Source organism: Pithys albifrons, chromosome 14 (assembly GCF_047495875.1).
Source record: "Pithys albifrons albifrons isolate INPA30051 chromosome 14, PitAlb_v1, whole genome shotgun sequence".
NCBI lineage: Eukaryota > Metazoa > Chordata > Aves > Passeriformes > Thamnophilidae > Pithys > Pithys albifrons.
In genome coordinates this window covers 8,051,651-8,195,196 of record NC_092471.1, presented here as the reverse complement: position 1 = coordinate 8,195,196, position 143,546 = coordinate 8,051,651, and the positions used below count along the sequence as shown (strand labels likewise).

General features: G+C 47.2%; 3 protein-coding genes across 11 annotated transcripts; all 3 read right to left on the bottom strand.

The window, feature by feature from the left end:
* Positions 1 to 3,117: 3,117 nt before the first annotated feature.
* On the bottom strand, positions 3,118 to 14,186 carry FRMD7 (FERM domain containing 7). Its single transcript, XM_071569415.1, has 12 exons — positions 14,130 to 14,186; positions 9,586 to 9,690; positions 9,164 to 9,206; positions 7,840 to 7,918; positions 7,085 to 7,182; positions 6,840 to 6,954; positions 6,492 to 6,639; positions 5,255 to 5,350; positions 4,812 to 4,975; positions 4,513 to 4,581; positions 4,339 to 4,414; positions 3,118 to 4,173 (listed from the first exon to the last, which is right to left on the bottom strand). Exons 1-12 carry the CDS (start codon positions 14,184 to 14,186, stop codon positions 3,163 to 3,165), a joined length of 2,061 nt encoding a protein of 686 aa, XP_071425516.1. The 3' UTR covers positions 3,118 to 3,162.
* A 10,897-nt stretch (positions 14,187 to 25,083) lies between these two features.
* RAP2C (RAP2C, member of RAS oncogene family) lies at positions 25,084 to 34,872 on the bottom strand. Its single transcript, XM_071569108.1, has 3 exons — positions 34,336 to 34,872; positions 32,324 to 32,643; positions 25,084 to 27,543 (listed from the first exon to the last, which is right to left on the bottom strand). Exons 1-2 carry the CDS (start codon positions 34,606 to 34,608, stop codon positions 32,365 to 32,367), a joined length of 552 nt encoding a protein of 183 aa, XP_071425209.1. The 5' UTR covers positions 34,609 to 34,872; the 3' UTR covers positions 25,084 to 27,543; positions 32,324 to 32,364.
* Positions 34,873 to 47,816: 12,944 nt separating this feature from the next.
* On the bottom strand, positions 47,817 to 142,376 carry MBNL3 (muscleblind like splicing regulator 3). Of its 9 annotated transcripts, none has more exons than XM_071569255.1 (10): positions 142,267 to 142,355; positions 108,156 to 109,157; positions 81,356 to 81,520; positions 72,503 to 72,703; positions 70,841 to 71,077; positions 63,535 to 63,685; positions 61,233 to 61,268; positions 59,034 to 59,128; positions 57,558 to 57,631; positions 47,817 to 55,132 (listed from the first exon to the last, which is right to left on the bottom strand). In XM_071569255.1, exons 2-9 carry the CDS (start codon positions 108,327 to 108,329, stop codon positions 57,575 to 57,577), a joined length of 1,116 nt encoding a protein of 371 aa, XP_071425356.1. In that variant the 5' UTR covers positions 108,330 to 109,157; positions 142,267 to 142,355; the 3' UTR covers positions 47,817 to 55,132; positions 57,558 to 57,574. The 9 variants fall into 9 exon arrangements, 8 of the variants coding, with proteins under 8 accessions (XP_071425356.1, XP_071425354.1, XP_071425355.1 ...); XM_071569253.1 differs by lacking the exon at positions 142,267 to 142,355 and adding an exon at positions 142,022 to 142,141; XM_071569254.1 differs by lacking the exon at positions 142,267 to 142,355 and adding an exon at positions 140,928 to 141,140.
* Between the last annotated feature and the right edge of the window lie 1,170 nt (positions 142,377 to 143,546).

Here is a 143,546-nt window from a genome sequence, read left to right as displayed (position 1 = left end):
AATGGATGTCTGTATTGCTGGCTACAGAGAAGACCTGTCTTTTTCCCCACATGTGTTAGTTATTGATGAAGTGTGTAACTTAATCAGCAGTATTCTGTTGCTGGCAAATAGCTAATGGAAAGACATATCAAAATATTCATGCAGGAACCATCTTTGTGCTCGTTTGGTTTGCCAGGCTTCCCACGGTAGGCTGAGAAGAGTTGCTACTGAAGTAGTCTTATCAAAGTAGTCTGAATTGCAGAATAGGGGAATGTATTTGTTCTTGGGTAGATGAGTCCTTTATCAGTGTAACACTCTTAAAGCCTTTGGTTTCTGACCCCTCTGTTTGCTTCTGTACAGTAATTAAGTGTTGTCCCACCTGCTCCTGCCTTTGATTGAGTGTCGGTAGCTGAGTAGGAGATAGGTAGGTTTTTGATGTGTTTGCACAAATTTTAGCAGTTGTTGAAAGTCTGATTTTTATCACACTGTTTTATTACAACACTGGAATAAAATTATTTTCCTCTTTGCAAAGTTTTAATGGTATGTATGCTGACCTGTCTTATTTCACATCTTTCCAATAAATGAAATAACACTTAATACAGAGATGAGGTATGCTGAAGCCTGTCAGTGCTTCTCCAAACTCAAGTTCTTTGAATACTGTGTTCATTTTGCTTCTTTTTATTTCCTAAAACCTCTACTAAAAAATTGCTGAACATCATCCATCTGAATTTCAAGATCAGCTTTATCTGTTTTATCTAAATCTTTATCTGTTTTATCTAAACCAGTTATGTCAGTCAGAATGCACTGAGTAGGTTAATGTTTTTACACTGCAGTGCTCCTGTGCCTCCTGCCCTTCAGTGTTCCTTCCATGTTTAAGGGCTGTAACAGTTGACATTTTCCAGGTACTGCTCTCTGTCTTTTACCAGCAAATCAAATACTTCATGTCCTCTCTATATCCTTGTTTTCTTCCCTAGAGAAACACAATCACTTAAATAGATGTTCTTACCATTTTGGGGTGAATAGGGCTGAACAGGGACCGGGGGGAAGGATGTACTCAAGTCTTGTTTCAGTTGTTCTCAACATATGAGGCACTGCTTACTGGAATTGTTCCTTAATTTTAGTCAATCCCAAGAATGCTGATTTACCCAATGGATGTAGCTTGAAGATGTTAATTTCTGTCAGTTGCTGACAAGCTGCTTTGTTCCTCTGCTATTGTTGACCATCCTGTAGGATGTGCTGAGGCACAGTGCCTATGCTGTGCCCCAATGCTCTCTAGTCAATGGAAAAATCCAAAAATAGTTCCCAAGTCCTTGTTTCTCCTTCTCAGTGCTGTTTTCCCAGCATAGTCTTGAACACCAGAGCTGGCAGCTCCTGAAGATTTGGGAGGCATAGTTGATCCCTCTTGCTGGGATTGTGTCTGCTCTGGGACATGGTAAAGGTAAAGCTGGTGTGGGCCAGCCCTCACCTGTGCATCCACCTGTGCTCAGGAGCTTACAGTGAATGTGGGTGTATCCCTGGGAGGTTCATCGTCCCAGGGCTGGGTGTGCAGCCTGTTTGAAACACTGCTGCTCTTTTAACCCTCTTATCACATTGTGCACACAGGCTGCCTTTCTCTGGAGCGAGTGGTGGTTCTTTCCAAGGTGCAGAGCTTTGGGAAAGGGAAAAAACAACTCTAACCAGAAGGATTATCCCTTTTTTTTTTTGATAGAATGTGTGCCAGAGCAGCATGAGGGACCACTGTACTTCATGGCTTCAGCACAGGGTAACCAGGAGGAGCAGCAAACCTTGCAGTGTGCTCACTTTTTGGTCTAATGCATTTCTTTGGGCAACCAGCCAGGAATGTGGCAGTTTCCAGCAGCATTCAGGGATCTCAGCAAGTCTTCCCCAGTTGCTGAGGCACAGAGGGAGCCAGCAAGCAGTGCAGGAGAGGGAAACCAGCTCCTTGGTGCAGTGAGGGCTGCCCAGGAGCTGGGAGGAGGAGGGCAAGGTGGGCGGGGGGTGCCTGCAGGGCTGAGGGTGCAAATCACACAGGCCAGAAGAAGGAATGCAAAACTTGGTTTTGAACAACTTATTTTTATTGTCCACCTTCTAAAACAAAGGACAGTGGCACCTAAGGTGAGCACTACCCATAAACCCATTTATTTTTGCCTTTTAGCCTAATTCTTTTTGTCACAGCTTTCTTGTTTCTGAAATCCATTCCAGCAGGTCACAGTGCTTTCTCCACTGTGGATTTTCGGGGCTGTCCCTCTGCTTACAGTCATGTAAGACTTACAGGATTGTTTTTAAAGAAAATTACCAAGATCTCTCCTAAAATCTTGCAGAGGTGTCATCCTCAAAATTTCTGAGCAGATTTAGTGTAAGTTTAGGGTAATAGTAAGTTCTGTAATAAAAATATTTCCAAGAAGCGGCCTGTTCCTTTCTTCCTCCTGCCTGAGATCTTTTTCCCCACACTGCTTGACTGGGGCCTGATTTGGGGAAACAAAGCACCCTCTTACATGCCTCTCTACCCCAGAAGTACAAGGGCTGTTGAGGATAATGCTCTAACCTGGCAGGGGAGAAGACAGAGCAGTTTCCTTCCTCCATGACTCCAAGCATAGCAAGGAGCGTGCACAGCCCCCCTTGTCGCTAAGGGCCAGGTGCTCCCTGTGTCAAAGGGGGGTGAGGCAGGTGCAGGAGATGGGCTCTGGGCATTGGCTGTGTCCACATGGAGTCATCTCCTGGATCAGATTTCCTTGAACATCCTGCTCCTCTCCAAAGGGGCTTCAAATGCCCTTCCTACCAGTGTGCTTTCCTGCAGCTGGGAAAAACAGCAACATAAACTGTTCTGTGAGAAGTCTTGTCTTTTCCCCCCTCGCCTGTCAGTGAAGACTCCAGCAGCTGAGCACTAGGTGTGATGGGTTGTGTCCTACTCACAAAGTTGGGCAGGACACAAGGTCTTAGCAGGGCTTTAAGCAATCCCTGGCCCCTCTAGCTGAAGCAATAACCCCCGTGTGTGGGGCAGAGGCAGACCAGCAGGCATTGAATACTTCTGAACACCCCTGTTGTCCATCAACACATCCTCGACTGCTCACACAACACAAGCACATCAATGTTTCATCAGCTGCAAGCAAACAAGAGTGTCACTGTTCTGTGGTCCTGGGTCAGCAAGGGTCACCTCTGCTCCCTCTGGCCGATGTCAGGCACCTAGGTGAAATACTTGGAGGGCCCCCTGGAAACCTTTTCAGCAGCACTGGTGGTGAAGGACACCTCCTCATCCTCTTCATCCAGCTGGAGGCTGCCGGAGGACAGCCTTACCCGGGCCATGGGTGACCGCAGCACGCGGCCATACAGGGAGCAGTAGTCAGCAGCCAGGAGGTCTGAGTCAGAGTCACTGGACTCGGTGCTGCTGCCCAGGTAGCGCTCGGTGGAGCGCCGTGGCCCTGGTGCCAGCCCTTGCTGGGCTGGTACGTGCCAAAATACACCTGCTTTCCGGCTGCTCAGTGCAGGGCACGGCCCCAGGGGCCTGAACTCGGAGCCATAGGGGAAGCGGATGGTTTTCATGTCCGACTGGCTCCAAGAGCGCTTGGGAGGCTGTTCCTGAAGGCCACAGTCAAAGGAGCGAGCCAGGGACCTGTTCTCACCCACCATGCCAGTGCCCGCAGCCTCGTGGTCAAACTCCCCAGCCTGGGTCCCACTCGGGCTCTGCCAGGGCAGTTTTGCTGCTATGGGGCCGCATGCACTGACTGCTCCTGCTGTGTCCTCGCTGGGTGCCAGTGCCGGGCATGGGGACTGCGGGGCCCTGTCCAGGTAGAAGGGGACCTGCGGGGCCATGGGCAGGGGACACGGCACATCCGTGTACACCAACGGCCGTGCGCTCACCTCCCGCATGTTGCCCACCGAGGTGCTTTTGTTGTTCCCGGTGAACTGGTGGTGGGGCCGAAAAGATGTCAGGGGGTTCCTGGCACCAAAAAGGTCAATGGGCTCCCACGCCCGCTCCATCTCCAGCTCAGCGTAGAGCAGGGGGAAGGCAGAGGAGCTTTTGGAGTGCGGCAGAAAGGTGGGGGATGCTTCAGGCTTGGAGCGTTCCAGTTCAGCGGTGAATGTCACCTCCATGGTGGAGCTCCGGCGCCGGCTGTCCAGGGTGGGCTCGGAGGCATGCACTCCATTGGCGTGGTATGAGCTCCGGCTACCGTAGGCCAGGCGCAGCTCCTCCACCTGAGAAGGGCAGAAGGGTGGGTGGGTGCCCTGAGCAGAGCTGGCAGCACTCATCCAGAATTGAGGGTCTGGCTTGGTCTCCAGCTGAGCTCTGACAGCTGGGGCTGCAATTCCAAGCCTCCCCTGGGTATGGCATTACCTATTGCTGACACCACAGGGACATACCTGCTTGGAAACATCCGTCAGGAGGTCCGGGGAGGAGCGGCACTGCCTCTCATCATAGCGGGATGTGTAGTGCTTCCTGCAGGCCAAAAGCATGGGTGGGTGTATGGCCAGGAGGGCTCTGCCTGCCCCCTCAGCCCTGTCAGGGGCACTGCCCCCCTCTGTGCCCCCCAGTACCTTTCAAAGGGCAGGCTTTTCATCTTGGCCTTCCTCCCATGCTCCAGCAGCTGCCGCTGTGTCCTCCCACTGCAGCATAGAAGGAGAGGTGTGAGCAGCACCATCAGCCCCAGCCATGGGTAGTTCTCATGCCCCAGGTGAGAGGGTGCAGCAGGAGACTGAGACAATGGTATCTCCAGGAAAAGTAGCTGTTGGACATCACCCCCTCACATCCAGCCAAAGCTGACACAAACAGGAGGCTCAGAGCCTCCCCATGCCCTTCTCAGACCCAGAGGTTTGGTTTTCCCCTAGGAATTTACCTGTAGCGGAAGCTGGAGCCCTTGCTGCACAGAAGGGCTTTGGGCTTTGACTTGGGCTCCTCAGAGAGCCTGAAGAAGGCATGGTACTCCACACAGGTCTTCCAGAAAGCCTTGCAGGTGTCCCGACTTGCCATAGTGAACTCCAGTGTGTCCTTACACAGCTCCTGCATGATGGAGACAGGCAAGGCAGTGTCAGGGGCTCAGGGCCAGGCTCTGCAGTTTTCCATTCTCAACTTCCAGAGGGTCACTCTGGGCTGCCAGTGGCTCTGTGAGGTGCAACATCACCTCATTGGGGACAACAGTGGCACATGCCATATTTAAGGGGAAGTGGCATCACCCAAGAGCAGCAGGAATGGATTTAATTCAAAACTGGGGACTTTGTGTGGCTGATCTTCCATCCACAGCTGCCAGAGCCCAGCAGCTGTCTGTGGCACGGTACTTACAGAGATGTTTGCATGGAGCTTGATGAGAAAATGCTTCCTCTTGAAACTCAGTTTGCGAATTTTGGACCAGTTGAAGGTGTTGATTTTTGTATTGCCCTGCAAGGATGAACACAGCAATTACAGCAGGACAGGGCAACCTGTAAACACAGAAATGTGATGGGCCAAGACCTGAGCTCACAAGATACTGCATGAGACTCCAGTGCAGCTCTCAGTGCTGCTGGGGTCTGGACAAGGGGTGCTGGGATTTGTTGTTTGACCCTGCCCTCCACCAGTTGGTTCTACAAGTGGAAATTGAGGTTCAGGACTTAACTCTACCTGCTGAAGCTCTTTGTGCGAGTCCAAAATGCCAAGACAAACCTCACAAAGGTCAAGGCAGGGAATCCTCTCTGTCCCAGCTCAAATGTCATGAGTTAATGCAGAATCAGCCCACAAAAGAAGACCCTTCTCTCTATTGCTGGGAACTGTAGCAGAGCTCAGCTGATCCCTATGCCTTTAGACTCAGTTTAAGGAAGCTGTAAGTGTACCTTACCCCTTATTATCATTGTGTACAAGTTCAGACACAGCTACACAACACTGGTGACACAGGAGAAGCAGCCAAAATTGCATTACTCCACACTGTGGCACCAGGACCCTCTCAGTTTTCTGGGAGAGCCCAGATTTTAATGGGCTCACTGATGCTCTAATCATGCATGAGGAGTGTTTATGGCTCTGAATAAATAACTGGGTCTGGCAGCACTAATTAGCAGACCCACAGCTAGGATTTATTGGTTGCTTTTTTTTTTTTGGCTCTGGCAAGACGTTCCCAGGTTGAAATTAGCCGGTGTGGGAGGTGAGCGCTGCCTCGTGCCGGCTGCGAGGAGCTCTGTATTTACTCTGCAGCTCTGCCGTGATTACAGCGTTATGTAATTGCACAGACATGAGGGGGCTATTTTCGCTGGAAGATTACATGGTGAGCACATGTGACAGAGCCCTGTAACCTGTGGTTCTTACACAGCTGTGCTCATGGGACAAGGGCCAACAGAGCCAAGGCAGGTTCAGTGGCACGCAGTGGGTGCTGAGGGAATGGTGGGGCTGAGCCCCACAGCCAACACCCCCACAACCTGAGGTCTGTGCAGCATATTCCCTCTTGCAGGATTTTGGAGGGTTTGGAGCACACAGAGGGGAGAAGGGTCGTGTCCCCCCCCCCCAGCTGGAGAGGTTGTCCCTGGTTTAGGCCACCCCGGAGCCCTGGGCTCACCCGCAGGACCAGCACCCCCATGTGCGTCACAGCCAGGTTGATTTGTGTCCCCTCGCCATCACTGGCAGGGTGTGGGCGAATCCCATACATCTCGAGCTTCCTGGCCACATCCAGTAGCTGAACATCTGACTCGGCCGGCGTCTTCCCTCTGGAAACACAAACATACAGGAAGGAACAGGCATGAGAAGGCAGACACTGAAACGGGCTGAAAAAATTTAATTTTGGATGTGCACATGCTGGCACCACACCCACTTCAGTGCCAGCCCAGCCTGCTGATGGGAACAGTCCTGTCAGCAGGTGTCCATCAGGTGATTTGGGTGGGTGACCATGACATGGAGCAGCCCTTACCTGTGTCTCCGGTGGTAGTGCATAATCTTGTTGTCCAAGTACTCCTGATTGGGCAGGTACCTGTGTGTAGCCAGGTGCTGCTGGTCTGTCTCCTCATGGAAGTCGCCCAGCTCCGCTTTGGGGAACGTGGGTAGAGCATGGATTAGACTGTGAGGGGTAAATGCAGCAAGAAGCCCTGGCTACACAGCCAAAGGCCCATCCCCGGGGAAGGGGCACCATCCCTGCAGGCACTTCCTTGCCCTTACACTGCAACAGGTGGGAGACGAGCAGCGCCGCACTCTTGTCACTGCAGGGCAGCCGCCCCTGTGCCAGGTCCTTCTTGATCTGGAGGGTGAAGAGGTACCTGTGGAGGGGGACAGGAGCATGCCCTGGGGGATGCTGAGTGCTGGGCTGAGCCATGAGGACATTGCTGGTTCCCATCTCTCAGCCCATGGGATGCATATCAGCAGGGTCACAGGAGGAGCACACAGCCCCTGCAGTTGTGCCCCAGTATGACCAGTATGTCCCTGTCATTGAAATACTCATTAGTAGGTTTCAGAGACAACATTCTTTTCTGTTTTGGGGGGCATTTGCATCTCTTGGGGCATTCTGCAGAAGCAGTGTCTTAGTTTTATTCTCAGTTCCTGTTTACAATGCTTTCTCTAAAATGTAAGAGCTAACAGTGTAATTTTTAAAAATAAAGTTGTTCTTTCAGAACACAGCTTGAAGCAGGAGCTAGACTGAGCAGTCAGACTTGGTGCCCACTGCTAAAGCATTTGGCAGTAAACAAATTGCAGCCTCCTAAGATGACTGATCCTTCAAGTGGAATGTGTTTAAAAACAGAGGATCAAGAAAAGATACTCTCTGGGTTTTTTGTACAGTACTGAACTCTTTCAATACTTAGAATAACCACTACTCACAGACAGGTTGGGGGGGGATGAAGATATAGAATTAACACATATTTTGCAACTGCAAAAACATGGAACTGTGCAATAAGAAAGTAATAGAACAAGTGCTGTACCTGGTCAGCTCTTCTCTCAGGTGGCCGGGGTCCACTGGGAAAAATTTCACCATAAATTTGAAAAGAACCTCCTTAGGATCTTAAAACACAACATCTTCATAAGTTTTCTTTTACATGTCTATTGGGAACAATTACAACTCTCTTCCCATATGCTGTCTTCCTTACAGTGTAAATTAATCTGGACCCTTACAAATCTGGGCTGGAAGCCCTGAACATCAGGAACTCTAGCCTGCTCCCCAGAAACAGCCTGCCCAGGTGCCTACTGTTACCAATGGATACAAATAGGGATTTGGACACCTAAATAATACTAAAGAGAAAATGCCCCAGCAATTCTTTAAATATGGAAAACTCCTGCTAGGAGGGGTTTCCACAGAGCAGTGCCAGAATTGTGGCCAGAGCCCTTGTGCAATTGCCACCAGCAGGTCTGTGTGTTAAACTCAGGACTTCAAGAACTTGGGATGAAACAGCTCTGCCAGAGGCTGCTTGGGCAGAGTATTTTTTGCGGGATGAGTGACAGCAAGGAGCCAAGCCCAAGGCAAAGTGCATGGAGGGAGGGAAGCGATTATATAGGCACCAACTGTCCCAGAACACTGTGGGTTGGCTCAGAGCGACAGGCCAGAAGGCAAATGGTAAAAGAAATTGGTGTCTGAAATAATTCCATTTGTGGTGCACCCAGAAACAAGGCTTTTTATCAGGCTTTCCCCTTTCAGGGGAATTCCTGCAAACTCTGTTCTGCAGCCTCTCAATGGCAAATACTGGGGTCATGGCCTCATGCTCTCGGTCACCTCCTGGTCACTGGGGCAAATGTTTTGGGTTGACTGCAGGGATGGAAACAGGTATACGCTGCAAGGGGCACTATGTTAACACCATGGCCATAACAGGTGATACTGAGCCTGAATGCAGGTCAGGCTCTTTAACACCTCAGTGGGGCAGGGGAGGAGCAGCAGAGCCTGTGAGGTACAGGAGTCACCTCTCTCACACAGGTCTGGGCTGCTGGGAGCTGCAAAGGGGAAAGGAGGGCATGCAGGAGCACTGCCTGCCATGCTGCCAGCACGGCCAGGCAGCCACCCCTGCTCCTCCACCAAGCTGTCAGGTTATTAACAGCTCAAGCATAAAATGGTGCAGATACCAGATTGCAAAGACAGCAATATTTTCACAGGATTTTGTGTGAACTGAAGTGTCCTTGCAAACAATCCTGCTAAGGCTCACCCTATAAAATGAGCTCAGGTAAGCACTGGAAACCAGTCCCCAAACTACATGAACGTGTCTATGCTAGTCTGTCACTGGTAGTGATTTAGAAGAATTTTATTCTTGAAATACTTACTTTTGACTTGCTTTGTGATGGGTTTTAGTGGTTCCAACCAGACCTGAAACAAGGCAGTGAAGAAGTGGGTAAATAAAGAGCACAAGGGGCTGGGAATAAAAACAGCAGTATCATGCTGGAATGCAACACAAAACTGTTGGTCAGCTTGGCTGCTGCAGTGAGTGTCCCACTGCACAGCCCCACATGGAAGGCTATGGATAAACCCCTTGGGCAATGGATATCACTGGGGCTTTGCCAACAGGCTTGTGGCTCCCCTTCTAACTGCCATTTTCAGGATTCTTTTGCCATAATAACAAAACTTCCTGTTTAAGTTTTCCATCTCATATTTCAGGGAGGTGCTAACAAGTCCCCATCTATGTGGTCCATGGCTGCAAGGATGCAGCACTTGCAGCTCCAGGATCCACACTGCCAGCTGCACTCACCTGGTTCCCAGCCTGGCTGCAAAACTCCAGCCCAAAGTACTCTTTCTCCACAAGGTTGAGGTGGCTGCAGGTGAGGTTGAACAGCCCTTTTCCACAGGATTTTTGCTACCAAACAAGCACAGCACAGAGCAGAGGGTTAGCCAGTGCTGACAGCAGCCGTGATGGAATTTCAGTGAGATGGGGAGTTTCAGCTCCCTGCCTTCACCCCTTTCCTGGTTGTGCTGCAGCAAAATCTTACTCAATAAATGTGGGGCACAAGAACTGTATCCTGTGTTCCCTGTTTTTGGAAATCAGATTCCTTCCCATCACTTCTTGCTTTTATTAAGGAATACAAACCAAGAGAAAGTAAGAGGAAAGAAATCCTGCTTTCAACTCACCTTTTGCAACCATCACTGTCTGGGCAGCTCTGTCCCTGGCAAAGCAGTGAGTGATCCCTGGAATGAGCATCCACCTGAACCACGGACAGCCATGGCAAACGTGCTTAGTTAAGAGCCTAAACAGCCAACGGGAGCAGACCTCAAACCTGTGCAGCAAGCCCGTGTGCCCCAACAGCTGGTGACCAGATTGCCAGGGACAAGTTACTATTATGGTTAATGGTAATTAACAGCAACAGGAGCCTGCAGAGATCCTGTGCCATGGGCCCTGGGTCATCCTTGTGCTTCAGCAATATGAATTAAGTGGCAGTACATGCTGATAAGGGAGGCCAGGCTGTAGTTATTCCTGGTAAACAGAAACACTTGCAGGGTGTTTTGCTTGGCTTGTTGCTGTGCTGTGTGACACAGCTGGAGAACAAGTCAGGACATTTCCCGACCTTGGAAAATGTTCCAGAAAGCACCAGAAATGAACCTGGCAGTGACCCACACCAACAAATACCCTGCTACTCCTTCATCAGCTTGTGAAAAGCAGACCAAAAGGAAATGTAGGTTATTGCAAAAGCAAGCCAGAGCAGAGAGGCCAGGTTAGACAGCTGCTAAATTATGGTATTTTGGGTGATGGAGGGAAAGGCAGTGCTGCTCCCTGTGGCAGTGGCTGTTCCCACCAGGGACGGGAGGGACCCAGCTGCTGGTGGTGATGCACACTAATAACCACCTTTCAGGGCTTCTCCTGAGATGAAATTGTTGGCTCTGTGCTGAAAGGCTGGGGAAAAGTGATAGCGTAATAACAGCATTTGCTCTGCAGCACTCCCGGTTCTCCTCGAAATTACTGGATCACAAGGGTAATTAAAACAATTATAAATGTTTATTTCCAAGTTAGAATTTTGTAGCATGAAAGGTCTTGGCCTTTGTCAGGCAGCCAGGAAAGACAAGCATCTCTTACTGGGTTATTACCCACCACATGTCTGCTGGGAGCGACCCACTCTTCTCCAAGCCCAGCACTGCCCGGGGCAGGCACTGGGAGAGGAGCAGCCCCAAACCCAGGAAAACCTGCTCCCTGGGAGACACAGCCTTGCTGCTGCAGGGGCTGCTTTAGAAGCAGGGCCTTTCTCTTGCACAGTGTTGCTTGCAGGTGTCCCATCTTGGATTTGGGGGTACTGAGGCCCCAGCCAGTGCTGCCACAAGCACTGGGGCACAGTTGTGCTCAGCAGCATCAGACCCGCACAGCACCAGGTAAGAGAAGTGGGTGCTGTGCTGGAGGAGTGCAGGGCATGGCAGGAGACTGATGTGTGGGATTGTTGGCCCCATTTCCAACCCTAAATGTGCCCCTGATGTTGCAGGGCCAGGTTAGGACCCACAGGCAGAAAGCCCTAAGGAGAAGATGGTGGAAAGGAGAGGCTGTGCTTGCCCCTACTCTCCTTGGTGAAAGCAGCTGGGACTGTGAGCAGGATCAGAAAAACAGAGGCACATCCAGAGACAGTAACATATGGGACATACAGCCAACTCCCTCCTCAAAGAGACTCTGGCAGCACCTGCACACCAATGGCAAAGCCCATTTCTGCAGCATTCCCCGTAGCATGGTCTGCTGTACCCAGGTCTAGGGTTTAGGGGTGAGCAACAGCTTGTGGGATTTGGTGTGATCTTTTCCCACCACCTTGGATTTCCCCCCTGTCAGACATGCTGCAGCTGGCACACAATGCCAACCCCCAAAAGCCGCCAACCCCCAAAAGCCACCAGCCCCAAGGCTCGCTGTGCCCTCCCTCCCCTGTTGCCAGCCCTGCACACCACCTGGCAATGAATTCCCACCTTTGCAAAGGACACATGACCACAGGAGACTTTGCCCTTCCCTCAGCCTTAGCCATTAGTTTTACTGAGCTTGTTTGGTTTGCCTTTTCTGGTTTTTTCCTCCCACTGAATCTTGCCCTGTAGCAAATTCCACCACCAGAGATGCCCAGGCTTTGTCTGCCCAGGCTGCAAAGTGGTTTGTCCTTTCTATGCTGTGGAGAGAGGGCTCTGGAAGCTGTCCAGGCTCGGGACTGCTTTGTTTAAACACTTTCCAGAGAAGAGACTGACTTATCAGTGAGAACACATGAAGGGTCACAGCTCTAGGTATCTGGAATGGGAGAGAGAAAGGAGGCAGCTTTGCAATATCTTTTCTCCATGCACAAAACCATTAAAGGCTGAGCTGTGACTGTCCCTACAGGTGGGCACTGGGGCAGGGGATCCTGGTGCCCTCCCAGTGAGAGGCACAGGGCTCACTGGCACGGCTGGCAGCATCCCAGCGAGATCCCATCCACTCCATGGCTCAGCCCTGATGTGTTCAGCAGGAAGGGCACAACAGGGGGCATTTAGAGATATGCCAGGTCTCTTCCTTCCCCTGCTCTTGGGGCTTAGACCTGGTTTGCCCAGTATTATGCTGGGAACCACCTCCAGCACTCAACTGAAGGAAATCCTGGGAAATCAACAGCTACGGAGAAGCTGTCAGGTCCTGGCTGCTGACATGGATGAATATGGAGGCAGAAGCCTTCCTGGGTCAGCATCCACCAGGAGAGGAACTCATTCCCATGCAAAGAAAACTGGAAATGAGACCTCACTGCACATGCTGTCAGCCATGACACCCACATGAGGCAGGCAGAGATGCACAGGCTGAGTGTGAGGTGGAGGGGGAATCAGACCCACTGTGTTTTCTCTCTTTTGTCCTTTTCACTCCCGTAATGCTGAAGAACATCACATTCAAAAGAGCTTTCTCAAGTCAGGAGGGGTTTAGGAAGAGTTGCTTAAAATATCTGCTCAAAACTTAGCCCAAAGCAGTCCTTTTATACTGGAGAAGTCACTAATTCAACTACTCATTTATTGTACCCATAGAGCAGCAAATGCATGAAATGCCTAAAAGGGGTTTCCAATACTATTCCATGCTTAAAAAGGAAATGACCAGGAATTCCTCTAATGGAAGCTATTTGCTGCAATAATGTGTCGTGCAGAGCTATAATGCTGTGTTTTGAGCAAATAAGAAAACAGAGATAGAAAAAAATGCAGCAACATTGTACCAGCAACATCTTTTAAATTGTCTCTTACTATGACCTGATCTAATCAATGGGGAAAAAAAAATAAAGGCACTGGAAAATGACTAGTCTCATTATTAAGCTGACTCTAGGTCTAAGATACATTAATTAAATAAACTAAACAATTTTCATACTGTGCTAATAGGTGGAATTGCTTTACAATTCTTTTTTGTGTAAAATACTACTGCAAAGAAACGGAGCTGTGCATCTGAGAGAGCAGTTCTCAGGCTGTGCTATAAACCACAGAACAGGACAGCAGAAGAAATCTAACAGAAGTTGGAAAAAGCAATTTATATTAAACACTCTGGTCCCACAGGAGATGCAGGTAAGTACTAGTACAAATCTACTTGAATTACCTAATTCAATTAGCTACTATGATTATCAAACCCTATCCAACAGCAAATGTGCAATCACACTTGTAAAAAGATGTTTCTAACACATAGTCAAGATACATCAAGTTTCAGTTATCTATTCACATATATATAAGTCTAACCCCATAGCTATTAATACTTAGCATCTAAAAATTGCTTCATTGTTAAATATAAATTATTAATCACAATGTGCTGTGGGACACTGTTATGCAGGAAATAAGATATGGTGAGTTATTTTCTCCAGCTGTTCACAAAACCACAGTTTTCTTTTCAACTGAATGCCCAGGAAGAGACCAAGACAGATTTTTCTCACCAGGGATAGTTTGGATAAATATGCTATTTTTATTCTGTTCCCAAATTTTACTTCTTTGCTAAATGTTTATACTGGCAACCAGACAAATGAGAAAAGAACTCAACACTTGTCAAGAGCATCACTTCATATTAACTGATTTCTAAAAGATGGCACCAGATAAGTGAAAGCCATTCATCTTTCTTTATAAATAATGTCAATAACGGGCGAGAATAGGAGTGTATTGATGCCAAATGACACTTAGCAATTAGTAGTATAACCTCTCATTTTGAATTTAAGGTTGGGTTTTTTTATTTAGTTGGTTGTTTTGGGGGATTTTTTTTAGCTGAAAATCTGAAGCTATCAGAAACCATGCAGTACTTGAGAGCAGCAACAACTTCAACAAATAACACCAAAAAACCCCAATAAGAACATGATACACACTTACATCAACTACAAAGATCTTCTGGGAGTCATCCAGAAACTGGACTTTCAGGTGCAGCATCCTTGAGCCTGTGGCTGAGTGTGCAGCAGGCACGGCAGTCCTAGCGATGTGAGCAGCGTGCTGGGAAAGGAGCCCTGACTCCTCTTGCACACATAATTTCCCTCTCAGCTGGATGGAGAAGGCTGCAGTCACAGATGTGGAGTGGAGGCTGCAGCAAAGGAACAGACTGCCTAAAATCAAGCTTAAAACAAAATACTGATTCCTCCACTGGTTTAAATATCACCACGGCAATAAAGGATGTTGTCCACCTGTGACTTATGGGTGTAGTAATAGGGAAAAGATTGGCACTAATAGGGCTGAGATAAACACTGAGCCTTTACAGCTGGTGGTGAGCAATGCGAGGCTGAAGTGAGCGCACACTTTGTGCTCCAGGCTCATGGAAGAGGAGCTGAGTATCTCTGCTGCCAAAGTCACCAAGCAGTGAGTGTCACCTTTTCCCTGCTCTGGTTAAGGTGCACTGGGAGAGCAGCTGGCTGGCAGCTATGCTGGCTCCATGAGGTGGGCAGATCAGGTCCTGTTCACTAGTGAGGATGGGCTGATGGACTCTACCGGAGACTGGGAAAAGTTTCCAACTGAACTTGAAACCAGTTGTGAGTCCTTCCTGGAGAGGCAGAGGAGAATCTGCTCCTAATTCCCAGCTTTCACTGTGGTTTAGCAGCTTAGTGAAGTCTCACAAGAGTTTGAGAAAACCTGGTTCTGGTTTCACACCTGAAAAGCTCAACTCTCCCTCTCAGTAGCTCATGCTCTGAGTGCCAGAGCAGCTGCCCACGCTCAGACCTCTGAGGTCAGCTCAGGCTGCAGAGTGCAGCCTCCCCCCACTGCAGTGGGTGTCTGGAACTTGCACTTGTGCTGCTTCTCTGCTCCCGCTGCTGTGGGGCTTCAGTGTCCTGTCTGACCTCTTTGGCCACCCTCGCCCTGCAGAGACCCCTCACTGAGCACTCGGGAGGAAGCATTTGGGCAGGAGCCCTCACTTGCAGAAGTAAATGTGCTGAGCAGAGTCAAAGGCAGGCACTGGACTGCCATAAGGGATCGTTATTGCTGCAGCTGGAAAGTCACAACCACACGATCCTGTGGAACCCAGAGCAAGAGAAACATATCTCAGCAAACCCAAAAAGCCACAGTTAGTGCTGCAGAGATTTTGCTTGTTCTCCCTTCCCATTTTCCAGTGAAACATCCACTGTAAATCACTCCAGGCTGTTTGCCGTGGCCTCTCTTACACTTCCCAAATATTCCTGGGGATGTCAGGACAGAAGCTGTCAGGGCATACATATAGCTTGTCATCTGGGGTGTAGTGAGGAAGAATATAGAGCTTTTTAGCTACAAAAAAATATATTACTCTTCTGCTAACCAGGACAAAAAGAAGCCTAAAGGTTAAAGCCAATCTGCTTTTCCGTGTGAAGCTGCTTCACAAAGCAGCCCAGCCCATCCTCCCCCAGTGCTGGGAGGGGATGGCTGTACCCTGTGTGCCCGCACTGTGTCAAGGACCAAATTTCCAGTGCTGCTCACAGCCCCGGGGTCTCAGCTCTTTGTCACAGGAGGAGGGCAGTGTCACGTACAAATCATCTGGGGGGGGGGGGGGGGGGGAGCTGAGTGCACCTTCCCTCTGCAGCTTAAAATGTCTCTGCTGCCATATATTGAACTGGGAACACAGCAGGGGCACTGGTCTGGCAGGAAGGACATATGAAGGTGCAATGGAGGAGGTCCCAGACTCCAGAAGAAGCTCTTCCTGCCATGGGCTTTCCTGATGTGCCAGGGACACTGACCCTGGGCTCCATGGATGCTATTAGAAGCTGGGCACTGGTCAGTCGGGTTGTGGGCTGAAGAAAAGTTTGTTTCACAACCGTGGCATGAAGGAAGGAGACTGGTAGGTCAGCCAGGGTCTCTGGCCACCCTATAGAGCCATCCATGCAGACAACATGGAGCCAGCAGAGGGAAACACAGACTTTTTTGGGGATAGAAGAGTAAAGGACAGCCAGAAGAGACATTGGACAAGCAAGGCTTTCTGGAGACATGGAGATTGTTGCTGTAAGCAGAAGAGATGCCCTGTCTGAGCAGATGAGAAACCTATTTCAGCCCCACTCACCTCCTTCTGGAGGTGACTTTGGGCCAGCTGGAGCATCACACATGGGGACCACCAGCACCCATGTGGTGGAGCAATCCTGGCTCCTGCTCTGAGCCAGTGCCAACCTTCTGCCTGGTATGTATGTCCTCCTTATCTTTTAGAGTTGGAGCAATGTTCAAATTCAGTTGGAAAGTGCAGAAAGTGTGAAGGGGGAGTGCAGCTGTAGTAGCAGGCAGGGAGGAGACCCTGAGCAGCAGCATTGGAACGTGGTGGGGTCTGAGCAGCACCACATTGCAGTGAGTTCTGCTCCAGGGCTGCTTGCTCAGCCCACTCTGCCCTTGATTTTAAGTACTCTGGACCCTGCTGCCACCATCCTGCATTCAGGGAGGACTTCAGTTCACCGAGTGCATCTGACCCCATGTTAGGCTGGATGGTATTGCATTGGCTCAGGGTCTTCTTCAGCCTACCAGGTATCCCGGATATTGCTGGGATGGTCTGAGCAGGGCAAGAAGTCTCCTTTCTCCCAGATCATGTTGCCCCTTTTCCAAGGAGAATATTCACAGAGGTCTTTGGGGTTTGGTCCCTTGTTTCTTCTGTTGGTGCTGGAGCAGGGGCAGCCTGCAGGATAGGACAGAGAGCTGAGTACTGTGGCTGTGCTCTGTGGAGCCTCCTGAAACAGTGAGATTCTGGCAGCAAGTTCAGCTACTATCCTAATGAGGGGCTTGCTTTGGGCCTTGGCAATGGGCAAAGAAATGTCCCAAACCTCCCCAGTCCCTCCCAAAGTTACTCCCAAAAGAGGAGCAGGCTCTGAGAGAGCAGAGAAGGGATGCAACACTTCTCTCTGCATCACTTTGTCCATAGCTCTGTGGACTGCTCTTACTTGGGCTTTGTCATGTTCATCTTCAGATGGGGTTCAGGGGAAAGGAAATGAAGATTGATAGATAAAGTCATGGAATAGAGATCTGCCAGTGGATTTTAAACACCATAGTCCAAAAGGCAAGAACCCACACCCAGCTCACTAGAAATGCCAGAGACAGGGCTCACCTCAGTGGACTTTGGTCTGTTGTGACATTTCACACAATTGCATTACACCTCCTCTTCCTTGGCTGGAGCTGCCAGGAGAACATCCACATCTCTTCTCACCCAGCCATAACTTTCCCAGCTGCAGGGCCAGGAAGCAACAGCTCTTTCCTGCATCGCTGGGAGCAGCTCAGGCACAGCCACATCCCTGAGCAGCTCTAGGAACACAACAGGAATATCACCTGCTGATTAATGAATCCAAGGCATGGCACCAGCACTGCAAACAGGGAAATTGTTTTCTGGAATAGGGTACCTGCCACATCCCTGCTGCCACACCAAAAGGAATGGCTTCGTCTCAGCTGGGGTCCTGGATAATGCACTGGTTGCTTTAAATTTTTTATAAAATATGCTCCCCAAAAAGTATTTTCAAACAACAAAGCCTAAAATAACTGAGTGTGTTTGGCTTAGAAAGATAAGAAAGAGGGAACAACAATCATCTGATTGATGCAGGGCCATTTTAGGAGAACAGATCAGCTGTGCTCCCAAAGTATGGGGAAGACTGAAAAATTGCTGGAAATTGCAGGGAAGGTCTGAGTTAGGTGCTAGAAAGACCTTTAAACTGAGGCAGGAGAAATACCAGAGCAGGCTGGAAGAGACAGGGGTGACTCATACCCGTGTTGGGGACAGTCCAGGCACACAGTCCTGCCTTCAAACCTTTAACAATGACTGTCATTTCTCATTTACTTCACAAGTTACATTTTATCTTGAATATCTCTCAACAGTTAGAGCTGACTCGCCATGTCCTGGCCTCCTAAAAACTTCTGCCCCAGAACCATTCTATATAATAAACAATGATATATTTGCATTTCCATTAAATTTTGCTTGCCAGCTATCAACTAAATGATCTGACATCACTGTGCTGAAACTCATTACTCATAAGTAATTGCTGGAAAAATGGAAATGATTGCAGTTTTTGTCTTTAAGTGGGTTTTGCCCATTAGCCTCCAGCTGCAGGATAAGAATTCTCTGACCAGCATTTTGAGACCAGAAGGTGACATTATGCAGCAGCATTTTTCTCTCCAGTTTGCCCCAGTCCTACCGTGGTGTCTCCTCACCTTGCTGACATTCCCACCGATGGCTGCACTTGTGGCAATGCAACATCACAAATACAGCCCCCTGAAAGCAGCTCCACAGACACCCTGGTGTCCACCAGCATTAATAACTTGTCTTCAAAACTGGGTGAGGCTGACTAGGAGGGGAGAGCTGTGGGTGAACGCCACAGGGAGGAGTGAAGGTGAACACCCCTGGCCTTAGACTGGAACTTAAGAGAGGTTTGAAGACAAATTGCATCATCTAACTGTGTCAGATCAGGTGGTTCCAGGGCAGGTAATGACACGGTAACACACCAGCTATACAGACTCTTTGCATCAGTGTTGAGAGGGTGAGGATCACCAGACAAACAGGGATGGGGCTGGGGAGCAGCTCTGCTGTGCACAAGCTGCTCTCCTGTGGGCAAGTGTCCCAGGAAAACCAGCTGAGTGTGACCCCGAGTGCCAGTTCAGTTGCTGGACCCAGTTATATTAATAACAAAGTAAATAGGTTTAGCTGAGTTTAAGCACTAAGCCAAATTAAAAGTCAGTTGCCTAACCTGCCCTTTTTTTAAATTTATTTTTTAGTAAGTTTCTGATGCTCAAGAATTCATAGAATCATCGGATCTTATTCTTGTGATTATATTTTTATTTCAGCTTCAGCAGCTGAGTTACCTTTTACCTGCCTGCAGTAACAGAGCAAGAAATCCCAAATAACCTTGACTATGCACAAAAGACCCCAAGTACAACTGCAATTCCGGATACCTGACACAAATTAATCCAAGGTGCAAAACCTTCTTTGACGTCCTATTAAAATATTCTCACACCACGCTACAAAAGCCCTAAAATACAAATTTATTTCTGTTCTGTTTTCAGACTGTGCTGAACCATGTTTGACTCCTGGAGCCCGAGAAGAGCTTTACTCTAAGCCAGACCATTGCCAGGATGAACCACTCGTTGCTTCCACGCTCCCTCTCGTGGTGTTGGTGGTGCCCAACAACAAACACAGGGAAGATTCAGTGTGCAGGGATGAGCAGCTCAGTCCAGCAATTACACATTCCAGGGTGCATTCTTGTGCATTGCTGACTTTTCTTCCTTTTTCACATTTTATATGCTTTGTAGAAACTATTGCCAAGCACTGCAGAAGGCAGCTTGCTATAAAGAAATGCAAGTAACAGAACAAGCTGTACAAAAAACTAAAACACCAGCCTGAATCTGCTGGTATCCAGACCACATTATCTCATTTTTAATATGCCAATTGCACTCTCCTGTTGGCAGAGCCATATAAAAAGCACTCTATGATGTTTAATTCAAACAGGTCACTTTGAAGACAGGGGAAAGCAATTTATACAGAAAGCCTCATGAATGTATCGAGTCAAAGTTGTGCTGATGCCTCCAAAGACTTGGGTATCTCAGAGCACCCAGGAACTTCCAGCTGGGGCCATGCACCTCACCATGCCTGTGCAGCAGTGACACAGCACAGGGCTGGTACATGCTGTCCTTGATTTTTTTCACACATGTTGTTCCTGGGCCACTCACACATCCCCACATCAACAAGGCAGAAGTATTGCAGGCTCACCTGTACTCCTGCAGTCCTGTGATGAGGGTTTTGGATGTCCAGGCTCTCGTTCCTTGCGAGTGCTGTCAGGAGGACAAACCCATCTACCCAGAGGCTCTCCATGACTCAGCACCAGATCGGTCCCAGGTTGTGCCTCGCGGAAAAATGGAGCTCGTACCACACTACAGAAATGTGAGTGGCAGGTGGACAGTGTCCAGCTGGTCTGCTCATGCAGCTCTACCAAGAGAGTTACGAGACCAGAAGCAGCAGCAGCAATGCATAAGAAGGGAATTAAAGGCCAGGACAGTGAAAACCTTTGCTGAGAATCAGAAAAGATCCCACAGCCAATGCCGTTGTCTGAGAAAGCTGCCAAATTCAGTCTGCAATGCCAGGTGAAGAGGCTGAATCCTACTGGAAAGGAAGGAGTTCTAATGAACTACATTGCTTATTTTCATGACAGATGTGGTTTCCCTCTTGACTCAAGATAACTAACTCTGCTTGAGTAAGCCTTGATTACATCTAGGCAAAGAAATGCAAGTGTTCTCCAGGTACCTCCAGGCCAATGTATCAGACCCATCTTACTATATGGATTTTGAGCCTGAGTTTTTTATTAATGTTTCCCTCTCAGGTAACCTCTCTTCCCCCTCTCCTTTATTTTCCTTTTATTCTTCCTCTAAAGACCCTTATCACACTTCAGTCCTACCAAGGTGTGCCAAATTCCAGGTATACAGCAGAGTGAAAGGTGTGTCAAAGCCATTCTGCACAGCAAGTAATGAAGGGCAACAGAGCAGTATCTACCTGAAGCTTTGAGCTTGGTATTTTTGTAGTGGTCAAAGGTAATCCCAACCATGTGGTTGTTCTTCCAGGGCCTTCTGGCAGGTGTTGGCAGCTATGAAACAGACATATTTCAAAGAACAGGAAATGTTCCCACATTGTGACTGTCCTGAGGTTTCAAGGGTACATTCATAAAACCTTTCTAGATCATTAAATTGGGTCCTAAGAGGAAAGCATTTGGATGGCCTGAGATACTGAGCTACAGCTACTTAACTGGATAGACAGCCAGAAGGAAAGGAACCCAGCTGGACACCAAGGTACTTCTAACCACAGCCTGACAGCGGGCAGGGCCTGCAGCTAAAATCTTTCTTCTAACCCATTAAAAATACATCTGCATTACTGAGATTAGACAAAGAGCATTTGGCAAGGCTGTGCTAATTCCTGGAACAATGAATGGAAAATAATGCCAGGATCAGTAATGTGACTGTGGCAGCAGAGACACGGGGCTGCAAGGACTTCAGAGATCCCATGAGACAGCCCAGTGTATGGAGGCAGGAGCGATACAGCCTCACACACTCCTTCCTCCAGCAGTGCTTATCCAATATTGTCTTTGAGAATTCTCCACCACCCCAGGCAGCTGCAGCTTGCTCCAAGAACTTCAGCCGTGCTCTGTGAGCACATTTCTCTCTTTCCCAACATTAATCAGCTTTCCTGAAAATTCAGTTAATTTCTTATTGTTTTCCCACAGCAGCCAGGCTGTTGCTGATCACACAATCATTTTTAATTTGCTTTAAGGAAAAGGTTTTCAGATCTATCCCAGCAGTAAGATGAATCCCAAGCTGAAGAGTGATCATCCCGCGTGCCAGTTCCCAAGACAAGTAGCCCTTAAGGAATGTCACAAACAGTTAAGTGTATTTTCTCTTTTCTGGGCTGAGCAGATAATTCAAACCTAATATCAAGGCATTCTAAGGACATAAAACTGTATGAATTAGTCAGTCTAGCAGCAGGAAAAAAGAAACAAAAGTAACTTGAAAAGCCAGAAATTTCCCAGAAAGCCAAATGTTTGGTTTACTGAGCTGCAGTTATTTATCAGTTATACCTTTCCGTAGAAACATAAAAATTCTGAACCAGTTACATTAAAGTCTCACAAATATATGAAAGTTGCTTTTCATAAGTCTGATAATTTTCCAACTTTATTATTTAAGTTCTAGCCCACATTTATTTAACTGAAAAAAGTCTAATTTCAAAATGATTCTACAATGTTGGTGGATTTGATTCCAAGTCCAAGCATCTCCCCTCTCCAACACACCCTCCCACATTTGCACCCAGGAGGGAAGTGCTACAGTTTCCACTTTTCTTCCAAAGCCAGAGCAACTGAGGTCACCCAGTAACTGGCAGCGTTGTGGAGTCTCAAATCCCAAGCAAGCCTAATCACTGGAAATATGCTTAGGAGGAAGTAAGTCACTGCTAGAAAGCTGTCACAGTGCACTCAGACGGAACCAGCAGAACACAAGGAACACGGAAAAGCCACAAGCCAAATGAACAGCAAAGCCTCCCCTGTGAGTCAATATTTTACAGGTTCCTGCAACATAGGAGAATCTTCCCCATGAATTATTGCAATTACTGCTCCAGACCTTTTGGAGGGACTTGAAGAGAACCTCAGCTTTGAAGGAGAGCACTAGAGGCAAGTGAGTTGGTTCCATGCTAAATGCACTGTTTCTGCAGACAGCAAGTTCCACCCCCTCCAACCTTGCAATGGATCGGTGTCGCCACTGCCAGGCAGAGGATGGTGAGCTCAGTGCTGCCCTTGGCAGCGTCTGCAAACCATGGCAGGTGAGCCATCACCTTTGGACTGAACGCCACGCTGATGTACAGCCGAGTCCTTCTTCTCTGTCCCTTGCAGCTGCATTGACCAGGCAGAGCTAAAACCCAAAAGCCACATTAGTTCACTTTCATAGTGCAAGAACACAGGGCCACGTCAGCCCCTGACAGAGCTCGCCCGCAGTTCCAGAGCTGTGAGCGCTTCCTCCAGCTGAGAGCGCCGTGACTCACCCAACCAAACCCACCACCAGCAAACGCAGCCACCAGGGCTGCTGACTTCCCAGCACAGATAACCCACACAGGTCAACACGTACTACTTCAGAAGCCTTCTCATTTCAATTAAGACCAGACACTTCCACCTAGTTTCACACAGTAATTGCAGCCCAGCCTACTGGGGCAGATAACAGTGCGCAGCTACACGAGGTGTGGTCGGCGGTTCACCCTCCACCCACACAGGGTCTCTCTGTGCTTCCTCCCAGGCTGTCCCCACTGTGGGGCTCCTGTGGCTGGTGGTTTGTACCCCAGAGCACCCAGCCTGGCTGCAGGACCCAGCTCTGCCCTCACCAGCAGTGACAAGAGGCCTTGTGGGTCTGCTGCAGTCAGCTCCTGCTCTCTGATTGCTCCCTGTCCTGTGGCTGCACAGAGGAGCAGGACACTGGGAGCTTCCTGCAGGGCACTTACATAGCAGGACTGTTAAACTAAAGAAGCTGCCACGAAACCCAATCTAAACAGCCCCCAAAGCAGACAGAGCAACATGACGTTGTTCCACCTATTCTATGAAGGATGCTACACAACCCTGTACAGCAACAAGAGTTCACTCTCAGCACCAAGACTTTTAAAAGATAATGGCCTTAAAAAATTAATCTTACATGTTTCCCTGAAAGCCCCAACTCAGCTTATATCATACTGTCACCTGGAAACAAAACAGAGGTGGAAGCCACAGGGACTTAAAGGCTGTAGCACCTTCACTTCCCAGCTTCCAAGTGGCTTAGTCACACTGAGTGCCATAAGGAATTGGGAGTATTATTGCTGTTATGACTACCTTTAAACCACATGAGAAATCACTCAGGCAGTAATGACTCCAGTAGTTACATCTCACAGGAGACTGGTCCTGAAGTGGCAGCTCCCACCCTCAGTGACACCAGCCAGAACAGGGAATGCTTCACTCCCACCTCTTGCCGAGGTCAGGGAAACAGACATTTCACCCAAAATCGCTTAGAAATCTGCCCTCCTTCTCTGTCATCTTCCTTTCGAGATGCCAACTACTCCTCTGTGGAAAGAAAGATTTTTGAGTTGAGAAAAAGGTTTTTAGAATTGCAGACAGGTTCTCAGGCTTGCTGGCAGGTGCAGGTTTAGTTCTGTGAGAAAAAGACTAACAACTGGGAAAAACAAGTAAGATAAGGAGGTTTGGGTCAGGCTGCTCCATGAGAAGGTATGTAGGGAGTGTGAGCTTTCTCATGGGAGAGAAAAAACATCTGCACAAAAGTACCATCCACCAGGGGCTGTGATGAGAGTTATAGACAGTGCGATTCAACCTGTAAGACGAAGCTATGGGTGGGAATTCAGAAGATATATTGGCTAATTTAGAGTGAGAACGGGGCTTTTAGTCTGGATTTTTACCTGTCTTTTTTCTCTCCATGGAGTTATTTTAATAAACTGTCTTTGTGTGACACCTGCGAGCTGTGCCTCTTTAATCTTTACCAGCTGCCACGACTTACTGCAGAACTCACACATCTGTACGCCGACACTCCTCCATTTCAGCAAAGGAAGTGTGAGCAGGAAGAAGAAACAGCACAGAAACCTACGTACAAGGCTCACACTGTTTCAGCTGTAGGAGGGGTGGGGAGGAGACTCCGGGGTTTAGTCTGTTGACACATCACTCAGGACTGAAGATACCAAGTTTTTCTCAACTTGAAATAACACTTACATTAATACATGGCTTTAGTTATAAATGAAGTACTAAAGGTCAGTGCCAAGACTGTACATTCTGAGGAAGATGCACTTTTTGTTACAGGGCCCAGCTGAGAATCATTGACTTGGCAAATTCAAGGCTTTTACTGAGCATTTAAGGATAATTGTTATCGAATAGCTTTGGGCACTCTCAGCTGGAAGGTGTTCTAGAAAAATCTTGTGCCTCTCCTGCAGCAGAGCTCCAAGAGCCTCATTCTGCCAGTGTGGTGGGGAGATGTCAGCTCTGGGTGAAGCAGCTACAGACCCTGCAAGGTGGTGTCAGGAACTCACAGGCATCTTCACAGGGACAAAAGCCTGTATGAAAAACAAGAACATCAAAGACTTGGACGAGACAAACACAGACACTTGTGAACAAACCTCCATCATACTGGCCTGTGAGGAGAGCCCCGTGGCTGCTCTGACCAGGTTCCCCACTCAGAGGGCAGACAATGCACGGATGGACACCCTGTACCCCATGCCAGAAACACTCACTCATGATAATTCAGATGTGGTTGCTGCATTTAGAATTACCAGGACATGAAAACCCCCCAAAACAAAACAGCATCAGCAGCTTGTCTGTTCAGCCCACTCCAGAAAACAACGAACACAGAGTAGTCACCCCAGTTTGGTAATACAGGTATCTATTTTATTAAAAAAGTTACAAACAGGTGGACTGTAGGGTTGTCTTACAAAATGACAAGAATGAATTCTACTGGAAAAAACTTTTTACAAAGCATTATAGGTAATTGTTCCGTTTTTGCACTTGTTATTCCAGATTTCACCTATCACTGATAAAGATACAGTACATTAGATACAGGATGTTAGGTTACATTTTAATTTGTAGAGCCCTACTGCAGTGATTTGAACAACTCCTAAACAGATGCCATAGTAAAGACAATACATATTGCATTTATTATCAGCCTCTTACTCTAATAAGCAACTTCACATGCAAACTATTGAGGAAGCCTAAATAAACTTTTGGTCCCTTTTTCCCCCCAAAGTGTGCTGAAGAAACCATCTCTCGTTTTCCCAGTCCTGTCACGCTAAGCTAGTTCAAGTTTTTTAAGGGTTTTTTTTTCTTTTTTCTTTTTTTTTTCGCTGAGGTCAATGAAAATGAACACTGGTTTGAAAACTACCCATAGGAATAAACCACTGATCAATACCAACCAACTTTTTCCCCTTAGACAAAGGAAAACTAGGATCTTTATGAATTACTTTTATTTGCTATTACTTCCTTACAACCTACAAAAAAGATCAACAACCATCACTTAAAAAAAATCTACTTTGAATACAAGGTTTGGTTTAATTCTGATATTAAAGTGCAAACCTAATAATTAGCCTCAGCCTGTTTATAAAGTTTGTACAAACAGGGGAAAAAAAAACTTCAAGTAACCCCACAGAGAAAAAAAAAATCAGGTGTTTCAATAACCAGGCAGAAATCCTGGTGTCCTCTTCTTTACAGGATTCAAATTCAACACTGAATGTAGACTCAGAATCTTTATTTCTGCTAACACTGTAAAGTCAGCCTGTATTGTTACCAATAAAACACATTAATGTTGAGATACTACACCGGTGATCTTTTATTGTTTTAAATGCCATCATCCACAATACAATTCGTGAGTTTCCAACTGCTTAACCTCATATATCCATCACTGCTTTTACTGGAGCTTTTCTCATAGTTATTTAGCTATTACAGGGAAAGAATGTACATTTCTAGAAGCATGTTCAAATGACTAAAGCTGGGCTCCTAAAAACCTAGAACTTTGGTGCAGTAGGTGAGCTGCAGTTATTAAATTTCTGCAAAAAAAATTACACATTTTAAACCACTGCTAGAAAAAGCTCTCATGTATGCAACATGTTAATAAACTGAACAAAAAGATTTTGTCTGCTCTTTGTACATTTTCATTCTGCTCTTTATACCTGTGTTATTGTTAAAATTTTCAAGTATTCAGAGAAAATGTTGATCAGGTAAACAATAAGGAAGGCAATGGCTGTTTAAAGCACACTTGCAGTTTTAGTATCACCCAAACCTGGTGCTTTTCCCCTTGTTTCACCAACTTGTCTCTAATATTAAACTTGTTTACTGGGGAAAAAAAAACAAACTCAAAAGCAATTTGTGACAGTGCAAGAAAAACTTTAACAAATATTGCTTTAAAATATTATTCAGAAAGACAAATATTAGGAACTATAAAATGTAAAGTGATCTTATTTGCATTAGATTTACATGTGCAGAGCTCTACTAGATGTCTCTTGCTGTGCCAGGCAAAGCTGAGCTGACAGAGTAGGCAGGCAGCCCGTTCTGAAGGATACATTATCCCTTTTCAAAGGCATAGAGAAGCTGTTTGTAAACAAGCAAGTTTAGAAACTCAGCAGAAGGAAAAGTGTGCTGCCATTTTTCAATGCTACAATTGTTTTTGATTAAGAAACCCAAGATTGCCAGAACATCAGCTGGAGACTTTGCATCCTGTTCCAAGTAGTCCCTGCTGTCAAATGGGACCAGTTACAAACACATTGTCACAGCTGCACTGCCAAGAAAAGGGATTCTACATCCAACAACAGAGGGGCCTTCAGTATCTTCTCATGACACTGTCACACGTAAACAAGAAGTCTCAAAGAATGACCAACTACACTGTAGGAGAAAACCTTGCAAATAGAGATAAGCACTGATGCGAGGTAATATACAGAAGTAACCATTTGTTTAAGGCTCAATTTATTCTCCATTAAAACTCTCTTCTTTTAAAAGGCATTGAGTAGGTAATACTGAGTTTAAGTATTTAATAAATACAAGTTCAGAAATTGATTAAAGAAATCAATTAAAATATTAAAAATGAACTCTTGCATATTAGCCATTATATGAACTTAGAAAGCTATAAAAGGACTGATAGATAAAGAACAGATTTTAAAACTTATGGTAAACATGCTAAGCATTCCAAGTAAGGTGTGTGGATCCTGGAGGCCACCAACCTTATGCACTTGTGTATGGCAATGTGCTGTAATAGAGACAGGTTTACCAAGGCTCAGCTCTGCAACCTGGGCTGAAAGTTCTCCAAAGCAGCATCTGTGCAAGTTTCCTCTGAGTTTTATCTGCAATTTAAACAAAATAACTAATGAAAGCCATATTCAATACACATCCAAAGTGAACTCAGCTCTTCCCACAGTCAGTTTTCCATACTGGGCTCCAAAGCGCTGCATTACACGCTGGCATTCCTCAGGTTGTCCTCTGGTAACACAAGAGGGAAGCAGTAACAACTTATTGCTATGAACTTTGTAAAGCTGCCTCTGTGGGATACTAAATTGCACCTAAAGATCTGAAACAGGCAGGAAATTTACGTTCTCCTGAACAGATTCACTTAGGCTGCTGGGCTTTGCACTGGTGTAAACCCAGGAACACAAGTGGCATTTTGCACAATTTCTGGGAACAACCAACTCATTTCTGACATCTGAGTTCTTGGCAATCAGATCCTTTAAATGACTCCTAAAAAAATCCCCTCAACATTCATGAGGCAGCCTCAGCAGGCACAGAACTGTAACACCACTGCTCTCAATCAAGCACACAAATATGCTACCAGTGTGACCAAAACTTCTTTGTGTTTCTGGTTACTTCCTTGTAGGGCACAGGATTTATCTGCAGAGGTATCCTAAAAACCTCAGGCAAAGCTCAAGGTCTGTAGAAACATCTTTCATATCCACATGCATGTACTTCACTCTTGCTTGATCCCTGACTCTTGGGGGATTTTGAGTAGTCTCTATTGCTGAAGTGATTTCTCCAAAGGAGTCAGGACCTCATGTTTCCTACTGCACTGTTTCTTTCCAGCTGCTGATTTGCTCTCAGTTAACAGTTTGTGTCACAAAAGAGGATCAGTTTGTCATGACAGAGTGCTCTGACATAGCCAGGTGTGCCCTTCTTGCCTGACAACTGGGGACCTCCAAATCAAGAAGCAGCACTCCTGCCCTATGGGAGCAAACAGCCAGCACTTTCTTGCTGGCTTGTACATTTTCCAGCTAACAGTAACTCTCCCCCAGGCTGGTGAGACCATTCCCACCCCACACGCTGCTGCTGGTCCATGAGGTTTAGATGGGGAGGGTCCCTGTACTGTCAAAGCAGCAAACCAACATTTAGCTCCTAATGGGGATGGATCAGACCTGCTTGATAGGTGGTTTTTATTTGCTTAGAGCACAGAAGAGACAAACCACTTACAGTGCAGCTCCTCATCCCACCAGTCCCAAAACATCACCTAAATCCAGCATCTAATGCTGTGGCCAGAGAACTGCTGGGGATATTGAAAACAGAGAAAGGAAGTGGTGGTATTTTCCTCCATGTGCTCTTTCAACATCTTTGCATTTACAGGTTATTGGCCTCCCAATTCAGATTTCTCATCTTTCCATTTAACTTGGGCTTAGTTACTACAATTAACATCCTATTATGGTACTTTACCTGCCTTCACTTGCCTGAGAAATTTCTCTCTGGTCTCTTCTGTGAGCAGGCAAGAGGCAAGGGGAGGTCAGACAATCTAATGGGATACATTTGCCTGTGTTGTACAGCCACAGATCACAAGAGAGTAAACTCTCAGGTTTTAAGCCAAGAGAGGAATCCTCTTCCTTCAGCCTTCCTAATATCAGTTACTCATGAATGGAGGGGGACAGAAATCACTCATCAGCATCAGTCTTTTACCCCAAAATTAAGGTATTCCCAATCCAATTAGTATCCCTACAGAAAGCCTTTAGTGCACACGGACTGTAACAGATACCATATTTTAAAGAAGATTTAAAATACAAAACACTCATACTGAAAATTCAAGAGAAATACTAGAGCAAGGAACAGAGAGCAGCTCTTGGAAATCTCACATCTCAGTGCAAGAACAAAACACCACAAGAGCAGTGCAGAAGCAGGAAAGGAGAAGGGGGAAACAGGATGTCAGAATTTTCAAAAGAAACTATGGGTTATCCTGACTCTGCAGTTCTGTTCCATCCTTAACTTCACTCAAGGCATTTGACTGGAACAGCAGTTTGAGAAAATGCTACTCAAAAACATGACAGAACTTACACATGAGTTGACAGACAGGCCGAGGTATCAGTACCAAAAAGAGTTAAGTGGCACCTGTGAGTTAAAACTGACACTGGAACAGCCTTGAATCAGCACAAAATCCACCCCCACCCCTCCCGTGGGTTTCTGCACCAGAACTGCAGGGAGGGCACAAACTGTTGCTACAGACACACTGTGAGCGACTGACACAGCTCAGACTGCCCTGGACTCACCCAGGCCACGGAACTCAGAGGTGATGCCGATGACTGTCCCAGGACACAGTTACGGTTCAAGCCCACTCCCCACACCCGGGTTTGCAGACAGCTGGTTCCACTCCTCAGTTTCAGGTTCCCTGGGAGGGATCGCTGCTAAAGCAGAGGTTTGACAAGCAGCAATTGCTTCCGGGATCGCAGATAAGCAGGAGGATTACAAGGCTGATTAGAGCTATCACAGGACACCATCAGCACCTCTCCTACACCAGAGCACATCAGAAGAAATTATCAGGCAGCAAAGGCTTATGATAAAGTTAATGAGATCCCACATCTACTCAATCAAAAAAACAGGACAGAGTGGGAGCCAGGAAGAGGGAAATACCCCAGAAGTGTGAGGCTGAAATCAAAGATACAGAGTATGAAGCCTGTGAAGAGCCAGGATGACTAAAAGAACTTCCAGACATGGCAAGATCAGCACTAAATAGGAAGCAGCTCAGGAAGGAAAGACTTGCTTGGCAGACATGGTGAGACTGTGCTGAGCAGAGGCAGCTTTGCCTAGAAGTAAGGAAGCATTTCATGCCAGAGGGTTGGTGTGACTCTAAGCTGGCCAGAAGGAAGGAAAGGAAATCTGTATTACTAAAGCTCAGGATCCTCTGTCTCAAGGGGTCACAAAGACATGAGAATACAGATGTTTCTTCTAAAGCAAGAGCATGCTTAGGAAACCCATCAGATCTGGGCACAAAGAGTAACACGTGGCCCTCAAGATTAAATTTGCTATTTTATGTTGAACCCAGAAGCAGGTAAGTTACAGAGAAACCTCTCTTAGAAGCAACCAATTCTGGAAATATTTCAAGGATGAAAGGCCCGATTTTGTCAGAGCTGAAGACAGTAATTTACTCAAGATGAACCACCAGTAACCCAGGGCTCTGCCATAACTTTGGCATGATACTTCCAGTCCACATAACCTTCTTTGGGAAGCTGCCTCAGAAATCGCTGCAACATTTCAATCATTATATGAGACTCAGGCTATTATAACCCTGCTGCACTCCACTAAAAAAAAGCAGAATTCCTTTGATTCATTCCTTCATATAACCCTATGGGCTGTGCTGGTGTGACCACTGTAGGAGGAAAGACATTATTTGCACTTTTCTCTGCTCCAACACAACCAGGTTGCTCACCTTTCAGCAAGCAAGTCTTGAACTTACAGACACCTCTTATACAGTGACAGCAGCCCTTCCTAATTCCACAGAACTGGAGATAAAAACATCATGTATTATCTGTAGCATGACAGTGCCAGGGCCATGAGCATCTAAAATTTTACATTCACAAAGCAGCTGATAACAATCTCAAAGACAAGCTTTGAGACTTCACTCTCTGACCTTGCACTCAAGATTAAAGAGGATACAGGCTCCAAAGCTGCCAGTAATAACCTATTTTCCCTCTTGTCACTCAGACACAAAAAGCTCCTTGAGTTGAGCAGGAGTTACTAACGTGGCAGTGGCAGCCTGAGCCTCCAGCAGAGCAGCTGCCAAGAGGGGCAGCTCCTTCCCCTGAATTTTCACATCCTCCCTCAGTCCTGCACTTGCCCTCAGAGATCATGACGAGCTGCTTGCCAAGACAGGTCCAAGGGACAACTGAAGGCCCAGCTGGCTGCACACAGAGCACACCATGGTGTGGAAGAGCCCTTTGCAGTCACATGGATTCGAGCCAGTGGTGAAACCAGACCTGGAACAGCTACAGGGGAAACAACAGCTGGGAGGGGTCCAGAAGCACCTCACAGGAATGACAGCCCTGCTGTGCACAGGGGAGGGACAGACCCATTCACACCATCAGGTGAAAAAGGTACTGAAAAAACCCACCACGGTGTGAAGGGTCAAAGGCAGCTGTTCTTGAGGGGAAAAGTACAAATCAAAGCTGACAGAGGGGAAGGTTTGTAGAGGTCCTTCTGCCTCTGTCATCACACCTCTTATGAGTCACTGGCAAAGGAGAGCTGTGCTTTGGGAAGCCATTTCACAGTGTGTTCTCTGCTCTGGAGAGTTCAGATGAAGAGCACTTTGTGCACACCCTTGACTTGTCCCTGTGGGCTTCAAGCCACTTCTCACCACTCAGGCAGGTTCTCTTTCAAGAGAAACTCACTCCACTGATAAGGCAGAAGGGTACTCTAAGTACATTCAGTTTCTGTACCACAGAATTCTATTTCTTTTAAACAAGCTCAGTCTTCTCAGCAAAACTATCAGGAAACTCTGTCAAAATAATCCCATCAAACTCCAAGGTAATTCCCACGACTTGAAAATAATTCAGATGCCAATAAGAGTAAACTCACTGAAACATCACCAAACATTAAGGGTAACATAACACCAAATACAGCACTGACAGTCAAAACAGGTGCAGGTGAGATCATACACTTTGTGTCACTGTAACATCACTGCAAGTGCAGCATTCCCTGACTAACCCCACTGAGGTAACACAGCAAGTCCATCTGACTCAGTCAGTCATGTGCACGAGCTCTTCCTCTTTTGGAGGAAGGCTGCTCCGGGTCAGACTGCCTCACTTCACACTCCCTGCCACTTTATCTGCTTATTTAACACCGTGCTTGTGCACCTCAGTTAGTGACAACTGTTCCACCAACCTGCTCTGTATGGCCATGGCTGAGGTTTTTCTGAATTTCTCTCACTGGACGATGCAGGTTGTACAACACTGGTCTTGTTTCTCGGGCAGGGACGCATAGTTCATTTGCCTGACGATCTCAGCAAACAGTTCATCCACCATCGTTTTGCTCTTGGCTGACGTCTCCATGAAGGGACAGCCCCACTCCTGAGCCAGGGCTCTGCCCTCTGCAGACAACACCTCCCTCTCAGACTCCAGATCCACTTTGTTTCCCACCAGGATCAGAGGAACTTTCTCGTATCTCTTCACGCGGACAATCTGGTCCCTCATGGGCTTGATGTCCTGATCAAACAATCCAGGTGGTTAGAACATGCAAGGAATCACACGGGATTGCTACAGAACCACTACAGAAACACATTTTAATGACCCTCACGTGCAACTGGACATGAAAAATACACCAGAATACTTCTTGAATTCACAGTCACTGTAGAACTCAGAGAAAGCTCACTACTAATCACTAATAAAAGTTATTTTTGATTTTCTATAAAGACATACCCATTTTATAGAATTTTTTTTTCAGAAACAAACAGAAAGTGATTGCTGTGCTCCCAGACAGTCAGTTCAGCTGGAGGAGGACACAGGATCACTGCTTTGAAAGCTGGTTTCAGCTTTCTGAAGTTGTCTCAGGTCTAAGGACCTGTAACCCTACCAGGATCACGCCATTACACAACCATTTAGGAAGTCTGTGCTTACCTTACAGCCTGAGAAAGCCAGCAATTTAAATAAAGCCTTCTCACTTGTGGAATGTTTAGAATAATTCATTGTGAACACATTTAATCACATGTAAGTAACCAAATTAGCTGCTGTAAAGAGATTTCATTACCTAGAGATGCATTTATTCAGGTCTGAGCCGACAAGGGGAGCTCACACTTGAAAGTCTGAGTCAGCCTCCTCTGCCCCCTGAGTGTTTTAGGTTACTATCAGTACTAAGTTCTACAAATTCTTGCATAGTTCTCAGACAAAGCAATTCCAGCGTTTGAAGTTACCTCTGTGTAAAGAGCTGCAGAGTGGTTTACACCTACAGCCTCCAGAGCAAACACACTGCAGACAGACGGGAGTAATTAAATATTAACAGGTTGGATTACTAACCCAGCACCCATTCCCTGAATAATGGGGGCTCAATGGCCCCCCAAAATCAGTGAAAATGAGAGCAGAGGCATCCCAATGTCACTGCTGTTGTTTCCCAAAGATAAGCACGTCTCCAGCTTGCACGGGGCTGTTTCGAGGCCTCTGCTAAGATAAGGCTTGGCCTTCAGCAGAGGCAAACACGCCGCTCCAGTGGGGGTGGGTGTGCCAGGCCCTGCCAACCCGCTGGAACAAACCCAGCTCGGCGGCCCAGCCAAGGCAGGAGCTGCAAATCCCTGCGCTGCAAAACTCGCCTACTGCCCAAAAACAAAGCCGGGCTTCTCGAGGCGGCTCAGGCCAGTCACTGGCAGAGATATTTCTTTTTTTTTGAGAGAGAGTTTTGAGAGCAGAAATCAAATCCAGAGCCACAAATTATCGCCTGTGGCTGGTTCTGCTTTCCAGGACCCACCCACGCTGGGAGAGCACCGAGCTCGGGCTGGACAGGAATACATTTTGGGGGGAGGAAAACAGCAGCTCACTTAACAAGTCACAACTGCAGAACAATGAGGCCCCTTCAGGAGCTTTGCAGGAACACGCCTTTTAGGAGGGGGGGCGCTGGAAGGGGAAGTCTCGATTTTAATATCGGGTGTTTTCTTCACCAAAGGGGATTGCCAAGAGATTTCTGCTGGAGAATTGGGAGCCGGTCATTGTTCTCCAGCACTGCGCGGGATTCGACAGTGGTGGCAGCCTGATAAGTACCTGCAAAGCAAGCAGTTCCCCCCGGGAAGCGGCGCTTTCCAGCCGGGCATTCCCACCCTGTGCCCCTCGCCCATAACGCGCCCGCAGCGCACACGTGGCTGCCCCAAACACTTCTCGCTCGGCCCCGCGGCCTCCCCGGGCAGGGATTACCTGGAAGGACTGCTGGTTCACCAGGCTGTACACGAGGATGAAGCCCTGCCCGTTCTTGATGTAGAGGTCGCGCATGGAGGCGAACTGCTCCGTGCCCGCCGTGTCCAGGATCTCCAGCACCGACGGGGACGAGTCCACCTCGATCTCCTTGCGGTAGAAGTCCTCGATGGTGGGGTCGTACTTCTCGATGAAGGTCCCGGTGACGAACTGCACGGTCAGGGCGGACTTCCCCACCCCGCCGCTGCCCAGCACCACCACCTTGTACTCCCGCATCGGGCCCTGTCGCCACTGCCCGCCGGGCCCGGGCCTAGCGCAGGCGGCAGCGCGGCCCTCGCATAGCCCCGGCCCGCCTCAGGAGAAGGGCGAGGCCCCGCTGCTCCCGCGCCGTGCTGAGGGTACCGACCCCCCGTCAGCGCCCGGCCCGGCCCGGCCCCGCTGCGCCTTCACGGCCGCGCCCCCGCCATCGCCGGCGCGGCCGCGGGACCCGCCCGGCAGCGGCCGCCCCCGCCCGGAAGGGTTTCGCTGCGGCACCCGGAGGCGGACCCGCCCCTCCCCGCCAGCACCGCTCACTTCCGGCGTGCTGCGTCACCGCCCGCCGGCGCCCGGGGGGGCAGGTTTGGGTGTGACACCGGGGCACTATGGGGGACGGGTTTGGGTGTGACACCGGGGCACTGTGCAGGGGACGAATTTGAGTGTGGCACCGAGGCACTGTAGGGGGACGGATTCGGGTGTGACACCGAGGCACTGTAGGGGGACGGGTTTGTGTGTAGCACCGCGGTGCCGTCCTTGCTCGTTCCGCTCCAGCATGGGCGGGTGTGTCGGGGGCGCGTTCGCGGCTCCAGCCCCGCACTCGAAACGTGAACTCCGTAACAAACTCCTCTCTGAGGAGGAGACCCGCGGGGAAGGGGACCTGGGCTGTGGCAGCCACAGCGGAGAGCGGCGCCGCTGTTCTCCATGGGCTTGTAAAGGAGGGGGACGCCGGGCTGGGCAGAGCGATGGGGCATCTCCTGTGAGAGAAGGCTGAGAGAACTGGGATTGCTCAGCCTGGAAAAGAGAAGGCCTCGGGGTGACATAATTGCCCCTTCCCGTACCTGCAGGGGAATTGCGGGGAAGATGGAGAGAGACCATTCATAAGAGCTCCACGTGGAGTGACAGGACAAGGGCGAGTGGGTTCAAACCGAAAAAGAGTAGGTTTGGTTTGGGTATTTGGAAAATATTCCTGGCCGTGAGGGTGGGCAGGGAAGCTGTGGCTGCCCCATCCCTGAGAGTGTCCCAGGCCAGGCTGGACAGGGCTTGGAGCACCCTGGGACAGTGGGACGTGTCCCTGCCCATGGCAGGGAGTGGCACTGGATCCTCCTCAAGGTCCCTTCCAGCCCAAACCACTCTGGTTCTGTGGAACTTGTCACCGCCACTCTGTGCTGTGTCCTTCCCCCCGCGGCTGCCGCGCGATTTCTCGAGGTTTTATTTGCCTTTCCCTGCCGTTCCTGGATCCCTTTCCATGGGAATTCCCGGACAGCAGGTGTCAGCACGGCCCCGGCGCTGCCGGATCGGCGTTTCTCGGCCCGGGAATCCCCCCCTGGGGTTACGGGGAAGGAACTACAGGGAATAAACATCTCTTTTCTTTCTAAATGAAACCCCCCAGTGGCGTCAGACCTGACCGGGTCCTTCCCAGCCGCAGGAGAAGCTGCCCCTCCACAGAACCACATTGGTTGCTGCAGGATTCCAGCAGACTCGGAAGGTGCAGGATTTGGCCCTTTCCCATCACCGGCTGGATTGCGAGTCCAAGGCAGACAAGTCTGTCCGTGCTGTGTCCGTCCTGCTCTCCCAGCAGGGCGGGAGGGGTGCCTGGTCAAGGCTAAAATCATCCAAAGACACACAAAAAGTACTGAGGAAGTGGCTCTGCTTGTGGCTGTTTTCACAGCGTTATTTTATTCACTTTCTTTCCATTAAGAAAATAAGTCCATTATGGGAAAAGCTCAGTGAGGAATTTTATCCTCCAGAACAAATCTTACTTAAGTGACACCAAATTTTATTCTTCTTTATTACATGTAGGTAATAGCCCCTCTTCTTTCTTTGCCATTTTCTCCAAAATTGTGTTGTCAAGTGAATTGCTGGCATGAGCAGCCGTGCCTGGATGGGGGATTTTCATGTGGCTGGTGAATCAGCTCGAAAATGTAAAAAGGTGAGCATTAAAAAGAGGCTGCCTCCCACTTCAACCCCATTAGAACTCACGAGTAGCTGGAAAGTACCTTAATGCACTCAGGGTGCTCGGGATAAAGGAAAGCCATGGTTGCTCCCAGAGCAGCTTCCCGTCTTATTTTAACCATGACACAATCGGTGACAGTGACAAATGGGGGGAGGGAGAAAAGGGGCGAGGGAGGATGAGGGTGACAATAATGAGATTACACGGTCACTTAGGTTCATTATGTGCGTGTCCTTGTGGCACTGCTGGTCCATTATGTTTGTGATGCGTGGAGGAACGACTGCGGGAGAGGAATGGGGCAAAGAGCACAGCGGGAGAAAAGCCAAATACATTTTTGTGCAATTGACTTCAGCGGCAACGCCTCCTCTTGGGCTGAGGGGAAGCCCGAGCAGGTGGGCACGGGGCTGGGAGGCTGGATTTGTTTACCTCTGAGTGCATCATCGGTATGAATTTGCATTCCCAACGTTTATTTCCCAGCTCACAGCGCTTTATAGCTCGGCATTCGTGTCCACGGAGCTGAAAAAAAAGGCCGACCTCAAAGTGCACCAGGTTGTTCTTTGTCCTTAGGACCAGCCGGTCCCTTCATTAAACTGTTTGCGCAGCTCCTCCTCGTGCCCCACCACACACCCCGAGCCACAGAAACAGCGGGTGATGTAAAAGGTTTTGAAACTCTGGATGGGAAGAGCTGCTTTGCTTCTGCCATAAATGGCCAAGCCCTGAGCCAGCCACGCAGGGAGGCACCTCCTGCCGATCCCGCCCCGCTGCCACCCCCCCCTCCATCACCGCTGAGGTGTGGCACACCCCAGGTCAAACGCCTGATTTAATCCTGCTGCCACTTTCTCCACGGCTCCTGCCAAGGAGAAAGAGGCAGGGCTGAGCCCTCGGCGCTGCCTCAGGAGGGTTTGCCCTTTCTCTGCAAAACAACCCTCCCAAATGAACATCCGGGCAGGGGTCGATTGCTGCCAGAGCCGCTCTGTGCTGCTGATGGACTCAGCTGCTCTGCCGTGCCCGCAGCCAGCAACAATAAAGCAGGCTCTTATTAAATTAACCTGCTAAGATAGAGATCCTGCAGGGATGTTCAGGGAACAGACAGATGGCACAAGCAAGGGCCAGGAATAATTGCAATCCCCATCTCACCAGTGCGAGAGATGGATCCTGCCTGGTGCTGTGCCCTACAAGGAGGAAGGAGCGGGAGCGGACAGTGCCCTGCCCTGAGGTGACAGAAGAGCATCCCCAAGCCCTGGAGGGAGCCAGGAGCCTGGAGCATCTCCTCTGAATGACAGGGTGGGACTGCAGCACCTCCCCAGCAGCCAAAGCCTCCCCACCGCAGGCACAGCGGGGACCTGCCCGGCTGCTCCGCCTGTCGCGGCTGTCCCCGCTGTCAGCATCGATCGGCTCGCGGCTCTGACTCACCGTGTCTGCCCCAGCTACAAACCAGACTCTTCCCTGCCAGGAGCCTGCAGCAGGCTCTGAGCCAGCGAGGGCAGCAGGGATAGCCCGGATTTCACCTCGCTTACCGTCTAGCTGGGCACATCATTTGCGTAAATACGTGCAAAACCAGCTTAAGACCAAGTGTCATTTCTTCTTTGCCTCTTCCAGAGGTTCTGCTAATCCACTTACTGTGCCTTATGGTGTTCAGCATGTGAGCTGCAGGGGCTGGGACCGGCTCCCTGGGGCTGGAATGGCTGCTGGAGCTCTGGGGGCTGCTCTCACACGCACCTCATTCGGGGAGGTCCTGCCACACCAGCCAAATAACTGCAATGATGGCTTTTGATCTCAGACCCATCAGGTTACAGTGGACGTGCCCACCTGGCCCAGGCTCCTAATTCTGGGGCTCTTTCAGAAAGAGCCTCCAGTGATACTCTTCTTCTTTGCCAGCTTTTTCAGCCAACACAGAGATGACTCAGACGCAAATCCTGAGGACCTTTCTCAGAAATTTCATATTTTCTGCCATTCTTCAGCTTTTAGCTGTTACATTAGCAGCAACAAAAGGCATGGAGGTACCTCAAAAAAGAAGGCAAAAGGCATTTTCCAAAGCAATTACTGATTTTGGGGCAGAAGCACAGCTGCACTGAAACATAATTGATACAACAAGGGGATTATTGGGATTTCTGTGAGGAAAAGCATCTCTCTGTGGTCCCCCGGCATGGTACCAGATCACCAGCCATTCAGAAGAGCTTGGCCCAGGAGCTGGTTGTTGCTGCTGGGCAGTGTGAGAGGGGAAGGTGCTGCTGCTACACTGCCACACTCTGTGTCTGCAGCCCCTCCTTGGCAGCAGCTCAGTCTCCTCGTTATCCCCTCCCATGCTGCCTCTCCTGGCTGCAGGATCCGCATCAGCCCCGGGACCAGCGGGCGGGTCTCCATGTGGTGATGAGTCACCGCTCCGGGTGAGGAAGCTGGTGGTGCAGCCAGAAATGTGGTTTCATGGGTCATTCCTCTTCCTATTTTGTCCCTGTGTCGAGCCATCCTCCCGGTTGCCCTTGACAGTCCGAGCTGCTGATCCGCAGTGCTGGGAAGGGCCTCCAGCTCTCACTCACCATTTCCACGCTGGGCTCCGGGACTCCCAAAAAGTGGCCTGTCCTCCATGTGCACGACGTGATGCCAGCGTGGCACACTCTCCTTGGGTACAGCTTCCATCAACTTCTGCAAAGCTGAGGGACGGGACTGTCCTCGGGTTTGACCTTGTCAAATCACCAACACACGTGACAACCTCTCCCTAGAAATATATATACATACATATTTTAAAGTCTCTAGCCAACGTTAGAGTAGAACTGAAAATACAGCTCCCTAAGGCTGAAAAGCCAGAAGGCAACAGTGAGCACATAAACCAAACCTGTTGCTTTAAACCCCAAATGAAAAGAAAGGAGTGGGGAAGGTAAATAATCTGTCAAGATATATTTTTAAGATTTGTGAAAATAAAGCGATTTTAAACTAATGTCCAACAGAAGAGTTCCCATTTGCTTTTAAAATTCCGTGTGTTTTCCTCATTGTATTCCTGCAGCATTTGCAATTCAAATTCTACAGAAATGTGTAACCTTGCTCATGAAATTTGCTGGCCAAATGAAGCAGCCAACAATTAATTAGAGTGAAACCCTCTGCTTTACTCCCATCTGAGAGAATGAGGGAGAAAACACAAAATTCATCCCAAATGGGGTATTAAGAAAATACTTTAATATGATGTTGATCTTAATAAGCAAAAACATTTCTTTCTTCTCTTTTTAATAAATTGCTTTTCACTTGACAATTTCCTCATAGCAAAGTGACAAGTATTGTTCCGAATCGTTAATTCCTGTGTGGAAGCTGCGGCGCTGAGCTCATTAAAGCACACCGAGTCCCCCGGCGGGCCCTGCCAGGCAGTGCAGTGACCTGAGACCAGAACACCCACTGCACTGTCTCGTCTCCAGCCCTGGGACAGGCGGTGCCACTGGGGCAGCTGAGCCCCTTGCCCTGCTGGCAGGATCTTGGTTTCTTGGGTGGGTGACACAGGGATGTTTCTGCTGAAATACTTGTGCCTCTCTACTGGGGCAACACAGAGCATCACTTCTGGCTGGGATGGGATGCACAAAACCTGGGCCCTGGCAGCACTCGTGGCTCGAGGGAGGTACATTTCCCAGGTGGTCAATGCCACTGTCACCAACTGCTGCAGGGTGGCACATCCTACTTGATTTAGAATTATGGAGTATTGTAACAGAATATCATAGGGCATCAGCATGGCCCATGCTGATGGCACTTGCTTTCCCATCCATTGCTTTTCTCCAGGATGTACATACACAGCAATGTTGCTGGAGAGTCCCTGTGCCAGGCACGTGTCCCCAAATGGCCGCAGTGCTTGTGGCTCTGAGGAGCGTGGTGGCAGGTCATGGCTGAGATGCTTCTGGAGGAGATCAACCTGAGGCTGGAGGGGAAGGCTTTCCAGACCAGTGCATTGGCAGAGCTGTGAGCAATGGCCAGCCAGGCAGAGCTTCTCCCCAGCCTGCATTTTCCACCAGCCAACAAACGGTCTACAGAGCAGGAACACGGTGAGCTCATTATGAGACACTTTATCAGTGTTCCTGTCAAGGGAGGCCGATGGTACAAAGCTGTGTGTCCACCGTGCCAGAGCCTGTCAGCTTCCCTGGAAAGGACACCTGGCCACTTGGAGGCAATCCAGGCACCAGCAAGGGTCTTCACAACACCCCAGAAAACTGCAGCCTGGATAACACATGGCATCCATCACTGTCATCCAAGGGAGTCAAACCAGCAGGCCTCAGAGGCTGACTGCTCCAGGAACCCAGCCTGGGAATCAAGGGGTTAAAGTGCCTGGCCAGGGAAGGTCCTTGGAGGAGAAAAGCACCGAAACTGCTTAATTAGAGTATTCAAATTGGATGGGGTTCTCAACTTGAAAAAGCAGAATTAATATTTGCCAGCCAGGATCACAAGCAGTGGGAGCCATCGACAGCCTCGCTGGGGCTCCCCATGCTGGGGAGGACTCCAGAGGTCTCTGCTGTAATTGCCTGTGGTCTTTAGTATTTTGTTCTGCAGTTTATGAACTTGCTCGAGTTCGTTTTGTGGATAAAAGCCAGTGATCTAAGCCCCAGCTGTATCTCTGCCTTCAGCAGTGAGGCACTGCTGGCTGGTTTGGTATTGCAGTGCAACTTTGGTGTTTCAAAGAATTTCCTGATTTGCACAGCCTGGAGAGGATCAAACCTGTGGCTGGTGAAGGGAAGTGCAGCTCTGCCATGGCCAGTGCTCCCTCTCAGCCTCTAGGACAGCAGCTGGTTCCCGTCCCTGTTCCTGTCCCTGTCCCTGCACAGACAGACCAACAAACAGCCCTGCACAGACGGAGTTGCTGCTCATGGCCATGGGCACCTCGGGGTCAGCAGCCCCTGAGCAAGCCCAGCTATGCTGGTGCCAGGGAGAGGACACTCCTGCCTCTGCCTTATGGCACAGCAGACCTGGAAACAGCCGCAGTGTGGGGATGTGGACTTGGGATGCTGTGGGGAGAGTGCTGGGGCTCATCCCTAAGCTAGTCTGTGTCCACAGACTTTTCTCATCTCCTGCTTTTTGCTTTTCTAATCTTTTCTCCAATATTTAATCCCATGCCAAATTCTTTCCCATCCTCTTAGAATTCTGCAACACTCTTAATTCTTTTTTTCCCCCTTAGCTTGGCTGTGTAATTGCAAAGCGTCTCGAATCCCTCTGTGTTTAGTCTTCATACCTTGTGCCACCTCTATGTTCCAATCACTTAAACATGAGGTCTTTGCATATTATGCCTGCAGAGACAAATTTTTTCATGTTCCCTAGAAAGAAAATCATCCTCCATTAGCCAGTGCCTCATGGTGAATGAGAGGGGATGTCACAGCAGGAGCAGAAGCAGCAGCTGAGGGTCCCATCCTGCTCTGTACCTCCAAGTGACACCGATGGCTGAGACGAGCTGGGATTTTTTTCCCAGCAATAGCTTTGCTCTTCAATGGCTGAGTGAAAGCATTTGACACCCTCCATCAGCACTGCACTGGGTGAGGGCTGGCACAGGGCCACATTGTGTGGCCTTTCAGGGTTCCCTGTCGCCCTCCTGCCAGCGAGGCAGCTGCCACCGCCCCTGGTGTCACCCACCAAGTCTCAGCACGATGCAGAGAGGAAATAAAAAGCCACTTCCCTGTGCACAGAGACATTGCATCACAAGCAGAGAAAATTGATCTCTGGCTTCTGAGCCTCTCTGGCACTTTGTGTTGCTGAAAGGAATAATCAAGCCCAGCCATGGAGAAGGCAAAGACGGAAAGAAAATAAAAGCTTTCCCCATCTGATCATTTCTGTCTGGGGTTGGGACCCAGCAGCGGTTTTGGGAGAGATGTGCTAGGGCTGCTTTTGCTCTAGGGCTGGATTTTGTGGCAGGTTCACAACAATCCCAGAAAATGTTGGTTTTCCTTCCACAGGTCTGGGGAGAAGGGGAAGAGGGTGGGGCAGCTGCCAGAGCTCTGAGCTGAGCCCCCAACCATGGGGCTGCCCCATGCATTCACACCGGGCTTACCCAGGGACGTCACTTGAGCCACAACACAACTTGTCTCCATTCCTTGGTTCAGCAGCCATGGTCTGATGCAGAAGCCTGGCTTTCTGCAGGATGGAGCCCTCACACAGCTGTAGGGGTCAGAGTCTAGAGATGAGGAGTAAAGTGCCAAAATGCCACTCATGGGCCGAGCAGGGAGAGAAAGTGCTCGAGGGCTCCTCACCTGCCCACAAGCCAAGGGCTGACATTTACCCTCCAAACAAGTGTGGACCATTTGCCACAGCCACCACCAGCAGCAGCTCAAAATGCTCTGTTGCCAGATTAAAGGAAAAATTCACACTGAAAGGGGAGTCCAGAGGTTCCTCCTGGCTCCCAGCAGCACACCCTGAGCTGGCCCAGCCCCAGCTTCAGGTACTTGCAGTCCAGGGGACACACATTTCAGCAGGCAGACATCCTTGCCAAGCTGTCCAACAGCAGTGGGCAGAGCTGTGGCAGTGCCAGGCACCTGTAAGGAATATGGGGGACACTGCATCCCCACACTGGTCCAGGGGAGCAGACCTGTTGTCTCAGCCCCAGGTGAGTGCTGCTTGCATGCTGCATCATTTGGTGCCCTGTGGAAGATGCAGGTCGATGAGGTTGCAGCTGGGGGTGAGGCAGAGGAGAAGGGAGGCAGCAGATCTCTCCCCACTCCTGCCAGTGCTCTGCAGCTCTGCTCCAGGACCGGCCGGGCTGTCGGTGGGCGTTCGTGACTCATTATCCCTGATCATCATCCGATGACACATTTACTGCCAGCAGGACGGGCCTCCCGCCAGCATAGCAGCCCTGGAGCCTTGCGGGAGGGTGTCTGGGCTCTGCCAGCAGCTGTGCTGATGCAGATGGGCTGGGAGGTCACCAGCTGCAGCCCCGGCATGCACAACCTGATGCACACCCTGGCTGGGTGGGTAATCGATGCAGACCAGGTCAGCCTGTCCCAAGGCTCAGGGTGGGAGTACAGGGCAGTGCACAGCAGGATACAGGCAGGGATGGGACCTGGCCAGGGCCAAGTAAGGCAGGTCACGGAGCCAGCCCAGCATCCTCACCTCCCACAGCACTCACAGGTCACCCCAGCATCCCAGCTCACAGCACTGGGCCCAAAATGACAAATGCCTTTAAAACATTCTTTATTAAAGTGAGAAATCTGACTCCACTCTCCATGCCAAGCCCTAATACAGTGCAGACCTAAATACAGCACTAATGCGAAGGCTTAAAGGATTTCCCATAATTGAGCAAAGCTGGCAGAGGGGTGAGAGCCTGGTGGGGGGAACTGCAGCCCACCTCTCTCCTCAGCATGGGCTACCCTCTGACTAACACCCCGCTGGTACAAATTGGGCCAGAGCCTCTCTCCTTGGACCATGCAGTGTGGGAAATTAAAGTCTTCCAAGGCCTCATTCTACCCAACTCAGAGTCCCAAGTCGCCCTCATTACTGTCACCAAAATCCCCATGATTTATGCAATAGCACAAGTAACATCATCATGTGTGACCTCTGTGTCACCCGTCCTGCCAGCACTGCTGGGGCTCTGCCTGCTCTGAACTTCACTGCAGGTCACGGCAGGGCCAGGGGAGCAGGACTGGGCACATCCAGCTTCCAAAGGAGCCCAGAGCATGGGAATACTAAGCCGGCACCCACTGCTCCTGCACACCCCAACATCATGGGGCAGCATGGGCACCAGCACCTGCCCCCTGCAAACGTAGGGCTTACCTCTGTATTCCCCACACACGGCTCTGGGAACAGTGATGGTTTAATGGGAACATCCCGTGTCTCCTTGCAGCACAGCAGAGTGTGACCCTCAGGCAGGCTCACCCCACAGGGCAAGCGGCCAAGGGCTTTGGTTCAGGCATGTGTTTCTGTGGGAAAAACAAGTTTTTCTGCAACAAGGGTTCCAGAAGCTTTGCAAAGTACTCACGAGCACCTTTGCTTTGGTGCAGACATGTGCACCCCGAAACACTCCCAGGGGCCCTTTATGTTCCAGTGGGATCACCAGCAGCTGTTCACAGTGGGAGTCCTTCCAGGCATCCAGGTGCCACGACACTGCAGGGGTGGGGGCAACACAGGGCTGGTAGGGCTGCGAGGTGAGTGGGGACACAACCACAAAGCCCTCTGCCGACTGCCATGGGGTGCACAGGACATGCAGGAGCTGCAGCAGAAGCACTGCCATGGAGACTGGCTGAATTACAGGGGCGTGAAGCATTAAAGAAGCCACATCGATTACAGACACAGGCTTCGAGCACACAATGGCTGAGAGGGTGGAAGGCAGCAGCTCCCTTGGGAAGGTGCTGATAACATTTACGAGCAAATAATTTACACGAACCATGGAGCAAAGCAGAAATACCTCTGTGGAACTCAGCTGTGGCTGCAGAGAGATAAATGGTGCAGCAGCATCATACCAGGGTCTCCTGCCTGGCTCAGGGAGACTCGTGGAGGCAGCTGGTGAGGGTGTCACAGTGCCGTTCCCTCAGGGCTGGCTTTACACTTTCAGATCCAGGGGAAAGAGAGTAGGAACAGTGGGGCAGATAACAGAGCACATGGCTGCTAAACAGACTGGCAGAGCCACCCTGAAAAAGGCAAAACAAGGAGAAAAGGAAGGGCAAAGGCATTTGCAGCAAACATCTTCCAGCTGAGCCAAACCTGGCTGGGACCCTGTCAGAGCTGGCTTGCTGGGTGCCCGTTCCTCCAAGCCCATCCCTATCTACTTCAGGCTGTGGCTTTTTCTGTCTCTGTGCAGGTCTCCCTGCCCACCGACACCTGAGACACTTCCCAGGCCATTCACAGGGATCCTTTGTTGGCATGTGCTGCCATTTCAGAGATGTACTCAAGGCAGGGTCCCACCTGGGCTGTAAGGGGTACATTAGTCCACTGTCGGCAGGAACAGCCCAGGGCACAAGGAAGAGGGATGGGGCTGTTCCTCACGCTGCCCTGCACTGATGTGACCCCTCCCAGGGAGGGTTAATGGCTGCTTGTGTTGGAGAGGCTCTTTTAGATCCACAACTCATAGGGGATTAGACAAACATTTCTCTATTCTCTTATTTCTCAAAATAAATATATCAAAGTGATCTATTTATCCAGCACTAAGTCCAGATTGAATAAAAACTGGCTTTGAACCACAGAGACCCATCAGAATGTGGAGCAAGTCCTGAAAAATAGAATTTTTCCCTTGTTTTCCACTGAAGCTTCAACAGCCAAAGTGCTAAATGGAGATTTTTTTAATAAACTTGACTTTGCTGCTCAAACAGGCCCCAGAGGAGAGGAAGATGGATGGGCCAGGTGTTGTAAGATTTCCAAATAACACATGCTGTAAATACAGTATCATGAATAGTGTTACTCAGATCCTTTAATCCAGCTCCATCTATAATGCAGTAAAGTGCAAATGGGCCCCAGGTAAAATCCCACATCCCTGGCCCAAGGATGTTGTTTGGCCTTGAAATACAATTTAAGGTCTCTTGTTAATGGGCTACCCTTAAATTTTGTGCTACTGCGGGACTCCCACCCCCAAACCTTCACATGGAGGAGGCTTCTCCTGAGCAGAGATTGTGTCTCCAAGCAGCCAAGGCTCAACTCTTCCCATAGCTCCAAGGAAAACATCACTTGAAAGCCCCTGACCCCATCCTGCAAGGAAAGCAAACCAGACCAAAGCTGGCAAAGAAAAAAACCCATTTGGGAAGGATCCCATCCTTCCACAACACCCACTGCCTAGAAAAGTTTCAGTTCCACTTTTTTTTTTGTTTTAGAAGCAATTCAGACATTTAACTGTGCCATCAGACGAGGCAGAAGTCATTTATAGAAGAAAGCTCTAAGTGGCCTTGACACACAAATGGAGTCAATTAACCTGCAAGGAGAAGTCAGGGGAACAGGCTGATGAAAAAGCAGCAGTTACGTAATTTGTCCTGGGCTCAATCAGTCTATTCTCAAAGTCAGCAGCTTGTCCTACTGAGGCTGAGGAGCAGCATCTCCCCAGCCTCCTTCAACGGTGCCTCCTTGCTGCACTGCTCCTTCCCCGAGAGCTCTACTGGACCCACATCCTCTGAAACACTTATTTGCGAACTCCCAATCCCTCCCCACACTCCCAAGAGTCAGATTTTTTAAACCCTTTGGGAAAATGGCAAACAATCCCTTGCATGCTGCGCTTCCCTCTTTCGTGCTGGCACCAGACCCCTCTGGCAGCACCCCCTGGGCTCACCCATCACCCCGGTGTCCTGGGGCCGTGGTCAGACCAACGCTCTGATATCATAGGAGGTCAGTTACTCACTTTCTCAGGGGCTTCCTGACGTCATCCTCTGCTGCCCACAAGACGGGTGATGCTGCAGCCCAGCAGAGTCACACGCCCTGGCTTGGTGCCTCCTTTCCAGAGCAAGTGGTGATCTCAAGCCAGTTTAAGTGTAGAAGCCCCCTTTTATGCAATTCAATTTGCAACAAGGTGGTGGCCAAGGTGGCAATGCCCTTGAGCCGTTTTCTTACCTCTAAATCTATGCAACATTACAGAAAAGGACAAACAAGCTCACTGAGAAGCAATTCTCTCTTGCAGCAGACCAGACCAAGCTCAGCCACGGCTGCTCCAGACCGCAGTGAGAGGCTCTCCCAGCCTGTGCCAGCCGGAGGCGCGAGCCTGGCCACGCAGCCCGGGATGAGCTGGGCACTTGGAAGAGAGCTGGGGAATCCAGACTGCCGGCAAAGGGAGGTTACTGCTGTATTACTGCACTGGGACATTCAAAACAGTATCTGACACAAATGCTGAAAGAGAAAAATTAATACACACATCACTGTGCTACAAAAGCTGCAGGCCTTTCAATGGTAGTTGATTTATTCTTCATGGTTATCTTCAAACACACAGCTCTGATCTCCTCTCTAATCGTATCACAGACAGGGTCAGAAAGGAAGCATGGAAAAATACAAACTAAGCAGACCACATGTGTCTCTGAAGGTCTAAGGCACAAGAGAAACCAAAAGGCAGCATCTGGAAAGTTTTACTTTTTATTTTTCTAAAATACAAATGTCTGTCTTGTGTTAGTAACTTTAATATGATAGGCCGAATGCATCCGGTAAAAAGGAGGCACTGGCTACAGAATTCAAAATACTGAAGGTATTTTCTGGAAAGAAATTTATTCTGTTGATCTACACTTTAGATACAACATTGAATCAAATTCATTAGTTATTATTTTTACATCAGAATCTTTGAAGTTTGGGACTAATAAACTGGAACTTGAAAAATTTTTAAAGTAAACTCCTATTAATGTGTAGATATGGATCCATAAAAAACATAACCAAGAATTTTATACACTTTATTAAAAGATCAAAAAATAAACAATAACAATATAGAAGTAACATACTAAAATGAGTAGCATTATGCACATTTCTAAAGCACATACAAGCACTACAGCAATATAATGTGGCAAAAAGAAAAATAAATTCAAAGCGTACACCCTGTTGGTAGCAGTTGAGGGAATGAACTATTGTGTTATGAAACTGAAATATTGCATTAACCTATGCCTGTCTGGATCCAATGATATTTTAATTTCTTACAATTCCACAGGGCTAAGTGTAATCATTTGTATATAATTTCTAAACTATACCATTAAATTGATATCTAATGTTTCCCTTACTTTGTTTTACCAGAAATGCCTATGAAAAGAATGTGCTTCAAAGATCTACTTTACACAGTACAGTATAAATGTTTTTATATATTTAAATTAAAAATTGACAATTTAGGAGAACATTCTCTCTTTAATTTTAGTGATTGCCTAAAATACAATTCTCTATTTATAAAAAAAAATAATAGTGATCTGTTGTAAGGTGATGTAATAAAGGGTGGGTAGTTGGTTCATTTTCATGATCTAAAATAAAAATATAATTAAAACAAAGCTAAGTGGAAATAAAAAAAAAATCCCATAATCCAATCTAAGAATGGTCTTATCATCCCCTCATCTGCTAGGATACAAAAGCCATGGCAACAAAATCATTTGGCTTCCACCACTATCAAATAGCATCTGTGTACAGTAATAAAGAACTGGAACCTTGTAATTCGGTGTCAGGTAATTCTCTCTGTTGTGTGTTTGGAAAAATAACTTCATTTTATTTAACAGTTGTGTTATTTTTGCATGTTTAAATATCTCCTTAGAGAGGCAGATAGAGTTATTTTTGATGATAGAGGATGTCAGTAAAGATCACTAGCAAAGATTTTAGCAGTGTTGTCATCATCATGCTCATACCCCAACGAAGTTTGACCAGCTATGATTCATTTCGCATAGTGCAAAATATTTTTCTCTCCTAATTCTAGAAATGAGAAAGAACTCGATTACAGAAATTGATTACAGCAAAGAGAAGCCTTAATATCGTGAGGGCTAGAACCAGTTGATTATTGTGTATTACAATCTAGGTTATCGTAACACCACAAAGAGAGGCAACATCTGATTTTACCTCGTTTTAAAGACCCCGGGGCTGCACAAGGTCACGACTCTGACTCAGCAAACCACCCACTTACACAACCCTGTGGTGCAGTGTGGGTTGGCATTGCCAAGAGACAGGAACCTCCAAGGAGCCAGGAGTGCTGGCCGAAGAGCAGGTCTGGCACTTGGCAGTGACAGCTCAGCCCCAACCCTGGGGCGGGCAGGAAAGACAGACAGTGACATTGGGTGCTACCACCCACCAGTTCTGCTCTGGGGGGACTCATTGCTTCAGTCAGGACCAGCCTCGCAGCAAAATCAGCAACTTTTCTGTAGCAAATTTGGGACTTGGGTTTTGGAAAAAAAAAAAAAATTCCAACAAAACCCAAACGTGTTCCAATCAAAAAAAATGGGTCAACACAGGCACTTCAGCTTCTCCAAAATCCCCTGGCACTGCAGAGCCCCAGCAGTACCAACACAAACAGGAACAAGAGGTTGCTCATTTGGGCTGAGAGGCCATGGCTCTGCTCTACTTTGGTGGCACCTCAAAGGGGCTTGTTAACCCCAGGCTGGAGCACCAGCTGGCCATGCTGCACTGTCCAGCCTCCACCTCCCTGTCCCAACACCACCCAGCAGCACTGCCATGTGCCTCTGAAATGAACACCATGGCTGTTGTACAGCAGGAGGAACTGGCTCCACACAACCCCAACCCATCCTGTCCATCCGCTGTTCACCAGTCCCTTCCATTTTGTTACCTCGTGTCAAAAGGTTAAAAAAATCAGTAAGGTGTGACATTTCAAATTCCTTCCAGGATTTAAAACACTCTGCACAATGACAGTCACCTCCCACAGATAAACAGTTCCAGCTAGAAATAGGATTAGGTGCTAGGAAAAATGCGTGTGTGCTGTCACAGACCTACCGGTCCTAATAGGATTCACCGAGAACACAACCTATCAGAAACATGACCTGGGGTGCGTTTGAAAATGTAGGCTGATTAAAAAAAGTAATTTGAATCTTTGCTAGTGACCTTACTAATTAATTCCGCACTGTTTCCCATTCTCTGTGCTGCAGGTTGGAGCTGACCTGTTATCAGTCTGCTGTATAATAAGCTATGGCAAACTACAAAGCTTTTACAACAGCAAAGCAACATCATGCTTTCAGATAAGTTTTATAGCAAAAAACTCCTCCTTTTCAAAGCCTTAGTAATACCTATCTCTTTTACAAACTTTTCCTGTATTATTACAGACTTTTTATATTCAAAATAAGTTCCAAGGATTTCTTTCGTGGACTATGTACATAAGTGCAAAAAAGGTGTGTCTCACACATTCGTACACTAACTGAATCAGTTTAACTGCAGCATATTTGTATCTTCAACACTGTTACGGGGTCATTCCACAATATTTTTTTCTTATGTACAGTTTTTGCTAATATAAATTAGTATTAAAATAGTTGTATGCGTAATTATTTAGCCCTGATCATAACGTAATTGTGTGAGTGCTCAATTTCTGGAGAAAAGAAAATTGCAGGCAAAGCTACAGTACTGAAACGGATTAAATCTGAATTCCCACTGTGTGAATGAATGTGAAATGAAAGCAAGACCGGTCACCACGCTGTAAATACAGGCTGCCATGTTTCCGAAGTGAAAATACTGTGGAATAACCCTTGCCACACAACAATTTCTACAAGCTATAAAACCTGACTCTAAATCCATGTGTTGTAAACTTCTTGACTGAAAAAGTGACCTTAAAGACACAAATTCAGCGTTCACATGGGACTTTGGGATTTTAAAAATATTCAATCATATCTTTATCTGACAGTATCGAACTGTACCTTTAACAAGCTCATACTGTTACACATCACTTTTAATTTACATGTGAAAATTTCACAAATAATGTATACAAAGGTAGCCATGTTGTAGTTTTGTTGCCATAGCAACAACAACTTAATATAATTAGTTAACAATGAATCTATCATTGTAGGAGTTACATACAAAGTTAATTTTGTTCTTAAACTGTAAACTATACAAACTAGTTATGGACTGTATTCTATACCTTACCATGCTTCAGTGTTGGTTTAGAATATAACTAAATGGGCTGAATACATGTATTAAAAATCTTAAACTTTCTCTAACTCTCCTTCAAAATTAAATTCATTAGTTACTAAAGATATCAAAAAAAGCAATAATGAAAACCTTAAAAACTAATGGTAGAGAAATGAAAATATATGACATGAATTAATGCATTGTAGCCTAGTAACAATGTGTTGTAGCTCTATTTACATTTGAATTAGGCTATCAACTATTTTTTTTAAAGTTATTACAGTCTTTAACATACAGTATATACTCTAAGGCCTTCAACAGGCACATGGTAAAATCAGGTCAATATCAAACTAAATCCATTCAACAGGAATGGGAAATTAGATTTTCCTCATAAATTTCACCTTTTTCAATTTTCATGTCTGTGAAATGTACAAGGGATAAACAAAATGAGGACTCCAGTTTCTCAATCGCTGTGTACCCATGTGTCCTAGAGCTACTCTACCTCGCCAGCAACAGCCCACGAGGCGGAGGGGGCGTCTCGACATCTCACCGGCACACGCGTCTCCTCCTCCGGCCACCTGCACCCACGACACACACCCATCTCCGGCGGCGCCTCCGGGGGTTCTGGCTCTGGTGGGATGCCCACCGGCACACCGGGAGCACCCACCGCGGGAACCCGGAATACCCGCGGTTGGCGGCCAGTCCAGCCATGCCGCCCTTCAGGAACACTCCGAGCATGGTGCGAGGACAGCAAGGAAGGGTGGCAGGGAGGGAAGGAGCGTCGGAGTGCTCGGGAAGGGCGCCCGCGCGGGCTGGCCAAGGAGGTAATGGCTTCTAGAACATTGCGATGCAAAAATACACAGTCAAAAATCATCAGCTAGACATTTCCAACTAAAAAACACGGCTGATTGTGAAATCATGTTCCAAATTACTAAAAACACTGTATTTAACAAAAATAATCTTAATAGTTTTATGAATCCATTTTATTTTAAATCCCTCTTTTATTGTCTGCTTATGTTACAGTTTAGTAGTAGTACTTTTTATTGAAACTACTAACAACCTTTTTTCGTGAAAATGATCAATCTCAGCTTTCATTTTCCCTCTGCATGACCCGTTTTATCCAAGTTTCAGCATTTCTTGCATATTGTTTGCATAAGGCTGAGAGAAATGGACAAAGAGAAATAACTTTGGATAAATAAAAAATATAGGTTCATGGAAAGTGGGAAGCTTATAAAAATGTCACTAAAATTATATCGATTTAAACAAACTTACATACATCTCTTGTCAAATAAAGGATGATATTCATGCTTTTATGACATTTGTTTAGAGTCACTAACTAGCTCGGTGACTTTGTAATAGTCTATTTAGGAAATTTATAGTCTGGCGACTGGTTTTTTTTCTTTTCTTTCTTGAACAAAGAAAATTAGAGCAAGTCATTGCACAACTAGTTTAAATAGTGCTACCTCAAAATGGCATTTTTGCCGAGATTGTTTTGAATTTGGTGAAGTTTAGTGCTTCAAGCTTTTCTTTTCTTAAACTCATTTACAAATTAACTCTAAATTTGCCAGCAATATAAAAACTGTTGTGGCACCTAATATAACTACCCTGAACATCCCTCATTGGACCTCTTTAATAAAAAATAATCCTTAAACACTTTTTTTTCAGTGCTTTAAACGTGACATGAAAACAGCTGTATTCTAGGTTTACATTCTATGCACATCTATGCCAGATGTTTAAGTCGATAAATAAAATAGGAGGTTACATCAAAGTGTCAAGATATACAAAAATCCATTTAGCACTGAAAAAATTTCAACCTCCTTGAACTCATAAAGCCATACAAGCTTGAATGCATCCTTTCTGGCTTAAGAAGATCAGCTCTGTTCTTTGTTGAGGCACTGGCACAGGTTGTGCAAAACCCATTTTTGATACACAAATAATTTCAAACAGGAAGTACTCAAATCCACTTTTTCCACTAACAATGTTATGGTTTTGGGAAACAGAAACTCAGTGGTGAAAAGAACAGGTATGTGGTCGCCAACACAAACGAGAGTCACTGATTTCAGGACGCTTGTGAGCGCGGATGGCTGGGGAACATCTATGGACACAAGCAACTGTCAAAACATGGGGTCCACAAACAAGGTCTTGGGGGCATGTTTTTTCCTCCCCTCTCTCTGGGTTTGTTTAAAAGTCTATTGAAGTGAACAGAGAGATTCCTTCTGTCTCAAGGCCTTTTTGAGTTGGGCTCTACAAAGGTTCATGCTATGAATGAGTCTCCACAGGCAGACGGTCAGAGCGTGCTCTGGGGTGCACACACTGTGCCCAAATGGCCCTCCATCACTTGTGGCCTGTGGAGGTACACGTTTAGCAAACTATCTGGCCTCACAATGGAGGAGAGGAGGCAAGGAAAATCTCTAACCAGCCCAAAGAACTTGAAAAAGTGAAGAAAATGTGGCTGACAATTTGGCACTCTACAGGACCACTGTGAGCTCGGAGTGGGCAGCTCTCCAGACACTGGGAGCTGGCCTCTTCCTTGGTTTCAATGACAACTCTTTTCGTATGAAGCTTGTGGATTTACAGCAGCACATCTATCTCTTCCATAATGCCAATGATACTGTAGAGCTATGACAGGGATGAATCTGGCAGTATCCTCAATCAAAATGCATTCTGCAGCCAGATTGTTCAGCAACGCAGCTTAATGACAGGCTGGGCTGTCCAGAGTGCATGGGCTGAAATGGTTTTATTCGTGCGTATGAAAAGGAGGTATTGAGAACTAGCCCTTGTTGTGCAGCAAACATTGCTCTTGATCACGTAGAAGGTGCCAAAATACATCCACTGACCTACAGGAGCTCCCTTAAGATGAATGTTTATCTACGGCAGAAAGCTTATGCTGAGCTTTTCCCAGCTTTGTTACTGCTGTGTTTGCTTTAAAGGGCCAGAGATCACAGGGGAAAAATCACCCACTTAGAGAAAATGGTGATTAAATAAATGGTGCATGCTGACAAAATTTCAAGAAGAGACACATGAGATTTCAGGCCAAAATGTTTCAGTATGCTTGGTGGAGACAAGCCCCGGGGCTCGGCACTGCCCAGCTGGGCTGAGCCGTGGTGGCTCCGGGGCCACTCCAGATAACGGGTGGCAACTGCTCCTCTCAACGCAATGAGGTTTTGCCCAACTGAAGCTGTCTCACTTCACCACCTTTTTTCTGTTGTTTTGACTGCACCATGAGAACAGCAGAGAGATTGTGCGCCGTGTTCAGCTGAGAATGCACTTCAATGGACAACAGAGCTGCAGAAATCCCTTGATGCTTACCCCTGTCTGAGCAAATTGTTCCTGTCCCCTTACTGAGCCTGGGTTTTGTGGGTTATTTTTCCAAAACTTTCCAGAATCAGCTCATTGTATTGAAAGGAATACCCTGAGCTGGACTAAAATGACAGCTGTCCTTTCACATCACTTGTACTAAAAATTTGGAGACTATCTGAAGGCAAATTTTAAATGTTAAAAGGAACATTTAACACAAGCAACTTTAGCTGACGTTAACAGCAAAATCCAGCAAAGGGCAGAACATTCCTGTGTCGTGTTTTTCAAGCACATAATTCCTGTTTCCCACAATAACATTTTTAGTAAAAAACAAACAAAACCCCATAAAACCTACAGTATATGAAAACTTAAGACATAACAATAATGAAAAATGGTATTGAGTATACTTGATAATGATGTACACTTTAAAACAAATCAATAGACTATGATGTAAACAAAACAGTAAGATAACACTTTAAACAAGACAAACATTTATCCATCGATAGTATACAGTAAACCAACAGTCCGCTGTGCAGATGCACTTATCAGGATGGTAGTCATAGAATGATTAAGTGTGTTAAAGTAATGTGTTATAAAAGTCTATTATAATTTCCTACTTGTATATCTCATATAACAGAGCGCTGTTTGTTAATTGTTTCTATAGTGCTTTTTTTTTTCTTTTTTTTTGACATTCCCATTGATCAGTTTTTGGTTAACATGTAGGCTGCAACAGGCTTACTGTAGAGGTGGTAGAGAATGATAGAGGGAGGAGGGGATATATACAGAAAGGCCATGCGCAGCTTCCCACCAAGAAGTCCTGGTGCTCCATAATTTTACTGTTCAGAATTTCAACATGGTCTGCTGCAGGGGAAAGAAAAAACAACAACAAAGAAATAGTTAGAAGTCAATACACCTGTATTTTAGAAGTTGTTCTTATAAGATACATTTATATCCTCACTGCACTGCCCAAGAGGTTGTCATTACTATGTTGCAGGCAGAAAACATTTTATTCCATTAATTTTCTGACGTAGGGTGAAATTGCTAATAACACACTTGGCATCCTCTTAAATCTGCACTCAGGGCTTTCCCTTTCCCATGTGCTTCACACACACCGACAAGGCAAATAGTGAAAGAGGGAGGTGGGCAAATAATAGTCTGATTTTTGGACAGGATTCCAGGTAGAGAGTGACTAAGGAGGGAGCCAAAGGAATTCCTGATCCCTGTTAGCTTTTGTTTCCTTCAGACAGTCACATTAAATCTGATCCTAAGGAGCCATGAGCCAAAGGCAAACTGGGCCCAGCAACAAAACACACAGAAACCTTGTGCTCAGGGGACCCTCTTCCGGGAGAAAATTGCCTCTCTTGGGATGTACTCGTGAAAATACTCCCCCTGAAGGAACCAACACTTGTCTTCTGCAGAGCTAGACTAGCCAGCCTGGTTACCAGGACCTTGCCAGCCATGGAGAAAAAGAAAAATATCTGTCAGAGCAGCAAGTGTTTCAGTTATCTCCACTCAGGGCAGCTTTTTGGCAAAACACTTGAGCACACAAAGTTTCATGTGCTCATGTGGCAGGATGAAACAACCTGTCCTGGAGAGAATGACTCACCTCTAGTTTATGCACAGACACAGGTGGTAACAATGCAGGAATAGGATCAAAATACCCTGCTCGCAATGGTCACAGGGGTCTGTGAGCACTGGGGATACTGGGGGCCACAGCCTGTTCCTTCAGCCTCCAACAGTGGGTTATATCCCACAGCTGCAAGGTAGTAAGAGGACAAGTGCTTCTGGCAGAGCTGTGGCTCACACTGCCCTTGTGAGGAACAGTGTCCTTGTCTGACCCAAGACCCACACATGTCCAGTGGCGTGATACCCAATAAATCCCATAAAATTCAGTAGGTTGACCTCACTTATTTCAAGCAAATGTTTTTCACAGTCCTCAACAGTCCCATAGATGTTTCTTGCCCAGTCTGAAATCACTACTGACAGTGTGAGTTTAAGCACACATGCACATAGTACTGAAAAGAATTTAGAAACAAAAGAAGTTTCCTGAAATAAATCCTGAAAGAAATCTCAAGGAGTTTAAAAATGAGGCTTCTCCAATACAAATGATCTCCTTATCAGGTGGAACAGGCTGTTTTACACGTGTTATGGAAATGGGTCAACATGTCAGGTGTCATGTCCATCTGCTCTTTGGAGGAGCAGTACATTGTACACTGAACATTTTCACTAAGGGGATGGCTTAGTGTCACTCCTATATGAACAGGGGTCCATGGACACAGCAGGTCATGTATTCATACAGTATTTAATTAAGTTCAGCAGAGATAAGGGCCACCACTGAAAAATATAACTTCTGTTGACTGCTAATAGATATAATTAGAGAACTGCTTGCCAAATTAATTTTCAGCATTTAAGTACTTGCCTGTAATATGTGACCTAATGATGAAACAGGTTGCATATCTGTGTATACTAAATGGCCTGCTTTGAGAAAATCTGGTGACTTCTTGTTGAATTGGTTGAACTGCTTTTTACTCTCTTGGGGTAAAAAAATACAGTGATGAACTGAAATTCTCAAGGGATTTTATCTCATGAACATCAACTAAAACTCAAAAAGAAAAGCAATGGAAAAATGACACTGCTGCTATGGCTGTGAAATAGTACCCTGTAAGTCAAAGGACAAACTGCTCCGTAATTTTCACTCAGAGGAAACCAGCAGCTTAGGGAAGCCCAGAGTCTGTATGCAGGGTGAAGACTATGTAATTGTGGCATTCATCCTGGTCCTACACCCACCATAAGCCAGGCCCTCACTGCAGCTGAAAAGCAGAGCTCTGCTCAGACCAGGCCAGCCCTGCAGATGCACAGCAACTGCTGCTGACCCAATCCTGCCAACCCCAGAAAACAAAATGTCAGTAAAAGCAAAAAAGAAGTTACACCTTTTCAGCTGACTCATTACCAGAACATGCTTTGCCACCAACACTGCAAATCCCTGAGGCATCTGCAGGCAGCTGGGAGCCCTGCAGAGCAAGAGCAACCTGTAAACACAATCACTGGACTTGTGGGATGCACAGAGGGAGGCTGTGAACACCACAAAACAGGTATTTCAGACACAAGGGAACACTGCTCATTATAAACCATGGGGCTGGTCCGTATCTGTGCTGCAGCTCTTGAATTCCTGTTGAGTCAGCAGAGCATGAAGCCACTGGGGTGCTGCAGGCTCAGTCCCTCTGCCTGAACCAGCCCCACGTACAAAGCAATCCACCGTAAAGAGAAATACCGAAAAGGAACTTACTGTTCTATCGGGAACTTCTACATCTGTGAAACAAACATGCTGCTACTCAGTTCATCTACTGATAACTGGGATATCTACAGCAAAAAAACAAAGAACACAACACATTAAAACATTGCCTTGAGATCAGACTGTTCATTCTGTCTTCAGTATCAATTCAGTAAGTACATCAGGATTCATTCCCAAGAAGTCTTTATTTTGCTACACATTAAGTACAATGCAGCTGCACCACTACTGATGCCTTGTGGAGTACACGGTGACTGTACTACAAGTAAGACAGAAATGCCCTTAAAACTATCTGGCTGAAACGGGACTCATACAGCCACAGAGTAACACTGTACAGGAATTTCTACTTTCTTCTCATGACCAAAACAAGTCTGAGTAAGACCTGCTCTACCTGAAAATAACAACAAAGCACGGAAAAAGACTGGCAATTCCTATTGTGAGCAGTAAAACACTGCCTAGGACTTATACAGGCAAAACTCCTACTGAAAGCCTCGTGATCTCATGCTAGCAAAAGACTAGAGGATGCCCCTGGAGATATTACTGGCATTCAGCATGGCTAACTGCCTCCTACAGAGCAAAGTGACACCCCGATTCCTTTGCAATATCTCTAAACCTGAGAGCATGACAAAAAAAAATACTAAAATTAGTACTGGGGAAAAAATAAACAAAAGTGAGATGTCTCTGGTCTAACTGGGGAAAGGTGTGGCACACCAAATTGTCAGGAAGCACCATTAGGACAGCTTGTGCATATACAGTTCAGGACTGGTGCGGAAGCAGCCATCACACTCAGTATCCTCAGAGGAAAGTTCTGGAGAGAATTATGGCTCGGCAGACATGCATGGAATCCTGTACACTTACGGCAGTGCTACAATGGCACATACTGCACATCCAGAGTCATTTCTGTAGGGATGGGTGACATGCTACTGCTGTAAAAAAACTTTAGACTTCACAACCTCACCCCCCTTTTTTTTTTAGTTTTGGTTGTTTGGGGATTTTTTGGTAGTTTTTAGAGTCCAATTTTGTGGTGGAGGGAGGCCACTTTGTATTTCCACTTCCACTTTCCAGCCAGGAGACAACATGCCAAAATACCACAGAGAAGGATGCTTGGGGTGGTATTTCTGCTGGAGACTGAAAGCAGAAGTGCTGCAGGTCTTGCACGACAGTATGCTCAGGAGTTTTACAGCCCATTTTTTGAGGACCTGGGGGGAGGTATGTTCTTGGAGAAGAGCCTGCACTCCTGCCAATCGCCCATCCCTACGCTCCGGCTGGGCTTGCTGCCCATCCCACACACAGCAGGACCAGCCCCTCACCAATGCCCGGACACACACGCACACACGCACACGCTGCCTCTGCACACCCGAGCCTGCGCCGAGCCGAGCGGGTCGGGACGACACTCGACCCCTCACGGGATCCAGCCCTTGCCCGGTCCTCGAGATCTGAACACGTGAAAGAAAGCCATTGAAAGGGCCAAACCTGATTGGCGGTAGCTGTTGCAGCGAAGGGGACGCTGGTGGCAGGAGTTGTTGCTGCAGACACAGTGGTGGGCGTAGCACCGTGCATCATGGGCACTTTCGGAAGGGAACCATGGAAGCGACATACGGGAGGGTGGAGCGTATATATATTTTGTTTGTTTGTTTGTTTTATGTAACCATGGCAACATGTGGTGGATTTGGGGGCGTGGCAGGAATCACAGCAACAAGCCATGTGACATCGTCATGAAGGACACATCGGGGCGCAGCATGCAATCACAGTGCAAAGCAAGACAGCGTTGGGAAAAAAAATAAACAAGAGAGAAGGGGAAAAGCCAATTACAATTATAATTAAGGAAAAAACCAAAACATTCTCAACACTTAGTACATTTATAAGCAGAACAATGATGTATTAGACTCCAAGGGCCAAATTTCCAAAGGGGGGAGAGGATGGGTGTGCTAGCAAAAGCCCACGTCAGCTCGCACCCGTGGGGAGTTAGACACAGCCAGTGCACGTTCCTTTGGGTGGGGACATTTTGGCAAGCGCACCCTCCCGCCCGCCTGGGAAAGCTTGTCCCCTTCCCTCCCCACCCCATCCCCGCCAGCAACCAGAGGTACATGATGCACTTTGCAGCGGCTGCCGCAGCCCTTTCACCAGGTTTTCTCGCCTCTCTAGCGGGGATGTGTTTCGGCACGGGACAGAGCTGGAGGCACGGCAAACGAGTGGCTGGCAGCCCGAGCCCTCTCTGGACATCTTCAGCATGCTTCCTTTCCACCCTAATTCTAGCGGGTTTGACAAAACTCCCCTCTTGCAGGGTCGGGAGGGGGATGGAGAGGGGAAGAGACCAAGAGGGAAGAATACACAAATGCGTCTTAACAGCTACAATTTGCAGCAAGAGCATCCAAAATGACAACACGGCAGCAGGGAGCTCGGCAACCTCCTAAAGCTGCACGTCCGCGGAGCACGACACTGGAGGGGATGCTCTGGTGCACACATGGGCATCCCCCAAACCCAGGGGGATTTTGTGGGGTTGAGGAGCCCGCAGGAAGGCCCAGCCATCCCCACAAACATGCGGTGGGGAAGCACACTTGCCTTCCCCTCCACCCCAGCATACACGTCCAGCCCCAGCAGGGAGGGAGCGTGTGCCTGCGGGCTGGGCACACTCCGGCTGTGAGATGTTAGAACATGTGGGTTGGGGTTTCCTACAGGAAGAGGTGTGTTTGAAGGACTCAGCTCCCTGTCAAGCAAGCAGTGTGTTCTCCCTGTGCTGCAGGGATGGGGAGGTTCAAGAGCAGAGTGCTTAGCCAGTCATGCCAAAGTTTCAGACCTTCTCTTGGAAAGCCTTGCACCCTCCCCTCCTGCTCCCACCTCTCTCCCTCTGGCTGAAGGAGGCACACACCTGAATGCTGGTAGTCTTGTATAACCTTGGCTGGAGGATGAAAGCTCAGCTTTCACCCACCCTGATGTGCCCAGCAGCTGTAACCAGAGGGGAAGGTCTCAAAGACCTGCACACGTTTCAATAAGACCCAGATGCTGAGCCTGAACACAGTGGATCTCTGCAGCACTAAGGAGCATGTTCTCGGCCCTGCTGCCTCATTGCATCCCATGTGCACATACAGTGGTACCTCCCTACGATCCCCTGGACCTGCACACCTGACACTGCCCTACAGAGGTAACTCTTCAGTCAGTCCATGGTCCAAGCCCTGCTTCTCTTGCTGTACAAGCAGTGCCCTGCTCTGTCAGAGGGGCTGACCCCAGATGTGTTCCTCCTTAGCACCTTTGTTAAACCAGTCTCCTAAAATGTCCTCAGAAGGACAACCAAAACTCCAAACTCTAATCTGGCAGATGCCTGATACAAAAAAAACCCCAAACAAACAAAAAAACCCACACCGGGATCCTCCCCTTGCCATTTCCTTTTGTTAGATGACTTAAATGGGTTGTAAAGACATTTAAGTGACAAATTTTTGTCTCTGGAGCAGAACTAAATAGGGGTGGGAACACGTCACCTTGGATTCTCTTATTATAATTCACATGAAACACTGCACTGCACAGAAATTAAAAGGGATACAACCATTTAAGCCTCAAAGAAGACAGCAGATAGACAGTCACACCACTCAGCCACCCAGGTTCTCACTGATACATACTAACTTGCAGTCTCTTTCAGATTAGGAAAAGTTGAGAAGTTTGTGTAGAAAAACCTACCAACGCTTGCAGTGGGTGTCATGCACAGAACTGACCCTGCACACCATGCATTGAAGCGTGGAAAGATGAACAAAAGGGATATTTCATTAGTGAAGCTTCAGTGTTAGATATCACTTTTAACTAAAAAGCAGGTATTCTCTTTGCAGCATTCAGTATTTAAGCACATGCAAACAGATTCTGCACATTGGTACATAAATAGTTTAAACTCAGTTTTAAGAGATCATAGCAAACCAAATTAATTCTTTAATTCTTGAGTAGTAGAGAATATACTTCTTCTCCCATCTTGGTATTAAATGATATGATCGATCCCAGAAATCAGAGTTGCTTGGGTATTTTTTATATTGGGAATGCTGATTTCTTTCTGATCATGTCAGCAGACAACAAATTGCCCTTAGAGGAAATGTCACACTCATGTTAAAACTGACTTTTCAAAAGCAATTTACTCCTGCAAGCAGTGACTGGGATTCAAAATCTCTAGTTTAAGCTGAAAGAGGCTTTTTTTTTTTCTGGACATGAAACAATTGTAGTGATGATGCCATTTTCAGTAGACACCCTGAATTCTCCTCCCATGGCAACCCACAATGTTGATCTCTCAATAACTGAATAGGAGTTACTAAGAAAAGCAACAGCTCCTTTCCCCTCCCCACAGTGAGAGCTGTGATGTGCCACCTCCCTGCTTCGCCTTCCAGAGTGCTGCAAAGGCTGAGCCCAGATCTGCAGTCTGATGCGTAACATAAATTCATCAGAGACCTGTTCTCTGACTGGAAATTCACTGCTCTGCCCAGCATTAATGTCCTCAGACAAGAGCAGCTGCCAGCAAGCAGACCTGTTACGCATCAGCCCTGTGTGTAATTTCATTGCCATGAGACAGGGCACCACAGCACAGCAAGTGCTGGGCAAAGCTAATTTATGGTGCTTGCATCAGAAATGCATGTCCTTATGTCAACTTTGGCAACTGTGACCTCGAGGAAGGGGAGTGCGCAGCCAGCTGGGGGCCTTGGCATTCTCAAAGGTGTCAGTGTTTCCTGAAGTATTTTGCTTGGCACCTCACAGAGCTGTGTAAGGTCAGCTCAGCCCATCCCCTTCAGCAGCACTTCACAGAGCACAAGGTGGGAAACTACTACTCAAATCCCTTCCTCCATCTCTCCATGAGAATCCACTTCCCTGAAGAACATCTTGGCACCTGCTGAGTCTGAGTGTCTCCAAGGTGTCTCACAACAGAAAGGCCACAAAAGCACAGGGTTTAGGTCCCCATTCCACTTGAGAGTTTGGTCTCAGGACAAACTTCTATAAAGCTTTCCCCCTGACCCCAAGAGCAGCAAGACCAAGGTGCAGGTCCACTGTGTGTTTACCTTCAGGGGTCAGCCCTGAGAAACACTTTGTATATTTTTGTAAATATCATCTGGCAAGTAAATACAGAATTAAACATTAAAAACATTGGGCATTAATTTTCTCATGATACTCTGAATGATAATAATGATACTAAAACATGAGCTATCCACTCTGGAATATTTCTAATTCAGCCACTTATAATGCTTACTACTCTAAGTAGGTTTTGTTTTTCATCTGGTTACAGTGAACAGACATGAATTGGCCAGTCAGCAGTCAGTCACATCTGCCACGTTAATATTTCCAGTCCTATATGAATTATTGAACTGCATCTTTCAATTTTACTCTGAGATCTTAAAGGTACAATAAAAGCTGGGAGTTAAATTGCTTTTCAAAAGCTTAAGGTATCGTTCTGGTCAAAAGACAAGCAAGAGTGAAATATATGCCTTTAAAGAGGATTATGTAATTTGTATTTACTAAAGATGGACCATTCCCTCTATAAACATCACAGCTGCTGGAATATGTAGGTCACTGAGACAGAAGCTCAGGAAGAAACCTGCAGCTTCAAGAGAGCAGTCATAGAGATCCATAAGACATTTTAATATGAGTGCGTAAGAGTGCTACACAAGAGTTAAAGAATTAATTTGGGATTAACCAGTTGAACCATAAGGAGGAGAAACAGAAAGTATGAATTCAAGAAACATGCAGACATTTTTCTTAGTTTGACTGCTTAAAAAAACCCAAACCACATAGAAAATGCTAAGAAGGGATTTTTACAAGTTAAAAGCTCTGAATTGTAGTAGGTGAAGGGGAAAAAAGGTCAAACAATAGACGTTAATTTTTCATCCATTTTTAACATAAAACTACACACCAATACTCTTTTGCCAAGGACTGTTACAAATCTGCTCATTAGCTGAACACCAAGGCCTAAAATAAACAATCACGATGGTAGGGAAAGCAAGGAGACACTTACCTGTAGGGATGAATGTAGGCTGTTGCAACTGCATGTTGGCTAGAGCCTGTTGGTAGTGGAAAACGCTTGGGTTAAAGACTGTGGTGGCACCATTGTTTTTTTCAAGTGCTGGCCTCTTTGGTAAAGGTTGAAGTGCACCAGGCGGCAGGGCCTGTGAATAAGGGAGTCATTAAAGACAAGTGGAGTAAATAAAGGGGCCCAAATGTAGGTCAAGCATGCAATAAATAATAGGGGGTCTTGGCTGTAAATCATCTGCAACTGTGATAAACTTAGCAAGACAGGCAAGAGAAGAGCAGCTACGTCACAGTACAAGTAATAGGTGAAGCAACAGCTTCACCAGGTAAGCAGGCAGTAAATGCACCAGAAGAAGGGGCAGAGTCTAGAAGGAGTAGGGATGCTAACAAGCTTTTCAGCAGGACTGACTTAGGCACAGAGGTAAAAAAAAGCATGTGGAGAAGGAAGGGCAGAGCTGATCATCTAGACAGGATGCTACAAAGAGCAATTGCAGGCAACAAGCATTAAAAAACTCAAAACAGAGAGGTAAGAAAAATACAGTTGATGACTATTTAAAAACAGTAAAATTAGCATGAGCAACAAATGCCATGGGAAAAAAAAGGGATGTTTGCCTTTGGTTCAACACCTGCCTCCATGTGTGTGTGCACGTGTGGAAGTGTGCACACTGTGTGCAGTGGCCCATGTGTCCAGGTGGTAAAGCAGCAGCTGTTGCCAAGTACACATAAAACATTACATTTATTGTAAAATGCATTTCCACTTGTTAGTAGAGAGGCTGAGCAACATGGTCAAGACCAGGCCTGATCACTGCTCACACCAGCAGCACAGCCACCACCTATGTTTGGACCTGCTCTCTCTTTCTAGAAGGTGGCCTCCATCACTCAAATACTGCTTGCTCATTACTAACAGTGGAAAAAGCCATTGACAAATCCCCTCTTTTTGTTCTATCACACCACCAGGCTTCTTCCAGCCTGTTAAACCTGTTTCATGATCAGACTTGGTAAAAAGCATTAACCCAACTCAGGAACTTTTCTCAGTGAGTTACTCATCATTCACCCAAGCATGTCTCAACAGCAAAGTAGTATGTCAGGTTCTTAGGAGACAGGAATGTTTCTAATGATTTACAGCTTTTCATTGTACCCAAGTAGAAACCACATTTTTTCCTCCACATTGTGATAGAAAAGGGTCCTTTTTAATTATGCCCCGCAGTCCTTTTGCACGTAACGCTCTCATTGACGTCAATGAGATTTACGCACGTGGAAGTCATGCAGAATCAGGTCACTTCTGACTAGTTGTTAGTCTGTATCACGTAGCAAAGCAACGTCTGAAAAACACGGTTATCACTCCTACTTTTTTTTTCATAGGTGACAGTGGATGGTAGGTAATGGGAGAGGTTTGGCTAATGAAGGGTTAAGGCGACACACACACAGTACTCAGAAGAAAGGACACAGGTAAAGAGATTTTAAAGAATTATGAAGATCAACACACAACAGACTGTAAGTGAAAGGTTGCAACAGTTTGTTGCCATCTAGAAACAGGTTTCACTTTAAATTTAATTTGCTACAGGAGACTGCTCATCTGAGAAATGTTAAGCAAGATACTTCCAGGCAAAACATTATTCCCTCCTATCTCTATTTATATGGTGGCTTTTGGATGGTTTTAATATTAAAAAAAGAAAATTAGAAGAAATTGCATTTGCAAAACTGCCCTCAGACATGCACACATCCTCTGCTAATGCTAGCAGGCACCCACTGCCAGCATTACAATTTCATCTTTCCAGATTTCTTCTGGCTGGTACCAAAAGATAACAGTCAAAGATGGGACAATATTCTCAGACACAGACACCAAAACCTTTTACTTAAGGTCCGTATTTTAGCATGACATCTTTCAGGTAAAGATCTAAGAGTTTTCATTTCTAGGTAAGCTCTCATTGGTATCTATGTTAAATCTGACTGTATCTACATCTCATCTCTTTAATGATGGCTACATGAATGTTCCTCCAGGCACGGGAGAGATCTGCAACTTGCAGAGACTGGAGTAACTTCATGTACATCAGAGAGGTTTTACAGATTTACAGTGACTGAAGAACTTGCTGCTTGAATTCATGCTCCTTACGGTGCCTGATTGCTAAACAATTATTTTCTGACACTTCTAAAATCTGCCTCAGAAAAAGAATTTACTAATTATAGAAGACAACTCTGCCAGGCACATAATGGACTTGTGACTCCCTGCTTCTTGGCCAAAGGCTGTCACCACCCCAAAAAACACACTATCCCATAATGGCAGAGCCAAAAGTAGAACAGCTGAAGGCTTTGAGACATTGTAGTGATGTCCTGGCTCCTACAGGACAATTCCCAAGCCCAGTAGTCAGAAGCAGCATACAGACACCAGCAGGTCACAGGAATGTCAAGGGACAACAAACTATCCCCTTGTCTTTCCAGCAACACCTTTTCTCCTACCCTGGCCCTTAGGAACAAGGGAGAAAAAGGATCCAGGGCAGTCCCACCACTGCTCCCTGAACAGCAGTCAGGTAGAGAAACCTAAATAAATGCAGCATTTCCAGAGTAACTTACTATGACTTCCTTTTTTGCCCATATGTTTGTGTGCACCCATGGGTACACAACCTGTGCAACATGATCTGGCCATCTGCACTGGTGAAAGGGTTAGTTCAGCTCAGTACCCATGTCATGGCCCTGTACTGATTCCAATGAACAATTTCCACTACAACAATGCCAGGCAGCCTCTAATTTTTGGACTGGGAAAACGATATTCCTACTGAACAAAGAGGCTTGTGCCACTTCTCTGCATGCAAGTGTGTGTGTGGCTCGGCTTCGCAAATGAAGATTTGGGAAGGGCTGTCCCCACGTGGGTGTGCCCTTCCAGCCTGAGCAGTGGGTTTTAGGTGAGGCTCAGCGTGCGCAGAACTGGCCCCACCGTTTAAGTCCTGAGGTTCATCTGCCACGGCCGAGTGAGCTTGGACAGTGCCAGTGAAGTCCTCAGGACTAGAACCTACAGCGCCCGGTATTTCCCAGGAGGTCTCCCATCCAAGTACTAATCCGGGGCTGACCCTGCTTAGCTTCCAAGATCTGACAGGATTGGATGTCAGGGAGGCATTTAACTGCATGCAAGACTGACAGATAAAAACACACTGCATGCCAAAGTCAAAATTTCCCACGTGTTCATGAACAAACCCCTCTATTTTTTTGCAAGACAAAAAATGGATTAAATCTTTGCAGCAAACACTCTAATTGCACCTGCAAGTTCTGCTCGGATCACTGTCTCCTGGGAGCAAATCACACTTTCACCCCTCTGCACTCAGCAAAGAGCGGCTGGGTTTGCTGCTTCAGCCAGAGGTGTGACAAAACAGAATGATCTGAGAAAGGGCAGAGGTAGCCTTGGATCCCTGGCAAGCAGCATAAGCAATGTAAGCAGTTTCCTCTGAAGGTTATACATGCTTTTATCTCCACTGTGACTCCTCCTCTGGTGAAGTCTTTAAGAAGGGTTCAGAGGAGGCGACATATTCCAACAATGTGGTTACAAGCCTTCCAATGCATCAGAGCAGGAAGACTAATACAAGTGACTTATCTCATGGGGTCTTGTTCAGTGAGGGAGTAGTTAAAGGGCTCTCTCATTCTCTGCCAGACTGTACCCTCAGAGGCAGCTCTTGGAGAAGGCAGCAAGGCACTATGCAGGCCCTGCCTGCACTGGCTCTGGGGCCACGTCTGTGCCAGCCGTGAGCAGCAGGGAGCAAGAGGTTGTGAAGTCATTTACGGCGTCATTCCACCACTGCTGGCAGAAGCTGGTCCCTAGCAAGGTTTCCTACTGCTGCTGCCTAAAACTCTGATAAGGAAGTCTCTTGATTACTTAAACCCAAAAGCAAGTCTTCAGAGAAGATGGGGAGCAGATCAGCTGCTGCTTCCTAGCTCTGGGAAAGAGAAGCAAGACCAGCTTGATAGTTTTATGGCTCCTCTGTGTCCACTTTTCCCTATTCCCTTTGCCTGTTATGGCTGAGCAACAGCAGCTGTTTTTTTCAGGATGTATTGGATCCCTTTTTTTTTGGGAAAACAGAAAGGAGTTGTCTTCTACAGAGCCAGGACTGACAGCAGAGTGTGAGACTGGCTTTAGCCTCACTCTGAGCATCACAAAACCAAGTGAAATGTTATTATTTGGGATTCAGAAAATAATCAAAGGTAAGATTATATAAAGACAGCTTGGAGGCAGACGCTCAGGGAGCAAATCTTGTACCTGACACTGAAGCAAAACCCACCCAGAGCAGGTTTCCTTTGCTGACACTGTTCCACTGGGGCATGGTGGGAGGAACCAAACAGAGCCAGCTGCAGGCACAGCCACTCCCCAGCTTACTGGACATGTGACCCAAGTTCTGCATTGAACCCGCTTCAGTTCCCAGCACAGACTTCTGACGATGCTGCTTAACCCTCTCCCACCTAAATCTCAGCTGTGCCCATTGCACAGAACGCCCTTGTGCAGGGCAGTACCAGCATGACACTGCCAGGCAAGGCTGCAATGTTGGGAATACCACAAAAAGTTCCTGGATGTGTCCCGCACCACTCCTCTGACATTTACAGCCCACTGCAGACCTAATGAGTTAAATTCTCACTGAAACACTGCATCTCATGACTCCAAAGTTGCCAATGTTTGAAAAAAAAACAAAACAACAGTTCAAAAGCCAGAGCTGCCTCCCCCCAAGACTATTCACTGCCTTCAAAACACATCCAGGCTTCAGGAGGCAAAGCTGAGACATTAATGGATGGTATGTGGGGCACGGGATTGGCATGTCTGAACGCACACTGCAACATTTCTGGCTGGGATGGGCAGTCTCCCCTGGCACTAACAGCACAGACCAAGAGCAGAAGGCTTTCATGCAGACTAAGATGGTTACGTGCAAAGCGAGAAGGTGAAAGGTCCAAGTACCAGGTCAAAGGTTGCCTCGAGCGGTCGCTTCAGTGATCTGACAGCTGGCTGAGTCTTAATTAGCAGGCAGCGAGCACATGATGGCAATGGGCCAGGGAGGGGGGGCAAGCACAGTAACAAAAACAGCAAGCAGAGGTGTGTCAAGAGAGAGCAACAATTTGGGGAGGCGAAGAGAAAAAAAAAAGTGAATGCATTATACAATATATTAAGAAGATGAGGCATGCACAACGTGGGGTGGCTGGGTAGTTACCTGGCCTAGTGGCTAGTCAGCTATTTTGCCTTGGTAAGTTTTAAAAGTAAAAAAATGTCATCACAGGACATGTGCTTTAGAGCTCTGTCATGGCAGCTGGCACAGTGGGTCAGGAGCACTTGGGGATCAGCACCTGCAAGGGGACTTGCACTGGGCTGCAGCCCCAGCACTGCAGCTACAGCCATGCAGGGCCCAGCAGAGTGGTCATGGTGAGGGAAGGACCACTGAACATGGAGGGAGCTTCAAGCACATGCTTAAATGCCATCCTGAACTGGGGAGCGAGCCTGGCCCAATTCATCCAGTGCTGCACTGACTTCAGCCAAGCAGGTGTGAGTAAAGCTACTACTTGTGCATGTCAAGTAACTGCAGGATCGGGTCCCTCAGAAATTCTGAATTTAGATTTGAAGTCATTAAAAATCTGTTTTAGAAGGTACACCCCATAGTCTGTCATCTGTATTTTGGTCCAAGAAAATGGGGCACCATTCTTCCCATTATTAAAGTCTCACACCTCAACAGGTACAGTAAATGCATCAAACCTTGAAAAGGCAATGAATAATGTAAGCTGTTTTGGTAGCAGGGGTGATGCAACAAGCCATCGATAAATATTTTAAAGGTTCTAGTTAACAGCATACAAATATGGTTAATTACATTTTTAAGAGAAGCCAGCAACATGAATAAAACATGTACTGGCTTTGGTTAAGTAGCAGTGTCCTAGATAATTAGTGAAAAAATAAAGATTCAGTTGTAAAAAACCCCAAGAGTTTAATTTCAGAAGGTTATTTTTCAACAGACCTGGGTTCTTATTTCAACAATAATAAAAATAGTAAGAAAACTAATAAATAAACTCTGTAGGACAAATAAATACTGCAGTATAAATTGGTTCTTCAAATTACATTCCAGGTAAAATTGATGCTACAAGGAGGGCACTTGTTTAATTTCTAGAGTTGCCCTGGTTTTGCATTACATCTCAGCATGAATGAAAAGCAAACTCCTTTACTATCTTAAAAAAAGAAAAGGTATTTAGAAAAAATTTGGTAGCCTCAATTCTAAGTCAAAAAGAGGCAGCAAGAGCCTTTTTAATACTGATAAAAAAAGTTTTTAAAAAAAATCACAGATCAGATGAGATTGGAAGGGACCTCTGGAGATCAGCCAGATGAACACTCTGCTCAAAGCAGGGTTAACTAGAACAACTTGCCCAGGACTGCATCCAGGCAGGTTCTCAGCATCTCCAAAGATGGAGATGTGTTCCATCTTCCTTAGGTACAGAAATTTTTTCTTATGTTTAAATGGAATGTCCTGAATTTCAATTTGTGGCCATTGCTTCTTGTCCTTTCACTGGACATCACAGAGAAGGGTCTGCCTCCACCTTCTTTACCTTCCACATCAGGAATTTATACACGTGGTTAAGACCCCATGGACCTCTTCCCTCCCCAGCTCTCTCATCTCTGGAATAAACAGATGCCCTTAAACTAAATTCAGTGGAACAACAAACTCTAGCTAAGAGTTTCATCTGGTAAGTCTTCCTTGACTTATTTTAGTATAGATGTAAGTAGACACAATTCAAATTAAAATGCAGGTGCGACCACCTCTACCAGGTCCAAAGCATCAAACAGGTCAGGAAGTCATCCTTGGTTTGCGTCTTGTAATTTCACTAAGCCTTGGCAAAGGTACCAGGCACAAGTTTGCTAAGCTCAAACAACCGGTATCTTGTCTGCTTTTAAGTGGAAATTTTGCTAGTGACTTCAACAGGTCAGGATCTTCCTGCAAAGGATGTATTATGGGATGGGATCTTTGCTTTCCTTGTGCACTGAGGAAGCTGAACTGACCCTACAACTTGGCCAAAGAAGTTGTTGGTTCCAAGTGCTCCTGCACTTACATTCATGTCACATCACAATGTCATGTCAGAAAATCACTGGGTTTGTCACCATGTCCCCACCTGGTGAGATGTACTGAGGGCTTCATGCTGTGGTGAGCACAGAGAAAGGATGAAAAAATGGGACGCATCTTGCACATGCTTTTGGCTCTGTAGTCAGCCATTTACAAAGCTGTCCACTTTTCCACAAACAACACATGACACATGAAATCTCTCAGCCTGAGAAGAGCTCTACTTACCATTGCAGCTGCAGCTGTCTGGTTCACCTGGTGTTGAGCTGCCTTGATTTTGGCTTGCAGGTGTGCAGGGGGATGAAAGTACTTGCATTTCTCCCTAGAGCATCGACCTTTGATGTAATCCATGCAAACTGTAACAGTATTTTCATTTGTGTCTATCATTGCAATATCTATAGGGTGAGCATAGCGGCAATCATTCTCACCACGTGTGCAATTTCCACGCTGAAACTCTCGACAAACCTTAAAAGAAAGTCACATTGTTGAGCAGAACATCAAATTACCCTTTTTTAAGTACTTTCAACACAGAGTATCAGTTCAGTTGGCCACATTAAAGCACGTGTGTATTCTAAATCCATGCTCATCTGGTGTAGCACGTACACCAGCAGTCACAGGAGCTACCGGTGCTACTCACAACTGCTTCAGGGGATGAAGAAAACCACAATGTTAATAAGGCCAATTATCAAATGCAAGTGAAGTACAGATTTTGTGCAGAATGGAAAGTGACCCCAAAAAGACAATGTCATTTTGACAAAACTTTTGGAGCTTTAGATTCCTCCCCTGCCTCTAAAGCCTAAATGTTAATAACTCTGCCATTTGTGTCTCACCTATATTATGTATTTGTTATGGAGCACACTCCTGGGTAGGACATTTAATTCTAAATGTTACATGCTGCTGTTATTTGCAACAAGTGCTTTTTCTTCAATATGAGGTGCCTCTTTCACATAAATAGTCTCACTGCCCTTCACAATAAAACCCCGACCCTGACATTACATGACAGCACATTTGATTACACAGCACTGTGTTTGAAGGTGTTGCTAAAATTACTGGTTTTGTTGTGATCTTGCAGCTCCTTTTAAGCACTGATGACCACTGAAGCATCAGAGGCAGAGGAAAAGGTTTCACAAAATGGATCTGCAAGGTTTCCTTGTCTGAGGAGCTAAGGGAAGTTGTTGAGTACTACAGCTAATGGTGTAGATCCCGTCCCAGTGCACTATCAGACTGAGCGTGGGGAAAGGTGAGACATCAGCAAGGCAAGATAAAATACATAACACAAAACAATGTGTTTTGAAATTACACTTTTCTCCGCTACCTTTCTGTGTTATAATTTACACCTGCAGGGGCCTCTGAATTGAGGTCCTCAGCCCTTATCTCCTGCAGAGCCTCTGCTCAGGGTTTCAAAGACAGTTATAACTATTCAAACATGAAGTCCCAGCAGGCCCAGTCAACTTGGGAAGTGGGGCAGGGAGAGACATCTTTTCAATGCCCCACACTCACCATTCCCATCTTAAAGCTTTCTGTAAAAGCTCAATAAGCCCATCTCTAGACAAGGGAAGTGTCTGTTACTTCCAAAACATCTCCAGCTCAAGTGTAAGAACAGATGATCTACTTGTAATTTTTTTGAAGTCTGGCAGATCACACACAAAAACCCATCCCAACCCTGCTCTGATACCCAGTGAAATCAGCAGAGTGAATTCTCCCCAGTTTCCAAGGATTTGGGTCAGGTCCCACAAAACAATCTTCTCTAGCAGAGAGCAGCAGCCTTGTGTTAGGAAAGCTGCAAATTAAACTATACACTGTGCTGCATCAGGTCATTCTAACAGAATGCAACAGCTGGGACATCTCCGGTTCATCCCTGTCAGCAATTTTGTATCGGATGTCCAATACCTCCAGTTTATCCGTACGCATCAGTTTCTGTCCAGCAGAGCCTCCTGGTACTGTAACAGTGGGATTTCCGGAAACCAGGACAGGAGTATTTGGTAAAAGCTCTGCAGGAACCAAGCCCATCCCAGGAGAAACATGACTCAGGTAGGGACTAAAAGCCATCGTGGGGCTTGTTGCAAGCGATGGAGTCACAGGAAATGTTGTCTGTGTACAGAAAGAGGAAAAACAAAGTATTAGTTAAAAAGCTCTGTCTTGGATTACCCATCAAAGCCTTGCATCACTTCAATCCTTTTAGACAATTTGATTAGCCACATCAAAATGCTGTGCTCTTCAATCTATTCATTTATCGCCATTTATTTGCGATCCCTTCGCTTCTCCTGACTCACAGAATTGTGACTCATCCTGAATACAAGGCATCTTTATTTGCCAGATCAAAGCATATTGATCATCTTTATAGTTTAATGACACAATTAACGATTTCATGCCAGCAATTAGGGCAGGCCCAAATTAAACAGACTTCTCATTCCCAAATAAATGTCTCAGCTTCTGTGTGTCTACACAATGCTGTAGAGAGAATCCAAGGCAAACTGCAGCCTCAGAACTTGGGGGCAGGTAACCCCATTAGCTGCATGGCTGAATTCACTATCAGCCTGCAGGGGCTCCATGTTAGCAGGGCTGGGGTGGCTCAGGTAGAAAGAGGGAACATTTAGAGTCAGGTGAGGTATCTCTCCCATGGTACACTTGGTGGTACAGCATCCTGCACATCTGGGGTTGGTTTCAGACTATCAACACTCACCAGGCAAAAGCCATTTTGCAGAATTATCCCACGCCTACCCTCCACATGAATGGCAGCAAGAGGACACCAAACGCGTTAGTGTCACAACATCCCAGACCTCGTGGCTTTGGCAAGAGCAAGTGAGTCTTGGGCTTGGAAGAGCCTTGGACAGAGTATACCAGATGGACCAGTACAAGGCCCAGCACACCACCTGTGCTGCAAGAGCAGTAGTCCCATGAGAAGACAGAACAACAGGCCATAAGGATCTTGAATGCTTCAGACCCCTACATTGTGTTAGTCACATCCTCAGAGCATAGCAGAGCTTCAGTGCCAGCAGCTAGAGCCACTTCCATGGCCTGAACCACTCCAGCAGCACTGGTCTGGGAAAGGAGCTGCTGTGCTCCCAGTCAGGCCAGATCACAACAGGCTCCTAAGCAGATGCTCCATTTAAAGTCTGTAAGTAGCCCCCACAGCCAGGGAGTTTGAGAGACTTTAATGCACCAGATCCAATGTGTGTTTGGCAATGAAACCAACTACAGCTGATGAAAAATTTCCCCTGCCCCCACTGAAGACCAGAGCCTGCACAGCAGCACTCCTGCTCCTCTAGCAGGGGTTCAAGCAGCTTCCAGCAGCAGCAGCCTGTGACTTGCAACCATTTTTATTTTCCCTCCTGCCACTTGGTCCACTGTGAACTCTGGGTTCCAGTTAAAGCTGCTCACATTTGTGGGTGTATGTGATACCATCCTTGGGAGCTACAGCCTCTACTTGACAATAAATACCAGTGTGCTTACACAATGGCCTGGGGCAGTTTTTTGGCCATACATATCATTCCCTCTTTGATTTCAGTACTTCTAGTCCTGTGAGCTTCTTAAAGAAATCACACATGGACAGTGTGTTCCTCAGCAGCATCTTCATCCCAGTACTTCCACACTTTGCTTGTTGTGATATGGAAGAAGCGAGTCCACAGTAACACCAGTCAAATTGTCCTAACACAGCTTTATCTAACACTGCCCCTTTTTCAGGTCAGTGACAGCAAGCAGCTCCTGAGCTGGTGGGAATGACAGGTCGTTGCCAGAATAGGTCCCACTTTCTCCTCCTCAGCAAGGAGACACAGCCTCCTGCATCAGTGGTGCTGGATGTTTTAAGTGTAGCAGAACTAAGTAACTCTCTCTCTGGGAGGGATTTCCAATTTTCCTTCTTTTGAGCGCAAGTCAAGTCAAGCACTGCTTCAGCTACTGGGAGACTTCAGCCATTAAATCCAGAGATCCTCCAATCCACAGCCCTTTATTAAGTAATTTTCTTCTCTCTCACAATTCTCTGTGGCTCCCGGACATTTTTCACCTTTTTCTGCTATAAAAACACTTTAGGATTTTCAAATGCTGAGACTCCCCGAACACTTTAGCGAGAAGGCAGCATACATTACTGTTTTCCTTTGTGTGAGCACCAGTTATTACAGTGGCATCTGCTGAACTTCTGTCACCATTTGCACTGTACATGTTATTTTAAGGAGCTTCTCTAGTCTGACCAGTCTGCACAGGGTTATGTTGGGGCCTGACATGTTGTCAGCACTTGTTTTATGTGCCCATAGTAGCCCAAACCTTGTAGTATATGTGGCTTGCATAAATGTGTGGGCAAACTGAGCCTGTGCTTTTCAGCACCTCATGCAGAGTATCCTGACTGCTCCAAAATTTCAGATCATCCTTAGAAGCAGACTTCTGCCTGGGCTCAAACAAAACCAGCAGCCAGCTCAAGGACCCACCTGGTTTCTGAGACAAAGGGGAGATGTTCCTCCCACTGCTGAAGCAGAGGATGCACGTGTGCAGACTGGGAAGGCTGGGGGGCTTGCAATACCTCACACTGAGTGAAATCACCAGAAACTGGTGGGAAGGGGTGAGAAACATTCACTAAGAGATGATACAGTAGCCTCTCCACCAAAGCCACTACAAATAGGGAAGCAGATCCTGCTTCCTGAAACACAGTCCCCACCTCCAAGGCCATTCCTCAAAGGCAGCCCCTCTCCTCACTGGGAGCAATCAGCAAGGGCCAATGGATCTGAACCCAAGCTAAAGCGAGCAGGGAAAAGATGTTCATGAGGAACAACTAAGGAGTACAATCGACTTGAGGTCCTGGAGACCTGCGGAGTGTTGTGCGCAGAAGCAGGATGGGTTTTTACTGCTGCCGCTGTTTGTTCACCCATTTCCGTGCCCTGACATCTGCTGCCACATTCCCAAGGTTTCACAACCACTCCTTCTGCCCGCCCGCGCCATGTGCCTGGTTCACTGATTGGAAGTGACAGTTCTGCTCCACACCCTGCCCGCGGGCAGGGGACTCACACTCGGCAGCCAAGCGGGTGCGCAGCCAGGGAACAAGCAGACCTCACTCAACACATTAAACCTGGAAGCACTGGGGTTTTAAGTCTGGAGAGTGCTCAGCACTCTGAAAACTGCTCCTTTGTGAGCTGGCACCAGGGAGCTCTGTATTTATTGTGGCTGATGAGGGGAAAAGATGGGCTGTGCTCCTTGCCAGACCCGGCTGCCTGTCTTGGATTGGGAAATCCAGTCTGGCTCATGCATCAGTACCAGTAATATGGTTGCTGCCAGACAATTCTCTCCTCTATGTCTGTGCAGGTTCCCCATGTCCTGAGGGAATTCGAGCAAACTTCTTCCTTATAGGCAGAACTCAACTATAATTTTTACTCCAAACAGCACTGCTCTCCTCAACATGCCACCTGTCCACCTCTTGTGATGGCTGTGCTGGTTTTGGATGGGATACAGTTAATTTTCTCCACGGTAGCTGGTGTGGCTCTGTGTTTCAGATTTGTGCTGCAATCAGTGTTGGTAACTCAGGGGTGTTTTTGTTACTGCACTTACAACAGAGTCAAGGGCTTTTCTGTCTTCTCACCCCACCAGCAAGTTGACTGGGGGTGCAACAGGAGTTGGGGAGGACACAGAGCTGGGACACCTGACCTCAACTGACCCAAGGGATATCCCAGAACATATGGCATCATGTTCAACTTGTTAAAGTGGTGAAAAAGGAAGTGGGGACATTTTGAGTAATGGCATCTGTCTTCCCAAGTCATCGTTATGCATGATGGAGTGCTGCTCTCCTGGGGATGGCTGAACACCTGCCTGCCCTTGGGAAGTGGTGAATGAATTCCCTGGTTTGCTTTGTTGTGTGCGCAGCTTTTGCTTTACCTTTTAAACTGTTTTTATCTCAAACCTATGAATTTTCTCACTTTTACCCTTCTCCCATTATTTTCCACATCCCACCAGGAGTTAAAAACACAACTCTACACAGCCAGGAGACCTGACAGAGCAATACTATGACTGTACACTAAAAAAACAAGCTCTTAACTTGAGTGCAGGTGTGCTTTAGGGTAAAACAGAGGGATTCAAAGTATCACCACTTACACCTGCTGTCCCCCTTAAACCTCCTGCAAATTGAGGAAATACAGGGACAGGCTTCCCTGCAAGTAAACTTTTATTAACCACAGGACACAGACACTATCAGTAACTTCTGAGCAGAGGAAAACAGATTACAGTGCAGCAGCAAAGGGTTCAGGCTGGTAGCAGCTCCCAAGACTGGTTTACTGAGTATGAAAATGCTTGTAATAATAATAAAATGTGAAATGGCTGTTGTGAGAATTCATCTCAGGGGAAGGGTTGCCAAGGACTGTGACAGCTCTGAGCTCTAATCCCAAGCATGGTGTGAGCAGAGAAAGGCACCATCCCAGGAAGGGGCATTTGTCACCACAGAACCTGACAGAACCTGGAACAGCTGATTTTGTTAACAAACTAGAAGTTGCATTCAATTTGCCTAGCAGAAACTGTGCTAAAGCTAGAGAAGAAACACAGAGTGGGTGTGAAGAGGAAGGCAGAGGAGCGGCTGGTGTTTTGTCACACACAAGCACTGTCTCAGCCAGGAAGCGTTGATTCTGAGTTACCTCAGATCCCGAAAAGGGAAAGCCTGAAAATGAGAGACCCACTGTAAATATGGAGGTGTTGATGTCCTCAAGGAGGGGAGACAGGTCACTTATAAAAAGCTATGCATGGAAAGCACACAAAAAAAAAATGGCACCTTACAGTCTGGTGATAGAAACCAAGATAAAGATCTCGTACTGAGAAGACTGAAGACCCTGATATTGAAAACATAATTGATGCTGTAAGAAAAAGCAAAAACCTGTGCTCCCCTCCAGTGTAACTGCACGGGGCTGGCTGAAAAAACACCCTACCATGTGAAGGCTGGGCACACTGGAGTGAATCCAACCAGCCAAAGACCCAACTACCTACTCCCACAGGTGTTCACTTCCTCAATCAGACTGCAAAGACATAAGTAGCTCAAAGGATCTCTCATTTGAGGGCGGCTGTAGTGTAACAGACAGGTATTAACGCCACATAGCACTGTCTCTTTGCAGATACCAGCTCCTGGGTGGGCCAGGGTACCTGTGTTTATTCATTCCTAGTGTGCCTTTGACTAGAGGCTGAGATACAGATCAGGTTTTTGCTGCATGGAACAAATGCCTGAGCAAAGCACCTGTTGAAATCGGCTCCAGCACTTGTTTCAAGCATCACTGGCCCAGCAAGTTGTTCACCCTCTGCTTTAATCCCTCCATCAGCATCAAGGAGTGGCAGGAGTACCCCACTGCCCCAGGAGGGGACAAAGGGCTGGGTTAAAGTCTGGGTTGTCTTCAGAGGCACAGGTGACTCAGAGCTGACAAGATAGTCCTGGCTACAAAGACCTTGACAGGAAGAAAAGATGAGGAGCTTGAAAACAGAGAGGAAACAGCTTCCACAGGCAGCAGCAGAGGCAGCTGCAGGGCAGGTGTGTCAGCACGGCCATGCTCCATCACCAGCGTGTTACAGCACTAAGGGGGCAGCACTGGGCGAACCACTGCCCTGCACCACCCCATCAGTTCAGACCCTGAGCTGAAGCCCCTCTAGGGTCACCTTTAGAAGTCTGTCTCACATTGCTGCAAAGAATAAGGTAGAATGGAGAGATGGGGCACTAGGCCTAGGGCCCACTTCTTGGGTGGTCTTGCACTGGCAAGACAGGACTCCAAGTCACCACATCTGAGAAACCAGACACAACATTGACCAAAATGGCTCTTCCTATCAATGCAAGAGATCAGCTCCTTCTACCTTCAACACAACTTTTAAGCAGTCTAGCACAAACAGAGGCAAAACCAAGAGAGCTTTCAGCACAAATTGACCAAAGTCAGCAGTCAAATTGAAATCTGGATTTTTCGAAAGTCAAAACTTTTCGTATAATCTTCCTACTTGGCACCTACATGATCATTCCACCATCTCTCCCAGACAAATACACCATGCTGAGCAAACACTCTGCTCCGTGTTCTTGCCTAACTTGCTTTCAAGTGCTGTATGAAGCATCAGGGGCACCAAACACACACGTGATTTTCAGCTCTGCACAAACGGTAAAGCAGCAACATCAGAGAGCAACCAGAGACTTCTGAGAAAGAAGTCCATGTAAGCAACCACTAATTCACACCTAGTAGGTTGCTGTGAGCAGCGTGCAGCAGGCAGCCCACCTGGGACATGCCTCTTCTTAGAGAGCACATTCATTAAACAGCCATCACCAGGCTCCTGGCTCTTGGTTTAGCAGGAAGATTGGCTCTTCCTGGACAGCAGTGGTGGTGTAAGATCTGGCAGTGAATGTTTAGACACAAGATCACAGACAGACATTCAAGACCATTTCAGGCAGACTGGTGAAAAGCTGATATGTCGAGTGCTGCTTGGTTTGTTTTGGGTTTGGTGGAGTTTTTTTGGTATTTGGTCTTTTTTTTTTAAACATGGCAGCTTTTCTGAGGGAAACGCACTTTAAAATGTCTAAGCATTCAGCTATTGTTTGGAGCTATTAAGCACGCTGTTCCAATCCCATCTCTGGCAAGCATCCCAATTAAGCAGGCATCTCGTTGATGAGCTTTCTGATCACATGGGATTTGTTCTGCTGCTGCATCTGATACAATACCTTCTGCTTTGAAGAATTTTCATGTGCAGCCAGAAGGAGGCCCCACCCTTCTCATTTAGAGAGAAAAAAAATTCTCAAAGCCAGCTTCCACTGACAGCATCTTTGGGAAATCAAAGGCAGTTGAAAGAGCAATCTCTTGTTTGTCCTGAAATTGGTGTGGAGCAAGTTGGGCAGCAGGAATGAGACCGTGAGCTCGTTTACTCTGAGCAAAGTGTGGGAAAGCAGGAAGGGAGCAGTCATTGCAGGGCAAATTTTTATTTTTATTCTTTGCCCATGTCTCCCTCATGGCACAATTTAGAAACCAGGGACCTTTCTCATCAGATAAGGTTACCTCTGAAATGAGAGCACTACCCAGACAAACCAACAGATTCAGTCTCAGAGGCAATTTAAAAGGCAGGAGCGAAATTCAGGAGAGTACTGAACCTGCAAGCTTGCAAAGTGGGAAGATGGGAACTTTCCAAAGAGGAAATCCCAAAGATGTTTCAAATAGCCAGCCAAAGACTGTCCACTATGAATTCCCCACAGAGGAAAACCCCAAACAGGAAAGGTTTGCTTTTAGTACAGGACTTGGAAACCAGTACTACTATTTTGTGGGAATTCAGGATTTCCTTCTGATGTGCACATACTTTCAAATGCCACAAAAAAAGAGGTGCAAAGACTACAGCAGATTAGAGCCTAATGCACAGCACAACTGAAGACTTTTTCTGTGGCCCTTTTTCTCTTCTGCCTCACTTTCCCATCTTCAAATTGGGAAGAACAAACAGCATTTTCCCAGCTTACATGGCAGCACCAAGATAAAGCTGCCAACAGACACACAAGCATGGTCAGAGTGACGGCAAACAGGGAAAACCCCCAAAAGATGGGAGGAATACGCCAGAGTGAGGAAATGCCCCGGTCTGGTGGCAGAGCACCATCATGAAGGGACAGTGGCAGTTTTCCCTGCTGAAACAGCTCCATCACAAGCTCTTACACCAAACATCACAACAGCCTCCAAAAAGAAGAACCCTTCACCAGTCTCTGGTGAGAATAAACCAGAGATACTTGAGCTTCTCAAAGCCAGGGTGACAGATGCTGAGTCTCATTTGGGCAGAGAAGCCAAACGTTGCATGTGGGACACCAGGCTGGTTCATAGACTTGTCCAACTTCAGGCTAGGAGACTTTGCCCACGGAATCCAGCCAGTCCTCTCATGTGGCATAGCACAAGGAACCTCACCCAACAACAGCACACCAAGTGCACATTGCCCCAGGAAAGATATTCAGCCCCAACTTTAAACTGAGAACTCCTAATTAACTCTCAGTGCAGCTTATTCATGTCAGCACTGAAGAGCTGCTTCAAGACCTCTGACATTTCTTAAAATATACACTGTGACAGCCTAAAACTCAGCTGACAAATGTCACCTCAGTCCCAGGTACACCAACAAGCCATTCTCTCCCTGCCATGACAGGGTTCTCCAGACTGAAAATCCATTTTAACTGACAGGCAAAAGTAGGGATAGACAGTGAAGGCTTCTCTGAACTACCTGCTCTGCAAACACCTGTCTCCCACATGCTTCCCTTCCAACCTGCTCTTAGTATAAAACAGGATTACTGTGAAAAACAAGTGACAGGGCTGTGACATTAGCACAAACTCTCTGCTGGGACAACTGTAGTGAAATGGGTCTCACTCTCAGAAATAAAAAAGTATTAAGGTCTAGGTAGGATTCATCTTCCCCAGTTTTAATCCACCAGTACATCTAGTCCAAGGGAGTCAGCCTGATCCTCCCAGTGTAAAATAACCATCCCAAATAGGATCCACTGGAATTGAGCCACTCAGAACTTCTGGGATGTACATAAATTAACTGGTCAGATATGCACCTGGTGCTAAGACCCTTCTACTTGATTCCCGGAATCTTGCAGCTCCTCAGTTATCAGAGGAAAGGAGAGACACAGCTTGCAAAGAGATACAGAAGTAACAGACACCCTTGTGGAAGATTGTGCCCAACTCTGTGCAGCACAGACAACTGCCTGAGCTCGAGCACAGGGGTGGGGGTCTCAGTGAGCAAGCAGAGAGACCTGTGGAACAGAATGAGCCTGACTGAGCCACTGCTGTAACTTACAATTGGCTGTAGCTGCGCGCCTGGGAGCATGAACTGCATCTGCTGAGCAAACATGGCTGCGGCTGTCTTCTGCTGGATCAGGTTGTTGCGTCCATTTATTTCAAGTTGTGTTTTTAAGTGTGGGGGAGGGTGTAGATACTTGCAGTTCTCTCGGGTACACCGGCCCTAAAAAACATAATGAAACAGCATTTCAGTGAATGTAACACCCAGGGCAGCCAGAGAAATTTAATTAAGGATTGTTTGGGTTACTGGAACAACACAATCATCGAGGCGGAGGCAGTTTGGTTGCCACTGTGCCTCTTTTGTGATTTTTCTATAACAGGTGAAGAGAAGAGCAACATGACTTCTCCTGCAGTAACATTAACTGAATACTATCAAGCTAAAGCCAAACATCAGGCTTCCTGATGTTAAAATGATTGTTGAAAGAAAAAAATCCCAAACAATCTAACACAAACACCAATATTTTCAGAAGCTAGTGGCAACAGTTCCAGAAACAACAACAAAAATTCCCTGTTTCCTTGCGTGGGCTGTTTTTCCCCTCCCTCCCAACACCAGACGACTTAATTGGCCCTGACAACCAGACAGCAAGGAAAAAAAACTGTCTCCACCACTTCCCCAGCTGTGCTGAGTAAAACACTGAGAGGACAGCTCTGTAAAGCACCATCTCTGATCCACAACATGCAGGTACCCCGAGATGCCGTGAACTGGCAGTCACAGGAGGAAGAACTGAAGCAATTTTGCCCCCTCATGCTTTCCTTTGTCAAAAGCCACCATATGTTGCATCAGTGACTTTCCCTGCCCACAATAAGCATAAGCACTGGAGATGCCAGCGGCTCCTAAAAAGCAAGGCACCATTAATGGGATCACTGCAAATCAACTGAAATCATCCACTTAGAAAATATCTATAAATTGTGCCCTTGCCTTAATAGAGTTTGCAAGTAGATGTAAAAAGATAAGGACCAAAAGCTTACTGAATAAGAAAGCTAGTAACAAATTTTGTCATTAAGATGAAATAATTCTTGGAAAGTAAGGGTTCCTTCCCCCCTTCTTTGTGTATTCCCTCCTCAGGAAACAGAGGCACACAGAACACTTAAATATTTAATGTAATTTTATGCTTAAGTTATTTGTAAAATTTTTACCCCAAAATGGTGAATTTTTGCGAGAACAAATTCTTTGGAGTCACTCAGAACCTATTAAAATGAGGCCAGATCTGAAGGCCACAGAGCAATTCCATGACAGGTAACTAATGATGGTTCCTGCAGCCAGCAAAGGCACAGGACCATCCATTACCCAGCCTATCTCAGATACTCTCAAGGGCTGGACATGGAGTTCTCAGTCTCAACGTAATTAAGTTTCCTTTGCAAAAGGGCACACCAGGTGCCTCCTCCTGTTAGCAGGATCACATGCAGCAGAGCTGTAACCCCATAAGGTTTTACGCTTCTGCACGGCACTGCACCCAGGGCTCAGGTGGATGGGAACCTCCTCGGATGCACCACTCCTGCACCCGGAATGCTTCTCTGGGGATTCGTAAGACCTGTGCAAACATACAGGTGGAATCACTGGACAGTCCAAGTACCACTACACAAAGCCAACACCATGACCCACTGCAGGGGCTGTTTTTGAACCCCTCATCAGGCTCCTTGGATTGCTGGGAGAGGGGTAGGTCACTGTAGAGCAGCCTGAAACTTGCAAGCTCTCTTTTGTGTGTTTTCCTCTGTCCTCTTTCCTGGTGGGGTAACAGCTTCCCTTGGGAGAGTGCTGCAGAGCTTGACTGCAGCGTGAAAGGGGCTGTTTGACATGTACCATGGGAACAGGCTCTTCTCTTATCTACTCCAAGGAGATCATAGTTAAACAAAAGGCAAATAATTAAATCCAAGAATGGTGGGCTAAACCCACTGGGACAGGGAAAAAAACCACTTCCAAACTTTAGCAGCCTGTCTTTGCGGAATGAAACTCTGCCCTGCTCCGAAAAGACCCTGGTGGCTCCCAACAACCCAATTCAAAAAGAAAGAGGCTTTTTAACGCTATTGTTTTGGCTTCTCGGCAATCAAACAGCCCCAGATCCCCAGCAGCGAGTTAATTGCTCACAGGCCCTGCGGATGTGAATCTTCATCAAAGGACACTTTCTCACATCTGTGTAAAGTGAGGGTAAATGGCACCATGCAGCTGGCTGGTGCTCAGACGACCCAGCACCAGGGGAAATAAATCTGGAAAGAGCAGAAATCAGCACCAGGCAGGTTGAGGTCATCTTTCTCATGGCATCTTTCCAGCTGCACGGAACCAGGACTCTCCACAGCCCTCGCCATCACCTGGGACCCAACAAGAGTCCAGGGTTCAGCCTCAGAGCATATCTGCAGCTTCCCAACTCTGCAGCTTCTGTGGGGCTGCTGCTGATCAGGGGCAGACCCCACAGAGCCAGGGGCTGTCGATGGCCTCAGAGCTGCTCTATTCTAAGCTCCAGTCTCCAAGGGCTTACACATCAGCCTTAGAAATTCTTCCTGGCTGTAACTTGGCACAAGAGCTTTGGGTTGGGAAAACACTAATTTCTACCAAATTTGGAATAAATCTGTGTAGATGCTTCTACACTGCAGGAATGGAGAAGATGAAAAAACAACCACCATTTTTTGTAAACAATACTTAGACACTCGTCTTCAACTTGAAAAGGACTTTGCTATTTCAACAGAATTGTGAATATCATTGATACCAGCAACCCCAGCTTGGTGCGAAGCTTTGTTCTACTATTTTCCTCAAAGCAGTTTGTTTAATTCCAACAGGAGGTTCTACAAACAGAACAATTTTACTACCAGGAAAAAGAGACTACACAGCACAAGGCCTTGGTCCTCCAGACAGTGCCTGTAAGCCAAAACCAGTGCCCACACAGAGCTACTGTTTTCAAGGACATGTGTCTGTAAGAGACAGAGCTGAGCAGATGCTGCTGCAGAGCGAAGGCTGTGAAGTGCAGCACGGCTGTCAGGCCTTCAAGGCTCCAGAAAGACTAAATGAATCACTACTGCACTCGGATCCAAACCCACACCTTTGGCCCAGCTCTTCCTAGTCATCATTTTGGTCCTGAGCATCACCAACCACTGCATTTCAGCGGGTGGGTTGGAAGCCACAGCTGAGTTGAGCTGCCCTCTCCAACACCCCAATAGGTACTTCATTTCTCAGACAATGAATTTTTGGAACTGATGATGTGACTAAGAGTGACACAAAATGCTCCCAGCTTAGACATCCTGGTATGAAACAACTTTCAGTATGTCTTACTTTATAGTGATGGGCACCAGTAGTACCCCCCGAACTCCAACACTGAGCCCTTCTTCCACACTTGAATCACAGTGCCCACCGTTCTTGGTACTTCTCAGCAACATACATGCTCTTCTAGACCAATTTCAGCTCTACAAATGCCGCCAGAAGGACAAAAGAGCTGCCGTTTTTCACTCCTCAGTACCAGCTGCAACACAGCAGGGAAAGCAACAGGGAACTGGTAGCAAATCTGCTGTATGGATACTGTGCTGGGGACAAATGAGGACAACCAGGAATACAACAGGAGAAAATACAACAGGAGTTAGGCCCCCAAGTTTCAGATGACCATATTTATGTGCAAGGCAGAGTTTTCCTGCAGGGACTAGCTTTGGCTACAGAACATCAAATGCTCAGCACACAGTATAGGACAATTCCAGTACTCTGCATGGAGAACAGCTGAGACACTCTCCAAGCTGAACGTTGTACCAAAAAGCACCACCTTAGCATCTGGAGTGGGTCAGTGCACATGTCAGGAAGGGGCACAGTGCTTAGAGACTGATCTGTGTTGGTCAGTGGCATGCTGAGCCTTTTGGGACCAGTACAGCCACCCTCTTGTAACTGGGAGTTGGCTGCTGTTAATTTAGCATGAGTTCTGACTCCAGGGAAGGCGCATTCCCACCCTGTCCCAGGTGGCACACAAGTCTGCAGCCAGGGAATCACCATCCAGTAACAGACTCTGCTGCTGGCCTTGGTAACATGCTAAATATAGCTGTATTTTCTGGCTCCTCGCAAAATGGAAGGAGTCTGAAGGACCATATTCATCAGCTGCTTTGCCAACTACAGCCAGGAGGGAAAAGCATATGGACTGCACTTCCCAAGGCTTGAAAAATGGATATTAAATATAAATCATTAAAGGATCTTATAAGAGTATCTGCTCCCCATTTCTTCCCACACACTCCCCCACCCTTACAGTAGGCCGCTGGCATGTGATTGACTCTGTGTTCCAACTTAAGTCATACTGTGATGGCGTAGACTGTAAATGGCTGGAATCTGACACCAGCTACTGTGACAGCACCTTGCAGTGCAACAAAGCCAGATGTTCTGAGTGCAGCACTGATGGCAGCACACTGAAATCCAGCAGAAAAACCTGCAATACACCTGGCTGTCTGCTGGGCTTAACCTTGTCATCTGCATCCCAGCTTGGATCAATGCAAATACGAGCGGGCTGGGTACTGCACCAGGCTGGATGACCCAGCCCTATGCACACTGCACAAATTGTCTCCTCACGGGCTGCTCGAGTTGAATTGTGCTGCAGAAACAAGGCTTCCAGCACAAACCAATGCTTGCTCACGTGAGCACCAGTAATGCAGTTTGCTACGGTCTCTTTAATCCCAGACCAGTGAGGGGCTCCAGACACATGTTTCTGGTTTTAATGACTGCACTCTATGTCCCGTCAATCACCAGGAGTTCTCATGTGAAAATCTTCACGTTAATGCGGCTTTTCACACTGGAGTCTGCAGTAGGCTTGTGCCCCGACTGTGCTGTCTTTTCCACAGACACTGATGACATGTGCAATGACTGACAGCAAAAAGAATGAAAAGAGACCAGGCAGGAAAGGATTTCCATGTTTTGCACAAAACCAAGCACCAAAACACAGCTTGTCTACATAACTTTTCTCTGCATGAAGCAGCAGATTTCCACCTCCCTAAGAGAAACTCAGTGGGGAGGCACATTCAGAGATGTGCTGGCCCTGCTTACTCAGTGCCTGTCGCTCCAGTGATGAGGCATGAAACGCTCTCGGCTTTCCATCCCACTCACCACATGCACAGAGGCCTTCTCCTAGTCATGGATCCTTGTCTCTGCCACAGCCTTGCATAGCTTTTACATATGCAGTAACAACTTCAGCCACCATAGTGTCTGCCCCACACATGGAGGGCAGGCTGCAGAACTGCCATAAATTGTTCTGCAACAGTGGGAGGCAGAAAGGGCAGAGCTCAGGGCTGCATCCCTGCCCATGCAGCACAGGTAGGAACGTGTACTGAGCAGCACCATGCTGCTCCAGAGGTCTACTCCTATTGCCATCTGCTCTCTCAGAAAAGAGATACTGGGAGGCAGACTTGGTACCTGGTAAAGTAAGTCCTTTGCCCCTCTGTAAGGACTTGCAGCTTCAACATTTCCTTTCATGACAGCAAACCACCAGAGCACTGGGAAGACTGTCCATGCACCAGCCCTACTCAAGTGCTTTGAGCTCCCTACAGTTTGTCCCTAGTCAGCTCCAGGGCTGAGCAACTGGAATGCTGGCTGGATTAAGTGGCTCATCCTGCCCCCTTCAGCGCACTGGTGGGCTCATCCAGCCACCTCCAATGCTGCATCACACTCCTCTTTCTACGCAGGTAGAGACCTATGTTGAAGGAAGGGAGACAACTCTCCATCTCACTGCTGGATCAAACACCTTCCACTCAACAAACATCAAATAGCATGGATATAGCATGTTTTCCACCGGAAAACAAAGGCGGCTGAAGCCAACAAGTCAGGCTGATCATTAGCAACTGTTACATCTCAAATAGGTGTTCATGCAGCCCAGCTGTCACTCGCTGCAGTTCAAAGCACAGCCTTGAACATGCCTTATCTGCAAGCTCTTTCTACAGCTAATCAAATCCCAAAAATGTGCCAAGTGAGTCAGTGAGAACTGCAACCTTGCAACCTGCCTTGAACATTGACCCTGGCACAACACATCAGGTAACTTCTGCTTAATACCAATGCTTTTCTCCTTGCAGTGTTGGAGCAGCTCACTTCTACAAGAAGGTTTAAAAGCGTAATTATGTGCAAAGCACTCCTTTGAATGTGTTCTCATGGAAGGCTCACCTACAAGCATCCTAAAAAGCAGGCCTAGAAGGGTGTAGTGAAGCGATACATCACACTGTGGCCCACACAGATCACCTATTTTCTTCGTCCCTATTACCTGTGTATTTCCCAGACACAGGGCTCTAACACATCAGTAACACATCAGTCTCCCTGTAGCTCATTTTCAACTGCAGTCTTGCTCCTCCTGCAACAGAAGCCTAAAACTTCTGGTTTAGGCCAGAACAGAAATTATTTCCTTCCTCTTTGAGGAAGGGTCCATACTTAAAGGCTGTGGTAACATCTACCCCACTTCCTCAAACCTCTCAGCTCTAGACTCTGCCAACCACCCCTCCCTCGGCTCTGTGAGCACAGTCTCCAAGGCTTTCCTCAGGCTGTTCCCCCAAGCCCTCCTGCTGTGGGTGCATGTGCAGGGCCCCTGACCAGTGAGGTGCAGGTACACAGATTATTTCACATGTTCCCCAGATGACACTGCTACTTTTACATCCCTGCACAGCATTTTCTTTCCTTCTAACAATGTAACATTTTTTCACTCACTCTCAACAAGCCTTTTCCAGAACCTCCCCTGACCCAGCTATGCTGCATCCTGCACAGGCAGCTGATTTGCTCAAATGCCTTATTTGGTACTGCTTTTATTGAACTCGCTCCTCTTTCTACGGACCACTTTGTCAACCTGTCAAGATTATCTGCAACTCTACATCTGGTTCTCTAAAGTGTCTGTAGTTTCTCCCAGCTCAGAGCACCCTATCAATTTAACAAGCATGCGCTCTCTGTTCCATCATTCAAGCCATCAGAACAAAACACAACTGAACAGCCCTGCCAAGCCCATCCTTCCAGACTGCCACTGAACTCAGTTTTCCAAGCTGTTGTGGATAGTCACATAAGAGTTTACCCTATGTTTTGCTCCCTGACTTGTTTGGAAGCTGATTTGTGCCACATCAATGACTCCTAAATCTAATGCCAGTATTCCATCCTCCCTCTCTGAAATAACCCACCTCAAATGCTTTTCAGTTCTACTGCCTTTTCTGCACCTCTCAGGACAACAGCTGGGATTCCAGAGAGTGCATGCTCTGGCATCCCTCCTGCTCCAGCACCCCTGCTTGCCACTGAGCTCAAAACTGGGTACAAAGAAGCTGGTAGCCCAAAGTTACTTTTAACAGCAACAAAAAACATAGAGCACAGCTGGCTGCTGACATTTTCCAAATGCAGGTGTAACACCCATTTACAGAGAGCCCAGAGACTGCCGTTATGGTGAGGATCCTGCTGAGAACAGATCACAGATAAAAAGAAAAAGCAAAATATATCTTTTAGGTAGCATTACCAGATGGCAATCAGCCTCGAAGGGAAGGGAAGCAATGTAGACTTCCTACCATAAAGGAGTTTCAATTTCAATGTATGTAGATAATAACACAAGAGTTAAGGTTAATTTGGTAGCTTCCAGGTATGGATGATACAGACCCTGTGAAACACATGTTCTAGCCAGGAAAGAGTACAGTTCATGAATGCAGAATTTGCTGGAAATAGAATTCAAACAGACCATAAAAAGCAAAAGCCACAGTTCTGCAGTGTCTCTAGGATGAACTCTGTCTAACTTTGAAATTCCCACCTCTGGGTCCAAAGAGCCACCTCCCTGAGCCTGCACAGACAGATGAGAAGAAAACTGCTGAGAACATCCCAGGTGCTATTTTGGCCCATCTCAGCTCCTCTGCAGTTGCTCGAGAATCCTTTTCAGATTTTATGCTGTTCTGAACGATGCTCTGAGCTGTAGCAGCAGCACGTCAGCTCTGACCCAGGGCTGCTCAGGTGAACAGGGACATGTATTTTGTCAGCATACAGAGGACAAGAGGCAGACCTGCCTTTTCACACGGCTTCAGTGGAAAAACCAGAATAGTTATCACAAGGTCCCAGGGCTACCAACGTTCCCAACACTCTCAAGGCAGCCCCAGCTTGTCACTGAAACAGCAACTAAGAATTTCATGGCTTCAATGAATGTCAGGTCAAGGCCTTTCGGAGCAAGCCTAGACTTGATGTTGACTGAAATGAGCGAACCTTGATGTTTGCATGATTCCAAATGAAAGCAGGTGACACTTCGCAGCTACAAGAGTTTTGGGCATTTTTTAACTGAGAGCTCAGAGTGAAGCTCAGTGGCATGGCATGTTCAAGTGCAAGGCAGTACACCAAGGAGATGTGCTGCGTTCACCCCACTCAAGTGAGGCTGGTACATTTTGCACACTTTTCCTCTCGCTACAGTTGTGGAGCAGAGCCCTGGGAAGCCAACCAGTAACCACAGGTGTTTGATCTTAAAAAAACCAGTTATATTTCTCTGTAACTTTAAAAAATCAGATCAGACAAATACAACCACTTCAGTCCAGGTAGGGTCTAACTCCATCTGAGTTAGAAAACTACAGAAGGAATGCAAAGCAGAGACAACAATGCCTGGCTCTAGGACTGGTGTTGCTCTTTGGCCTCCCTGTCTCACCTGTGTTACTGCTCTGCTGGGATATTTTTGCTTTGCAGGGAGATGGAAGGAAGGACAGGAGGCAGAAAAATGTCAGCATCATTTCTGTAAATGTGTAAGTCTAGGAAAAAAGCTGCCAACAGCCAGCTGAGGAGACTGCTGAACAAACACTGCTGAAGACCTGTAACACCTTCATCTCTTTATCATTCCAGCCTTTGTGAAAGCCATCCTCTACCACAGACACACAAATCAGGTTTTAGGGGCAGTTTAGCAGCTGAACAATTCCAGCCGTGTATTAAAAAAGTACAGAGCACACCACAGTGCCTCTGTCACACCAGGTTAAGAGACATCAGATGCAAATGCCAGGAACAAACAGATGCACAGCGTGGCCAAACCCTCCTGCACATGCCAGACCTTCCAAATACTGTGTGTAATACTGCAAAGCACTTGGACAGGGGCAGTTTCCAAGATCAGATGTGCTCTGCTGGGATTCAAACATGCTTATCTAGGACTTGCTTACAAAGTCTGCAGCCTCAAAATGCTTGTCAAGTTTGTTTTTGTTACACAGCTCAAACCAGAGCAGGAGAGAAAAACAAAGCAGAGACAGCAGCGTTTCTATGTCCTCATCTCCCTTTTTGGGAGCACCTTAACCAGTGACAGCCACTCACAGCTACTGCCAATAACTTCAAACCACTGAACTCGGCAGGCAAATCCAGCTCTATACAGAAACAATGGCGCCTTAGCACAGAGTTCAAGTATTAAAACAAGTACCATCACCCTGGCATTTTAAAATATATTTTAATTAGAAACAGGGGGGACATGCAACTACTGCATTCCAGTAGACTCTAAGCAGCCACAGGCACTAGCCTAAATTCCCAAATCCTTATTCACCTGGCAATTAGGGAAGCTGAGAGCTGCCGTGAGTGAAGTTTTACTTTTGCACATTGCTGAATACAGCAATGTTCCACTGAGTTTCCCCAGGACAGCACAAAGAGGTCGTGGCTGTCCTCCTGCTTTCATGCAGGATTTTCATTCCAAGCTGTTTATTATACTTGAAGGTTCTTACAAACTCAGAGCAGTTATTTTGTTGAGGAAAAGCCCTGTAGCTCCTTCATTATATTTTTACATCTTGACAACTCTTTCCAGCTCTGTTCTCCTGCCAAGCTCTCTTCATTGAGGCCAATGGCACGCTCTGTTATGCTCGATGAAAAAAAGAGTGTATTGATTTTAATGTTTTTGGTTTGTGGAACATTTTTGTTTGCTCCAAGCAATGGACAGTGTTTACCAAGTCCAAGAAATATATATTAAAAGGGTATGGCACTGTCAAAGTGTATTTTTTGATCTGTAGAGACACAGAGCAGAAAAACATGTTTATCTGAGAGATTACTATTTCCAATAACAGCAATCTCATGCCATAAAAAGAGAGGAATAAGGACTTCATCAAGCTTTCTTTTGTATCCACCAATACATTTTGATCAGGCTACATTTTGTGAACTGTATGAGTTTGTTACCACCACATACTTGAAATGAGGTTACAACAGAAGTATCATCAATTCAAAGTTCTGAACAGAACATTTTTCATGTGTTCCAAGTATTCCACTACTCTCCCATGTTCAAGAATGTTCAGACCATAATAAAATAGGCTTCCTTTAATACAGTATCAAATACAGACTCTGAAAGCAAAACAAGACTTTACAGACCTGCCTGGCCACAGACCTGCTCGAGAAAGTGATCAATAACAATTACAAAAGAAGGCATTTAGTGTCCAGTGAAGAGAGGACATTTAGGAACAGGTTTAGCCCTGGGACAACTGCACGTGCTGAGAGTAGGCCTTGGAGCAGTTGACATCCTGCAATGTTAATATTCCTGTTTTTTTACTTTTAAGTAAAAAAATCAATTCTACCTGGAATATAGAATATAGAATACAGAAACAATAGCATGTCATTGATTTTTCTTCTGTAATAAATTACAAAAAAAGCCCGTGCCAGTCTCTGGAACAATACTGCACAAGGACTGTATTAAAAAAACACCACAAAACCCCACAGAAAAACAAACAAAATCAAACTTCTCATATGTCTTCCACCTTCTGTCTCCCTCAGTTCTGTCTCTCCTGATTGCTATTACACCAGGCCAGCTTTTGAGAACACCAAGTGCAGTTTCTCTTGTCCCTTAAACCACTTTTTCATTGCAAATCCTGTAATCCAATTCTACAACTTTCACCAGCTGAATCTGTCAAGGTCATATGGAAAGTTGATGCTTTTGACCTTCCTCTACCTACAGTGTCTATTGAATATTACAATTGCAGCAGGCAAACCACACGTAGACAGAACCAAGCAAAGTACATTAAAGCCCAAGAGAATAAATGTTAAAGTCCTGTGTTCATGAATACTAATATGGGACGCGTGACCACCTCCGGCCGCCTCGCTCCTGGAGTTTACACAAGGGACAAGGCAAACAGGGAACAGCAGAGATTGATGAGTGTCTGACCTGGGCCCTCCCTCCTGTCACGTGGAAGGCAAATTCATGCTCAGAAAACATCATTCTCACTGCATTTTGGAAAGCAAAATGAAACTGCAAATGAAAAGATATGGGGGTGGATGGGTTTGGTTTGGGGTTTGTTTTTAGAAGTTGGCTGAATACAACCATTTACCAGCTGAGGATTAGCCCAATTTTTGTTTGTGTTGTTGCTTTGCTCAGAAAGCAACAGCTTAATGGGCACAAACAGATTCCTGGTTTTCAAAAAACAATGAAAAAAAACTTTTAAAAAAATTAATTCCATCTGGACACAACAATTTCCAGGGAGAATCTTCAGTCTGGAAAAAATAACTGTGCAGGATGTGCTTCAGCCTCAGCTACTGAGGGGCTGCCAGGGGGCAACGCAGCAGTGCCCAAAGTGGGAGGGGATGTGGCTGGGCCCTGCTTGGCGTGCTGGTGACTCCTCCCAGGGCACACCATGGCACTGCCAATTCTTCAGGTGGAAATACCAAGACATGTCAGAACAGGACACAACAGTCCCTCTGTGCAATGGCTTAAGCCAACAAAAGCTGTGAGTGCAGGGAGCAGCAGTTGCAGCGATACAGAAGGGTGATGTTCTCAGTTGCCACTGCAAGATTTGCTCCCAGACACCTGTCAGAGTCAGGGGTCTGATGTTCCAAGGCACACAGGGCACCTTTCTGTTCTCAGCTGAGATCTGCCCAACAGAAGAGTAAAGCCAGCTCGGCCTGCCCCTCACCCTGATGGCCCACTGATGTCTCCAGACACTTTCTCCACAGCTGTGCCCCCCTGGCTACCGTTCAGCTCACCAAAGACCAAGCTTTGGCCTTGTGTTCCTGCTTCAACCACACATGACAGGCAAATTTGTGCAGAGCAGCCCAACTCCCCTCCACTCTGGCTTTGTCAATAAACAATCAGGCTACCAGAAAAGGGCTGACTGTGCCACCAACTCCACATGCTCTCACTCATCTCCTGAGCAAGGACCCCAAATCTTTCTGGTCCGTGCCAGGCCTCAGATTTCATGCCCACAGTACAATGAACTTGCTGCTGGTCAAAGGATTAAAGGTGCAGATATAAAAAGCACCTTCAAGAGAGCTCCTTCAGCCTGCTAAGCAGAGCAGGCAAGGACCACACATATCACATGGCCCCGGCTTCCAAAGAGGGCATTCAGCCCAATTGACACTGAATCACAACCCTCCATCTAGGAGGCAGTAAGGCTTGAAGAGAAGGGGAAAAAAAAAGGAAAAAGAATGAAAAACAACAACCCAAAAGGAAAAGAAAGGCTGCCTTGCCCTAGGCAAATATTCTACCTTGGTCAGCTTTTCCAGAGTGATCTATTTAGTGTGCTGTTTATTACAGCCAGTAACATATGCACATTTAAGTCACAGAGAGGATTTTTCATTTACAAAACAGCTTCAGAAGTGCCCTTCAAGCAGTGTCTGGCACTAGAAAGCAGATATGTGACCAATATTTGCTACTATCTCAAGTGAAAGGAAGGTTAAGGCAGTGTAAATGTTTGTTAAGAGTTAAGTCCGTGGAGCAGCACAGCAAGCTGTGGTGGCAAGAGGACAGGCTTTTTTCTGTGGAGGTAAACACGATAGGCTCACAACGCCAAAGATAATACACTGCCATCTCTACAGGCAAAAGGAGAATTTGGCAATAACAGTTCTGGGCTAAAACTGCAATTAGTGAGACATATTTAACTGCAGTTCCCATGCACTACTCACAAGCGCCACACAGGCAGCCAGCCTTAATGAACGGGATGCCAAATTCTGTGCCAACATCTGAAAACCTGTTAATTTACAATAGATTTATTAAAACAACCTCAGCCAAAGAAAAACTTCTACCTGTTCTAATTACAAAACTCTTCACACACCCCTGTTCCCACAGTCTGTTATCCAGCCTCGTGAGGGTCTGTGCAGATTCACACTCCTAACCTCACTCAGCCAAAGATCCGTGCTTGTCTCTAATTAAACACAGGCAAGTAACAAACCCTACCCAGGAACAGTAAGTCAACACAGAGGCTGCAGAAACCAACCTGCTCAAGGAGGCTTTCTGCTAACCCTGTATTCCATGCTGACCTAGATACCCAAAATTCAGGGTCTTTAGGTCTCTACACAGACATACAGCTCAAAGACCCCCAAAATCTACCAAGAGTGGTCTGTTTTCTCCACGTGACACCAGGAATGGGGATTAACTGATAATGCATTTAGTAGAAACCATGATTTCAGCTGCTGAGAGGTTAATTCCGTGTAGCCGCTGATTAGATCTGCTCCCTCTCCTGTAACAAGAGCTGCAGGACAGGACACTGAAAAGGTTGTATGCCTAGCTGGGTAGATGTATCCACTTTCCCCTGTGGGATGCAACTTTTAGCCTGACCTAAATTCTCCTCTGAACAGCATTGGGGTAAGTGCCAGAACAGCTAAGAAAGGAATGTGTCGTGCGTTTGCATTCATGTGTGTCTGTCCATCCGTCTGTCCCAGCTGACCAACAGGAATGGAACTGATCAGGGCTTTCCTTTCATTCGCTTGGTGTTTTGGAGTCTGTGTTTTAAATAACTGACAGATTTGCTTTTTTAGGTTTGAGAGCACAAGAGAAAAGCTGGGGGAGGTAGAAGCAAATAAAGCACATCCATGTGGACGTGCTTGCTTATTCAGACTTGAGGTACAAAAGGAAACTGATCAAACTACAGTGGGGTTTTTCTGTCCTCCCTGTACTGCTGCTCTGCTTTCCAAGCTCCTGCTCTGAGATGCTTAACCCTGTCCTGTTCACTGGTGCAGTACAGACAGCCTGAGATGCTCAACCTTTTGTAGATGAGGAGGAACGCAAGGATTACCTTTTGAAGGCTGTTTTCTGTTAGAAAGCAATCTTAAACAACATTACTTCCTCAGGCAGCAGACAACTGACCTCATGTATTTTGCCTCTGTAACTGACAAGAGGTATCTTCACATGCAGCACAATCCCTTCCTAAAAGGGCAATAAGAAAAACACCTTTCACTGCCCTCATCGGGCACAGTTAGGATGAGTCAGCTGCAATGCAAATGTTCATTTGCTTTTAGGTGGGATGGGCCCATATAGATGGGGCTAGGCGGGATTGGAGGGATTTTTTCTGCAAGGAAGAGTGACCTTTCCTGAGGACATCTGCAGTCTCTCCCCCCACGTGAGAGGAGTAGCTGCAAAGAAGCTCCAGTGTCATTAGCAAGTCTGGAATGCAGCAGGACTGGTGCCTACGTAATCGAACACTGGCTGGAAAAACACTCTCACTGCCTTAAACCGAGATAGATGGACTTCTGATAGGGCCCCGGCGGAAATCCCTGCACAAACTTTTCTGTAAGTGCCTCTGATACAAGCCAAGAAGGAAAATTAAGAAAAGTGCAAACACTTCTCCTCTGGGTGGGCTAAACATTAAAAGGATGCTTAAAATCATCCTCCAATAATTAGCACAATCAAAACAGAAAAAAAGAAAAATTAACCCAACAATTTTCATTGATGTTTCTGTTCTACCTAATGTGAGCTGTACTGCAAGCAAAGACTTCTAAAGATTTTACATTACCGTGGACTCTTCAAAACCCCATGCAGAGAAACACAAAACAACAATGAAAATCCTCTTAATTCAATCTGTGCTTTATCGCACAACGCCGCAGCAGGGGATTTTTGGCTGTGGGAATACAAATACTCATCAATGCTACAGCTCAGGGTCCTGCTCCAGTTACTACCCAAACACAGAAGGAGACAGTCCCAGCCTGAAGAGTTTTCAGTCTAAATACACTAGACTTGGTGGAAAAACCCCAGGCGGCGAGGGGAAGCCTCAGCAACACCCAGACTGCATTCCAGCTGCTCTGTGCTGGGCTCTGCAGCTGCAGAGCTGCGGTTGCGATGCCCTTGATGCCTCCGGAGCTCCTGCTTGCCGGCAGCAGACAGCCTGCCCACCCCACCTCTGCATCACTAGCAGAAGTGATCCTTGCTCATTTGTCCCTCAGACCCCAAGGGACCTTTACCTCCCCTCAACTCTCCCAAAGATGGCAGAGGAGCAGTTTGAGTGGGCTCCGGTGAGAGAAGCCTGAGGCAGAGCTGGCATGGAGGCTGTGCTGGTCTTGCGGAGTAATCCATGCCCTGCTGGGACTGCCAACCAGCGGATGCTGATGCAGCTGGCAACGATGGGTGGCCGAGGTCCTTGCCCCATCCCTGAGCTCCCTGATTCTACGGGAAGTGCCCTGGGGAGGTGCTCTGCTTCTCCCCGTCACCCCCACCCCCTCCTTCCCTCGAGACTGCAGCTCGGTGAAGGTTTCCAGCATCGATGTCTTGCTTTTACCAATCCTGATGGCTCTCCAGCTCCAAAGCGCCTGAGTGACTCAGCCTGCCTGCCTTGCTCCAACTCCCACCCTGCAGCACATTCACCGAGGTTTTACAGGCAACAGGACTGACACAGCAGGGAGCCAGAGTCTGCAGGGAGGTAACCGTGATGATTACCTCTTCATTGGCAAGTGCACCGAAAAATAAAAATGACTGCTGAAGCAACAGGAGAGCAAGAGACTTCTCAGGCTTTCTTGTTCAGTCTCAGCAGACAACACATCAGAGAGAGGGAGGACAGGGGAGCTGCAGGAAGGCTTAGGGACAAATAGGCCCGAAAGGGGAGGAGGAAACAGAGCAGAAAGGAGAAAGAGGGCATTAGAATAAGATTGCAAGTCTTGCACCATGGGAGCAAGATGTGGGAGGGATTCTGCAAAAAGCAGCAGGAGCATCCTTAACACCTTCCCTTACAACATTTGGGAAGGAGTGACAACACTGTCCACAGACAACTCCCTGGCTTGGAAATCCACTGTTTTATGAAACAAGATTCCCTCAGGTGGAGGAAAGCACTTTCCTTCCTACCGCTAACCTCAAACACCATTGCCTCTGCCACACCTACAGGACCTTCCTTGAAGGCTCTATTTCCAGCTTTCAACTCCACACCACCCTGACCACTCAAGTGCTACTGCACAGGCTGAAATGTCCAGCCCCTCGAGGCTCTCGCTTTCTCCTGGCAAACTCATTCCGGGCTCACTATCTGCAGCATCACGTGTAAGGGACTCTGGGAGCAGATTCCAAGCCCTGCACACAACACAACCCTGCTGGAACTGATCATGTGGGATCAAGCGGCACTCAACGGCCGCAAGCTTTACTTGCGCTCTGATCCTTCAGGAGAGGACAGCAAGAGCATGAAATGCTGGTCAGTGGGAGTGGCCAAAGCAGTAGGGATTACATGCTGAGGTTTTGTATTCAAACTTTGCTCGGTTGTGGCAGGGCTCTTTAAGGACCTAATCTCCGTGTGACTGTTCCCAGCTATGCCCCTGCGGATAAGGAGGACCTAGAGAAGCACCCTCATGATGGCTGTGCTCTCCAGGCAGCCTCATTGTGTTCACAGAATCGATTGGGTTGGAAAGGACCTCTGAGATCCTAAGTACAACCCTTGGTCCAACTCCAGTCCTTTTACCAGATCATGGCACTCAGTGCCACGGTCAATCTCAGTTTCAAAACCTCCAGGGATGGTGAATCCACCACCTCTCTGGGCACCCCATTCCAATGCCTGATTACTCTCTCTGGAAAGAATTTTTTTCTGAGATCCAACTTAAAGTTGCCTTGGCAGAGCTTAAGTCCGTGCCCCCTTGTCCTATTACTGAGTGACTGGGAGAAGAGACCAACCCCCACCTGGCTAGAACTTCCCTTCAGGTAGTTACAGACAGTGCTGAGGTCACCTCTGAGCCTCCTCTTCTCCAGGCTAAACACGCCCAGCTCCCTCAGCCTCTCCCCATAGGACTCTGTTGATGCTGTCCTGGCCATCTCCTCCACTCGAGAGAGAGATTCCACACTTTCCTAATTTCCCCTCTGCCTGGAGAGCTGTCTCCTCTCACTAAGCACCCAGAGCTAGTAACTCAAAGCAGAAGTAATGAGACAAATAAAGCAGCACATTTTGGGTTAATGGTTTAAATCCTCATTTCAGAACCTGGTGTCGGTACTGCTGGGCAGATGTGGACATCACTAATGCAACTCAGATGGATCCAGACACTCCTGGCTGTAGTGGTTGTTTTGGGTCTTTCGTTGACACCAGTGTAGGAGAGATCAGCTAAAACTGAGTGCAGTGTTCATGGCGAGTATGGTCAGAGACAGGATAAAACTCAGGGCACACCTCTAACCAGTCACCTGGGCAGTGTGTTGTGATACCATACCCATTCTGCAGGATTCGCTAAACTGCTCCTGGTCCCGATTCCCAGGACTATTAATTACAGCAGAATTTGCCTCCACTTTTTAATGGTGCTCTGTGCACCTACCTCAGGAAGGGGAGGGTCCAGCAGCACCACACAGCAGGCACATGCTGGGCTGGGTGCTGGGTCCCATGCAGCCAGATTAATACACAGAGTAACTTGTTTTAAACATTCACATTCCACTGGTCCAAGAGGAAAACCTCTTCCCCAGAGCACAGGCTGCCACCTTCCAAACAAGGTCAGACACTGACCTCCTCCCCCACCGCCAATGACCTTATTAGCACTGATCATGGTTCTAATAATATCCCGCATTGTAAGCGGGCCATCTGCTGTAACATTTCACTACAAACTTGGGGAATTGCTTGGTTTGAGTGTGCTAATGTTCCAGCAAGTCAGTTGTACTCCCTCAGGAACATGCTTCTTCCCCACAGCTTTAAGCTAAATGTTGCAGAAAGGCTTTCCAGCTCAGAGTTGACGCAAGCAGGGAATAGCACAGAATCATTCCCAGGTGCTGGCTTCAGACAGAGGAGATAAGAATACAAGAGTTATATGTTAAAAATCCATCATTCCAGCACCACATATCCAGCATGTCACTCCCCTAACAGTGTGGACACCAAGTAACCATGCCACCACTGAAACCCAAAACCAAGGCTAAAACAGATGTTCAGAGAGCCAGACATAAAGCCCAAGGTTCACGAGAGATCATCACTACTTTTGTGCCATGTACTTTCTATTGTGTGGAGAGCTGAAAGATTTTACTATCCTAACACTTTAGCTATGGTTAAGCTCAATATTTTCACTGCCATTTCAGGAAAGGCGGCTTTCCTAACAGACCAGTAAGTCTGCAGAACTAAACATGTTTGATAGCTTTTCATTTAGAAGGAGCCAGGATTTGAAATGCTTACTCACTTCGGACACCTGCCTGAAACACCTAAAGTCTTGTTACTACAGCAGCTCAGTTACACTCAGCCTTCAAAGAGATTTTCTTTTTACTGCTCCTGTTAGGTCAAAAAGTGCAGTTAGGCACAGAGACTGACATTACAACACACTGAGGCGGTTTGCACCATCACAAGGCTCTGAAAGCTGGTTTTCCAAATCCTTGGCCTTTCCTCCAATCAAAACGCTGTCATTGGACATGGCATGAGAAGCTACATGGGGCAAGAAAGGGGGGTCAGCACTTGGGTCCCTGCTGTTTTATGAACAGTAATAAAGCAGTAATAATAAGCCAGAAGTAAAATTGTGCCTGTATGGGGCAACACTCACTCAAGGTCCTCAAAGCATTTATTTTAATACCAGCATAACAATATTTATAGGGGCAAATTTTCAAAGAGCTCAGCTCCTCACTTGGAAATCTAACCACTTATTGAAATGCTCTGTGGGAGATGTCAGATGATGGGCTCTCCAGAAAGCCTAGTACATCTTGTTTATATTTGTTTTAAAGCTTCCAAACAGAGCAATTACATAAATGCATGTTATTGCACCCTCCTTCAGATGGGTGAACCAAGTGGCAGAAAGCTACTGTCAGCAAAGGGATTACATCAAACTGCTGAAGAAATCTACCAACTCCACACGCTTGTTCAGTCACTTCTCCCCAAAGGCATCTTTCACCAACCTTCCCCCCCCAGCTCACTTCCCTGGCCTAATGCAATCAGGAGCACAGGGAGTCCCCAGGTAGCTTCACTGACACTGCCACAAGACAGGGCACCACAGCCAAGTGTGGCTCCATGTTTGGCTCCATGTTTACAAGGACTCTCTTTGTCCCAGATTCTCTCCAGGGATAGAGACTTGTAGCTTTGGGGCTTCTAATTCAATTCCAGTGTTAGCTACTGCTACACATCAGGGCTGGAAGATGCAATGATTGAACTTCCTTCCTCCCCAAGAGAATCTGGTAATGCCACAGCTTGCAACATGGCACCGGTTGAGGTGCCAGAGCTCACTGTACACACACCCCCTCCATGCTCTCTTGGCCAACTTCTGACTCACAGCCAGGCAAGGGTAAACGCAAGAGCAGCCACAACTTGCTGGCTGAGCTCAGCACCCCATCTCCCTCCTCCGAGGGCAGAGGAAACCAACCCCTTGGGCTCACAGAGCACCCGACTGCATTTGCAGTGTTACAGGCACAGAGCTGGTGCTGGCAGGTCTCAGCAGGTGTGTGTGGAAAGCAACTCTCCCATACTGGGAAGCTGAAGGTGGCAGAGGAAACGACCACGGGCAGTTCTGTTTTTGGAGACTGTCTGAGAAGACCACTTCTCTTTCTCTCAAAACCTGTTGCAATAGCTCACTCCAACACAAGGAGTTCTTTGCTGCCCACAGGAACTCTACAATATTTAAAATCGGGATTAAGTATTTTGCAGAACTGGAACCTCAGTCTGGAGGGCTTTGCCCTTAAAATAGGAAAGCAAGCCACAGGAGCACGAGGTGGCATGCCACGGGCCCTGGAACATTGCAATATGCCCATAAAAGGTTTCAAAATGTATCTGCCTAAGAGCTCACAGAAGCTCAGAAGGGTTTAGAGTCACATCCCAAAAGAATTTCTCTCCTGCTTTTTTAGGCAAGTGTGAGCAGCAGTCAGCACTTTACCATCATCTTCCCAACCAGAAACCCAAGGTTACTCTTGGCTGGTATTAATAATGTAAATGCTGCTGGCTTTACCCTTTGAGGATGGCGGTTTGCTCACGCCACAGGGTGAAGATCGAGGCAACATGAGCTGCGGGCAGCAGCAGGGGCCCTGTGTTGCCAGGGCTGGTTGGTGAGGAAAGGCAAGGCAAGGCTGGCAGCAAAACCTCGCTGCTGAATTTGCTTGGCCCATCTCCCTGAAGAGGCTGAACTCCAAAGTGTGGTCTCAGCAACAATCTGTGGGCACAATTCTGCTTTCCAACATGTTCAAGGGGAAAAGCACACAAGTCAGAGGCCCAAGGAAAAGATGCAATAAATTAATCAGCTGCAGGAAGACAGAAAAGGACTGTGGTCCTGTGCTTGCCCCTTGCACTGGGAGTGCCTCCCAATGTACCAGCCTGTGCCCTCACCTCTGCCAGCCTCTTGAACCTGACCCAAGGACACCTCTCATGAGACTGGCACTCACACGCTGCCAGGCAACAGTAAAGGCATCTGCTCCTGTGTAGGCAAACCCTCAGGAGATCCGTGTCGTCAGGAGATCTGGGCACAGACAGTGCTCTCCATCCACTGCACAGCAAATACCCAGTCACCAAATACACATGGTCCACAGGAGTGTGAGTCTGAGGACTGTCAAAGTAGTATCAAGGTCCGTCTATCTTTTTCAGAAGAAAGTTGTAAAAGCCTGATCAATTAAGAAAATACAAGCTTCAAGTATTTAACTACTACTAAAAGTGCCATACTGATAGTTTGGTGGGCATTTTATTTCAGACAGCTCACTGCAAGACTCCTCACAGGCTCTTAACATCCACATCTGTACTGACAGTGTGGCCCCTCCAGGTCCTGTCTCCAGAGGCTCCAGAAGCCCTCTGGGATGGGTTCTACTCCTCAGGATTTCCATCAGAGCTACACGGTATTTCTAGGACTTCCTCCACTCTTCCAGCAGTGAGCTGAGAAGGTAACATCTGTGCAGGACTGAACCAGAACTAGACTATGCACCAGGAGCCTACAGACATCTCATCTCTCTTGCCATGTTACCATGGACAACACCAAGATTCACAAAGCACACATCCTCGGAAATGTAAAGGCCAAGATGAGGCTGCTCAGCTACAGAAAGACCCAGTAGAAACAAGGACAGGGTCAGCCTCTTCTCCCTCCACACAACACCTCAAAAATCACCTGTTTGCTTTAAAACACAGACAAGGAATTCCTGTCAACAACTCTTGCCTTACATCTTTGCAAATGGCTGGCAATTAATAAGACCTTCCTGCACCTCCCTGTCCATTGCTTTCCCTTCAGCAAAGACACCCAGTAACACCAGCCTGTTTCCAGTTACACGTGTTCATTGCCCAGCAGCTCCATGGAGAGCCAGGACCAGGGAATTCCAGACGCTGGACTTTATAGTCAGTGCCTAAGGCACTCTGTCCTCCTGCTAACCCTGCTGCAGAGACAGCAACCTGTGACAGAGAAGCAGAGGGACAGCTCAGGGCAGCAATCTTCTAAACTATAACACCAAGACTCACCAGTGCTCATCTGTAATGTCTCAGCCGTCAAAAAGTCACAGTTAAATGAAGTGAGACTACTGGGACATCAGAGAAACCATAGGATAACAGTAAACAAATCAAACGTGCTCTGGACAGATGTGTCTTGCAGAAAGACCATCTAGGTAGATTAAAGCAGCAAGTTGTATTCTTTCCCTGCAAAGCTGAACATGCCTAGAGGGGTCTCACATCATCTTCAAGTAACCAGCCTTGACCCCACAGAGCATCTGCCGTCCAGACACCAGGGCAGGCCTGGGAGATGCTCAGCCACAGGCAGCGCCAGGTGACCTTCTCCATCAGTACTCTCCATCCCACAGATGTGCCAAAAAACTTCTGAAGACACTACAGAGAGTATACACAGCATGTGTGCCAAATACAGTAAGCTGTGAAAACATGGAACTTGCTATAACCCACAGGCAAGAAGGAATCAGGCCTAAATTATTTTTTTCTCCACAAACTCTCCTATTCTCCTTCAAGTCCCACTCTACTTCAGAGAGAAATAGAAAGAAAAATACAGAAATTAACATAAGAAGACAGAGAAATACATTATTAACAGTCTTTATAAATAATCTTGAGTTTAAATACATTTTCCTCCACTTTCAGATGTTTGATTCAGTAGTTATAAAAAGCACTTATGACATGCCATAAGACACACAAGCATCCAAAGAGGACAGAAAGCTGCTGTGAATCTACTATTGCCATGCAGGCAAGTGGCTTAATGACTAAATGAAAAATAAAGGTCTGTCACACAGGTGACTTGGCTCAACACTGTTCATGTGGAATATCTGACTCTCTATTACACTAAGCTGAGACATGCAGTCAGAGTGTCTACAAAAATACCTTTTGGGGTTTGTTTGCTTTCTTCTTCATCTCTAAATATGTAACCATATGCTAAGTTTAGTGGGTGTTTTTAGTTGTTTCCTAGCTTGGAGTTTATTTAAATTTTAAAAAAGTAGATTTGATTTCCAAGCATTAACAGTCAGAAATAATTCCAGTCAAGTCAGCATAAACCAGATACAAATTAGCATGAGAACTGTAAGGAACAGCCTCAGGTACACCAGTTTCAGGATCATATGGTACATTTATTGCCCAAGTACTGTGAACGTTTTAGATTGCTGTGGGACTTTAAATACTATTATCAGAAAACAACTGCTTCTTTTAGAAAACAGACAATTTAAACCAAACTATTTTAACTTCTGATTTTATGACTGCTCACAGAAAACCCACCTTTTTATGGAGAACTGCTTTGAAATACTCAATAGCTTAACAATGTTTTTTACATTAGACCTCCCAAAGTCAAAATTCATACTTCTGAAATTTTTCACCCCACTATTTTCTGTCTCAAAATGCTCTTCAAAACTCCAATGTGCACATGGAAATGACCAAGTTCATAAATAATTTTAAACCCAAAAACAACAACAAAAAAAGAACAAAACTCAATCCACACCTCACAAAAGCTGGGTTTGTAATTTTTTTTCAACCACAAGTCCACAGTGCAGTGCGTAATTCAAAGCCTGTGAACACCTGATGTTCATTAGCTACATATTTTCATATCCTATATATCTCCTAATGCCCCACCTCTCAGCTTTTTTCTCCACTAGTGGCTAAAGATGCTGCTTTTTTCCTTCCTGACATGTTCAGAAACTGAAAACACAACAAACAATGCTCGCTGGCCAGGAATTAAGATCTTACCCCGCCTTCCTGATCCAGCCTGAATAGGAAGGTTAATGACTTGATGAGCACTCACAGACAGTTCAGTGCAGTGCCACAACAAACCTTTGTGGGAATCGCCACGAGCCGGCAGCCCGTGTCCTGACCCTTAGAAAAGCACCAGCTCTGCACAGGGACGGTGCACAATGAGCGTGGAAGAGAAGAAATTAATGAACTCAAAGGCCATTTGAGTCTACAGGGATGACATTCCATTCCTCTCCTTTGCTCAAAACACCTCTGAGGTTCCATGGAAGGCACCGCAGAGCCTTGGCCGCTGCCCAGCTGCCCTCACAGTCACTTTTGAAAGCAGGGTGGCCCAGCACGGCCCATCCTGCCCCTCTGACCTGCCCTCCACAAAGCAGTGCTGCCTGCCTTTCAATTCACACCAATTAATTCAGAGAACACTGCTTCCAGAATAACCAGGAGGGATGCACGAGTAGAGACTTAGAGCTCTCTTGGCATTGGATTAAAATTGCAGCTTCTTTCAAGCAACTATTTTTAAGTTTTATATCAGTCTGTTCGAGAAGGGTTCCTTCTGCCGCCTACAAATGTGCAAACTACCCCTTCCAAGAAGCACAGCTCAGGACAGAAAGACAGCCCTACAATTTCAATCTAATCAAGGCCCAATATTTCACAACCAAAGCACTGCACAACACACAATGCTGTGCAGAGCATGTCCTGGTGATTCCCACCCAAGAATCAGCGAGGACCCCATTACCTTCAGGAGTCCTGTGTTCTTCACAAGATTACAGGCGGCACACAGTCACCTGTGAAACAACCAACACTGAGGCAGCCTGGCTGCTTCTGGAAGTACTGCTCTTACTGCTGCAACAGGCACAGAACTGCTACAGGAGATTGAGGAAAAAAGGGAAAAAGAGAGATGCAGTAAGTGTATGGATGCTGCGTGACCTGACCTGTGAGGTGAAACCATTGTACCCGTGTTATCAGGAGTTCCTGCACGAAGGCATTGTTCAAGCTTAAGAGGTTTGTGAGAAAAAAACAAGCAACAGCAGTACACAATGGATGCAGATAAGCAACCTCCGAACAAAGCCCTGGGCGACTGCAAGACAAGGGGAAAACTTATTAGCTGCAAGCATCCTATATCCTGTCTCCAATAAAGCAACACAGATGTTCTGCTAATGCAGGGCGTGAAAAGACAAGAGAGCACTAAGCAGCAATTGAGCTCTACGAAGAAGAGAGGGTCGGTGTTCAACAGCTGTTGGGCATGAAGGCAGGATGGGCATGAAAAATCCCTTCAGCAGGTCTGAGAATGTAACATCTCTCTTGTCACCGGTAAGGGCGGCCACGTTATGGCCATGAGCCCCTCAACATCACTAGAAACGAGGCTTTGCAAGCCCAGCTCTGGCCAAGAACAGAACGACCATTGTTTGAGAGTTTAGTCACCAGGGTGGTTCTCACCACTGGGAAACGCCTGGTGCACCCACACCCGCCCAGAGCGCTGGGGACCGCAGCTCTCCGTGGAAACGCGGCTCTCCAGGAGAGCTACTGGATCCCTGGGTCTGGAGAAGGGAAGTGCTCCGAGACCCCTTTCGTGTCTGAGAATTATCTACTGTCTGTCATTAACCCTTGGTCAAGTGCTCTGCACAGTCAGACCTCTCCTCCTCCTGTAATTCCCAAAGACAGAGTTGTTGGCCCTCCATGAGGCTTTCCCAAACCCGAAAGACCTATTCCCTGGAAAACCTGTGCCACTTAACTACCACATGCCCGGCACCTGCTACTGTGTCAAGAGGAAACTGCAACAAAAACATTATTTAACATCTAGTTACATGGGAAACACTCTAAGCTACAGATTGTATATTCTCGACTCCTTTTGACTTTTTTTTTGAACTTTCTTAACATGGTGTTCCCTATCGCTGAAGTGGGAGAAGTGTCTGCCCACACCAGTGGGTGGGACTTGAACCCCACCTGTGCCTGGACTTGGTCCTGCACATCTCCCAGCCCAGCTGTGCAGAGGAGGCTGTCACAGAGAGCCTGGGTAAGCTGCAGGCTCTGCAGGGCCAACAGCACCCGTGGGGAAGCGTCACACACCGGGTGACAATGAACACAGCACAGCCAAGAGCCCGGCCAAGCTGGGAGCCCGCACAGGGGACACCTCCCTGAGACACTGCAAACAGCAGGCAAGTTCTGTTAGGGCACAAAACTACCCTACACAGCATGACAGCCCTCCTCTCTGTTCACAAATAAATGCCATAAAACATGATTATAATAATCTGTTCATTAAAAGTATCTGCACTGCCACTGGCTACAATTCAGAAGTTTCAAGGGCATAAAGAACAGGACTTTTTTTCCTCTTCAATAAAAAAAAATGTTTGTCTCTTGCTGTCAGCAAACCAGCAATGTAAATGAACATTTGAAAGTCACTGTATAACTAAGTTATTGCATATAATCAGATTAAAAAGAGAAAAAAACTGAATGCAAACAGAAAACTTGAGCTTCCTGGAAAAAAAGAATAGAGTGAAAATATGAAGAAGCCACTAACAGGAATGAAATGGGTAAACCAGTGTTAGACCAGATCCGGCTCCAGTCTGAACCTGTGCATATGTAATTCCACAAGTTCTGTTACTCATTATGCTCATAAAAATAAACCCAAATCTTTTCAAGCAACAGTTGAAGTTCAAGGGAAAACTTTTAAGCTTGTAAAATTTACCAGACTCTTTCTAGAAATTTTAACAGGTTAATTACTCTGATCAAAACATTAAACACAGTATCAAGAGTTCTCAAATGTTATCAGTTATCCATATGGTCTCAGAGTTTTTACCACCCTGTTAAAAACACATTTGAGAAGTCATACTTCTGGGAAAAAGAAAAAAAGTGCGTATTCTTTTCCCAAGAACATGATCGAGTGAGCCAGGAAAGACGCCCACATCCCTCTCCTGTGAGCCCCCTGTCCCACACCCCGACTGACAATCCAGGTCTTTGGTACATTTTGGAGGTCACCCCTGGAGTTCCAGCAGTGACAAACAATCAAGAGCCATTTCCTGCCTCCCAAACACGCAGTGCAAGGATGAGCAGCAGCCACGAGGATCAGCCATAGCTGCAACAGGCCTGGCAGAGCCACTGGGTTTGCATGTCCCCCACTGACAGCGTTTTCCCAACACCCATTTCTGGGAATGCTGTTCTCCAAATATTTTGGCAGCTCCTCATCTACCGGACAGCGTTAGTGCATCTGTAACTCTGTCTCTGGGAAATGCATGTAAAGCTGATTCATTATCTTAAAACGCTGCTTTCACTTCTGCTCATTAAAAGCACATTTCAGATCCCTGTACCAAGTGCATGGCTGACATGCTCTGGTCACTCAAGCACTTGGGTTTCAGTTCTCTCCTCTTATTTAAGTTCATTTGCTGCCCACAACCTGCACTCTCCATTTTGGGGACAGCTAGATCAGACCCCAGCTACCATCAGAAAATGCCCTGGATAAAATCCTGTCTCTCCTTACAATGCCTGGCACTCCTGGCAGTGGCATCCGATGTCAGACTCAGCCTGGATTTTGGGAGCTGCATCCCTGCAGAAACAATAAACAGCTGTTCTGCACATCCCACACCCCAGCACGCTGAGCCACTTGGAGGAGAAGGAAAAGCAAGTAAGCTTAGGTAATGCACACGTTAGACAGTCCTCACCTTTAGGGAGTCAAAGCAGGCAATAACTCGACCATTTTCCACATGGCAACTCCGTGACGGATGGGCGAACTTGCACTCTGCATCAGACCGAGAACAAGTCCCTCTCTGAAACTCTCGACACACTTCTAAGGTCAGCCATTTTGTATCACGAACCAGGGAAACGTTTACAGCCATATTAAAAAACAAAAATTAAAATGCAAGCAATCGCACCCTTCCGCAGGGCAATGCTTGCTGCTGATCTTTTTTTTCTTCTTTTTTTTTTAAAAAAAGGGTAAAAAAGTGAATTCAAGTTAAACGTGAAGAAATAACTAACTTGTTGCTTTGGTAGAACTCCTATTCATCAGCACTTAGGTTTTCATTTAAGTCAAATCGTGTTTCTTTAAACAAGAATTAAACATAAAGCCAATCATAAAATAGAAATCTTATCAGAACAACTGAAAATCAAATTAGAGGCCAGCTCCTAAAAGTGCAATTGTAGAAGTTAAAATACAAGTGTTATATTTTGTGCCACTGCCAAAGTTACTTGCAAATAACTGGCAGACTTTCAAAAGAATTCTGTGCTCTCCAGTTAATGGTTTCAATTATTCTTGCAAAAAGCATATGCTGCTGGCAGCACTTCAGTTTGTGGAATGGTCTCGGTCCTTGGGGAGAAAACTTCAGGTTTTCGGGGGTTTTTTCCTTCTATTTCTTGCTTCTAAAAATTACGGTTCGCGAGCACGAAAATAGGCAAAAGGATGTCTGATTTTTTTTTCCCTCTTTCTTTCCTTTCTCTTAAATATTTGCTACATAGTCGGGAAAAGGAAAAAAATAAAATGGCTGAGCAAACTGCGTGTAAATGGGGAGCAAAAAAAAAAAAAAAAGGGCAAGGCTGGAGGAGCCGCCGTCAGGGCACGGACTGCAAGCAACGCCGATTAAACAGAGAGGGGGGCGCGGGGCAGAGAGAGGCAGCCCTAGACAGAAATCCAAGCAGCGGTGGCTTCAGGAAAGGCACTTTTCAGCAACCTGCAGGAAAAAGAGAAATAGAATCAGGCAGGAGCCGGCGACGGCCCCGCTCGGCGGGCGCGGGCGGCGCCGGCGGCCATTGCGGGCACGGGGGCACTGCCCGCGCCCGGGGGGCGGCGCCGGCCAATGGCGCTCGCCGTTACAGCGCCACGCGCGGGCAGCCGACCAATAAGAAAGGCCGTTTCATAACGCAGCGCTCAGAGCGCGCCGCAGCCGCAGGACCCCCCCGGGACCGCGCCCGAACCGGGACAAGAACGGGGACAGGAACGGGAACCGGGACAGGGACACCCAGCCCGGCCCGGCCCGCCCCGGCCCGGCCGCCCCCACACGGCCAGCGCCCGGCGCTGCAGCCCCCAAGCCCTCCCGAACTAGGGAGTGATATTTTACTCCTTAGTATTTTTAACTGTTTTTTTGTTTTGTTACATCAAGGATCCCACCCCGCGTCTGCAGGAAGAGCAGCCGGTGGGTCTCGCGTACAAGGCTCCAGCTCAGCCCTACACCCCCTCCGGCACTTCCAAGGTGTTCCACTTAAGGCATCCCCAGCACAGAGCCGCTCCTGCGATGGCATACGAAGACAAACGACTGGTTCACACTCGCTCCTCCACAGATTGAGAGCCTACAAAACTATGAGCAAACCCGACAGGGAAACCCAAACCACACACACACACACACACACGGAAAAAATTAACTCATTCCTCACAGCTGTAGTTTTCCACCAGACCAAAGGCAACTCGAATTACTCTGACTCCAGCAGCCCGTGTTATACAACAAACAACTTTTAATGCATTCCTGTTCAAGGCTTCCTTGGCGTCCACTAAAATGTTAAGCTGTCCCTAGAGTCTCCCATTCTAATAATAGCTGTGCCATTGCCGCCTGATAGGATTGAGCTGCTTCCAAGTTCCCAAAATCCAGCCCTTTATCTTCCCAAAGTACGGCCCGGCCAGTTTTGCAAACACTTGACAGGCGCAGGATGCTGCTCGTGTGACTGCTATTAAGACTTCAAGCTTTCGCAGGAGAGGAGCCTTCGACTACAAGAAAAGGAAGCTTAAATTCCTCTTTTATTATTGGTGTGTTATTGCAATTACACTGATCAGTAACTGAAACCTACTGGAGCTGGAAACAATGGAAACAATGCTACCAAGGAAGAAGTGTGGGAAGAGGCTGTCAGCAGCAGCAGGGGGTGGGGCACAGAGGCTGTTTGATTCACAGATCGAATTATTTCAATTTAGAAAAAACAACGCTCGTTAAACCTATACTGCAAGTACTTTCTAGGCTTAATTAAACTCAAGTTTGTAACAAAAACTACCCAGATCCTTGCAATCCAGCTCACAACAAGAGCACAGAGCTTGGTCTGCCCCATGCATTTGGAAGGACCATTGGATTTTTGCACACCAGGTGGGGACCAGAGATTGCAAATGTCTTATTTGCTAAGAATGTTTTAAACTTCAAAGAGAAGGGGGAAAAAAGCACAACTAGCCATACTTGCATCTTTTGGGTTTCATAAGGACAAGATGCTCTAAATCAATCCCAATTTTGCAAATGGGTCAAATTTATATCAGAATCCCATTCACTGATGTGTGGGCTCAAACGAGCTCAGCAACCAGGAAAAGATGTGCAGAAACCTTTTGCAGGGAGCGAGGGACTAGCTGGGTGCAGCTCTTAAGAACGAGCTAGAACAGGTCAGATATGGGTGGGGATTAGAAAGAATGCTCTCTCAGAAGCTGTTCTGAGCAGACTGAAATAAAACCATCTTGTGGATTAAGGGCCTGTTCCACAGCTTCAGATTCCCAGGGAAGTGAGGGTCTGTCAGTGTCGGGGCTGGAATATGATGGACCTGACTTAACACACAGTTACACCACGATGTACAAACAGCGTAGTAACATCTGCCACTTCCCAAACCTTTTACCTCGAGAAATCCCAAAGAATGTAACAAACCAAACGCTGACCTTGCTCTCAAGCCACGCAGCTCAGGAGCGCACACATGCCCACAGGTATGTGCCTGCATGAACTGCTCAGTCCTCAAAATGAAGGGAATCATGTTAATGAAAGGTAAATCAAATGAACCCTAAACCCCAGTAAACTACAAATATAAAGACATTCAGACACATGTAAACATGGCTGTTATTTTTCATTTACACCTCTTGGTGGGAGGAACAAACAGAAAACTCTGAAGAAATACTTGCCAAGGTCCTGTTGATGAAAACTGTCCCTGCCCCACACCCTCCAGAAGGGCACACTCATCTGCTCCATGTGCAAGAGTGAGACACAAGGAATTTCCTGTGCTATGGAAACAACCCACCTACCTACAGACTGTCATCTCAGATCCTGGGAGCAGGGCTCCTGTACTGGAGGGAACCAAATTAATGAACACATTTTTCATACTGGGGGCCTCAGTTCCACAGCCTGCACGCCATCCAGCAGAGCACAGCAGCAGCACACATTGCGCCATCACTTGTTTTCTCTGCACTCAGGAGAGCAGTCAAGCACATGCTTAACTTTCAGCATGCCAACAGTCTTTCTGGAAAGAAAACCTGAAGCATGAACTTAAGTGCTTTGCTGAATCAGGGCCTAAATAAATGAATGTGTTTCGTAGGTTTATCAGGGCTGGGAGGCCAGCAAGCACAGACAGCAGTCACTGCATTTCGGCTTACGTGATCACAGCCCAGAGGAGCACGAGTTAGGCTTTTCTGCGAGTCAACAAATACAGTTCTGTCAATGTTTGGACTGCTGCAAATCCCCCTCCATGTGGCCACGCAGAAAGCTGGAAACGTGTGCATGCAGGGCTGACATCACCCTGCTGCAGCCAGGCTCCCACGCACAGCACCGAAGGACAGCACACCTCAGACAGGAACCCACTGCTGACAGCACAGAGCTCCAGCTCTCCACGTTTCAATTCCTGGCATCAAAACAACTGTAACTGTTTTCACCATAATGCATCCTTACAGTTCCCTTGTATTATCCCTTTTTTTCCCTTTTTTTTTGTGGGGGATGGAGGAGCAACTGGCATTTTTTCACTTTGTTCTCCCATGTATTTCAAATGAGAAAAAAAACAAAAAGCATCCATGCCAAAACCAACATACAAGGATTAAAAAGTCACTCCAGAAATCAGGGGCTTCATTAGCGTGCAGGAAACACAACAAAGGGTAGGTGCTGCCTTTTGAACCCTTCCCAGCAAGCCAGATCCGTCTGGCAGAGCTCAGCTCCTCCACTACCAGATGGGCCAATCCCATTTCAATGGCAGCAGCATCAAAGCTGGAGAAAGCAGCAGAGCAGAGAGAAAAGCCCATGGCCTTTATCCCTGTAAAGAAACTGTAATATCCCTGAAGCCCCTGCTCCAGGCCACTTGCTGGGCCAGGCTCTAATTGCCTGAGCTGCAGGAGGATGGGGCTTGCTCCAGATGTCAGACCCAGCCCTGCAGCTACCAAAGTGCAGGGGAACAAGGGCAGTCTGAGGAGCGAAGGTCACGCCGGGGCTCGCCTCTGGCGGGACTCAGATGCCCTCACCACTTGAGGTAACACGAGGACGAATGTATTCACTTGACGCTTGAATTCCTCCTGCTTGCCACGAAACTGATCCCCTTCCACTGACAGCCCCTATGGATGTCAACTTGTGAGGACACTTCCTGACAGCCAAGTTCAGGAATGGTAATTTATGTGACAGGGTGGATTCGAGCAGCTCCCAAGTGTAAATGATGCTATTTAAAAGAGATTTTTTTTCTTTTGAGAAGAAAAAAACGACTCAGTAGAAGTGCCAAGGTGGGTTCCTTATTTAACGTTTCTCAAAGATTTCTGGGTCATGATTGCTCAGTTGAGAAGCACAAGTGCCACTGCCCTGACTGTCCAGTGAGTGAAAACAGCAGCTATTCCCTTTGCCTGAAGTGGAATAGGGATAGTGCAGAGACACTGGAGTTTTCCCAAAGTCAAGTTCTAGCTGTGCCCTTTCTTAATCATATGTGATGCTGTCCATGCTCCTCTCCAACTGGAACCAGCAGGATGTGACAGAAGAATGGAGAACCTGCTCTGAGCTCAGCCCTGTACCGCCAGGCTACAGTGTGCTTTATCCAGTTTTGCAAGTTACAGTCAACGAAAGCTCACCCAGCCATCCCGGATGGAGGGATGCATGGATGGAGGGATGCATGGACACCCTGGAGGCAGAGCAATAGCAAAACTGCGCTTGCAAAATTAAGACCTCAAATCTTTCACCAACTCCACTACAACTTACATCCCACACCTATAAACGTTCACCGAGTGTCTACATATTGTGGGAGCCAAAGACTTCCTGGTTTTGGACATTCCTCAAAGCACTAAATTCAGCTGGAAGCACAACTGAGACACTCATCAGTCCTTGCACCTTTGAGACAATTCTGTAAACTTATCTTTTTATTGCATCTTAATGGGTATGGAAGAGCTTGGTGTGCTCACCACCTGGGCCTTGATAAGCCAGAATGGGGAACTCCTCACCCAAACAGCAGTGAGGTGTTTCCACTATCAAACACTTTTCTAAATAAACACCGTGCTCTTGGAAACACCGCAAGGCAAAGAGAAATGGGAGCAAGTGAAAATAGCCCACTGAACTGTTTTGTTCTGAAAGAGAAACAAAACTCTGTAGGGAGAATACCACCACCAAACAGCATTTTCACATTCCTATGGAAAACCAAGTCTGAGCATCTTTCCCAGTGCTTCCTCTGTCCTCCACTTTCACATCAGTAGTAAAGAATACAAGAAACTACATCCTAGCTTATCAAAGGAACCAAAAATGATAGTCAAGGGCAAGATTTTATGGGGACTGCTGCCAATTATTGGCAGCAATGCATGAGGTAAGATAACCCCCACTTGTGGGCAGCTTTCAGACTTAGTGAGGAGGGGAAAAAAGTTAAAAATAAAAAACTTCATCTAGGACTCACAAAGCCAGGAACACGATGACATTAGCTGAGGTGTCTGACATCAGCAATGTTCACTTTGGCCCTCAGAAAAGCCCATGGCAAGTCAGGTGCTGTCATGATTATATCACAGGGCAGCTCTGCTTTACTTAGGACTGGTCCAAAAGTGCTGGTTCACAACAGTAAAAGAAACCACAAAAACAATCCCCACAAGGTCAAGGAATGGATCCTCCATTGCTGAAGTCTCAGTTAGAAGCCTCCATCACATAAAACCCAGCACTGCTCGGATTCCTATAGACTCAATTTCTCTGCTGTTACAACGTTGACAGTTTGCACACAGCGGGGCTGCCTCCGACATGGGCCAGCTCTCGCCCCCCACGCTCATATGGGCTGTGCACTGGGACAGGAGCCATCTCAGCAATAGCAGCTTCTCCACAGCTTCTCATCACCTGTGCACTTCATGAGCTTCAGTATCAAGCCTGAAGAAGGTCAATTTGTTTTCTATCACCCATAAGAGGTACTTTTGCTTTCAAATTAGAAAATAATCTTCTACTTTTTGCTCTGGCCCTCATACTTTAAAACAAACACTTTAAGGATGTGGTAGACACTTTGAGTATTTCCTTTGTGAACATTCTGTACCTGGACACTTTCTCCCTCAGGGAACAGTTTACTTAAGGTAGACCTTTACAGCTAGAAGAAAATAAACCTCCTTTTGTTCTTCTACCAGTTACTCAGAAAAGGAGCAGGTTTCCTCTACCATGGCCATGCATGAAAAGTTTCTGTTCAAGGTCTAATCGCAGATGTTGGGGGCCATGAATCACCAGGGATCACACGGCATGCCAAAGAGTCAACTCAGCCCCGAGTGCCGTCTGTTCAGAACAGGATGGCAAAACTCAGAAATAAATTATAAACCCACGCAAATAAAACCCCCTGATGCTGCTGCAATGGAAAAGCCTCTCTGGAAGGACACAAACTCACTACAGAAGTGGCTGCATGCACAGGATGGATGTTTAAGGATGCAGATACCACATGTCTGTGCCGAAGGAGCCAGTAATGCTTGTCCTTCTCTCCCCATACCCGCTCTGGCTTAGAGCGACTTTGGAGCGTGGGGTTACTGGTCGTGACCTCTATGGAAAGAGCAGCACAAGGAAAATCCTCCTGCTTCTCAGCAAGGAAGGCGGCACAAACATTTCCTACAAGGCTCGCCAGCCTTGCTAAAGCTCCTGGATTTATGGCACCCCAGAAGATGGCTGTGCTGCTCTGCAGGGCCAGCCCACTGGTGTCCTTGGGAAAATGGCTCATCCATCACTTGCCTTTGGGTGCTTCCCACTGCTCTTAGCTGGCCTGGCATGACCTCAGCATCCCTCTTACCTGCAGAGACAGCAGCTGAGGAAGCAAGGAGTAAAAAACCCAAAAAAACCGGAGATGTAAAATAAAGCAGTAGGAGGGAAGGAAGCCCTTCACTGCAGCAAAAATAATGTGTAAGTACAGGAAACTTTATCCTCCTTTGTGTACATGCAATTCTCCACATTTACACCCTGCAGCAAACAATCACAGGAAAAATTAATGCAGAGTTTACAGAAATACTGAAAAAAATCCCTTTGTTTATAAAATCTATCATTCTTCACTGTACATTATCGTGCCCCTATTCCCTCAGCCACTCAAAATCTTCACAGTCCGTTTTCCTTCTTCCTCAACCTCTAGCACCTCTTGTCCACCAAAGTTCAAAGAACTCCCCTCCCCTTCACTCCTGTAGGATTAGTTGTTCTTCAAAATTCCTCCACAGGCAAATGGATGGGAGTTATTTGTCACTATCCACTGATGATTTTTAAGCCAAAAATATATTAGAAAAACACTGCAATTTAAGAAGCTTTTTTTGTTTATTTGTCTGTCTTTGAACAGTCACAGAAGCTGCTGTGCTGGACCCACCCAAGTGCCTCAGCAGAACAAATGCCTTTCCAAGGGGTGTTCCAGGGCAGCATGCATTGCAGTGCTTCAAAGGGAACTTCCCCCTGTTTCAGGAAATAGATTTGTTGTTATAATAACCACACACACAACATTTTTGTTCTTCTGGGCTTCTGATTTTCTGCCATCAGCTTACTTGTGACAAGTTAGAGGTCAGGACCCCTTTGCTACTCCAGCTCTCTGCTAGGACTGATGGTGACCCACTGCAATCCCAGACCTGGGGGATCTGGTGGGGTGCTCTGCTGATCAGGCCATCGCTCCCCAGTCAGAGACACATGGAGAAGGATGCTCCTGTTAGCACCCGCCTGGTAAATCCCTTCCGGCCTCCTACAGGAGGCAACTTCCCAGTGCTGGGGGGCCAGGGAGCTGCCTTACAGCAGGGTGGCTGACCCGAAAGGAGCATTTCCTCTGCGGTGCAGAAGCAGCTACTGCGCTGCTGTGAAGCAGTGCTAAAATCCTCTCCAGTGCCAGCACCGCTTGGGAGGGGTTAGGACCACAATTACACCAGCTGCAAACACAAAAGAAAAGGGGAAAAAAATGTTGGCAGGGATCTCTGGAGGTCAGCTAATCCAAACCCAGTCTCAAAGCACAGTCAGCTTCAGAGGTGGATGCTTCCATATCCAAGCACAAAAAGAGCTGTCTCACACAAAAAAAGCTCAATTGAGTCAAACAAATTTACAGAGGAGACAGGAAAGGCCAAGGCTCATTAAGGCTTGTTCCCCACCACGTAATCATAAGAAATAGGATCAAGCAGATGTATCCCACAATCTATCTGATTATCCTACTCAGTGTTCAAGAAACCCCCAAGGTCCCTGCCAATCAGATAAGTGTCCGTGTGTGTTTGGACAGGCCAAGGGGATTGCTGAGCGGCGGGAATGCCTTTACCCAAATGCCCTTCATGGGATTCTCCCAGGAGGAATGAACTAGAGTTCCTTCCTAAGCTCCAAGCATGGCCCTACCTTTGAAGCCAGGCAACAATACTTCATTAAGCAGGAGAAATACTGAAATAGGAGCCCAGACTGAGCCATTCCCTGTTGCAGAGGAGGCCCAGGACTTAGGGGAGGTGTCAGATATGCTGCATACACAGAGACCTGCCATGTCATAGGTGCCTCTGACAGTGCACACGTATCTGTGCCTGGAAAATTCCTACTCCAGACTTCTCAATCAAAGAGCTTGGCTGCTTAAAGAGACAATATTCTGCAACAGGAAGGTACTTTCCATGTGGGTTCCATATTACATCTTTTAAAAGCACATTTGTGTACACACCACAGTTGCAGGCACTCCTGCATTAGCTGTCCTACCTGGTGACCACAGGACTGCAGAAAGAGGAGACAGCATTTGGATTGTGGCTTGAATTCTTTCTCAGCCAGAAGAATTCACAGAAAACAAAAAAGTTTTTCTTTTAACATTCTTTGTACTGAGCGCTTGGATAAACCGTAAGTAGTAACTTGGCAGCAAACCAGTTTGGTACAAACACAGCACACCAGAACAAATGCAGTCATCACAAAGCCACTGCTCTGGGTCAGACAGTAATTTTCCCCTTTGCACAGCGCAGGCCTCCAAAGTCTTTATGCTACTACATTCGAGTCCATCTGAGTTACACTTACGTGTTAAAAACAAGGACTCATGCACAATGAGGAAAACATCTGTTGTTTATGGGCTATGGGGAAGGGCATACAGTGCACACAGGTACTCAAAGAGCATTTGTGAAACCATTCAGGACTTGGGGAAAAGGAAGCCTTGACTTATTTCTCAACTCAGACCTCTAACAGCATCCTCAGGTTGCAAATCAAATATGCGATGACAGAAGAAGACCAAAAGACTGGTAACAAAAGCATCCAACATATTTAGGATAATTTCTTTCAGGATTAAAATAAAGAAGTTATAACATGCAGGAAAGCAGGAAAAGCAAATATAACAACTGAGAGCATATTTTCCACTTCCATGTGCCAGTAAAATCCAGAGCAGCCTGGTCCCAAACCTCAAAGGCATTATGGTTGCACAGGTAGTCATCATTTTGACAGGAAAGCTGTGTTACTCTGTAAGTGTCAGACTGGGACCCTGGAAACAGGGTCTCACAGTCTGCTGCAGCCACAGGTGCCACAAGTGACAAGTCTCTTAATTCCTCTGCAAGCTGGGAGGGGCCGTTATATTCCCATCTCTCAGTGATGTTTGGCAGATAAAACGCAGGAGCTGCAATCGGGCACTCGGAAACTGCTGCAGTAAAGGCTGTATGAACACTGGATGAACAGATCTGTTTCAGACTCCACAGCCATTACACCACAAAGCAGGACACAGGAGGGAGAGCAGAAAACATGCACACACACATAGATCTGCCCCATTAATCCAGCAGGCTGCAACAGGATGAAAGGCACGTCCAACAACTCCGATCCTGCTTGCGCAGCAGTAAACACCCTCAGCATGGAAGGCAGGCCCTGCTGCAGCACATGTAGGGGAGCTGCGGAGCCAAGAGGCACCTGGAAAGTGTAAGGACCAGCTCTGGCAGCACACTTTGGCACCAAGCACTACCCACTCAATTCTCTGTCCAATGCCCTTGTGGGACACAAGGTTAGGGGTGCATGCAGAGAGGAGTCAATGCAGCTAAGCCCTGAAAAAGGCAAAAGGAAGTCAAAGTCACCCTTGAGGCACTTCCCAAGCTGTTCAGAGTTAGTGCGTTGGCCTCTCCTGCCTTACACACACCTCGAAATCTGTTACTCATTTCTCTTCATCTCACTGCCAGGTGGATGAATCAACTTTTCAGGCACTGAATATCTTGTTTTCCCTGAGATGCCTGATTCATTGACACCAACTGAAGTCCTCATCTTCAAATCTCTCCTTCCCTTCCTACATCTGTAATATGGCAGCCTCCACCTTTTCTCCCCTGTGGAAGTCTTAGTGACCTGAATTATTTCCAGTTTCCCACTTAAGCCCTGTGGCATGGTCTCCTTCAGAAAGCATCTGACTCAGCATGAAACCGATAACCAGGGCAGATGTGCAGGTGAACAGTGACTTCCATGCCACCAGTCTGCAGCCCCCAGCCACATGCAAGCACACAAGGATACACCATGCCTGGATGGGTGTCTGTCCAAGCTGAATTTTAAAGCAGAAGGCAAAAAAGCCAAGTAGGGATATATTCACTCGAACACTGAATACACCTTTTGAACTACCATCCATCAATATACTTATTTCCCTCCACCCAAGGGAAAAGGCTTGGGTGATGGCGGAGGGAAGAGAGGATAGATGGCAAGTGAAGTCTTTGTTTTAATTGGCTGCTGTTAAGAACATTAGAAGGATGTTTGAAGGAGAATGATTACAGGCAGAGTGCAGAGGAGGTAATCAAAGGTGTCCAACAAACTGAATTTATGATGTGGCTTAGCAATCCATCACCTGGCCATCACTCCTGTGTACATGCACATACAAAAGCCTCAAAATATATTTAGCTCAGGGGGTCTGGAAAAAAGCAGCTGTTCTTGCAACCCCAGCTAACAGCACTCTGCTCCTTATAATATTACAGTAGCAATTTATTTCAAACAAGGGAGGCAAATCAGATATAAAGGATAAATTGTTTTAAATTCTTCTTAGTGTGAAGACAACTTTGTTTACTAAATGCATACAAGGGAACATATGTGTACAGCACAAACCCAGGAGTGGAAATTTGGCTTCCTGCAGTTCCCTGTGATATAGATGCATTTTTTCCAGAGGAAGTCCAATGGTCTTGTTTGTTTTCACCACTAATAGAGGAGGAGTTCAATGAAATTTTCTATTGGGAGAGTCTAATGAGGTCAGAATAAGAGAACAGAGTAACTAGGAAGGAATGTCATTGCATTTTATTTATAGAAGAAGGATAAAGGTGGGGCCTCACAAGAGGCAGAGGATGGGCCTGTTTTGCCACACAGGGCCAGGCTGGAACACTTGGTCCTGTGAGCCTGAGGGGGTTTAGAGCTTTTCTTTTTTTTTTTTTTTTTTTTTTGCAACAGCAAATCCTTTGCTGAGATCAGTGAGAATGAAGTGAGTGGAGGGATCGAGCTGGGAGAAGAGCAGAGTGGTGGGCAGTGCATGGAGAGTGGGGAATGACTGTGGGGCAGCTCTCAGCCATGCCCCCCTCCCCAACCTGTTTCCTTTCCTTCCTTGGAAAGATGAGTGCCTTCACCTGCTCCACTGAATTGGGCATCTCTCTACTGCTCTTTAAAGGGAGTCCAAGTTACAACAGGGTAAATATGGAGGGAATCAAGAGCAAGAAAAGTTCAGTGCAGGAGCACAGGCGGGCATACGGTGCTGCAAAGGGAGCAGCCACCAGCAGGACAGGGATCGACTCTCTTGTTAAGGGTGGATGTCAAAACCCAGAGACACAGCCTGAGGGAGAAGAGATGGGCCAGAGTAAGGCTGTGAAAATGAAAAGGAAGGAACAAAGCTAAATAAAAGAACCGAGGTGGAGCGGAAAGGGGCTTGATTAGGATAAACAGGTAAGGAGGAAAAAGGGTGCATTCAAGAGCAAGCAGGCCGTGGTCTGTTTCCTGGCACCAGCTAATCTGATTGGCACGGAGATACAAGAAACAGAGGCTTAAATAGCTCATGGGAGCAGATCTTCAGCTGGGGAGAGCCATCATCACTTAGCAATTAACTCCCTCGCAGGCTCTGCCCCCAAAGCCGAAGCACAGAGCTGACCCTGCTGAGCGCAGCCAACGCAGAACAGAGGAGCACAAAACAAAGTGTCTTCCTAAGGGTTAACAGACAGCAGAGAACAAGCTGTTCCGTGCATTCAGGTCACGAAAAACAGAACTGGGACTTGACACGCGCACCATGCACACGCTGCTCTGCCAGGATCACCAGAGCTCAAGTGCAGGAGCAGCCAACTCTGCCTGCTAGGAATGAGACTGTGAGAAGCTTCACCTTAAAAACATGTGAGGACAGTGTTAACACAGAGGAGTATCGTTTAGAGAACATTTAGGCATCTGAGAAGACCAGAAACTAGCATTTCTGCTCTGCTTCCTGATATTCTAGGAAATCCTAGGAAATTCCTGATATGCCAGGAAAGGACTAAGGGAAGACTCGTTACGGGGAATGTGTGCAGGAATAGGTGTAAAGTAAAGCAGTCTTTCACCCCTCCTGTGCTGCCCAGTGCTGCAGGTCTCCTATTGTGCTGGAGATGTAGGTGGAAACAACCCAGCAGACTGGACCCAGAACCACAGGAATGTTTCAGGAAGGGAACGAAAATGCTCCTTGACAGGCATTCATGGGACGCTGGACTTCCCTTCCAGCATGCAAGTCGTCAAATATTATGTTTCAGAGTGGTGCACTGTGTGTGCGAGTCCCTCCTCTGCTCCTGCCCACAGGCACATGTGAGTAGAGGTCAAGCCCTCTGGGCAGCCGGAGTGTGGAGGAACAACCCTCCTTCCAGCTGGGCTGCAGCTGGTGAAAAGGATCCAGCAGCCCCCGGAGATGCCCAGGAGTAACAGCACAGAAGAACATGCACCATCTCCCACTCTGGTGCTCTCCAGCCGCCCACTATTTCTAACTCTGAGGACTTTCAGAGAATTCCTGCTGTGCTTTGCCTGTTCACTATTACCCATCCAACCCCTGGCTCAGTGCTTGCTCTGTCTCCCCAACACTTTTGCAAGCTTCGTGTGCCCACAAAACCTTTTCCAAAAGACCTTCAGAGCTCCATTATGGCTCACATAAAGGCGAAAGACCTCCTTTGGAGTTCATGGCCACAATTACGCCTTTATCAGCCTTTCCTTCCCCTGGTTTGTTTTATGGTGTGCTGCAGACTGAGCATCAGTCTCTTCCCCAGAGACACGTGGTTTCTGGGACTTCTACTATCAGCCATGAACTTCAAAATCTGTGTACAACAGTGTACAAAGCTTATTTTCCCCTTAGATGAAGGGGAGGGGTCAGAGTGACACAGAGTAATCGTGAGATGAAATGCCACAATTTCCAAACCTTTCTGTGAGCTCAACACAGCCAGTCTTATTTCCAATCCCAGACTTAAAAGAAAGTTTTGCAATTAAAAAAAAAAACTGTGACCTTGAATACAAGGACTATGATTTAACTAACCCACATTCAGGATTTGTTAATCAAGAAGCCCTTCTGTAAGCTACAGCACAAAGGGACTTTTCCAAAGATCAGGTTACCTCTGCCCAGCTGTGCCATGGTGGAATTTTCAGAGACCTTTATATAAAAGCTCCAAAAGAGCATTCCACTACTGAAACCTCTCTGTTTGCTCTTCTCTCTCTGCTCTGCAAGGAGCAAGGTGAGCTGGAGCCTGGCTCAACCCACGGCTAAGGAAGGGCTCGTAATTAAGCAGTAACAATCACAACCAGGAGACATTTCAAGGGACTGACGACCAGCTGGGTGGGGCCACAATCCACGGACTTAATCAGCATCTCAACCTCAGGAACTGCACAGCAGAGGCTGCACCAGGATTATAAACCACAATGAGAACACACACTCTTCAAACATGCATCTTTTGAGGGTCTGGAGAGCCTTACAGCTACTTCTTCACAGCTAATCCCATCACAGGTACAGGGCAAGGTTAGCAAGTAAGTGTCCAGAGTGAGTTTATTCATTTTATCTGGCAGAGAAGTGTTTTTTACCCTCAATCCCATGGTAATATTACCTTGACAGGTGCAGTGCCCACAGTAAATACTCTCTCTGTTCCATATTCTGAATTACCCTTTAGGGATGAAAGCAAAGATACACATTCAGGGAATGGATGTTGCCTACACTCTCCTGCACAGTTTGCAGCATCAGAAAATTAAGCTGATGGAAGAGCAAAACCTGATGCTGCCCCTAAAGCACAACTTGTTTGGAATCATTACTCACAGGCCAGTTAAACTAGGAAGTTGACTGTTCTGTACCCTTTTCTGCTTATTTCTTTATGGATTATAAGGCAAAATACAAACTTCAAAGAAATGTCCTGGAAATGCCACATGCCCTAGGCCACCACATATATCCCACTGTCAGTAGCCCTGACCTGAACTTTACCCCTCTCCTTAATTTGTTATGCTACCTTTTAATAAAGTATCAGCTGCATCCCTTTGCTCCTACTGACTAGCTAAGATATCACTGCAACATGGTGGCAGTTGGTAATTAGTATTTTTAACTCTTGGAAAGTGTTTTGTACGGCAGCACTTTCTCCTGGAGTTGGCTTTAACCCACTGTCCTAACTCCTCTGAAACACAGACCCACCAAGATGCCACCAGGTGCAATGTCTGTGCATGTGGAAGGACCAAGGTCTTAGAACCATTATCAGAGTACAAAGGAGCTATCAGGTCCAAAAGGTCTTGTCTCCTCCCAGGCAGATGTTCAGCACTGTAGCACAGATTTGTGCAGGCTTCCCGTCATTCTCTTCTTTTGGCAGTTTTAGTTGCTACATCAGTACATCCCCCAAGCCCCACATCATTTCTGTCCAGCCAGGGCTCTGCCTGCAGACAGGACAGCTCTTTTTAACTGGATCTTTGTTCTTTCAACATCATCTAAATATCACTCCCTTAACACCTGATTTAGTATTTCAACCCCTTTAATTACACACAGTGGAGATTTTATCGGAAATCTGATTATTGTTTGAAAGTCTGAGCATTTCATCCCAGCCTCAGAATTGATCTATCGACTGCCTTTAAATCTCACATTTTAATTTAACATTTAACACTTTATACCCACATTAATTACATTTCCCATGATCAATATCAGCAAACACCGTCTCTGGCCCTCTCCTGATAGAGTGACCTTGGAGACCCTGCTCTGCCAAACATTCAAGATAGCTTTGCTCTTGAACATGGACATTTACAAGGCTGATCTGTCCAGTGAGAGAGGAAGAGAAAGAAAAACCATGAAAAACAGCAATACTGAGTAAGTAGCAAGGTTTAGTAAGCAACACCACCAGCAGAGATGCAAAGGTACAGCCCTGGCCATGGGACTGGCCTGGCCCCAGGACATGGGGAGCAGAGACTCTGCCAGCTCACCATCCATCTGTCCCACTCCCACCTTGGCTGGAGGGGGATCAGGCTCTGAAGCAGGGAGCCACCATGTATAGGCTCTGTTCTAACTCCTGCCCACACTGAACAGCAGGTGAGCTGGGTCTGGCCTGTCCAAGAGCTGCACACAAGCAGCAGGGCATGGGAAATGTCTGATGGGCTTGGTACCTCCCAGCATTTAACCAGCTTGCAGGTTTAGTCCCTCTGTTTGCCTCAACACGGCACAATACGGAGAGCAAAGTGCTCCTACGATCCCCAAGTTTAGCAGATCTCTTATTAGCAAACACAAACTGCACAGACTAATTAAGGAAGACACTCAATATGCTGACTTTCTACCCAGCCTCTGCCAGCTCTCAAAGGTGGCTGCTATAAGGGACTGGACGGTCTGGCTTTGCCAGCAGGACAATACCAGATCTCCTTCTCTAATCCATGGGAAGCAGAACTGGACATGTGTGAGGAGACTCAGGTCCTCCTTGCACCCGGCCTGCAATGCATTTGTGTTTGTGTTGCAACTGGAGAGGGAAGACAACAGCGTCCCCAGCGCCGCAGAAAACAGCAATACTTGTCCCTGAATAATTTCTCTAGCATATTAAGCACAAGTCATTCTTATGCAAAGACTGCCCTGTACAGCTGCCAAGGTCAATAAGACCTTGCTTTATTTGCTGCATAAGGGCTGGCTGCGCAAGTTTTACCTTGTACATATTTTTCCATGTGTTCTCTTGTCTTAGATTTCCCTGCTGTGAGTGTCTGCATCTCGCTGTCTGTTCAGTAGGTCACGCCACCTTCTCTGGCTGTTGATAATGACTACCCAATATCCAGTGCTCCACAACAGTCAAAATTCCAGCAAACCAACTCCTATGGTATGTTTAATTCAAAAGACAGCAAGGACAATATTGAATAACAATTTTCAAGGAAAACATGCTCCACAGCTTTTTGTAACAACATCAATATGTTTCTATTTTCAGGGGGTCGTGACCTGCTATCCACTCACACAGCCATCACTGTTCACATTTTAGTATCTACATACAGATGATTTTTTGTGCAAGGATTGCATTCAACCACATGGCACTGCCTGCACACACAGGCTCTGGATTACAGTATCAGCAAGTGCAGACTTCGGGAAACAGCCAAGTGCTGAACAGCCTGGGTCTAAATAGATGACAGGGTCTGAAAATAAGGCCCTATGCTTTTTTAAATTGCAGACACATTCTTACAGACTACAGCCAATAGTTATGCTAGACTGAAGACTGTCCCTCTGCCCAGTTTACTGAATCCTATGACACTGCATACAGTCAAATTTAAATATTTCCACGAGGAAGAAAAATAGTTATTTTGAAAGTGTACAACATCATGATACTGCAAAACTCAAATTTTGACATTTAACACAAGTAATTCCTTTGCAGAAGAACATTTAAGTGACCTACCTGAGGTCAGTGGCCAGCTTGGTAAACTTCACAATGGCCCACCCTGCTCAGGAGTCACACTGGTCAGGAAGCACCTGCCTTGCTCCAGCCTCTAAAACCAAATCAATGAAGACATGCAAGCAAAAATGTCCCTGATGTACCACGAGCAGTGCAGCAGTCCCCCGAGGGCGGGCAGACCATCTTTCTGGCTGGTTTATTTCACCACATCTGATTTGCCACAACAGCATTAGGTGCTGAGCTTCTGCTTATCAGTGTCTGATGCAAACAAGCTGCCCTATGCAAACAAGCTTCCAGCCAGTGAGAAGATCTGGTCTGGTGGGAACAGCAAGCCAGGACTCCATACAAGGGCTCACACATCCTTCTTCCAGCTCAGAAATCCAGCTGTTTCAGCTGGCTCACTTTGCACCCCGCTGTTGCCTGAACCCCCTTCACAAGTTACAGTCAGTACCACTAACATCACAGCACCCTGAGGGCTACAAGGTCCTCGGGGTAGAAATCCTCTTCCCCTTTACTCTGCAGCAGTCTCTGACCTTGGTAAGACTCCACAGCCATTGCTGTAAAAGAAACCATCACTCAAGCTCAAACACATCCTGGTGCCAGCAGTCTCCCAACTGGAGACAGGCAGCTCTACAATGGGGCTGCACAGAGGGGTTAAGAAGCACCGCTGAAAAGGGATGCAAACAAGGACTACAGGCTCTGAGCAAGCACTCTACCATACAAAAGGTGAGCATCACTTGTAAGCAAGAGCTGTCTGGCTGAGCGTACTGCCTTTGTTAACCGAGAATGCCACATGATGGAGTGGGCTAATTAACTGCATTTTACTTTGGGGGACCCAGGCTTAAATCCTGGCTCTTGTCACAGCTGAAAATGAATTTAGAGACTAGAATAAGAGCCGAGATAATTTATTTTCTACAAAATCACCAAATAATTGCCAGTCTCCTGACGGAGAGGTCCAGAATTCTATGAAGGGTACTAGTGCTTATGCTGTTATTTCTCGAAATATAAAAGTTATTAAGGATTGATGTGAGCAGTCATCACAGCTATCCACACTGCTCTGCCGGACTGAGCACCCCAACATGAGGAATCTCAGCATTCAACACATGATCCAGGCTGCAGGTTCTACAGGGAGGGGAGCCATGCAATTCAATTTTCTTATGGATTCATATATCCCTTAAATTTAAAGGGACAAAGCACAGCCCTGGTGTAACTCTAGTTACTTCACTGGAAAACCACCGGGGCTGGTTGTGGTCCAAGGGAGCTGAGGGTAATTTCCCCACTTCCTCTCAGCTGAAGGCAGCCCAGCAGAGCCAGTAGAGAAGCAAGTACTTTCCCCATAAAGTAATTCTCTATTTTTATCATGCTAAGAAAGTTTTTCATTTGGAAACTAAAGCTCCTGCTTTGGGAAGAAGCCAAGCACCCTATTCCTTTTCTGATTTTTACCACAGAAGTTTTCATCTAGTCAAATAAGCCATTTTTCCACTGAAAGGAATCACTGTGGAAAAATCTCCATCCCAAATGACGGAGATCCTTGGTGTCAGAGCACTTCTGGGAGCAACATACTCAACGTGTGAGTTAACCAGCAGCTAGCCATGATGAAGCCCAGTTTTAGGCACAATATGCTGCTCTACTGAAGTACAGGGTTATTGCTTCTGAAGTGTCATCACCCTTCTCTTTCCTCCTCTCTCAACAAAGAGGCATCTCCAGCACCTTCAGCAGTCAGCACAACTGAATTTGGGCAGGAAGATACAACGGAGGTCAAAAGGAGCACAGAAACATTTTCTGAAGCAGCCTCCAGCACACAGTGCTCTGGCACACAGCACAGCTCAGCAATACAGCACCTTTCATCTGCACCAAGCAGGAGACCCAGACACTTAACCCCTCAACACAACAAAGTGAGGGGTAGGTGTTGTCTTCACACTAAGGTTTTACACCGAGCCAAAGGTTTGTGTGGGAGGTTTCCCTTGAACAGCAGAAGAGGAAAACTGAAATCAGTCTTCTATCCAAAAAATCAAGACTTGGGGGGAAGGATCAGTCAGAAGACATCCATGAACTGGGGATGGAGAGAGCAGCAGCCAGAGTGCTCTGGGGCTGACGAAGAACTCAGGGACCAGGAGGTCCCTGCTCCCAGGCATGGTGGATTCCCAAGGCCAAACCAAATTCTGCAAGTAAGGGCCATGCATCTCCCCCCGCCGTTATCTTTAAATCCTCTTTATCCCGCGGAGCTGTTCTCCACCCTCCTTCCCTTTTAATCAGGCCTGACCTACAGATGTCAGCCTCATTTCGGCTAAGTCAACACAACTGCCACATCTAGGATGCTGTTACAGGAAAAACCTTACTTACACTCTTGGCTAAATTCCAGAATCTGCTTCTTGGTCTAGACCTGACCTCGTTCCTCTTCTGCAAGCTTAATCCTATACCTTAAGGGCACAGCAAACACACAGGGACTCCACTGTGGGCCTGGCTAAGCTCAGTCTCCCCTTCAGCCTGCAGAGACTCTTTTGATCATGCTGCACAAACACCAACAATTATTGACAGGAGACTCTCTCAGAACTGATTGTTCTTAAGGAACACACATATGTTCAAAAGCCAAAAAGGCAAACACAAAACACACAGTACTTTCTAAAGGCTAAGCCCCTACACTAGAGCTCACCCAACAGGACACAAACCTTCAATCAACACTCTCCGAAGTTTCCTCAGATGCAGCTCTGGCCTCACACTGAAATCATAGCCAAGTCTGATACATCCAGCTTCATCCAAAGGTTAGAATGCAAGAGTTTGGGTTGGAAGCAACCCTCAAAATCATCTATTTCCAATACCTCTGTCATAGGCAGGGATACCTTCCACTAAATCAGGTTGTTCGAAGTCCCACCCAGCCTGGCCTTGAGCATTTATTTATTCATCCTTGATCAGCAACGCAAAACTGGACACGAATTGAACACAAAGAACTTCACCCAGATAGCACATCAACCTCCAACAGCACCTTACCAGGCACAGCCCAGTAACTTTCTGCAACAGAATGGTCAAAGAGTGAGCCAATTTATGGCTCCTCTAGTTTGCCACACTTGGCCTGGTCCTTGCTGTCCACACCCCACGTGGCCAACACGCAGCAGTCACAGGCTGAAGGTGAAGGGACAACAGCTTGTCCTGTCTTGCCTAAACACATCATATGAATAGTGTATCAAGACTTCACAGACCTGGCTCCTGCACTCCTGCCCCTTATGACCCAAAAACCTCAACCCTGGTCACATATCAGTAGCAGTAGTGGAAATATCAACTAATGAATGAGATATTAGCAACTATTTTGTTATCAGTTTATTCCAAGAGAGCAGCTAGCTGTGAATTTAACCTTCAGGCAACAACACAGGTTTTTCTTAGCTCTCAAAGACATTTGCTTAGTATTTTGTTAAGTGTTTGTGGGGGATGTTCAAAATCCCAATTATCTGTATCTGACATGAAGCTGAACCAATACCCTGATGGTTCACAGGAGCTGTAAAGACAAAACTCCATCAAGACTAGGACGAGCCTTCAGATCAATTTGTCTGAGTTCTGAAACAGTCCTGAAATATGTGCTCCAAGAAATCCTCCACACAAACACACCTTTCATACCATGGGAGGAGGAGGGGAGGGAGAGGAAAAGAGATTCAAAACAAAAGCCAGATCCTCAGGTAACTGAAAAATCAGAGACTGCAGAGATTGCTCCTTCAGCTTACACTACCACGGATTTGAGCCAAAGTTGTTTTTATAGTCCTTTTATTAAATATTTTAATCTGCCTTTCTACCTGCTATGTGTGCAATCTAGTCAGTCCTTTTCAGAGAAATTATTTATTCAGTTTTACAGTGACTAACCTGAATTTCCAGACTGCTTCAAAAGAAAAACTGAAGCATCTCTTTACAAAATGCAAAGAGCATTAGGATTCTTCCCCCTTGTTTTTCTTTTTTCCTCCACCCCTCAGCTGAAACATCTCTACCTCTCATCTAACAAATAAACAAATTACGTATCTTTCCACAAAAAAATGCTCTTCACCTCCATGCCAAAAATGTGCTGACAGGTTTTATTTTTACTTTTCTTTGTTCAAGACACTTGAGGTGGAATAAATTCCTTTCTTGTTTGTTTTTTTTTAATTGATTTTTCAGTTTAGCCATCTACTTGAAAAAAACAGCAAGTCTTACATCACTGGCTGCAGTTTTACAACCTGGAATAAACTGAACACTATGCTGAAAGCGTGGGATTACCACTGGGTTGGCATTAGTGGGATACCCCGGGAAAAACAGCCACAGTCCAAAGGAAGTTACAGGGTCAGTAAAAGTGGCTGCACTGTTGCATGAACCACCTTAATGTTACTTCCTAGATTAAAACATGGGAAGTAGCATCACAACACTTAAATACAATTAAGGCTCTAATTCAAGTCCATCAAATGGAGGACCAGTTCCAAAAGGCAAGGACTCACCTGGATACACTTGTGGCACCCAGGGGAGGAGTCCTGGGGACAGGGAGCTCAGGTAGCACTCACCCATCTTCACCACGTGCCTTCACTCTGCCTGCTGCAGGGGAAGCGATGCCACAGACAGCGGGTCTGGCTTAAGGCAAGGTTTAAGGTCCTTACAACTGTATTTCACCACGAGTAAGCTCTGCCTCTGGGAGGGGGAAGGCAGATGTACATTTTCTTGAGTGGAGATGCCCTCTACTCAACCCAGCCTAAGAGCTTCACCTACATGAGGCTGTGATTAGGGGATTCAGGTCATGAGCAAGCAGATCTCATGCTTTAATTCTCTCTCTCATTTTGGTTGCCTGGATCTCCAGGATGAGCAACAACACATTTTTGCAGAAACACGAGCTCGGGTGCACCAGCTCTCTCCCTCAGAGGAGGGAGATGCATCAAGTCAATCGTGATAACCTCCCACCCGAAGGTGTCAGAGGCTGCCATGGCACTCTCCCCACATTGAAAGGAAAAACAACAATCCTAAAACCAGACTTGACTCTTTGTCTCCACAATCCAGCTAATAATACTACGATATTTAACAGTACTGTTGCATTTGTACCTCACCTCTGGTATGTATGTACGGCCAAACTTTGTGAACGAAGATTTGGGAAGGGCTCTCCCCACATGGGTGTGCCCTTCCAGCCTGTGCAGTGGATTTTTGAGGTGAGGCACAGCGTGCACAGAACTGGCCCCACCTTTTAAGTCCTAAGGTCCATTTGCCAGGGCTAAGCAAGCTTGGACAGTGACAGGAAGTCCTTGGGACTGTCACAGCACCCGGTACTAACCGGGGCTGACCCTGCTGAGCATCCGAGATCTGACGGGATCGGATGGCAGGGAGGCTTTAACTGCCAGGGGAAGAGTCCCACTGAGACTCGACCTTAGGACCTTGGGATTTGGAGTCCAGAGTGCTCTCCATTACACCACGGGACCGCCCCCTCACCTCTGGTAAACCATCCAGAAATTTGTATATCCAAAACTACAGCAGCCTGCATCCCCTCACACTCTCCCAGCTTTCGGTTTCCTCATGAGATCACCCTCCTGAGAACCACTTCAGCAGCACATGGAGGTTTAAGACCATCCTAAAACCACCCACACACTCATATCAGATTGCAGGCCTTTGTTTCACTCTCCCGTAAGCATCACGCAGGATTAGCCCCTTGCTAAGTGATCAGGGACTGCAGTAACACGCTCACAGTTTTGCCATTTATTTGTGGCAGCTTTCACTACCTGCAGATGCTGTCCAAAAATACAGAAGAAAAATCTGTGCCCTTGGGAGCTCATAGTCTAAAGGCAGAGGTCAGAAGAAACACTCTGTTCTTATTAATGCAGTTCTATGGAGAGCTGGGGAAAAAAAAGTCATGTCTGTATGCTTCTCAAAAGCAGATTAAGGCTAATAATACATAGATTACTGACATTAAACGAATTTAAATTCATTCTTCTATTATTCAGAATATTGAGTTTTGTACGTTCCTCTCAGGATCACTCCCATTTGTAGCCAGCTTCACTTTCTGACTATCACAAAGTTGTTATATTTGGACTATAATCCCTGCAATGGACTTCTACCCCTCAACTCTTCTGTTGTACCAAGCGTCTTATAAAATAAAACCTATTTGCAGTGTTAGTTTAACCTAAAAAGGGAGAAGGATGCTTGTAATTGCTGCATAACTCTGCGACAAGTTTTTGCAGTCCTAACAGGTTCTCTGCCTATGAACAGACAAGGGGAAAGTCTCACTCATGCTGTAGCAGTGTTATTGCTGCAGCAGCAACAAGTGGTGCTCAGCCCCAGGCTCTGCCAGGGAGTGGGAGCTGGCACTCACCAGCCTGGACATGCCACAGCATCAGCACGTGGCACAGGCACAGGGGACCAACAAAGAGTCCCATCACTGATGACCAAAACCCAGTTTTAGATTCAAGTTGCTCCTCACTAACACTCAGACTCAACTGAAGACACTGCTCTGCACAACCCCATGAGGGATTTAATGGTTTTACAGCCAACACCAGCAACCTGAAGATGAAGCCAGTAACAGGAGCAAATTCAGCCACAGATCCACTTTCAGGAGAAAAAAAAAGTCTTTTGGAATTTAAGTTTCAACTCAACTGCAGGAACCCTCTACCCAGACATCATGACATTGATGAAGAAATATCTGAGGATGCTCAAAAGAAAGCTATCAGAAAAGCAAGTCACCAGCCACGTTTGCTGCTGAACATCATGAAAGATCGCGCTAAAAGAGTCTCACAAGTGTTTGCACTACATTTTACTGAGGGAAAGGGAAATTCATGACAAAAAAGATATGACATGCTTGGCTGGACTTCCCCATGTGCTCTACTGGTCCCCACACTGGAAAGTCAAGACAACACATCCTCAGGCCTGTAGAGCTGGGATCAGGGGGCAGTTATCTGAATCACAGAATCACAGACTATTCTGAGTTGGAAGGGTCCCACAAGGATCATCGAGTCCATCTCTTAAGTCAATGGCCCACATAGGGGATGGAACCCATGACCTTGGCATTATTACAACCAAGTTTTAACCAACTGAGATAATCTCAGGGTCTGAAATGCAGTTTGAGGTGAATTGCCACTGCACAGGATCAGTCCAACTCAATTGTCCAGTTCTTTTGTTTCAAAAAGGGTGTTACTGCTGATCAAAGGCACCTCCCTGAACTGACAGCCTTATGCAATGGCTGCATTAAGCATTACTCTTATTACATCAGTACCTGATTGTAATAATGTGTTACTGAACTAAAAAACCTCAGTACCCTGTGAAAGGCCATCAGTGCCCAGCTCAGCCTCACCCCTGCAGATGTTCTCCTACAGCCCTGGGCATCCTCCAGCTCCACTTTCACCAGCATTTCCAGCTGACCCAAGCACAGCCTGCATCGGCCCAGGCATCACTCCTGCCCTCTCCCTTGGACAGGAAAACATTCGAGAGAGGAGAGAGGACAGCAGCAGGGAGGAAAGACAGCACACCTTCTAGTGGCAAAACCTTTTGAAGAGCATGAAATGGCAGGCTCAGCTCCTCATGGCACCCATGGAGCCAAGGGCACCCAGCACAGCCTGGGAGCTCATGCAGCCACCAATGGCTCTGCCTTGGCAACACCCCACTGTCAAGAGGCTTCCACGATTTTCCCAAATACACACATTCCCCACATTTGCTTCTCTCCTTGTATATGCTGAAAGCCATACACATTAAAAACATACAAGGGGAACTGGGTGCAGACCCTGTGAAATGGATGAATTCTGCAGTGTTATCCAGCCACTCTTTCCACCCAGAAGTCACCAGCTACTGCATCCCTCATGTTGGCTGAGCAAGTGGAGATGCTCCAAGACCCAGGGGAAAACTTTCTCATGTAAGCTGGCATTGAAAATGGTGCACTCACCCAACTAAGGGCATCTAGGACAATCTCTACAACTGGGCTGAATTTAGAAATCCTGGTATCTCCAGAGAAACAAGATGGGTGGCATTGTACAGAAAATAAATATCTGTTATTAAACACACCAGAAGCTTCCCTGTACCTTATGAATGGATGTCAGGGTCTTGTCAGAAGGATAAACCTTCCACCTCACACAGGGCACAGAATGAATTTGCCGTTCAGCAGCAGCATCCTCATTCCAACCTCAGTATCTGAGCATCAGCTACTGAATGAGTCACTACAACACAGTCACCAGAGCTGGAAAGTCCCCAACCCAGCAGGTCTCTCCCTTCAGCAAGGTTCAGAAAACATCATGCAGAATCTAACCCACATGTCCCACTTATCTCCTCGGTCTCAGAGGAAACATGGATCACAGCAATTCAACCAACTGCTCTGCAGTCCCTGAAAATCATGGTGAAGGTGGTCAGTCCCAGGTGAGAGCCAGCCAAGCTGTGGGCACATGTGGGTGCACAGAGCAGGCATGGGGAGGAGTGGAGACAACCTGTCTCCGTTTCTGAGCAAGGTGGAGGAGGCTGGTTGCATTCAGAGGCAGCAGAGGTGTCACCTCACTGGTCATACTGCAGGAGTGCAGCCCACTCTGGCCAGCCTTATTCACGCGACCTGAAGTGTGGCTTCCTCCAGCATGGCATGAAAGGTGCTGCTGCATTAGCCAGACCACCCCTGGGTACTTGGGACACTGCCAACATTAGCTCATTACCCAGGCTATGCTTAACAAAGGGCACTGAGGTTGTAACACTGAGTGCTTCACTGAGTAATTAGTCAAGCTGAATCCATCAGGGATGGACTCTGTGGAACAAGCAGAGTGCACGGGATGGAGGGATTCATTTGTGGGTGCAGGATCAAGTGCAAAGGATGGTCAGCCCCAAAACCTGGACAGTCTGTTCAAGGGCATGAAGGCACCACAAGACAACTCTGTGCTCTGCCTTCTTTGGTCAGACATAACACTAGCACCTGGAAGCTTCAGAGAAAGGAAGATAAATCACCTGTAACCCCAAGGATTACATATGTGCATAACCAAGCTACTGTTTCTTTTCTGCACTTCAAAAATAACTTCCCTGAAATGTATCTGAAAATGCAGTAACAAGGCCCCTGGGCTGGCCCAGCTCATTATTATTTATATAAAAAATGTTCAGACTGTATTTGAAAGGAGCCCACTGATACCTGGTATGGCTATAAAAAGGTTTATCCATTTTGACCTGTTGGCTGCAGACAGAGTAGGAGATCAGAACAGCTTGATTAGAAGAGTGACCAGCATTGATCAAAAATTTTGACCAGATTTTGGGAGCAGAAACCCAAGCACTTTTGCTGTCCAGCCAGGGAAGAGCCCAAAGAGCCCAATTCTCTCTTCTCCATCCATTTTGTACTTTGTGGTAATGCTTTGCATGCTGTGGACTAACCCAGTGCTCTGGAGAACAATTCCCAGAGCAGCCTGGCAGCCAGCCATGGCTCAGAGCAGGTGATGCTCTTTTGCAGAAGCTCGTTGGAAAACTGGGCAGGATTTTCTATCAGTAAGATGGGGACATTTGGTAGCTCACCATTCCAGCTTTTAGGACCACTTTAACGACTGGTCCAACAACCCACAGGGGCTCCTCCCTCCCAGCATCACAGCCCTGCATGGCACAACCACACCTCTCTGCCACAGCCCCAGAACCTTCCACCAAAAGATCACCAAATGCTTCACAACCATGAAAGAATTAAGTGCCAGCATCCCGATTAACTCCAGCAGCATTATCCCCTCATGATCAGTTACACCAAAGCAGGCTGAGGTGTCCCAGCCTCCCTGTAAGCCTGTTGAGGAGCTGGTCATGGCAGACAGACCTGCCACCTCTCCCTCTGCTCAGCTACAACCTGCAAGCTATTTCAAAGGCTCTTTTCAAAGCAGAAGGAAAAAAAAGAAAAAGCTTTTTGTTTTCCTTGAAAAGCAGGTTGTGCAACAAAGAAAGCACTAATAAAGGTTTCACCATCCAAATTAAAAGTCAAAGGCAGCAATAAAGCATCTCTGAAATGTAAGAAACACGTTGTGTGCAGTGTGAAATTTATTGCCGCCTTGCAGAATGAAGCCAAACATCTTAATATGGAAAAACACCGCTACTTTTGACCCAAACAGATTGGGAACAGGAAGTAAAAACAAATTACCCAGCTGCAGCAGAGAAACCAGCGTTTCCTGCCCACGCTCACCCTGCCCAGGGCCACACTCTGCCTGCCCAGGGGCCAATCCCACCTAAACCAGTTTGTTTTTAAAGCTCTTCTAGGCAAGATCCGGCCTTTAAGTGAAGGGGAATCACTGAGGAGAGCCAGGTAAATGGGACTACAGGAATCATCCCAAATGCTGCATCCATTTCTAAACTGCACAGCGCCAGACTCCCCTGCAAGGGGATTCCCCTCCATTCAGTGGCTCTCTCCATTTTCACCAGCCAAATTCCTGACTCAGGATAGGCACATTTCAGGAGTTAATTTTGGCTTTATTACATCATCACCAGCAAACCCTGAGAAATTAAGTCAAGCCTCAATTGGCTCAAAACATAATTGCATTTCTTTTAAATAATAGCTTTGCATTACTTCATTTTTTGTTGGGTTTTTTCTGAGCTCGTGCATATTACATCCTAATTATATTTTTCAAGCCTTCATTTGCAGCTACAGGAATAACCCAGAAAGACATACAGATGAGCTAATTTTCAAATCATCACTTGAGTAAGGACATGGAGCTTTGAAAAAGTGACAGATAGACCAAGGGACCTGCAAGAAAAAAAGAAACATGCAAAACTGACAGCCCGGCAGCTCTTCTGATAAAGCCAGTAACTCAAATGCCAGAGAGAATGGTTTTTGAGATCTCAGCAGAACAAACACTGACTATCACATATGTAATACAGCAGAAAATGCCATTTACACAAACACTACACACTGAACAGCAGCTCAGAACATTGTATTTTGACTAAAATTCTGCTTTCACAAAATCTCATAAGCATCATTTTTATCAACTCAAGCAGATTTTTCCTACAAGATTTTAAAAGATTACATGCCAGGTGTAGAACACTTCATAAAGCAGAGTTAGATTTTTTGACTTGCATGATTTTTTTTTAAATAATAGCAACCAGCAAATTACAGCCTTTAGTACAACACTGCCTTCACAGCAGATTTATGGCAGCATTACCGAAAGCAGAATTTCACCCAACACTTCTGAGTAACACAGACATCTGCAGAACCAAGGGGGAAAAAGCACATAAACATGCACAACCACACATTTTGTGCATTACCATCCAAGACTTTTACAAGGATGGGTGTTTAGTGCCACTGTTCTGCAAGACAGCACCCCGAGCACGCACAGACTGTGGTTTGCTCTCCTGCACACAGTGACCTCCAGTCCTGCCTCATATTCCTTTAAATCCTTCACTTTCATGCTCACAAATGCTGCTTTGGCAGAGGGGCTGCACTGCCAGGAGGGAAACACCCCACACTCAGTTATCGTGCTACATGAAATCCTCCCTCTGACCCACAGCAAAAAAAATATACAAGTTTATCACGCCAAGGAAAGAACAATAAGTGGGAGTCCAAAAAGGCAGTCAGAAGTACCGCCAAAAAATCAGAGCTCTTTCTCAAAAAATGGCCCTCCCTTAGGAAGGCTGCCAATCAACCCTGATCACGAGGCTGTTTTCCGAGGGTGAATAGAGTTCTTATTGACACAGCTTATGTCTGCAGCATGCAGCCCTCCACAAGGCTTTCAAGAGCAGATCGGATTACACAGACACATTCTCTCTGATTTTATGCATTCAGAAGCCCTCAGACATAAAATACCCAGCTCAGAAGGCCACCGCTTTTTCAGCTCACTATCGGCCTCCCTGCTTTGACAAAAAAATAGCAGGCAAACAGATCCTGGCACCTTTACAAGGGCTCCCGAGGCCCTCGCCCTCACTCGGCAGGGCCAGATAATTTGGAGGCCAAGTCACAGATTTGCTCCCTGTGAGTAACACAAGCAACTCATTCCCATGGTAAGTACTTAACATCAGGACAGGAGAAGGGAAAAAACAAATATCTGCTGACACCATTTAAAATGGGGGACGATAACATCACTCTGGGTAGACAATCCTTCCTGGAAGATGGCATGGAAAAAGGGGAGGATACACACGAACAACACACAATGCACAGCTAAGCAGGCAAGAGGTGCCCAACAGCAAAAGCATCACAAGTATAAATTCTGGTAAATCATCTATTCAGAGGCAGCAATTTGCACACATGGGAACCTGAAGAAAAACTAAAAGGATATATTTATACAGTTTCTATACTTAAGGGGCATGATAAGGAACTCCATTCTAGCAGCAGACTCACATACAAAGTCCAGGGTTCCCGTGATGCTGCACCAGAGGTGAGCAGAGAATTACAAAGCATTTTATTACAAACACTCCAGCTTAAACACTGCACTTCAGCAAGAGAGACAAATCTGTGCTTAAATCATGTGACAAATTAGGACCTGAGCATTGCCCTAGAGAAGGATGCATGCACTAGCCAGAGGTCTGGACTACAATTAAAAAGAAGCTCACCAAAAATAAGTCTAAGAAGCAAACCAGTACATTACACATGGGTAAGTGGATCTCTATCACCTAAAAAGGAACTCCTGCATCAACTGAGCCACACTGAATTGAAACTTCTCACTGAAATATTACATATGGCAAACACAGCAAATCAAGCAAGCTTGAGCTTCAGAGCTTTTACGGGATTTTAAGAGCAAACACACACTGTTCAATAAAGACATCCTCTCTTCCCTGCTTCCAGGCTGCAGACATTCCCCAAATCAGTGTTTCTATCATGTCGAAAAAGATTTTTCTCAGATTTTTCTTAATGGGTGCCAGGAGGTTGGACCTGGGTAACAGAAATGCAGGATGCCACGTCTGCCTGAGGTGGCAGTTCTTCGGCTGGATGTTTGCAGTTTTCAGAGCACCCCAAGAGAGCCACAGCTCCTGTGACTACCTTTGGGAAAACGAGATTAAGCAAACTCTGGTTTTCAGAGCTCAGCCTCCCTCTCACTGAGCAGTCCTGTGTTCCCAGTACTCAGTTTCCACACGTGACTTCTAGTATGCTCATGGTCAGAACCGCCTGCTCCTATGAAGGCTGCACACTCTTTCCCAACACGTCTGAGTCACGCAATGGTTTGCTGCATTGCCAAAGCCGAGTTCTCACCACCAGCACAGCAGGGGTGTCCTGCACCAGTCACCAAATCCTGCCTGCATATTCATCATCTTCACCTGTGCCTGTATTAGACACAAAGAAAATCTTCATTTGCTGTTTAGGCTCCTGACTAAGCTGCAGGCACTGATGACTAGGTTTGACTTGTGTATTTAGGAAGATCCATTTGCCAGACACCAGCCATGCAGTTTTGCTGTGGCTCAGCCCTATCCTGTCCTGCCTGTGCCCCACTAGTCCTTGGGCCAGCACAACCATTTCTGTGGCCACATGGAGAAGTCAACCAAGGAGCAGTGATGTCTTAAAATAAGCATCACTTTTTTACCTGTTATTCTAAAAAATTATTCTTAATTAATGGATGGTAAAAAGACTGGAGGAAAGGACTGGAAGCAGGACAACTGCTTCCACTACAGCACCAGCTTCAAAACTGATTTTCAAGCTATGCTGCAAAAAGATAGCCAACCTCTCTCTCTTCGCTGTCCCAAGTCTTTGAATTTGCACTTTGAGATTCACTTAAGTGTGCAGAACAACTCTCTAAACCTCACTACTGGTGGCACCATAAGTGCAAAACTCGATGGTCCATGTGTTCCTCTTGCCAAGATGGGGCAAGCCCAGGAGTAAATTATTAAGTCTGTAAAAATCTACAAGTAACATTAAGGTTCATGCCAGTCATTACCCAACATGAGGGCGGAGCAGGCCACTACGGCTTGGGAAGTGGAACTGGCATGAAAATGACTAGAAAATCCACTGTGTGGATGCAACATCCCAACATCTCAGAGGGACAGCTGCCCAGTACCCCTACGGTCAATAACCTTCCTGCAGCACATGGTCCAGCACTGGGAGGGAGGGATGACAGCCCTAGATCTACCCTCTCATTCTCTATGTGGTTCCCTCACTCTCCCACAGCAGTCAGAATTCTCCTGGTTTGGCCAGATGCTGCAGGAGGCTGAGCAGCACAGTTCACAGCATGGTAGAGCCAACCAATTTCCTTGCTGACCACCAGCTCCGCTTTGGGCCCCTGCCAGTATATCCCAAAAGGCCCATAAACCAGCACCAGACTCACAACAGCGACATAACTATCGACAGCCAGAACCAGGTGCATAACTCAGCCACTTCTAGGAAGGCCAACTATGCCTGAAGCAGACTGTTCCTCCTCCTGCTAGAAGGGCATCCCATAATACTTAGAAGCTTCAGCACAGTCCATTGTCTTTCAAAGACAAACACTCAAACACTGAAATAGCTCTCAAACTTTTCTGGGCCATCTCTACTTTAAAATGACTTAATTTAAATATGTTCCATGTCTATATATATATATATACACACACACACACCGAGGGAAATTAGCATTGTGAGCAGGGCTGGTGCCCACACACCATAACTCTGCACAGCCTCCCAGGTCTGCTGGTCCACAGCTGTGCTGCCACAGCCCCACAGCAAACCAGAGCCGCTCGAGAGCCCCACCAGGATCCTGCCTCACTGGCAGGAGCATTGGGAGGACCACAGCCTATGGGCTCTCCAGCAGACCACTTGCTAACACACATCTTTTTTGGGGTATGGAGAGCAATGGGGGCAGGAAAGTTTTAAGACCAAATTAAAGAGTCCTTTAAGCCCTTCAGTTCTCCACAAAGCTGAATCCCCAAGTTCTTCCTTCAGCAGAAAGAAGAACTTTTTCCTATCCCCCTGCCCCCACCAGGGCCAAGCTACATGATTCAATAGTAAATAAAGCTCCACCAAGAAGGACTGTGTCACTTAAGGCGTTTCTCCAACCTGGAGAGCAGCACCACTGCAGCCTTCCTGTACTACCTCAACAGCAAAATACCCACAAAGAGGACCCATAGGGGGAAAACATCTCTGCAACCCCATGAAAGCTGCTATATGGAAACTTTAACTGCATTACTTCTGCTTCTGCATAATTCCAGAAGAAGTGGCTTAATTCAGATTGCTCCAACTCAGACATTCGATAGTTCCGACACAGTATAGACTATAACCTCACTCTAATTACACGATCACATTACGTGTCCAACAACTGCTGCAATTTAGTCTTGCCTGATACACCCCAGCTCAAAACTGGTCATCCCACCTCTCATACTTTTTGGCAACCTTTCAATGGAGGCAGGGATACCCAGCAACACCTCAGCATCTGACACATGCACACCCCAAGCTCCAAAAAGATTAAGTCATTATTTCCTTGCAGTAATGAAGGCAACGACTTCCATCAGCACAGAATAAACTAGTTTTAGGCAAATAGCACGGACACAACACTACTGCTCACATGCTTCTCTGTGCAAACGCCATACAGGATTACTGCTAATAGCTACAGCACCACGAATTCGCATGTCGCTCCCCGAGCCAGGTGTTGGTCGCAGACGGAGCCTATCCGAGCAAGGCAGGAGTTTTCAGAGAGCCAAAAGCTGCAGGATCAGGCGTTCGGAGTTTCACTACCTCAAAGGCAGGGGATGTTCCTTACAGCAGCGCACGTCTTGCCTTTGAGCTCAGAACTGCACCCGCCGCTCCCGCTGCCATGAAAGGGGAAGGTTTTCCCCCCGCAGCCGCTCGCCCGCGCCTGAGCCGAATGTTAACAGGTCTCTGCCTCATGCCCGACCGGGGAATGCTCCGCTCTCCGCCAGGACGAGCTGTCCGGCCATGGCTCGGCGATGATTCAGCAAGGGGGAGGCTCCCGGAGGGAAGGCACACCTCCTGCGAGCTGTCACACCGCGGGGCCGGGGCAAAATGGGAGAGAGAACTTGCTCCGTCTGTCATGGCTGCACTTTCCCAAATGCGTAACCTGGCTCGGGAGGGTTCGCGTGGGGGGGCGAGACGGGGGGACAGGGAAGATGTTTCCATCAGCCGGCACATGGAAATAATTGAAGGAAACATCTCGAGGCTTTTAACTATGGCACAGGCAAATGAAGGGGAGGGCGGGGGAAAAGGCCAGACACTTTGGGAGCCAGCATCAACTTCGCCAGGCTGTGTTCTTTGTTTCTAGGCAGACTCCAGTGCGGTGGCAAGAATGAACAAATGCGCATGTCTTCATAAGAGTCCAAAAAAAAAAAGAAAAAAAAAGAGGAAAAAACCCCACTCCCCTCCGGCCCCTCTCCCGCCGCTGCGGTGGCCGGAGCCCTCCGGAGAGTTTGTGCTGCTTTTTCCAGAAGTAAAACTCCGCTTCCCTCTGCTCCGAGCGGGGGGGTTTTGCAACGCTACGAGGCTTTCGGGGGTTACGGCAGCGCCCGCAGCACTTTCGGCCGCAAACATTAGTTTCGGTGCGGGTTTTGTGATTTTATTTTTTCCCCTTCCGAGGAGCAGCCCACCGTGCCCGCCAAGCTCCGGCCGCCCGGCGGGGCACAGCGGGGCCCGGCCCGCCGCCGCCAGACAAAGGAGCGATGCGGAGCCGCGTCGGCACCCGCGGGCAGCCCCGCCGGCAATGCCGGGCCACCCGTCCGCGGCACCGGCACCGGGACCGGCCCCCGCCGCCGCGCCCCCTGCCCGCAGCGCGCCCCCCTGCCCGCAGCGGGGCCCCGAGCCTGCCCCGGCCTTACCTCGGCGGCGGCAGCGGCGCTCGCAGGCAGCGGCAGCGGCGGCCGCTCCGAGCCACGCGCGGCGGCGCGGGGCGAGCCACGGGGGCCGGTTTAGCGCGGGGGCCGCCTGCGCGCCGCCATTTTAACGCCTCCCGCCCGCCCTCCGCCCCCCCATCCCGTCCGCCCCCCCCGCTCCCCGCGGCCACGCGCGGCGTGGAAATGCCGCCCAGCGCCCCCGCCCCGGCCTCCCCCGTCCCCGCCGTTACATTGACGCAGCGGCTCCTGGTCGCGCCGAGCCCGCCGTGGCGGAGCGGTAGCAGCAGGGCAGCAGCAGCAGCAGCCGCCGCTGTCGTCGTGGCCCCTCCGCCGCCGCCTCCCGCCGCCGGGCGCACATGGTACGCTCCGGGGCCGCGCCGCGCCCCGCCGGCCGCGCGCGCCGCCCGGCTGCTGCCATGGCAACCGCCCCGCGACCCCCGCCCCGGCGGGGCCTGCGGAGAGTGGATATGGGGCTGCGGGAGAGGGCACATGGGGCTGCGGGAGAGGGCACATGGGGCTGCGGGACAGGGGATATGGGGCTGCGGGAGAGGGGAGAGGGAGCTGCGCAACGTGGGGCTATGGGAGATGGGCCTGCGGGACAGGGGGGCTGCGGGACAGGGGAGATGGGGCTGTGGAACATGGGGCTATGGGAGATGGGACTGCGGGACAGGGGGCTGCGGGAGAGGGGAGATGGGGCTGTGGAACATGGGGCTATGGGAGATGGGACTGCGGGAGAGGGGAGATGGGGCTGCGGGACATGATGCTGCGGGACATGGGAGATGGGGCTGCAGGAGAGGGGTCTGCGGGAGAGGAGAGAATGGGACTTCGGGAGATGGGGCTATGGGAGATGGGGCTGCGGGCCCGGCCTCTCCCGCAGCCCCCAGGGTGCCCGCACTGCCCGCACCACGGACACGGGCACCAGGCCTGCCGCCCGCACCTTGTCCTGGCCGCTGTACCTAAAGCCACCTCCGCGCCCTGTGCTGAGTGCGCCTGTCCCCAAAGCCACCTCCACGAGCACCTGCCGAGGGACTGCATTCCTGTTGTTCCCAAACCACCATCACATCTGCCTGACAATGTCTCCTCCATCCCCAAAGCCACCATCATGCCTCCTTATAATGTCCCCGCTGTCCCCAAAACCATTGTCGTGTCTGCCTGCTGAGGGGCTGCATTCCCAATGTCCCCAAAACCACCATCACATCCCCCCGCACTATGTCCCCACTGTTCCCAAAACCACTGTCACACCTCCCTGCCATGTCCCCACTGTCACCAAAATTACCAACACATCTGCCTGCTGAGGGGCTGCATTCCCACTATCCCCAAAGCCACCATCCTATCCCCCACACTGTACCCCTGCTGTCCTCAAAGCCAGCATCTCATCCCCCTGCTGAGGGGTCGCATCCCTACTGTCCCCAAACCACTGTCACGCCTCCTTGCTGCATCCCCACTGTCCCCAAAAACACCATCATGCCCACCTGTTGAGGGGCTGCATTCCCACTGTTCCCAAAGCCAC

Bases quoted from the DNA above. Each gene is read 5' to 3' on its own strand.
- FRMD7 (XM_071569415.1), bottom strand. From the start codon at position 14,186: ATGCTGCACCTGAAAGTCCAGTTTCTGGATGACTCCCAGAAGATCTTT. The intron at 9,691-14,129 runs GTAAGTGTGTAT...CTTGTTTGGTAG, and splicing joins AGAAGATCTTTGTAGTTGAT to CAAAAATCCTGTGGAAAAGG. The intron at 7,919-9,163 runs GTAAGTATTTCA...TTGTGTTTTAAG, and splicing joins CATCACAAAGCAAGTCAAAA to ATCCTAAGGAGGTTCTTTTC.
- RAP2C (XM_071569108.1), bottom strand. From the start codon at position 34,608: ATGCGGGAGTACAAGGTGGTGGTGCTGGGCAGCGGCGGGGTGGGGAAG. The intron at 32,644-34,335 runs GTAATCCCTGCC...TTGTTTGATCAG, and splicing joins TGAACCAGCAGTCCTTCCAG to GACATCAAGCCCATGAGGGA.
- MBNL3 (XM_071569255.1), bottom strand. From the start codon at position 108,329: ATGGCTGTAAACGTTTCCCTGGTTCGTGATACAAAATGGCTGACCTTA. The intron at 72,704-81,355 runs GTAAGTTACAGC...TTCTGTACACAG, and splicing joins GCGCGCAGCTACAGCCAATT to ACAACATTTCCTGTGACTCC. The intron at 63,686-70,840 runs GTAAGTAGAGCT...CCTTATTCACAG, and splicing joins AGACAGCTGCAGCTGCAATG to GCCCTGCCGCCTGGTGCACT.